This window comes from Dendrobates tinctorius, unplaced genomic scaffold (assembly GCF_039654945.1).
Source record: "Dendrobates tinctorius isolate UK_male_01 unplaced genomic scaffold, ASM3965494v1 ptg000028l, whole genome shotgun sequence".
Lineage (NCBI taxonomy): Eukaryota > Metazoa > Chordata > Amphibia > Anura > Dendrobatidae > Dendrobates > Dendrobates tinctorius.
In genome coordinates, this window is record NW_027361696.1 from 36,648,762 (window position 1) to 36,792,940 (window position 144,179).

At 44.2% G+C, this 144,179-nt stretch overlaps 1 protein-coding gene across 1 annotated transcript; it reads right to left on the reverse strand.

Annotated features, from left to right (window-relative positions):
* Positions 1–57,770: 57,770 nt before the first annotated feature.
* On the reverse strand, positions 57,771–104,753 carry LOC141085292 (Schwann cell myelin protein-like). Its single transcript, XM_073570569.1, has 10 exons — positions 104,627–104,753; positions 98,729–99,094; positions 97,953–98,315; positions 95,158–95,451; positions 70,505–70,747; positions 65,748–65,853; positions 64,420–64,477; positions 61,701–61,780; positions 60,358–60,415; positions 57,771–58,945 (listed from the first exon to the last, which is right to left on the reverse strand). Exons 1-10 carry the CDS (start codon positions 104,679–104,681, stop codon positions 58,838–58,840), a joined length of 1,731 nt encoding a protein of 576 aa, XP_073426670.1. The 5' UTR covers positions 104,682–104,753; the 3' UTR covers positions 57,771–58,837.
* Between the last annotated feature and the right edge of the window lie 39,426 nt (positions 104,754–144,179).

Here is a 144,179-nt window from a genome sequence, read left to right on the forward strand (position 1 = left end):
CGTGGTCAAAATTGTTGGTGCCACTCGTTTATTGACAGAAAAAAATACAATGGTCACAGAAATAACTTGAATCTGACAAAAGTAATAATAAATCAAAAATCTTTGAAAATGAACAAATGAAAATCAAACATTGCTTTTCAATCATGTTTCCACAGAATTTAAGAAAAAATAAAACTCATGAAATAGGCTTGGACAGAAATGATGGTACTCCTGAAAATAATGTGACAAAAGGAACATGTTAAATCGCGGCATCACAGGTGTCTACAATCTTGTAATCAGTGAGTGGGCCTGTATAGACGGATACAGATACTCACTGTGCTGTTTGGTGACATGGTGTGTATCACACTCAACATGGACCAGAGGAAGCAAAGAGTTGTCTCAGGAGATTAGAAAGAAAATTATAGACAAATATGTTAGAGGTAAAAGTTATAAGACCATCTCCAAGCAGCTTGATGTTCCTGTGACTACAGTTGCATATATTATTCAGAAATTTAAGCCCCATGGGACTGTAGCCAACCTCCCTGGCCGTGGCCTCAGGAGGAAAATTGATGAGAAATCAAAGAGATGGATAATACAAATGGTAACAAAAGATCCCAGAAAAACTTTTAAACAGATTAAAGGTGAACTTCAAGCTCAAGGAACATCAGTGTCAGATCGCACCATTCGTCATTGTATGAGCTAAAGTGGACTTCATGGGAGACGACCAAGGGGGGACACCATTGTTGAAAAAAAATAATAAAAAAGCCAGACTGGAAATTGCCAAACTACATGTTGACAAGTCATAAAGCTCCTGGGAGAATGTCCTATGAACAGATGAGACAAAAATGGAAGTTTTTGGCAAGGCACATCAACTCTATGTTCACAGATGGAAAAATGAAGCATATCAAGAAAAGAAAAAAATACTGTCCCTACTGTGAAACATGGAGGAGGCTCTGTTATGTTCTGGGGCTACTTTGCTGCATCTGGCACATGGTGCCTAGAATCTGTGCAGGGTACAATGAAATCTCAAGACTATCAAGGGATTCTAGAGAGAAATGTACTGCCCAGTGTCAGAAAGATTGGTCTCAGTCACAGGTCATGGGTCTTGCAACAGGATAATGACCCAAAACACACAGCTAAAAACACCCAAGAATGGCTAAGAGGAGAACATTGAACTATTATGAAGTGGCCTTCTATGAGCCCTGACCTTAATCCTATTGAGCATCTTTGGAAAGAACTGAAACATGCCCTCTGGAAAAGGCAACCTTCAAACACGAGACAACTGGAGCAGTTTGCTCTTGAGGAGTGTGCCAAAATACTTGTCGAGAGGTGCAGAAGTCTCATTGACAGTTACAGGAATCGTTTGATTGCAGTGATTGCCTCAAAAGGATGTGCAACAAAATATGTGATATTTAGATACATAGCTCAACATACAATTACACAAATGTTAGGGTTAGATATACAGCTCAGCAGGCTGTACCTTACATATTAGGGTTAGATAAACAGTTCAGCAGGCAATACCTTACATGATAGGATTAGATACACCGCTCAGCAGACAGTACCTTACATATTAGGGCTAGATACACAGTTCAGCAGGCAATACCTTACATGATAGGATTATATACACAGCTCAACAGGCAGTACCTTACATGACTGGACTAGACAGTTCCTTGCAAAAGCATTCGGCCCCCTGGAACTTTTCAACCTTTTCCCACATATCATGCTTCAAACATAAAGATACCAAATGTAAATTTTTGGTGAAGAATCCACAACAAGTGGGACACAATTGTGAAGTTGAACGAAATTTATTGGTTATTTTAAATTTTTGTGGAAATTCAAAAACTGAAAAGTGGGGCGTGCAGTATTATTCGGCCCATTTAGCGTAATACTTTGCACCACGTTTTGCTATGATTACAGCTGCAAGTCACTTGGGGTATGTCTCTATCAGTTTTATATATCGAGAGACTGAAATTTTTGCCCATTCTTCCTTGGCAAACAGCTTGAGCTCAGTGAGGTTTGATGGAGATTGCTTGTGAACAGCAGTTTTTAGCTCTTTCCATAGATTCTCAATTGGATTCAGGTCTGGACTTTGACCTGGCCATTCTAACACCTGGATACGTTTATTTGTGAACCATTCCATTGTAGATTTAGCTTTATGTTTGGGATCATTGTCCCCCGAGGTAGCGGTTTTGTGCACCGCGAAATGCGCGTAGGGGTACACGAGTCGGCGCCTGCAATACAATACATTAGGACATGATGGGTATGTTTGTTTATACTTTTTTCCCTCTCATTCTCCATGGATAGTCTATACTATGTTGGCAATGTGCTGCTTTAGCGGTTTGCTGCTGTGCCAAGTTTGCACTGATTCTAGAGGCTACATTTCAATTAACACTGTAGTGGAGTCTGTTTCCCCAGTCTATATGTAATATGCACAGACATTTGTGCTAGCTATTTGATTACTGTTTGACTAACAGGGGTTGCTCACTCCACCGCAATATTGGTTGCTTATAGCCAGTTACTACCATATGGGCCTTATTACATATTATGATCTGGGCTGAGTGCAATTTATAATGGGATTGATTTCTCCCTAGGAGAAATCTCTGGGCACTATTGGATAATTTTTGCTATTTGCACAAATGTGGCGCCCCTGAGGGTTCAGTCGCCACAGAGGTACTGCACCTCCTCCTGAGGTGTGGTACCCCACTATTCAGGTAAAGTGGAGACACCTGACCACACTCCAACACCTGCATCCCACATAACATAGTAGTGTAGCAAAGCAGCCTTTGGTGGCTCCCTGCTTGGAACACAAAGCGTGCTGGGAGGTGGGTGGAGTTTAGTTTGCACTAAAAGAGTGGGAAGAGGATAGGATTTAGTCAGTTAGTCACAGGAGTCTGACGAGGTCAGTTTGTGAAAGGAGATCCCCTGAGTGGGATGGATGAAGGAAGTGCTGCAGCCGACCACAGTGATCTGGGTCCGCTGGCACAGGAAAGGAACATTAATAGAAAGCCTGACTCTCCATAAGAAGGAAAGAATTAGTACGGAACGTGAGGAGAAGAAGAGAACCAAGGATCAGGGTTAGAGGAGAACCCTTCCCAAGTTCTAAGCGCAAGGCCGGGGTCCGGTCCCCGAGGTTGTATGGATACTAATGGTCTTGCAGCAGACACTGGAGGAATAGAAGTTGTCACCGCTTTATTCCCACACCAGACTTGGGGGCACAACAGCATCGATAGTGAGCCGGGACTAGGTATTAAGGAGTCCCCGAAGCAGGCTACAGCTGTCTGCTGTACAAGTAGAGTTCATAGGAACATCTGACAGGAGGAACTCCAATGTAACTCAGTACTGTGAGTACTTCACTAAAGGCGCTAAGAGGGAGACATTCAGAAAAGGCACATAAGTTGGCGGAGTGTTGGAAAGGAGTGCTTCATCTTGCTTGGAAGTTGGCTGAGCTCCTGACCCGGAGGACACGGCTCCGAGGCGGGCACCTGTACCTGCAACAGACTGTGAGTAAAGCTTTGGAACTACATGCCCTGGTGTCGTCCACTTATTCCTGCGTCAACCTGCCCAGCAATGCTACATCCCCTGCGCCCGACACTACACCATCTAAGTGTCACTTCACCTACTCTGCCCTGAGACTAAAGCCCTGCCTGTGGAGGGCTATAACATCATTGCTGCACCACACCATCTGTCCCAGAGGATCTGTCTGCAGCGTCGGCTCAACATCTTCATTGCCGAACACCACAGATGGCGTCACGACTCATTCATTCTAATCATCATAAGCACACTGAACATTACCCCCCTTTTACAATGGGCGCCCAGGGCCACGGGCCGGGTCCCAGCTGCCGTGACATCTCCCATTGAAGCTCATCGGGCCTGGTACCGAGTACCCCACAGCCCTGGGAGGGCGACCCACAAATATCTATTGGAGTGGTTTTTGAGGTACTTAACCCTCCGTCAGGCGCAATATAGATTCTCCTCAGTTCATGCGCAATGTGCCTGACAAGCACAGGTCAGAAAACCACCTATAGTAGCTACATATTTCAATTTCAGGACTATAGAAGTAGTCAGTGACCTTCATAGGAATGTATTAAAAGAGATTACACCAAATCAGATGCAAAAAAAAACATTTATTAACCATAAACTTATTAAAACTAAAAGTACCACTTTTCGGTGGTACCGCCAAATAGGCTCCAGTTATCTTTACTTAACTATTGCTTAAATATAAAATTATGGAAAAAAACTTAAAGGATATTGCACTTCGATGTTACTTAATTATTTTCTACTCATCTTCAGTGGTTTCAATTGCAGCAGAAGCAGCACAGGTACACTTAGAAAAGCAAGGCTGGCAGACGAAAGTTGCATGGGAAAGGCAGATTGATTCTTTACATATTTTGCAGTCATATTTAGAAAGCCTTCTGAAACCAGATACATTTGAGCAGGTAGTACAACTGCGTCTTTTAGAAGGTGGTAGAGTCGGTGTTTGTTCTGGAACGTCCTTGGGACGATATCTCTTCAACCGGTGTTGCAGGGCAAGGGGCATTCCAACCGTCTTTGTACTTCTTAGGCTTAGCTCTCCACTCACCAGTTCATTAGCCAATTGTTTTAGGTACATTCTTCTGCGCATTTGTTTAAGTTCATTACCGAGGTAAATTACTTGTGAGTTGATGCCACCCACATTCAGCATTGTAAAGAAGATTACCATCGGCCAGCATTTGGTATTTCGACTTACATTGAAATTGCCACACATTTGGTCAGCAGTGTCAACGCCGCTTTTGGTCAAATTATAAAAAGTTATGATTTCTGGTTTCCTTAGCTCCCCAGACTCTGGATCAATGGTGTAATCATTATGTAATGAAGAGACCAAAATCACATTTTTCCTCTCGCGTGGGATGTAAGAAACTAAAATCTTTCCATTACTGAACCCAAACATAGTGCTATACTGTTGTTTGCCTTTTGTATATAGAAAATCTGGCGGCAACTGCCTTTTGTTTTTTCTAACAGTTCCCCCATATGACAGCTTTTTCGTTTTTAAAAAATCAATCAGATCAAAGTCAGTAAACCAGTTGTCAGCAGTGATATTTCGACCAGATCCAAACATTGGCTCAGCAATTCTCTTTACCACATCACTAGGCTTGTTGCTCACATTGAAAGGACCTGGTGGCTGTCTTCCACAATAAACTTCCATGTTCATAGTGTACATCATCCTTGCATCAACCATGGCAAAAATTTTAATTCCATATTTGTTTGGCTTTGATGGTATATATTGCCGAAAACCACATCTTCTACGGAAACCTGGAAGCATCTCATCAATAGTGAGGTTTTGCCCCGGGCAATAGCTTTTTTGACAATTCATAATAAATTGTTGAAATATGTCCCGAATTGGTGCAAGCCGGTCATAACCTTTTCGTTCTGTCCGGGTACTTCGATCATCGAAACGGAGGCAACGGATCAGGACTTTGAATCGTTTCAGATTCATCACAAGGCTGAATTTTTCGATGCCATCACCGTCTGTCCCCCACAGCTCCTCCAAACTTTGCCTATTTGCTCTGAAAGCACCAGCTAGGTATAACAAGCCAATAAATGCCTTGAGTTCAATCACATCAGTGTTTTTGATGTCCCTCTCTCTGGAGAATTGCTCTTTGATTGTGTCAATATACTGGTTAGTGAACAGAACAATAGTTTCCAACATGCTAATGTAATTAGATTACTCCAACATTCCACTGCAGTTTTAGCTTTTCTAGCACTTCCAATAACTCCAGGAAGGTGTGTAATAATATTGTGGGATTCTCTGCGCTGTTTGTTCTTGGGTGCCTTTTTGTTCCACTTTGTATTTTTATCTTTGCCCAAATAATAAGCTAGATCTGTGTCTGTTTCCTCTGTATCAGTGTCATCACCATCCTGCTCTGTTCCAGAATCAGTGTTACATTCTGCTACCTCATCTTCAGATGAAATGTCACTAGATTCCTCTAAATCCTCAGTTACTGCTGGTTCTTCCTCATCATCTTCTAACAAAAAAATCTTCATTTCTTCTAAATGAAGGGGTTTAGATGAATCATACTGTTTTCTGGCCATTGCAGCAGAAAATCTGAAGCAAGAGAGAAAGAGTATGTGTTAGGGCGCAATGTGCCTTAGAAGCCACCCTCCTTTTGTCTAAGAAAACAGTACTTATGTACACTAACTTAGCATTAATCCTTCATAAAACAAGCTAAATACACAATCGTGATGAATAAAAAAAGAAAATACTAACCTTTCAATTTGTGTTGAAATCAGGCGCAATGTGCCTGAGAAGCCAAAGTGTTGATATCTGCTCACTAGAAGGTCTGCTGAGTCACTGTGATATCAGGTTTCACAGAGCCTGTAGAGTCAGGAGATAACTAGGAGAGGTGGGGTTTTCTGATAAGTGGGCAAGGTGAGAGAAGTGAAACTAATTACTGTGTGCCTGTCAGATCTATTGCGCCTGACGGAGGGTTAATACTAACCATCAGGCAGCTGACTTATTTTTCTATCTGGCTCAGGGTTCTTTAACCTTATCTCCCAGTCTACTATTGTTTTAAAATCCTGTTTCTCTGTTATGTGCCTTTATAACTAATAAAATGCATATTGTTTGAAATGGATCTGGACTCTATTTCTCCTCTTATCTTTCATAATATAACACATAGGGCTTGGCTTTCAGTTCCTCTGGTTCCTCCACACTTCTTTTGCCAGCAGAACTTTCACCAACATAGAAAATGTTGTTTTCTCGGTTTATACAGAAAAGACTTTGGAGGAACTTTCCATCCGGAACTGTCTGTTTCCCGGTTATAAATATCTGGAGATTAGTGGGTCTATTTCCTGTTTTGTGCATCCAGACCACATGAAGAAAGACCTCGGGATTCTGCAGAAACCATAAGAAAGTCTTTGGAAGTCAGATTAGATAGGAGTCTGATAGTTATAATGGGACCCAATGGCATAGTATGAGATGAATGGGCTTCTCAGCGGCTCCTTGGTGACTGCTTGGCAGCTCCTTGGTGGCTCCTCTCTGTCTCCTTTGACTCTTTGTAAATTATTATTTTGGACAGTAAAAGTTTAATTATAGAATTCATTGATTAAAGAGGCTTTTGAAGATTGAGGAATAAATAATTTATTTCCAAAATGGACTGGTGAAGATCTCGGATTTGATACACCCATCAATCATCTGTTTACATGGTGTACTGTACAATCAGTGGATTGGATGGGATGTCAGATGCCGTTCCACCAATCTGATATTGTCAGCCTATCCTGGAGATAGCTCATTTTTACACAACTCCAGGAAAACTCCTATTAACAAGTAAATTCTGTGATTTACCTTTCACTGTCCAAATCCATAATCTACAGATTCTTACACTGTGTGGTCGATTTTCTCAGATACCGATATATTCACTTCAATGGAAACTGAGCTGCAGCACCCAAGAAGGGCCACTAATGTACACAGTGCACAGAGCTGTGGTGTTAGGATCCTGTACCCTCCATATATCCACAGCCAATGGCTGATCGATACGCGTCAGAGACTCAACGAACCTATCATTATTATTATTATTATTTAATTCTATTGCACCATTGATTCCATGGTGCAGTACATGAGAAGGGGTGACGTACAAATTACAGATATCAGCCCGACGAGACAGCGGGTACATGCGTGACAGGTGTGGAACTAGAGAGGCTGCATCCTTTTTTCCTGAGGGAAGCTTTAGTGAGGCAGACCTTCCCCTGTTGCCTGGGTGAAGCCCTAGAGAGACAGCAGAGAGTGAGAGGAGTAAAGCGTGTGCAGCAGCAGGGGATAATAGCAGAAAGCGCGTGCTGGAAGTCAGTTTGGTGCCAACAAAGTGCAGTGCGCCAAGCGGTGAGTGGCATGCCTGGCTCCCTCTTCCTTCACCGCAGAGTAACGGCGCTGTGACAGGCCGTGTAGAGGGAGCCCCCATCACCCTCAGAGAGATCGCTTTACAGCACAGCAGAGCCATGCAGAACAGAGCCATGCTCACAGAGCAGAGCCGAGCTGCAGCAGACCAGAAGGATAGGGACTGTTGTGCTGAGTAGAGCTGTGGGACCAGCAGAAGTGGCAGCAGCAGCCAGGGAGAAGAATGCTTAGTACAGGTAGCGCCAGTATCGTGCAGGCCACTGTCCGCCATCGTCCGCCACAGGCAGAGAGGCCCGACGAGACACAGCAGAGAGTGAAGTTTCTTTGAGTCTTGGCACGAACAGGCAGTGCACAGCATAGAGAGGAAAGTGCACCGTGCCTAGTTGCTGGCAGAGATCAGGGTGCCGTGCACTTTGTGACCGATAAGACAGCACACATTCCTCAAGGAGAGATGTTGTGAGTTCATTTTTCCCTTCACCAGTGAGGTCTGATGAACTCCCTCTTCTGGCAAAGGAAGGTAGTGAGGCTGATTATCAAACAGCTGAGCAGGTAGATGATGACTGGGTCACAGGAACTGATGACTGGATATAAGGCAGCCGACGCCCTGCTGCCTTGCTGGAGATTTTCCAGCTGGATTCTTGGAGACCAGTCTGATTTCTGCTTCTCAAAGCTAAGTTTTTCTCTGCCTTTTGTACACTTTAGTTCTGGTTTTGTTTGCCTTGTTTTTTGGAGTTCAGACATCCCCGGTCTGGGGTGAGCTGAATTCCATTTTTGTCTCTGATCTGTTGATCTCTGGCTCTGTCTTTATAATATACCTGAGTGCTGATATAGTCTTTTTGAAGCCTAGCGACTTCAGGGCCTGTTTTTCCTATCAGTCTGTTGGTTCATTTTTGGATAGGGTTTTTGCGGATTGCACACAGCAGCTTTTCTATCCTGTCCTATTTAGTTAGCTTGGGCCCCATCATTTGCTCAACCTATCTTTCTATCTGTGTTAGTATTTTTCATCTTGCTTCACAGTCATTATATGTTGGGGGCTGCCTATTGCTTTGGGGTCTGCTCTGGGGCAGTTTAGATTTCCCCTTTCTGTCTTTAGGCTAATTTAGTTCTCTGGCTGTGATCGAGGGGTCTAGGGCACTGTAGGAACCCCCCACGGCTACTGCTAGTTGTTGTGGATAGGTTCAGGGGTCTGCAATCTGATAGCTTCCAACTTCTCTGGTTTTCTGGACTTAGCTATTATTTTTGTTTTTTCCTCCTTCGGTGACTCATCCATAACAGAAAGAACTTAGGACTTTATAGACGTTTGTAATTCAGCTCACCTGCATATACCGCTGAGCAGAGCTACGCTCTGGCAGTATCTTACAACGAACTGAGCACACAACGTAGAAGCCGTGGGAACAGGAGCCCAGCTGACCAAGCAAAGACCCGTCGACCGCATAGGAAACCAGAACTTTGTCTACGCCGGGCGATTCAGAGTCTATATGTGCCGCTGTTGTTGGTGCCACCGTTGGAGACCGAGGAGCTGCAAATAGGAAGCCCACAGACTGAACTCCTCAGAGGATCACCAAATGAATGCCTCAGAGGATCACCAAATAAGCACAACCAGTAATCCTTAATTTCTGTCTCCCTACACATTTCTTTATTATTTTTTTTCTTTACATATAGCTTGTTCTGTAATGTTCATGCTTTGATTTGAGCTTGATCTCCCAAATTGCTTAGCTAACCTCTATATTTTAAGCAGGTTTTTCTGACTCCTTACCATCCCCTTTCCTTCCCGTGTCCCTCTCCACCACTGCCCCTAGTTTTTTAAACTCTTCTTATAACCCTTTTTGTTCGCAAATCCGCAGCCTTGTACTGTTATCGTTGTGGTTAATTACGATTGTTTTTTTTTTCTTTCCTCTCAATCTTTCGTTACCTTTTTTCCTTTTCTGTTGTATTATTGAAATTTTTGAAATAAAGAATATATACAAGGAAGACTGATAAGTTTATTTTCTCTTGAACATTCATTTGCCCTTGTTTTACCCCTTCCTTCCCTTCTTTTACAACATTGCTCCATACCATAACCCCCATAACCACTTTCTCCCTGCGGGGAGTATTAATCTGTTAATAAATCTGTAAACCCTTAATCTGCCTCCTATCCATCACTGCATCCCGCAACCTGCTTACACAAGCAAACTAACAATGACAGACTGATACAGAGGGAAGAGGACCCTGCCCTTGCAGGCTTACATTCTACATGATGGTGGGGAAGGAAACAGTAGGTTGGGGGGTTGCAGCGGCTCCGGTGTTGGTGTCATTGCACGCTGTAAGCTTTTTTGAAGAGGTGGGTTTTCAGGTTCTGTCTGAAGGATCCAAATGTAGTTGATAGTTGGATGTGTTGGGGGACAAAATTGCAGAGGATGGAGGTATTCGGTCTTGGAGGTGATTTGGTGAGGAGCGAAAAGTGAGGAGGAGAGAAGGAGGTCTTGGGAGGATCGGAGATTACATGAGGAAAGATATCGGGAGATTAGTTCAGAAATATATGGAGAAGACAGGTTATGGATGGCTTTGTGGGTCAGTATTAGTAATTTGAACTGGATAAGGATGGCTCATCAACATCCAAGACATTCCTGGATTCCACTTTGTCACTTCCATTTGGTGGGAGAGATTGTATAGTTCACAACCAAAAAGTTTTGTTCCAGGCCACTCCCCATTGACACTTTCCACCCAATCTATGCCAATTTTCCATCCAATGAACACCATGATCCCATCTCCCCATGATGCCAATCCTAGAATAATATGTATGTCATTGCTAATTGCTTATTTATGGATTCCTTTCGCTTTTATGTGACCCTACTTGACATTATTGGAAAGCTGGACAAGCAGATGACCACCGGACTCGGCAAGCATTGGCACTTGGGTTGGACTCTTTCTTTCAACCCTCATATTGCAATGACCTCTCAATATGAAGATGCACTTACAGAAACAAAATATTGGATCATTTGTAGAAGGAAACAGTGCCTATTGTGAAAGTTTATTTTTTGCTTCTTGGGCAAACACCTTAATTAACCCCTTCCTGACATCAGACGTACTATCCCGTCCATGGGACCCGGGCCCTTATGCCCATGGACCGCCCCCGACACGTTAACCCCTTGCACACCGCGATCAAACATGATTGCGGTGTACCGGGAGTTAAAGGGAAGCATCGGCAGGGAGGGGGCTCCCTCTGTGCTTCCCTGAGCCCCCCACAGCAGCTCAATGTGCAGCGCTGCTGCGGGGGACTCCTTTCCTCCAGACCCCGGATCCAAGATGGCGACGGGGGTCTTCGGGGGCCTGGAGGAAGCTGGCTTCCTCAGTGCCTGCAAAGCGCAGGCATGAGGAAGCCTTGTGCACTGCCTGTGACAGATTGCTGATCTGTCACAGTGATCTGTGATGTGACAGATCAGCGATCTGTCACAGGACAGTGATGTCCCACCTGGGACTATGTAATAAAGTAAAAAAAAAATAAAAAAAAGTGTAAAAATAATTTAAAAAAAATCGCCAAATAAATTAGTAAAAAAAAAAAAAATATTCCCCAATAAATTCATTTTTTGAAAATAAAAAAAAACCAAAACAATAAAAGTACACATATTAGGTATCACCGCGTCCGTAACGACCCGCCCTATAAAACTGTCCCATTAGTTAACCCCTTTAGCGAACCCCTTAAAAAATAAAAATAAAAAACGAAGCAAAAAATAATGATTTATCATACCGCCAAACAAAAAGTGTAATAACGCGCGATCAAAAAGACGCATATAAATATCCATGGTACCGCTGAAAACGTCATCTTGTCCCGCAAAAAACGAGCCACCACACAGCATCATCAGCGAAAAAATTAAAAAGTTATAGCTCGCAGAATAAAGCGATGCAAAAATAATTATTTTTTATATAAAATAGTTTTCACTGCATAAAACCGACAAAACATAAAAAAAGACCTAAATGAGGTATCTCTGTAACCGTACTGACCCGAAGAATAAAACCGCTTTATCAATTTTACCGCACGCGGAACGGTGTAAACGCACTCCCCCAAAAGAAATTCATGAAACGCTGGTTTTTGTTCATTCTGCGTCCCAAAAATCGGAATAAAAAGCGATCAAAAAATGTCACATGCCCGAAAATGGTACCAATAAAAACGTCAACTCGTCCCGCAAAAAATAAGACCTCAAATGACTCGGTGGGTCAAAATACGGAAAAATTATAGCTCTCAATATGTGGTGATGCAAAAACTATTTTTACAATAAAAAGCGTCTTTTAGCGTGCGACAGCTGCCAAAAATAAAAACCGCCATAAATAGTAAATCAAACCCCCCGTTATCACCCCCTTAGTTAGGGAAAAATAATAAAATGTATTTATTTCCATTTTTCCATTAGGGCTAGGGTTAGGGCTAGGGTTAGGGCTAGGGTTAGGGTTAGGGCTAGGGTTAGGATTAGGGTTAGGGCTAGGGTTAGGGTTAGGGTTAGGGCTAGGGTTAGGGCTTGGGTTAGGGCTGAGATTAGGGTTAGGGGTGTGTTGGGGTTCGGGTTGGAGTTAGAATTGGGGGTTTCCACTGTTTGGGCACATCAGGGGCTCTCCAAATGCAACATTGCGTCTGATCTCAATTCCAGCCAATTCTGAGTTGAAAAAGTCATATGGTGCTCCTTCCCTTCCAAGCTCTGCCATGCGCCCAAACAGTGTTTTACCCCCACATGTAGGGTATCAGCCTACTCAGGACAAATTGCAAAACAATTTTTTGCGTTCCAATTTCTCCTGTTACCCTTAGGAAAATAAAAAATTGGGGGCAAAAATATAATTTTTGTGGAAAAAAAAATGATTTTTTTAATTTCACGTCCGAGCGTTATAAACTTCTGTGAAGCACTTGGGGGTTCAAAGTGCTCACCACACATCTAGATAAGTTCCGTGGGGGGGTCTAGTGTCCAAAATGGGGTCACTTGTTGGGAGTTTCAATAGTTTAGGTACATCAGGGGCTCTCCAAACGCACATGACACCCGCAGACCATTCCATCAAAGTCTGCATTCCAAAATGGCACTGCTTCCCTTCCGAGTCCCGACGTGTGTCCATACAGTAGTTTTCTCCCACATATGGGGTGTCAGCGTACTCAGGACAAATTGGACAACAACTTTTGTGGTCCAATTTCTACTGTTACCCTTGGGAAAATGAAAAAAATTGGGGACTAATTGATCATGTTTGTGGAAAAAATACGATTTTTTTATTTTCATGCCCGGGCATTATAAACTTCTGTGAAGCCCTTGGGGGTTCAAAGTGCTCACCACACATCTAGATAAGTTCCTTAGGGGTTCTCGTTTCCAAAATGGGGTCATTTGTGGGTGTTTCCACTGTTTAGGTACATTAGGGACTCTCCAAAGGCAACATGACACCCGCAGACCATTCCATCAAAGTCTGCATTCCAAAACGTCACTACTTCCCTTCCGAGCCCTGACGTGTGTCCATACAGTAGTTTTCTCCCACATATGGGGTGTCAGCGTACTCAGGACAAATTGGACAACAACTTTTGGGGTTCAATTTCTCCTGTTACCCTTGGCAAAATAAAAAAATTGGGGACTAATTGATCATGTTTGTGGGAAAAATACGATTTTTTTATTTTCATGCCCTGGCATTATAAACTTCTGTGAAGCCCTTGGGGGTTCAAAGTGCTCACCTCACATCTAGATAAGTTCCTTAGGGGGTCTAGTTTTCAAAATGGGGTCATTTGTGGGGGGTTTCCACTGTTTAGGTACATTAGGGGCTCTCCAAATGCAACATGACACCCGCAGACCATTCCATCAATGTCTGCATTCCAAAACGTCACTACTTCCCTTCCGAGCCCTGACATGTGTCCATACAGTAGTTTTCTCCCACATATGGGGTGTCAGCTTACTCAGGACAAATTGGACAACAACGTTTGGGGTTCAATTTCTCCTGTTACCCTTGGGAAAATAAAAAAATTGGGGAATAATTGATCATGTTTGTGGAAAAAATACGATTTTTTTATTTTCATGCCCTGGCATTATAAACTTCTGTGAAGCCCTTGGGGGTTCAAAGTGCTCACCTCACATCTAGATAAGTTCCTTAGGGGGTCTAGTTTTCAAAATGGGGTCATTTGTGGGGAGTTTCCACTGTTTAGGCACATTAGGGGCTCTCCAAAGGCAACATGACACCCGCAGACCATTCCATCAATGTCTGCATTCCAAAACGTCACTACTTCCCTTCCGATCCCCGACGTGTTCCCATACAGTAGTTTTCTCCCACATATGGGGTATCAGCATACTCAGGACAAATTGGACAACAACTTTTGGGGTCCAATTTCTCCTGTTACCCTTGGGAAAATAAATAAAATGGTGACTAAAAGATCATGTTTGTGGAAAAAATACGAATTTTGTATTTTCACGCCCGGGCGTTATAAACTTCTGTGAAGCCCTTGGGGGTTCAAAGTTCTCACCACCATCTAGATAAGTTCCTTAGGGGGTCTAGTTTCCAAAATGGTGTCATTTGTGGGGGGTTTTCACTGTTTTGGTACATCAGGGGTTTTCCAATCGCGACATGATGTCCGATCTCAATTCCAGCCAAAAACGTCAAATGGCGCTGCTTCCCTTCCGAGCTCTGCCATGCGCCCAAATAATGGTTTACCCCCACATGTGGGGTATCAGCATACTCAGGACAAATTTCACAATAACTTTTAGGGTCCTGTTACCCTTGGGAAAATAAAAATTGGGGTGAAAAGATCATTTTTGTGGAAAAAATATGATTTTTTAATTGTACCGCTTTACGTTATAAACTTCTGTAAAGCCCTTGTGGGTTCAAAGTTCTCACCACATATCTAGATAAGCTCCTTGGGGGGTCTAGTTTCCAAAATGGGGTCACTTGTAGGGGGTTTCCACTGTTTAGGTACATCAGGGACTCTCCAAACGTGACATGGCGTCCGATCTGAATTCCAGCCAATTTTGCATTGAAAAAGTCAAACGGCGCTCCTTCCATTCTGAGCTCTGCCATGCGCCGAATCAGTCGTTCCCCCCCACAAATCAGGTATCAGCATACTCAGGACAAATTGCACAATAACTTTTGCAGTCCAATTTCTCCTGTTACCCTTGGTAAAATAAAAAAAATTGAACCTGAAGTATTTTTTTTGTGAAAAAAAGTTAGATGTTCATTTTTTTTTAAATATTCAAAAAAATTCCTGTGACGCACCTAAAGGGTTATTAAACTTCTTGAATGGGGTTTTGAGCACCTTAAGGGGTGCAGTTTTTAGAATGGTGTCACTTTTGGGTATTTTCTATCATATAGACCCCTCAAAGTGGCTTCAAATGTGATGTGGTCCTAAAAATAAAATGGTGTTGTAAAAATGAGAAATTGCTGGTCAACTTTTAACCCTTATAACTTCCTAACAAAAAAAAATTTTGGTTCCAAAATTGTGCTGATGTAAAGTAAACATGTGGGAAATGTTAGTTATCAAGTTTTTTTGTGTGCCGTATCTCTGTGATTTAAGGGCTTAAAAATTCAAATTTGGAAAATTGCGAAATTTTCAAAATTTTTGCCAAATATCCATTTTTTTCACAAATAAATGCAAGTTATTTGAATGAAATTTTACCACTATCATGAAGTACAATATGTCACGAGAAAACAATGTCAGAATCACCGGGATCCATAGAAGCGTTCCAGAGTTATGACCTCATAAATGTACAGTGGTCAGAATTGTAAAAATTGGCCCGGTCATGAACGTGCAAACCACCCTTGGGGGTGAAGGGGTTAATATTACTTATTGATTGGGAGGGTGAGGTATCTGGGCACGTAGATCCAGTGCACAATGCCAGGATGGGCGCAGCGAGCAGAAGACTACTGCAGAAATGTGCCATATAGGTTAGTCAAAATTGTTTTAGCCTCAATGAAAATTATTTTCTTAGGATAATGACTGGCAACAAAGTAACAAAAAGAAGACACAACAATATAATTACCCTTCATCAGTTACTACTTGGATACATTTGTTTAAATGTGACAGACAGATGACCTAATAAAGAGCAAACGCCCTCACGACATATAAAGTATAATGGCTGAAAATGGATAATCCTGTGTTTCAAGTAGATTTTGGTGAGCAATATCTATTTATATAATTGCCTTGTAATGTTTTCATTTCCTGTTCTGTCCAGATGTCACCGTATCCCAGAATTCCAAGCAGATGAAGTTCACCGACTGCCATATTGGGACACCCAAGTGATGGGTGTCTCAATATAGAAACTGCTGCTGGTACCAACCTATTGTGTGGTACCATCAGCAGAACACTGTCGCACCACACAAACACTCTATACGCCGTATGCACCACACACACATACACTCACACACTGTCACACACACAATCACACATTCACACTCACATTCTCACTTACACTCAGACTCACACACTCACTCACACACTCAGACTCACACTCAGACTCTCACTGACACACACTCACACACACTCACTCACAAACTCACAATATTTCATTGACTGTTTTAAACAATATTTTACCTCACAAAATGTATCCTCTGTGATCTCCTGCTGTAATGTCAGAATTGTCTTTTGCTTCCTCCCCTGCCCAGGAGCTGTGGTATGTTCTGTACATGGTCAGACACAGGGATGAGAGAGACAGAGCACAGGGGGGAGACAGCTCAAACGGTACAGCACTGGAGGGGAGAACACAGCACAGGAAGGAGAGAGACAGCAGACAAGGGGGATAGCACATGGGGTAGACAGGTCAAAGAAGAGAGCACAGATTGGAGAAGTGAGCACATGGGGAAAGAGAGAGTGGATAGGTGGGTGAGCACATGGGGGGAGAGATTCTTAATGCTGCAAAGCCTGCCCCCATCATGACATTACCACCCTCCCGATGCGATAGCATCAGGCCTCCATCTAGTTTTTAATAAAAGTGTGAATGTCACAGGATAAAAGCAGAATTAATCTACAGATGTATATTGCATTAGATAGCAATTATATTTTTGACTCCCCCCACCCGCGTCTCGCCCGGGACAGTATTTTTCCCACATTGCATTGAGCCGCCACGCCCCCCCATGCACTCCATGGGACCTGATGAGGTCACAGGAGGGGAGGAGTCAGGGGTCACATGATCAGGGGTCTCTAGCTATGCAGTACTCTGCTGTGCTGGTTGTCATGGTGCTGGATGAGGTGAAGCTTCTGTGTGGGGTCAGGAGGGGTTTACAGGGTGGATGTAGCAGAGCCGTGTGTGTACGAGGTGTGTGGAGCCACACATGCACAAGGTGTACGGAGCGGAGTCGTGTGTGTATAAGGTGTACAGAGTAGAGCTGCGCGTGTACAAGGTGTAAGGAGCAGAGCCATGTGTGTATGAGGAGTACAGAGCAGAGCCATGTGTGTACGAGGTGTATGGAGCCACATGTGTATGAAGTGTACGGAGCGGAGCCACATGTGTACGAGGTGTAAAGAGCTGAGCCGCGTGTGTACGAGGTGTATGGAGCCATGTGTGTATGAGGTGTACGAAGAGGAGCCGCATGTGTACGGAGCGGAGCCACGTGTGAACAAGGTGTACAGAGCAGAGCCACGTGTGTAAGAGGTGTACAGAGCGGAGCCGTGTGTGTACGAGGTGTATGGAGCCACGTGTGTATGAGATGTACGGAGCGGAGCCGTGTGTGTACGAGGTGTAAGGAGCCATGTGTGTATGAGGTGTACGGAGAGGAGCAACGTGTGTACGAGGTGTACAGAGCGGAGCCGTGTGTGTACGAGGTGTATGGAGCCACGTGTTTATGAGGTGTACGGAGTGGAGACGCGTGTGTATGGAGCAGAGCCGTGTGTACAAGGTATATGGAGCCATGTGTGTATTAGGTGTACGGAGCGGAGCCGCATGTGTACGAGGTGTATGGAGTGGACCCGTGCATGTACGAGGTGTACGGAGTGGAGCCACATGTGTACGAGGTGTACAGAGCAGAGCCGTGTGTGTACGAGGTGCATGGAGCCACGTGTGTATGAGGTGTACGGAGCGGAGCCGTGTGTGTACGAGGTGTATGGAACAATGTGTGTATGAGGTGTACGGAGAGGAGCCGCATGTGTATGGAGCAGAGCCATGTGTGTACGAGGTGTACAGAGCGGAGCCATGTGTGTACGAGGTGTATGGAGCCACGTGTGTATGAGGTGTACGGAGCGGATCCACGTGTGTACGAAGTGTACTGAGCGGAGCCGTGTGTATACGAGGGGTACAGAGCAAGAGCCATGTGTGTACGAGGTGTATGGAGCCACGTGTGTATGAGGTGTAAGGAGCGGAGCCGCGTGTGTACAGAGCAGAGCCATGTGTGTACGAGGTGTATGGAGCCATGTGTGTATGAGGTGTACGGAGAGGAGCCGCATGTGTACGGAGCAGAGCCATGTGTGTACGAGGTGTATGGAGCGGAGCCACGTGTGTATGAGGTGTACAGAGTGGAGCCGTGTGTGTACAAGGTGTATGGAGCCACGTGTATATGAGGTGTATGGAGCGGAGCCGCGTGTGTGTGAGGTGTGCAGAGTGGAGCCGTGTGTTTACGAGGTGTATAGAGCCATGTGTGCATGAGGTGTACGGAGAAGAGCCGCGTGTGTATGGAGCGGAGCCGCATGTGTATGAGGTGTACGGAGCATAGCCGTGTGTACGAGGTGTACGGAGAAGAGCCACATATGTACGAGGTGTACAAAATGGAGTCGTGCGTGTACGAGGTGTATGGAGCCACGTGTGTATGAGGTGTATGCAGCAGAGCTGCGTGTGTACGGAGCGGAGCCGTGTGTGTATGAGTTTTACGGAGCGGAGCCGTGTGTGTACGAGGTGTACGGAGTGGAGCTGTGTGTGTACGAGGTGTGCGGAGTGGAGCTGCGTGTATACAAGGTGTACGGAGCTATGTGTGTACGAGGTGTAGAGAGCAGAGCCACGTGTGTACGGGCCGTACGGAGTGGAATCGCATGTGTGCGGAGCGGAGCCGCGTGTGTACGGGGCATATGGAGCGGAGTCGCGTGTGTACGGAGCAGAGCCGTGCGTGTACGAGGTATATGGAGCGGAGCCGCACGTGTACAAGGTGTACGGAGTGGAGCCACACGTGTACGAGGTGTACGTAGAGGAGCCGCGCGTGTACGAGGTGTACACAGCCATGTATGCATGAGGTGTACGGAGCGGAGCCGTGTGTATACGTAGTGGAGTCATGTGTGTATGAGGTGTATGGAGCAGAGCCACGTGTGTACAATGTGTACATAGCCAGGTGTGCATGAGGTGTACAGAGCGGAGCCACGTGTGTACGGGGCATACGGAGCGAAGTCGCGTGTGTACGGAGCAGAGCCGCGCGTGTATGAGGTGTACGGAGCGGAACCACGTATGTACGAGGTGTACGGAGGGGAGCCGTGTGTGTACGAGGTGTTCGGAGCAGAGTCACGCGTGTATGAGGTGTGCGGAGTCGTGTGTACTTGGTGTACAGAGCGGAGCCACGTGTGTATGGGGTATGTGGAGCGGAGCCGCGTGTGTCTACGGAGTGGAGCCTTATGTGTATAGGATGTACGGAGCGGAGCCAAGTGTGTACGAGGCATACAAAGCGGGCTTTTCCCATGGACACAAGAGTACACGGCGGAGCCCCGAGGATCACTTTAAAACTCGCACATGACGGTCCACCGGAAGTGATGTGCTGGAAGCTGACCAGAAATAAGGTCATTTCATGAGGAGATTGTGACGGAACCAGGACTACTTCAGATCCATCACCGTGTCCTCCTCCAACATCGCGGACAGCGGGATCGCCTTGGACTCAGGGATGTCGGCCATGTGAGCGGATCATGATATGCCCTGCACCGGGAGGCTCTGGTGGGCAGTACAATGGGAGCTTGGCTGCTAAGTATCTTTATAGAATCTTTCTTTCCTTCTTTTTTTCTTTCTCGCTCTCTTTTTCTTTCTCATTCTCTGTTCTGTCTTTCCCTCTCTTTTTCTTTCTCTCTCTGTTCTTTCTTTCCCTCTCTAATCTTTGTTTTTTCTTTCTCTCTCTCTCTGCTCTTTCTTTCCCCTCTCTCTTTCTTTTCTTCTTTCTTTTTCTTTTCTTTCTTTCTTTCTTTCTCTCTGTTCTTTCTTTCTTTGTTTCTTTCTTTCTTTACTTCTTTCTTTCTTTCTCTGTTCTTTCTCTGTCTCTCTCTGTTCTTTCTTTATTTCCCCTCTTTCTTTCTCTCAATCTCTATGTTCTTTCTCTCTCTGTTCTTTCGTTCTTTCTTTTTAGCTCTTTCTCTCTCTTTCTTTCTCTCTCTCTCTCTATTCTTTCTTTCCCATCTTTCTCTCTTTCTCTCTCTGCTCTTTCTTTCCCCTCTTTCTTTCACTCACCCTCTGTTCTTTTTATCTGTCCCCTCTTTCTTTTTCTCTCTGTTCTTTCTTTCCTTTCTTTCTCTCTCTGTTCTTTCTTTCTCTCTCTGTTCTTTCTTTTCTCTTTCCCCTCTTTCTTTCTTTCTTTCTTTCTTTCTCGCTGTTCTATCTTTCCCCTTTCTTTCTCTCTCTGTTCTTTCTTTCGCTATCTGTTCTTTCTTTATTTCCCCTCTTTCTTTCTCTCTCTCTCTGTTCTTTCATTCTCTTTTTCTCTCTGTTCTTTCTTTCTGTTCTATCTCTGTTCTTTCTTTCCCCTCTTTCGTTCTTTCCCCTCTTTCGTTTTTTCTTCCTCTCTTTCTTCCTCTCTGTTCTTTCTTTCTCTCTCTCGGTGTTCTTTTTTTCTGCCCCATCTTTCTTTCTCTCTCTGTTCTTTCTTTCTCTTTCTTTCATTCTTTCTTTCTTTCTTTCTTTTTCTTTGTTCTTTCTTTCCCCTCTTTCTTTCTCTCTTCTTTCTTTCTTTCTTTCCCCTTTCTTTCTCTCTCTCTGTTCTTTCTTTCCCTCTCTTTCTTTCTCTCTCTCTTCTTTCTCTCTCTAATCTTTCTTTTTTTTCTGTCTCTGTTATTTCTCTCGGTTCTTTCTTTCCCCTCTTTCTTTCTATTTCTTTCCCCTCTTTCTTTCTTTCTTTCTTTCTTTCTTTCTCTCTTTCTTTCTTTCTCTTTCTTTCTTTCTTTCTTTATTTATTTCTTTCTTTCCCTCTCTCTGTTCTTTCTTTCTTTCCCCTATTTCTCTCCCCTGTTTCTTTCGCTCTCCCTCTGTTCTTTTTTTCTGTTCCCTTTTTCTTTCTGTCTCTATTCTTTCTTTCCCTGCTTTCTTTCTCTTTCTCTGTTCTTTCTTTCTCTCTCTCTCTGTTCTTTTTTTCTTTTTTCCCCTCTATATTTCTTTCTCTCTGTTCGTTCTTTCCCTTTTTTCTCTCTCTGTTCTTTCTTTCGCTCTGTTCTTTCTTTCCCCTCTTTCTCTCTTTCTGTGTTCTTCCTTTCTCTTTCTCTCTCTGTTCTTTCTTTCCCCTCTTTCTTTCTTTTTCGTTCCCCTCTTTCTTTCTCTCTCTGTTCTTTCTTTCTCTCCCTCTGTTCTTTTTTATGTCCCCTCTTTCTTTCTCTCTGTGTTCTTTCTTTCTCTTTCTTTTTCTCTGTTCTTCCTTTATTTCCCCTCTTTTTTTTTCTCTGTTCTTTTTTCCCCTTTCTTTCTCTCTCTGTTCTTTATTTCTCTCTCTGTTCTTTCTTTCATCTATTTCTTCCGCTCTCTGTTCTTTCTTTTGCTCTCTGTTCTTTCTTTCCCCTCTTTCGTTCTCTCTGGTATTTCTTCTTTTTCTCTCTGTTCTTTCTTCTCTCTGTTCTTTCTTTTTCTCTTGCTCTCCTTTCTTTCTTTCTCTCTCTCTGTTTTCTTTTTTCTCTCTCTCTGTTTTTTTTCTTTCCTTCTTTTCCTTAGTGTCATGATCCCAGTGCAGGTTTTGACCTGCACATCAGGGGTTAATGTCTTGAGCTCAGTGCAGGCTTTGATCTGCACACCTGGGGTTAATTATTGTGGCCTCTCTTTGGTTCAGGCAGAGCTTTTTATAGCCCTGAGAAACTCCAATCCCTGTCAGTTATACTTTTGCCTTTGGCCGAGTGTTGTGACCCCTGTGTGCCTGTTCGTTGTCTTATAGCTTGCTTATATGGTTCTGATCTGGTTCTGTCCCCGTTGTGAGTTTGCCTGTTGATTCTGTACTGTATATCTGTGTCTCTGGTTTCTAACTTCTTGGCTACGTCTTGATTATCCATTCTGTCTTGCCCTTTTGTAATTGTTGTGCTATCTCGTGCTTTGACCCCGGCCTGATCTGGTTTATGTCCCTGTCTATGTCAAGTAGTAACTTTGTTCCGTAGTTACCATTCTAGGAGTTTTCCTGCAGCTCCTAGCTCTCTGGGGTTTCGGCCACGCCCCCAGCAGTCATGTGCTTCAGGTCCTGTGGGTCTGAAGCACGCATCTTCTCTGCTGCTGCCCAATACACAGGTATCTCTTACCACAGATTGTCTTACTCAGGACACGCGCACGGGCTCAGTGAGCAAGTGCAGTGCGGTGTTCCTGACATTATAACTGAACTGTGAACTTTTTTTTCTCTCCTCATTTCTGCAGCATGGACCCAATACATGTCTTATCTGAGCAGGTGAAATGCTTGACTCAGTTGCTGCAGAAGCTAAGTTTGGAACACCAAGCTCTGGCCCAGTCCCAATGGCAGGTTGTGGACTCAGTTCAGGGGGTGCTTTCCGCAGGCTTTCAGCAGGTGGGGAATAGAGATGTCATTTTAGTCCCACCCGAATCCCCGGTTAAGTTTCCAGATACGTTTGCTGGTGACAAAAATGAATTTAGAGCATTTAAAGAGGGATGTAAGCTCTTTTTCTCCTTGAGACCCCGCTCCTCTGGGGATGACAAACAGAAGGTGGGGGTGGTTATGTCTCTGCTTAGGGGGTCACCAGAGACAATCACTGTGGATGCATTTTTTGAGGCCTTAGGGCTTATTTACGATGAGCCAGATAGAGTGCGTTTGGCTGAGGACAAGGTGATGAGTGTCTGTCAGGGGAAGCACTCGGCCGAGTGGTTCTGTTCTAAATTTAGGCGTTGGGCAGCTGAGGTTTCTTGGAGTGATGCCGCCCTTCGGGGCTGTTCCATAGAGGCCTGTGTGAATGTCTGAAGGATGCCCTGGCACTCCATCCACCACCTGACTCCCTGGAGGATGCCATGACCTAAGCGGTTCGCATGGATCGCATACTGCGGGCAAGAGGTGTTATGCAACTTGAAACATCATTATTCTCCAGTGGAGTTGAGACCCGGACTCCTCCGGTGGCTATGGAGGTGAGCGCTGTCACCTGTGATGAGAAGGAAAGAAGACGCCGCCGGGAGAAGCAGTTGTGCTTCTATTGTGGGGAATCTGGACATTGGAAGGACTGCCCCTCCTGTCCGTCATCTTCCAAGGTGGCGGGAAATGACTAGATCTGGGTAGTAGTCGAGGAGGCTACCCAGGCCTTCAGGTACCTTTTTCCTCACTTGCAAAAATTGTGCTTCGGGTGGAACTGGAACTTGCTGATGGTCCTGTTCAGACTACTGCCTTTGTTGACTGTGGCTCTGCTGTTAACCTGATTGATGCCCGGATTATGACTCTTAATAAGATAGGGACAGTCAGGCTTCAGGATCCTGTTAAACTTGTGGCAATTAACTCGTCCTCTCTTACCCGGGACGGTATCTGTTTCAGGTCTGAACTTTTTTCTCTGAAAGTGGGTTCCACTCATGTGGAAAAATTAACTTGTCTTGTGTTAGATAACTTGCCTGCAGGACTGGTACTGGGGATGCCTTGGCTACAACGCCATAATCCTACCATTGATTGGGTGATGGGGGAGATCACTCAATGGGGATGTAAAGATAAATGTTGCAACCTGAGGTCTCTTGTTAACTCTGTTAAAGCCGTATCTGTGTCGTCTGTCGGTCTGGAAGGTATTCGGAGTACCTGAAGGATTTCGAAGATGTATTTTCCGAAAGTGAGGCTGAGGCGCTGCCACCACATAGACCCTTGGATTGTGCCATTGATTTAGTACCCAGAGCCAAGTTATTTAAGGCTTGATTGTTCAATTTGTCCGGGCCTGAGCACCAAGCCATGAAAAAGTATATAGCTGAGAGTCTCCGCAAAGGGCATATCAGGCCTTCTGTGTCACACGTGGCAGCAGGATTCTTCTTTGTGAAGAAAGATGGTGGTTTGCGGCCGTGCCTCGACTTTCGGGAACTTAAAACTTAACAAGATAACGGTTAGAAACACTTATCCACTTCCCCTCATCCCAGACCAATGTAGCCATTTATCTGGGGCCCAATGGTTCTCCAAATTAGATTTCCGGGGGGCCTACAACCTGATAAGGGTTCGGGAAGGGGACGAGTGGAAAACTGCGTTCCTCACACCAGAGAGACTCTTTGAAAACCTGGTTATGCCCTTTCGGTTAACTAATGCCCCCGCTGTTTTCCAAAACTTTATCAATGTTGTGTTTTCTGACCTGATAGGCCGTTTTGTTGTAATTTATTTGGATGACATTTTGGTGTATTCCCCGGACAGTCAGTCTCACTTGCAACATCTACAGACAGTTCTCCAGAGACTCAGGGAGAACCACTTGTTTGCTAAATTGGAAAAATGTTCGTTTTTTGTACAGGAACTGTCTTTTTTGGGGCTGATTGCATCTTGTGAGGGGTTTCGTATGGACCGTAAGAAGGTGCTGGCAATCGCAGACTGGGTTCAGCCTCATGATCTCAAGGGGCTCCAGCGCTTCTTGGGATTTGCAAACTATTACCGGAGATTCATTAAAGGTTTCTCTCAAGTGGTTAAACCACTGATAGATCTTACCCAGAAGGGGGCTGATGTAAAAAATTGGTCGGAACTCGCTAAGGAGTCCTTCTTAGCTCTTAAGAAATGTTTCATGTCTGCCCCGGTGTTGGTCCAGCCAGGCCCGTCCAAACCATTTATTGTGGAGGTGGATGCTTCTGAAGTAGGGGTGGGGGCAGTGTTATCCCAAGGTCTGGCCACCCTTACTAATCTCAAACCCTGTGCCTTCTTCTCCAAGAAGTTCACATCCGCCGAGTGAAACTATGATGTAGGCAATAGAGAACTTCTTGCGGTCAAGCTGGCATTCGAAGAATGGAGGCACTTTTTGGAAGGGGCGGCTCACACTATCACTGTTATCACGGATCACAAAAGTTTGGCATACCTTGAATCTGCTAAGAGGCTTACTCCTAGACAAGCCCGTTGGTCACTTTTTTTTCACGCTTTCAATTCTCCATTACTTTTTTACCAGGGTCCAAAAATATTAAAGCGGATGCCCTGTCCAGAAGTTTTGACCCGGTGTCTCCCCCCGAGCTGCCGTCCTCCATTCTTCCCACAGGGGTGGTAGTGGTGGGGGGTCTCATCAGAGTTGGAAAAAGAAATTTTGAGGGCTCAGTTCCTAGCACCAACGAACATGCCAGGGGATAAATTGTTTGTTCCAGATTTATTGTGGCCTAGACTTCTGCAGGAGTTTCATGGGTCTAGCCTGAGTGCTCATCCCGGTATCACAGCCACTAGAGAGGCAGTAGCCAGGGTTTTTTGGTGGCCTTCACTCGGGTCCGATGTCAAGAAATTCATTGCTGCTTGTGGAGTTTGTGCCCGTTCCAAAAGCTCGCATAACCGGCCGGCTGGGGAACTCATACCTTTACCGGTTCCTGATAGGCCATGGACTCATCTCTCCATGGATTTTATTACCGGTCTTCTACCTTCCAGGGGCAATACCGTGATCTGGGTGGTGGTGGATAGGTTTTCAAAACAGGCCCATTTCATTCCCTTGGCAGCACTACCCTCAGCAGAAACATTGTCAAGGTTGTTCGTGCAGCATGTGGTCCGATTGCATGGGGTACCCCTGAATGTGGTGTCTGACAGAGGTGGGCAGTTTGTGGCCAAATTTTGGAGGGCATTCTGTATGAAATTGGGCATTTCACTCTCCTTCTCGTCGGCATATCACCCGGAGAGTAATGGTCAGACGGAACGCACCAATCAATCCCTGGAACAAATTCTCAGGTGTCTGACCTCCACCAGACAGGAGGATTGGTGTGATGTGTTACCGTTGGCAGAATTCGCTTTTAACAACCGGGTGAGTCAGTCCTCCAACATGTCCCCATTCCTAATCAATTAAGGGTTTAATCCTCATTTTGGGGAGTTTTCACTAGTGGATTCCGGTTGTCCAGGGGTAGAGGGGTCCGTCCAACGGTTAAAAAACCTCTGGGCTGAAGTCCAGCGTAATATCTCTCGGGCCCAGGGGAGGTACAAATATTTTGCTGTCAAAAAGACGGCCCCAGGACACATGTTTCAGGTGGGGAGAAGGTTTGGCTTTCCACACGTAACATCATCTTGAAGGTACCGTCAGCTAAATTGGGACCAAAGTTCATTGGTCCATACGAGATTGTGGAGATAGTCAGCCCGGTAGCATATAGGTTGCTTCTCCCCGCCTCCTTAAAGATATCCAATGTGTTCCATAACTCTCTGTTGAAACCCGTGGGGTCTGTCATGAAGACTCCGAGTCTGTTGTTCCTCCAGTGTTGGTGGAGGGTCACTTGGAGTAAGAGGTTGGACATTTTGTGGACTCTCGGCGGGTGCGCTGCTCTTTGCAGTACCTGGTCCACTGGAAGGGATATGGACCGGAGGATGGCTCATGGGTCCCTGCTCACTCTGTACATGTAGATTGCCTGGTTTGGGCTTTCCATGCCAAGTACCCGGGGAAGCCTGGGGGTCCAGAGGCCCCCCCGTTGAGAGGAGGGTACTGTCATGATCCCACTGCAGGTTTTGACCTGCACGTCAGGGGTTAATGTCTTGAGCTCAGTGCAAGCTTTGACCTGCACACCTGGGGTTAATTATTGTGGCCTCTCTTTGGTTCAGGCAGAGCTTTTTATAGCCCTGAGAAACTCCAATCCCTGTCAGTTATACTTTTGCCTTTGGCCGAATGTTGTGACCACTGTGTGCTTGTTCGTTGTCTTATAGCTTGCTTATATGGTTCTGATCCGGTTCTGTTCCCCGTTGTGAGTTTGCCTGTTGATTCTGTACTATATATCTGCTTCTCTGGTTTCTGACTTCTTGGCTACGTCTTGACTATCCATTCTGTCTTGCCCTTTTGTAATTGTTGTGCTATCTCGTGCTTTGACCCTGGCCTGATCTGGTTTATGTTCCTATCTATGCAAATTAGTAACTTTGTTCCGTAGTTACCATTCTAGGAGTTTTCCTGCAGCTCCTAGCTCTCTGGAGTTTAGGCCATGCCCCCAGCAGTCACGTGCTTCAGGTCCTGTGGTTCTGAAGCACGCATCTTCTCTGCTGCTGCCCACTCCACAGGTATCTCTGAGCACAGTTTGTCTTACTCAGGACACGCGCACTGGCTCAGTGAGCAAGTGCACTGCTGTGTTCCTAACATTTAGTACCAGCCTTTGTCCCTTTTTCCCTTCCTCAAAAGTTGGGAGGTATGTAATCTAGAATTTTGCTAGCATTATACTCCAGCACTGCGCTCACTATTCTGCTGGTGCAGTCACTGTATACATAAATTACATTACTGATCCTGAGTTACATCCTGTATTACACCCCAGAGCCGAACTCACTATTCTGCTGGTGCAGTCACTGTGTACATACATTGCATTACTGATCCTGTACTGATCCTTAGTTATATATTGTATTATACTCCAGAGCTGCACTAATTATTCTGCTGGTGCAGTCACTGTGTGCATACATTACATTACTGATCCTCAGTTACATCCTGTATTATACTCCAGAGCTGCACTCATTATTCTGCTGGTGCAGTCACTTTGTACATACATTAGATTACTGATCCTGTACTGATCCTGAGTTACATCCTGTATTATACTCCAGAGCTGAACTCACTATTCTGCTGGTGCAGTCACTGTGTACATACATTGCATTACTGATCCTGTACTGATCCTTAGTTACATCTTGTATTACACTCCAGAGCTGCACTAATTATTCTGCTGGTGCAGTCACTGTGTGCATACATTACATTACTGATCCTGAGTTACGTCCTGTATTATACTCCAGAGCTGCACTCATTATTCTGCTGGTGCAGTCACTTTGTACATACATTAGATTACTGATCCTGTACTGATCCTGAGTTATATCCTGTATTATACTCCAGAGCTGCACTCATCATTTTGCTGATGTAGTCACTGTGTACATACATTACATTACTGATCCTGAGTTACCTCCTGTATTATACCTCAGAGCTGCGCTCACTATTCTGCTGGTGCAGTCACTGTGTACATACATTAGATTTCTGATCCTGTACTGATCCTGAGTTACATCCTGTATTATCCTCCAGGGCTGCACTCACTATTCTGCTGGTGCAGTCACTGTGTACATACATTACATTACTGATCCTGAGTTACATCCTGTATTATACCTAGAGTTGCACTCACTATTCTGCTGGTGTAGTCACTGTACAGAAGCAGAGAGTGAATACCTAGAAAATGATGCTTATAATAATCAAAAATAATTATATGGTTCAGTGGGATAAAAAGTTTTCTAGCATCTAAATAGGACTGTATAAAAAGCTGTTCTACGCTACAAGGGAGCTGTGTACATATATAACATTAACGATCCTGTACTGATCCTGAGTTACATCCTGCATTATGCTCAAGAGCTGCACTCACTATTCTGCTGGTGCAGTCACCGTGTGGATACATTACATTACTGATCCTGTACTGATCCTAAGTTACATCCTGTAGATCTTTTATTATAAAAATGAAAAATAACAATCATAATAACAGAAACAGAACAAAAATATCAGCCAGAAAAATAATCCGTATACTGAACACTGGTCCAGACGCTCATTCTCTCCTGTCACACATATTATACATATATACAGAATAATATCTAATATTAAGTACTTACACCTTCTGGTCTGGTCACCAACATACTAATAGCAAACAAATAAAATAAACAATAGCAAACCAAACTATACACATACATTTTTTTAATTATTTTTTTTTTTATTTTTAAATAAAATAACCACAAACTATGCAAAGATATACAAGACTAAACTAACCACCACCCCATGCTCAAGCCCACCATTCCCAACCCCCGCTCTGACCTGAGAACTGGTCCTGCATTTCATGCCTCAGTCCATGTCCAACGTCCATAGGCCAGATCAGGCAGTGCCAGTGTTTCCCCCAAACACCCCAGTGTCCCATAGTCCCACAAGATAAACCCACCTCCCCCTTTTTCCCACAACCCAATCTAACACCTACACCCAAATATAGATCCCTATACAATATATACAGAAACAAACACTACAATACCCACAAATCACAAAGCCCAAGTTAGGTGCCTGCAGCTCTACATCTCTGTATACTGATCAAAACAAAAATTTACAGTGTCAGCATCAGCCCACCACCAGGGGTACGCGTTAAAGGACCGTGGTGACCCTTAAAGGTACATGATCTAATTTTTGCATTCCTCTATAATGCACTTTATATAAAAGTCACTGTTTTTTTGCACGATATGTGAGCACATGGTTGTTACCTTGCACAATGCACACTGCTCTTTATATGGCAGTGAATTAATGAAATTATTACTGTTTCAATTGATTTAATTATTTATGCACATGCACCTTTTTTTGCTTATTGAATTTTTTTATGCAAAAGATTTTTTTTTCTCATCTTTTAATATATGAGGAATGCATATTAACATAAGGTACATATAATTTGGTCCAATTTTTATTATTTTACAAATCTTTGTAGAAACTGTCCCCAAACATGCACATCGTTTTTAATTGATTTTTACATGAAACCACCAATATGATAAAGGTTATTGATTATCTAGATCCTGTCTGGTATTTTCTGGTTGATTGGTCTCATGGTTTGCTGATTTTGTTGTTTTTAAATTCACCACCAGGAAAGGAGAAGACCAGACTAAGGCATACTAAAAGAAAAGCCCCTCCAGAGGAAAGCAACCCTATGTGTGCCCAGTCTCTCATACTCCAGAGAGCGCACCTTCACCAGGTCATCGCGTTTGTCCTAAACACATCGTCCATTGGGAGGATTATCCGTTGCGTCAATACTAAGCACTGTGCATTCCACGTGAGATACCTAACCACTGCGCTAACTAGAAATAAGGTGCAGCGGTCACGACCACCAAGGTCTCCGAATGCTCCATAGGCCCATTCCGCATAGGAGAGACGGGCCAGCCGAGACAAGAGAATGGAGGCACCCACCCTGTTGTACACCTCTGTGCTGAAGGGACAATGAAGCAGGAAGTGGTCCACGGTTTCCAGCACGGTACCACAATGCTCCCAAGGACAGTTCCTGTCCTGAGAGCTCCTACACTCCAAATTGTCCCTCACACACAGTTTCCCATGAAAGCAGCGCCAAGTCGAGTCCCAAAACTTTGAAGGGATCCTGATAGAATTCAAAAGATGCAATCCCACCCCAAGATCCCGACTTGTGGAATCCCTGAGTGCCAAAGGCCTCAGGAAATGGGTCAACAGAACCCTATTGTCAAGGAGTTTCCTTGGCAGAGTCCTGATTTCCCATATTCCCAGACCCCACCAGCGAATGACCTTCAGAACCAAGGTAGCGTAAGCTGGAAGATGTCCATGCGGTGTCCAAAGATCCTTCACTTGTACTCCTGTCTCCCATTCCTGGAAGAAAGGCTGAAACCATCCCCTACAGGAAAATACCCAAGGAGGAGCCCTCTCTTTCCAGAGGTTTGCAATATTGGTCTTAGGTATCCACAAGGAATACCACAGGGTTTACCATACCCAGCCCTCCTAGTCTCCTCGTACATTAAGTAACTTCCCTCTTGACCAGGTTCATTCTATTCAGTTGGAAGAACAAACTGTAGACCCAAGTCCAGAGAGACTCCGGCAAGATGCACACACTGCTCATATAAATCAGTAAAGGGAGCAGGTAAGTTTTGATCAGGTTTTCCCTTTCCCTTAGGGTTAAAGACCAACCCTTCCATTGGTTCACCTTCTAAGTGGCGATCTCCAGCCTGCTGTCCCAATTTTGCTTTGGGGTAATCTCCCTGGCCAAATTCGATGCCAAGGACTTTTGCAGAGAATTTGGGTCCTGGAAGGGTATCCGGGAGATCAAAACCAGGATCTCATCCTCCCAGCCAGAGGCTCTCACACTTATCCCAGTTGATCTTGGACCCGGTTGCCTCCGTGTAGTGATCTACCTGTGATATCAGCCACCCTGCCTCCTCCTGAGAGGAAGCAAAACAGTGACATCATTAGCATGCTCCACCACCCTCAGAGTGGCATCCAGTGTTACCTGGTCCATCCTGATCCTGGCCAATGGTCCATGCTCCAACCTCCTAAGAAGTGGGTCATTCGCAAACACGTACAACAGCAGGCTCAAGGGAAAACCCTGGCAAACACCAGATCCAACCTCAAAAGAGCTGCCAATTCAACCGTTCTCAAGCGGGAAACTCTCTGCCCCACCGTACAAGGTTTTAAGACAGTCAACAACCCCCACCAGCAGGCTATATCTAAGAAGGACAGACCAAAGGTACTCATGATTAACCCGATCATATGCTTTTGCCTGGTCCAGTGACAGCATGTACCCCTTCCAGTTACCAGCCCTACCCTGCTACACTGCCTCCCAGACACCGAGCACAGCACTAAATATGCTGCGACCTGGAGCAGAGCAATGCTGGGCCTCCAGAAAAGAGTCGGGGTGCAAATTTCACCAGCTGATTAAACAGAACCTTTGCCAGAACATTCTTGTCTGCATTGAGAAGTGCTATAGGATGCCAATTCTCAATGCAAAATGGGTCCTTACCCTTTGACAAAATGATTCATAATCAAGATTCCTCTTCCCCAAGAGGTGCGAGTAGAAGGACTTGAGAACGTCCAGGATCCTTGATCTGGATAGCCTCAGGGACCCCGTAGTGTTGACCAGTCCAGTAACCACTTTACTATTCACTGACATCTTGGAGTTTCTGTAAGGGTCGGGCGAGCTGTACTTCCCGTAATGCCTCTCAAAAACCAAAGATGCGTGTCTATCATATTGACACCTCATATGCAAAGATTTCACTCTGGAGATATCGTCACTGCTACCTCCAGTTGCGACAAGATGCTTGAGTTTCCTCCTCAGGCCCTGATACAGGCAGTATCTGCTCAGACTCCTGAGGCTCGAGAGCTGGTGGAAGAATCTCGCCACCCTTTTTCTTGAACATCTCCCACAACTCTGACTTACTACTACAAAGATCCAGTACGGGTACCTGGCTCTGAAAAAAATCCTCAAAGGACTGTCTTATTTCCGCTTCTTCAAAGAGAGACGAATTGAGCCTCCAGAAGCCTCTTCTCATCTGGAGGGTTTCTATAGCATTCAGAGAAAACAAAATTAAAAAGTGGTCGGAGAACTCCACCTCAACAACAGACACTACTGAAGAAACAGCTTCCTCCATTAAATAAAACCTTTCTATTACAGACCTACAGTTAGCTCTATGATAGGTGAACCCCTCGTGGCCTGGGCTGTGCTGAATGTGGACATCCACCAAGTGAGCCTCTCCAGCTATACTATTAAGGGCAACGCTATCATAAGTCAGCTTGTCTCTGGAACCTCCTCTATCTTGGGGCCTCATGACAGTATTGAAGTACCCTCCAAAGACAACCTGCGAAATTGTAAAAAGGTAGGGCTTGATCCTCGTAAAGAGACACTTTTGGTCCCACTTGGATTGGGGACCAAAGATGTTAATGAGCCTGAGCTCTTGTCCCTTCATGAGGTCATGTAAGATCAGGCACCTTCCCATTCCTAACTCAAAAACCCGTCGGCATTCCACCAGTAGGGTAAAAAGGACTGCCACTTTGCTATACGGCTCGGCTGCAAGAGACCAAATGGAGGGCCCGTGTCTCCACTGCCTCTTAGTTTTAAACACGTCTGCCATATCTGGCAGCCTGGTCTCTTGAAAAAGAAAACGTCAGCTTCAACCCTGCTGAGAAAATCAAAGACTGCAAATCTAGCTGTATTTGACTTTATGCTGGCGACATTAATGGACGCCAGTGTCAATGGAGTGGGTACCTCCATTATTGGTGATTGAGCTAAATGGCTTTCTTCTTCCCACTCTCCTTATTCTCTGCCTCAAAGGAGGAATGCTTCCCCTATTTAATGACAAGGACATGTCCATTCCTGCCTGTTTTTTTCTTTCTATCATCCTCGTCTTCGGACTCTGGGCCAGTCCCTCCTTCCAAAGACCTTACATTCCCAGAAGAAGGAGACTTGGCACCCCCTGTAAACCCCACCGAAGCCGGAACGTCACCCTCAGCTTCCTCCTCAGAGGAAGAGATGTTCTCAAGAGCTTGGAACCGGTTAGAAAGACCAACCGGAGGGGAGTCAGTTTTTCCTTTCATAGATACTTTGGTCAGAGCAGGAGATGTTTTATCTCCATACTTTTTCCTCTTTTTGCTGCCGAGCTTACGCTTGTGCTCTAGCCACTGCCTATTATCCTCATCCATACTTTCCTATTGGGAGGATTTAGAGGCAGTGACGCTTTCCTCCCTGTATATCCTCCTGACTTCCCCATCCAACACATTATTCCTCGAGGCCTCAGCAGCAAGACTGGTGTCCAGGACAGGGGCCACTTCAGTAGCCCGGGGCTCGCCCAGCTCCCACTCTTGTTTGAGCTTGTCTAGACATCTCAGCTGGGTAGACGTACTTTTATTGCATTTCCTCCTTGGCTCTCATCTCCCTCACCCCTGCTAGTCCCTTCCCTAGCAGAATCAGCCTCATGGCTTTCTTCCACTAGGGTCAAGACTGTATTAGCGAAGGAGCGAGGACAATGGCTGAATGGGTGACCTAAGTCACCACACAGGTGGCACCTAATCTCCACACAAGATGCAGCAAGATGGCCAATATCCCCATACAATGCACATTTCTGCACAGTGCAGTTTGCACTGAAGTGTGTGGGGTCTCCGCACCTGTGACAGAGCTTTGGTTGCCCCTGGTAGAAGAACTGGATACGATCTCTACCCCAGAAGGCAGATGATGGAATGTTGGCAACCTTACCACCTAAGCGCTTAAGTTTTACCATAAACATCCAGGCCCCTGACCAGATATCAAACTCATCATGGCTTTTCTTTGGCATTTCCACCAACTCTCCACATTGGTCAAGCCACGTCATGATGTCATAACAAGAAAGCGACTCGTTACAAGTCATCACAGAAATTTTCTTGACTTGATTTTGGCGAGACACCACCTGAATGGCAAAGTCTCGCCAGCCGGGCTCATTTTTTGCCAACTCATAATTCGACCAGAAGGGCTCGAACCCCTCTGGCCGAACAAAGCTGACATCAAACTCAGGTGTGGATTAGGGACACATCAAGGCATAGATGTCAATAGAATTGAAGCCCATCCTCAGTAGGAGCTACACAACCTTAGACCTTGGAGGACACTCTTCACTACCCCTCCACCGAAGATGGACCACAGTCCAATGCACACTACCTGGCCCAGCTGTCGGGAGGAACCACACTGCATTTCCCCCATTTTGCTCTCGTAAGGCCCCGAGGCCATGCATCTCTATCCAGAAGGATAGATCAACCTCTCGACTCTCTACCATTAGTGATCTCTCCCATTTCTTTAGAGCATTCAGGAGATGCTGCTGCAACATGCCATCCCCAGAGCCCAGAAATGAGGAGGATGCACTATTTCCCCCGGAGGTGACAGCGGCATAACTCCTGATGGATTCTGCCACCACCAGGGGGGCAACTGGACCAGTGACCACATCAACACCCACAGTATCACTATTACCCACCTCCATATCACCCTCACTCTCCACCAAACCAGCAACAACACCACTAGATGAAGTATTTTCCCCATTCATACCCCCGCCACATTCACTCCTGCTGGACCAGTGGCAACAGGGGGTGACATTTTGACCTCCGCATCACCAGGCACAAGGGGCTCAGTCTCCTACACAGAACTGGAGGTGACTCACCCCTGGTCTTATGTGTGCCCTACGCATCATCAGTTGATATTTTCCACTGCTTTATTGTTGATATAAGGAACCGCTGACCCTTAGCTGCTGTGAGGCACCACTGATCCTTTATATCAAGATCTTGCTGACCAGCGGCGCAAACGCAGAACAGGACTTTGGGAGGATCGGCACGCCCACCCCGACAACCCCCTCACACTGCGGCCACTTCTCAGCTAAGTGATCAGTGGCGACAGCATTAAGGGGCGCTGAGGCTACCGGAGCTGCCCCCCGACACTGGGCCGTTCCCCCCTCCCACTGAGGAGTGTATCACAGTATCGTGGCCTAACTGTATGCCCGCCGCCGGGCTGCCCTCACTGTCCAGCCTTTTGCCAGATGCACCTGCTGCTACGTCCCCGCTACTACAAACAGAGACAGAGCTCTGCGCCTCAATACCATGCTCTGTACTCTCTCTGCTCCTTTGCACCAGATCCACAGCAGAACCCGGGCTGAGCTGGGCAATGGGGCTTGTACAACTGACTCAGGGGGTGCAGGGAGAAGGACATATATATAGCTTACCACTTCTTGTAGCTTTGGCTTGGCCTTCTTTGCCTTTTTATTCTGGCACCCAGGAGCCTCCTCTGGTAAATCGTTACCGAGATGGAAATTCTGAAGGCACACTGGGGACTCCAGGAGCTTGATCTCCACCATTATTGCTCCTCCCTGGCTGCTGTTATCACTGTCCTCCCCAGAGCCAGCAGAACTGCGACCAGATGCCAATGTCACCTGTCCAGCAGGGAGCTCGCTGCACGTGGCCTGCAGATGACTTTGCAGGCTGCCAGGTGAGGCTTTCTGCTGGTCTTCATCATCATCATCATCCTCGTCATCATCATCACCCACCTGGCTCTCAGGCTGGAGCCCCATCTGCATGTGCTCTGTGTTATCAGCCATTTCTGTCTTCATTGAACAGTTTTTCTCTAAATGGTCCACTTTTTTCTCTAATAAAAGCTTTTGTCACCTCCAGCTCATTAATGTCATGTTTAAGCTGCTTTGCCTCTGCTTGGTGTTGGGTCTTCCTGGGTTTGGAGGAAACTGCAGCTTTGGCGCTTGTGCAGCGCAGCTCCTCCTGGAGCCTCCTGATGGTCTTATTTGCTTCTTTATACTCATCTAGGTGGCTCATGACCCAAGATCCATAGGTGGACACAGACTCCTTGGGTCTCTGCAGCCCCTAACCTTCCTCAGTGAGGTCAGCCACGCCCCCATGAGCACTCACCTTTCCTCCGGAAGGGCCGCCATCTTGCATGCAGCTAGCAGGCATGTCCTCCATGATGGAAGCCTTGCAGCTTCTCTGGGTCTCTGCAGACTTGGGGGGAGTAGGAGCCACATTGCTGTGACTCCTAGTGGAGCGTTTCACTCCCGAATCCTCCGATGTGCAGGCCGGTTGTTGGTTTCTTCTGCCCCCCGCCGGTCTGGACCGGGAAATGGAAGCCTGGGACTTGGCTGCTTCACTCATCCCAGGAAGCCCCCTTCCTGGGTAGGAGAGAGAGCAGGTCCCCGGATGGAAAGGTGTTGGTTCTCTGGAGCTCAGGAACACACAGCAGGATCAGTGGAGACCACACCCACAATTAGCACAATGAGCAGCAGCTGAACAGATCTGCACTCACTATTCTGCTGGTGCAGTCACTGTATACATACATTACTGATCCTGAGTTACATCCTGTATTATACCCCTGAGCTGCACTCACTGTTCTGCTGGTGCAGTCACTGTATACATACATTACATTACTGATCCTGTACTGATCCTGAGTTCCATCCTGTATTATACCCCAGAGCTTCACTCGCTATTCTGCTGGTGCAGTCACTGTGTACATACATTACATTACTGATCCTGAGTTACTTCCTGTATTATACCCCAGAGCTGCACTTACTGTTCTGCTGGTGCAGTCACTGTGTATATACATTGCATTGCTGATCCTGAGACATATCCTCTGCACACTACGGCATGTTTTGTTTTTGAACTCGTACTGACCTTGTACATAAAATACTCTTATTCTGTGGGGGATCACGCCATGTTTTGGGTCTGAGAGACGTTGGATCGTGTGTGAGGCATTTGCAAAACAATACTATTTTTTTTCAGTGTTTCCTCGCTTTGTTGCTTGATATTCCATTAATTTATTTATCCATTGAGTGAAAAAAAACAATAAATGCAAAAGCAAAAAATAATTGACATTCCAGCTGGACCTGCACTTACAGCAATACAAGAGCATTGAATTGAGGTATCATCTTCATGAAAACTGCAAAGGGAAAGTAACTTTACACTCAACTTTGACTGGAAGAACCTTACATTTAGAATGCCCCTCTATCTGTTTGCACTTTATTTTTGACACTTTAAGTTGTTGTGGTATGTTAGGTTATCAGCAGGGGACTGTGCCCAGATTTCTGGCTCCTGCTTGCAGGGGGCTGATTGATATTGATTGAATTTTCAGCTGCATTGTCACACCACTGGGACACATTGTGGACTTTCTGTAGCTGCAGGCAGAGGCAGAATTTACAACTGCTTTGTCACACCTCTGGCATACATTGTGGACTCTCTGAAGCCTGCAAGCAGAGGCAGAATTTCCAACTGCATTGTCCCACCACTGGCACACATTGTGGATTCTCTGAAGCTGCAAGCAAAGGCAGTGCATCAAAGAAGTGAAAGGCCACAGAAGCTGGCTGCATCCAGTGATTTTTTCCAGCTCCAGAGCAGCACTTCTCAAATATTTTTTATTAGGTATTTTAGCAGAATTTACAAACATGCTCTTTGTTTATGCAGTAATTCACCTTGATAAGTAGGGAAAGGGGGGAAGGAAAGGGATAGGAGTAGGGAAGGGAGAGAAAGGAGTTTTGATAGTAACATAGACAGAGCTGTACATATTTGTATATCTACTACAAAAAAAATTTATCTGTCTTAGTAAGATAATCTTCTTTGAATTTCCATGTTCAAACTATGTACATCGAAAATAGCTGGGAAGCTACTTTTAGCTTAAGGGTAAGAAAAAACTTATTAACAAGAAAGTCTTAACTAAACTAAACTAAATCTTGGTATTTAGTGTTCCATATGCTCCATTTATTGTCATATTTATGCAAGCATCCATTTGCTATTGAGAATTTTAGGTCCAAGGTATTATGTGTCTTTAGTCTATCCACAATGTCAGAAAATCTTGGTATGTCAGTTCTTCTCCAGAAGGAGGCTATCATATTTTTAGTTATCAGTAAAAGGTGTATTATAACTTTTTTAGTTGAGTAATGTACCTCTTCCAAGCCCAAGGAAAAAAGAGCTGTTTGAGGGGAAAGTGTAAAGTTCTTGTCGAGAAGTTCACCAATATATATGGAAATCTTATTCCATAATTCTGTGAGAGCTGGGCAGGACCAGAAAATATGTTTCAAATCTCCCTTGAGCCCGCACCCCCTCCAACACAATGGGGATGAATCTGTTTTGAAATGTGATATTCTAGAGGGAGTTAGGTACCATCTTGTTAAAATTTTGTAGAATGATTCGTGAAGTAGTATTGATATGTTGGAAGAGTACGAGTCCCTTATTGCCCTTTCCCATTGACCCTTTGTTGCGCAGAACTGGAAGTCTTTCTCCCACTTGAACATATATTTGTTTTTTGTGAAGTCGCCATCTTTATTGAAAGAGCTGCAAAGGAATTTAGTGCTCCAGAAAATCTTATGGTTTGGACTGTTTAGAAGAAGGTGAACCACCTCTGTTTTCAGAGGGACCAAGCTGACAAATTTTTGTATATACTCCTTGATTATGCATTATTGCATAAAGTCTGAGAAGGGTAGGTTGAATTTGTGTCTAATCTCGGAAAAACTGAGTAATTTATCCATTACAAGAACGTCTCCCAACTTTCGAATGCCATTTTTTGACCATATTTCAGGCACAGTAAATCCGTAAATAGAAGCAATCAGGGATATTGGGAAATTTTCTTTCAGTTTTGGCTTCTCAGCTCTGTTCGGTGAGGCCAAATGATCCCAAGCTTGGGTAATTGCCAGAAAAATAGGGTGATTTAGTCTATATCTTTTTAGATGGAATATATGATTGAGGAGATTTTTAAGTGGGTTTGAGGAACTATGGTCTCTTTTTAGCATCATCCAAGAAGGCTCGGCAGTCTCACTTATCCAATATTGGCTTTGTTTGATAAGAATGGCGTAGTAGTAAGTTAGAATGTTTGGAATCCCCATTCCTCCGTTATATTTATGTTTATAGAGAATTGTTCTGTCTACTCTAGCTCTCTTCTCTCCCCAAACAAAGGAGAAGATTTTTTTGTTGCAGCTATTAAAGAATGTTATTGGAAAGGAAAGAGGGAGAGCCCTAAAAATGTATAAAAGTTTCGGGAGTATCACTGTTTTTATTGCTAGCACTCTGCCCACCCACGACAGGCCTATGTTTTTCCAGGGTTGGAGATCATTTGTGATAGTGGCTAGAAAAGTCTCGCAATTTGCTTTAACTGTATTGCGTAATGTTTTTTTGAACACAATACCCAGGTGTGATATTTGGTCCTCCTCCCAACCAAACTCTGATATATTTTTAATAGAGTTTATTGTAGTATCTGAAAGGTAGAATTGCAAGATTTTCGATTTACTATTATTAATTTTAAAGTTTGATATTTGTGAAAATTCCTCTATTATCTCGAGCAGTGTTGCAATGGATTGTGTCGGGTTTGTGAGTGAGAGCAGCATATCGTCTGCAAACAGACTTATTTTGAATTGTTTAGATGGAGTGTTGATCCCTGTGATTTTTTCGTTTATGCGAATTGCTTCGGCTAAAGGTTCTATCGCCAAGGCGAACAGCAGTGGCGAGAGGGGGCACCCTTGTCTTGTCCCATTATTTATATAAAATGATTTGGATAAGGTGTTATTTATGTAAATTTTGGCACTTGGTTGGGAGTATAGGGTGAACACCATTTCTATCCATTTGTTGTTGAAACCAAAATTTAGGAGAACAGTTTTTAGGTATGACCAATTGACCCTGTCGAACGCCTTTTCGGCATCTAGTGTTAGGAGTATTGAAGGAGTTCGGGTAGAGTTAATTCTGTTAATAATGTTGACAAGTCTCCTAGTGCTATCAGAAGTTTGTCTGCCTTCAATGAAGCCTGATTGATCATCATTGATTAGTTTTGGTAGTATTCCCTTTAATCTTGTAGCCAGTATTTTGGAAAAAAATTTTATATCTGAATTTATCAGGGAAATTGGGCGAAAATTTTTCACTTCTTCTAGGTTATTTAATGTCTTGGGTATCACAATGAGAATTGCCTCCGAAGCTTGATTGAAAATTTTAGCCATATAAGGGATGAGTATATCTGCAAAGTTTTTGAAGTATTCATTTGTTAGTCCGTCTGGGCCCGGTGATTTTTGTAGCTTTAGTGAGTTTACCGTTTCTATAATTTCTGAAATTGGTATAGGTGAGTTAAGTTGTGATAGGTCTGGAGGATTGATTTTAGGAAGTTGTAGTTTCTTAATAAACTCATTTATTTTTTGGGGGTCTGGTTGAGGGATTACGTTCTTTAGGTTATATAGTTTCCTATAGTAAGATGCGAATTCCTCTACAATATCGGTTGGGTGATGTTTTATATCTCCGGCTGCATTTTTTATTTTGTATATTCTACTACGGATTCTCTCACTCTTCAGTTTGGACATCATGAATCTCATTGGCTTGTTCGTTTCAGAGTATACTTTAAATTTTGATACTTTAACGATTTTATCAAAGTCGTCAAGAATAGCCCTATTTAATTCTTGTCTCAAGTTAAGTATTTCCCTGTATATTTGCTGAGATTTTATGTTAGTCTTAGAGAGATCATTTTCCTTTGAATTTATTTGTTTTTGTATAGTTTTAATTTTTTCTCTTTTTTTCGCATTATGTCTTGCTGTAATTTGGATCAGTTTCCCTCTTATTACCGCCTTATGTGCACACCAGACTGTAAGTGGGTTCATTTCCCCTGTGTCGTTTTCTTTAAAGTATTGTTTTAATGTCGTGACAATTTCGTTTCTATATTCTGGGATATTCAGTAGAAAGTTATTGCACCTCCATACTGTGGAATTTTTAAAGAATGGGCCAACCCAAATTTCCGACAAAATGGGAGAGTGATCCGAGACTGATCTGTCTAGTATGGATGAGTTTTTTATTTTAGTGAGAGTGAAAATGTCTGTGAGAAGTAAATCTATTCTCGCCGAAGTTTTATGTGCCGCTGAGAAGTGTGAATATTCTCTGGATGAGGAATTCAGACATCTGTATGTGTCATATAGCTCGTTATTTTGAATCCATTTACTGAGATTACCTGATAATTGGCGAGTTGAAGAAGTGGAGTCCAAAACTCCGTCAGGAACCATATTAAAGTTTCCCAGAATGAACAAATTGCCCCTCTTTTTTAACTGGACTTTCCTCATTACTTTGTTGAGAAAACTCAGTTGTTTTGTATTAGGGCAGTACACATTAACAATTGTACATTGAGTTGAATTGATTTCGCACACCAAAACATGGTACCTGCCAGCGGGGTCCACCACCTCCTCTATAAGATGGAATGGCACTGTGTTTTTTATCAACGTGATCACAGCTTTTTTTTTGGGAGATGAGGCTGAGAAAGAATGTAGAAAGTCCCTATGGGTGAAATTTGGATGATTACCTTTTTTAAATTTCGATTCCTGGATGCAGACGACGTCTGCATGTGAATTCTTAATTTCTTTCCACAATGTGTATCTCTTCCATGGGCTATTAAGACCTCTGACATTGTAGGACATACATTTCAGCTGCATAATTCGATGTGTTAAAGGAGCTAAAGGAACACCAAAAGAGAAACAGAAAAAATTTCAACAATCAGAAACAAACGGATTTGTCAAATACAGTACAGTATGACTGGTATGAGCAAGAAATTCAATTCTAGGTCTTTTCCCTGAGGAAGTCTCGACCTGTTGGGGGAAAAGTTCGTGAAAAAAGAAGAAAGTTCTCCGTTTTTTACCCCATGGTTATTGAGACGATTGCCCTGACTTTAGTTCTAAGTCTCTTTAGTTCTTTAAAGTCAGATCAGGGATGAGATTTAAATAGAGCCATGCCTTCCTCCAAAGAATTAATCACTACGAATTTATCTCTATGGTTGAACATCAGTTTAGTAGGGAATCCCCATCTGTACTGGATGTTTTTGCCTCTTAAAATATCTGTTAAAGGCTTGAAGGATCTGCGGGAATCCAGAGTATGTTTTGAAAGATCTGTAAATATTTTTAGTTGGTGGTAAGGTTCCGGGAGCGAGCCCTTGGCTTTGACATAATTCTGTATCTTTTCCTTGGTGGTAAAGAAATGCAGATGAAGGATCGTATCCCTTGGTTTGTCTGCTGTGATGCCTTTGGGTTTAGGAAGTCTATGGATTCTGTCAATGCACAGGTCTAGAGTATTGAGGTTTGGTATTGTTTTTTTGAAAATAGTCTTGACAAATTCTGGTAGTTCTGATTGGCTTACTTCTTCGGGGATACCTCTGATTTTCAAATTATTTCTCCGACTCCTGTCCTCTAAGTCAGCCATTTTGGTTCTGATATCGTTAACTTCTTTTTTTAGAGCGATGTTTTGACTGGTTAGTGATTCTGTCTTCTTTTCAAGGACGATTATTTTGGATTCATAAATTTCTAGTTTTTGGGTAAAACCTCTGCAAACCTCCTCGAAAGCGGCGTTATGTTTAGCAAAGCCCATATTTAGTTTTTCGTCAATTAGTGAAGTTATTTTTTTAAAGAATATCTCCTCGTGGCTCATTTTTGGAGCCATTGATTCAGCTTCAGGTCGATCTTTTTTATTTTTATTTTCTGATTCCGAATTTCTCTCCTCTTCTGGAGCACTTCTCTTAGTCGAGACGGAAGTATCCATCAGCTGATTCGGTGCGGAGGAGGAAGTCATCGGAGAAGGAGGGTTTTTGCTTCTAGTAACTGGAGTGGTATTTTGAAAGGTGGATTTAGTACCGTTTGATTGTGTAGTTATTTTATGAGTTTTATAGTCATCAGCTTTTTGGGGAGATATAAGTTTAATAGGGCTCAGCTGGTTGGGAATATCTGTATTTGATCTGGAATAAGATGCGGAGGTTCTTCTTTGGTTTTGTAATGGTTTTTTGTTATCAGACTTTTGTTCCATTTAGGAAATTTGGTGTATAAGCAAGCTATTTAAATTGGGTCTCCTAATTTCAGTAGACAGGTTCCCGGCTTTAAATAACTAGAGCGGCAGGATGGACACCCTCCGTGTAAGTCACATATAACTCAAGTTTGGAACTACCTCTTTAAATGCCAAAGCTAAGAAGGAATAAAGCTATTATCCTCAAATTCTCAGTTATCACGGAGAAATATTTATTTATCCACTAGGTGGAGCAGTGGCGTTGAGAGGAGATACTAGGCCAGACTTTATTATGGGTACTATGTACCTTAGAGATTTATTATCAATCCACAGTGACTGCTTTATATTCCACAGCGTTGCTCCCTGTCCCTCAATAAACGGCAATTTCACCTATAGCACCTCCCGTCCACTTTATGTAAAAATTGCGCTCTGCAGTCTATAATTCTACAATTTGACTCCCGGTCTCTTGGACCTTGAACTGTGTAAGTTACACTTTGTGAAATTCCACAACATGCCCCTCGCTTAAGCAGTAACCCCGTCTCTCTCTCATATGTTAATGCTGGGTAAGTGATTTCCCAATTATAGTTTATATCAAACTCCACAGCAAAGTCACTCACTGGCCAGTCCAGGGTACAACCCCCTCTCTATATTTGCAGAATGTTATTGTCCGTAGGGGAATCCCGTTACCGGGCTTACCTTGTACCCCTATTTGCAGGGAGGGTGCTGACACTACTGTGTCGCTACTGTGCTTCAGATTGGTGATGCAGTTTCGGTGATCAAGAACCCAGACTCCGGTCTCCGTCCACCGACGCTGCAGGGGGTAGAAGTGGCCTGCGGTTCCTCTCCACCGGCGCTTCCACGTGACCAGGCGCAGTGTCCTCCAGTGGGTCTGTCCTTCACAGCAGTTTCCTCAGCAGTGGTCCCGGTAAGTCCCCGGAGCGATCGCTGTCAGTCTCCGATCCCTGCCCTGGTTGCGATTGGCAGTGTAATGATGTGTAGATGCAGGAGCTCCGGCTGTGAAACCGGCGGCGCATGAGACACCGCAACCTCCCCAGAAGACCGCTCCGCAGCTGCGGCCCCAAAATCCTAGGTCCCAACCGCTCTTCAGCTGGCAGGCAAGGGACCTCCTGATAGCCGGGGGAGAACAGACAGTTTCTTCCTCTGTTTTCTGCTGCAGGTCGCAGTACAACCAGGGTCTAAGATGGCGGTGTGACCATGAGGGCTCCCAGCTCAAAATGTTCAGATCTTCTTATCACAAGATCTTTTTAGCCTAGAGATCTGAATTTGGTCTCAAATTAAGCCCTGTGAGTTAGGCTTTAGGTAGGAGGCTAATCCTGGCCAGTAATGGGTCTCAGAGTCGCTTTTGACGCTTTTTGGTGGGGTTTCTGTGGGAGCTTAGGACTCTTGCTTCTTCATGTGGCAGAAGCCAGGCCACACCCCCAGAGCAGCACTTCTAAGCTGTATTGGTAACTGATTATCAACACTGTTCTGCACTCTGTGCCTAGAAGACTGGTCACAGATGACAGACTACAGGGTGAGCAAGATATTTAAAAATCCCCTTCATTCTTGAGAAAGTAAACTGCTCCTTTTCTTGATTTTGAACTACATTGGAATGTTACTAATTAAAGAAATTCGGAATAAAACTTTCATTTAAGGCTATGTTACCTCAGGTTTAGCTGGGTAAACTCCACCATAATGCCTTGCAGCTATCATATCACATGGTACAACAAGTTAACCAGGAGGATTTATCTTATTCTTTCTTAAAGTAAAGGCAGAGAATAATGCAGCCATTTTGTGTTGAATCTGGATAGTGAGATGACGACACATCTCACAGATTAGCCACAGAAGTAGAGAGAAAGACTTAAAACAGTGGAAAAATTAGATAGTTTTAGCTGTAGCACAACAATGAGGAAGATAAATGTATAGCGCATGATGTTAGGGCTAGCGGAACGCGCCAAGTAATAAGAGATGGTATGAAAGTGCGTTCGCAGCCCGGAGTCCACCGTGCAGAGATGTTACCTGCTGCTCGGTAATGGTGGAGGCTACACGGCAAAATAATAAATGGACACACACAGGTTAATGTCACCCGTTGTGTATGGTAGCGAGTTCTGTTACTTCACAGAACAGCTTTGCCGCAGAGTATAAATACCGAAGCCTGTTAAACTCACAAGGCTCGGCTAGGTGACCGCTGGTAAACAGTCACAGGACTCTGCCCCAGAGGCAACGGGTTAGAGTCCCTCTAGACCACTAGCGCTCAGCACCACTACTGCGGTGCCAGCAAGAGAGAAAACTAAAGATATAACGTGCAAGTATGCACAGCACCATTCTGGCGGATGCCACTAACCACCCAGAGTTGGGCTAGGAAAACACACGACTTGCGCACGGCGCACACAGGTGATTGCTGCTACTTGGCATGGTACGATAGAGCCTTGTACTGAATGGAAATATCGGGCGCTAAGTATGTGCTGATAGCTTGAGAGCACGATGGCATAAGCAATGCCACTAGAAGGCACTGACTATAACTCTAATTCCCTATACACCAACACAACCAGAAGGAGGGAGTCTTAATGAGTCAGTCACCAGTTTCAAGCATCCATCATCACACACACAACTAGCAATAAGACTCTATACTAGCGCATGGCCGAGCAGCCATGACACTCCTTTATAGCGGCATTCTCCCGGGACCTTCCCAGTGGTCCAATCGAAACAGCAACAAGACCTGTGTATGTGACCTCCGACCTCCAATGAGAGGTCGTCCCACAGGCATGCTCAGTAGGAGAAAGGCAGGACTTTGTCCCAGGAGCATCTGCTCACTGCTGACTCAAGCATGGTGTTATAGCTGAGCTTGGAGAAGCAACCAGACGCCTAGCATTAGCCTGGGCAAGAAGCTGGGACTGATGTCTCTGCTGAGCAGGAATCTCTGTGGCCGCAGAAGAATAGGAGACCACAGAGGACATGGCTTAAGATTCCCCCTGTGTAGTGGGGGAAACTCGACGCCTAGCTTGTCGCCCTGAGTGTCTATCAGCCATATCCTTCTTCTTCTCCTCTCGCTTCCTCAAGCTCAATGTGGGCAAATCTGAACTTATCATCTTTCCTCCATCTCACAGATCTTCCTTACCTGACCTAGCGATAACAATTAATGACATCACACATTCCCCAGTATAGGAAGTCCGATGCCTTGGAGTAACCTTTGACTCTGCCCTGTCCTTCAAACCACACATCCAAACGCTTTCTACCTCCTGTCGCCTCCAGCTCAAAAATATTTCCAGAATCCATCCTTTCCTCAACCCTCAATCTACTAAAATGCTTGTGCATGCCCTCATCATCTCCCACCTCGACTACTGCAACATCCTTTTCTGTGGTCTCCCTGCTAACACCCTCGCACCTCTCCAGTCCATCCTTAACTCTGCCGCCTGACTAATTCATCTCTCTCCTCGCTACTGTCAGTATCACCATCATGTTCCTTATCTACTGTTTTCTGCACTCTCTATCCTCTTCCTCCACTACATCCATTGCATTGTATGTTAGCCATATATGTGGCCAGAAATGATGTGTCAAGTAGTCTGTTTATGTGTTAACTCCCCTCCCAAGTGCCCAAGTTTGCTACCGTCACTAGATTCTTTGTCCATTTTGCATAGTTTTGGCATGCTCTCAGCCTCAATGAAGGATGCAATGCTGATATTATTTTTGGAAGCCATTCTTGCTTTGTAGGTTCACATGGCCAAGATTTTAGGCCACCTTTTGTAACTATCATTGTCCTACTATGTACAGTTTACTATCATCAATAGCAAATATGACCAAGGCCTTTACTTGTCTTACACAACCCATTGAGTCAATGTTTTGTATTGGAATACATTACCGCAAGTGAACCAGGAGGTGACCGGTGACACTTCCACACCAAGCAGCTCCTCCACTCCCTCAATGGACAGCTCCACATTCTCAACAGCAACAAGGTTGAACCTTATATCATATATTACACTTGAAAGTTTTTCATGAACTACAAGTTGGCAACTTAAAGGGAATCTGTACCTCTTTTTATGGACTATGAGCTGCCACCACTGACATCAGGGTTTTATCTACAGCATTCTGTAATGCTGTAGATAAGCCCCTGATGTACCCTGAAAGATAAGTTAGATTATACTCACCCCGGCGTCCGGTCCGGTACGATGGGTGTCGCCGTCCCATCCGGCGCCTCCCATCTTCTAATGGTGACATCCTCTTCTTTCCTTCCCATCGCGGCTCCTGCGCAGGTGCACTGCCCTGAGGGCAGAGGGCAGAGCAGAGTCCTGCAGTGTGCTGGTGTCAGGAGAGGTTTGGCGCCTGCGCACTGCGCCGGAGCCACGACAGGAAGGAAAGAAGAGGATGTCACCGTTAGAAGATGGGAGGCACCGCACCACAACACCCATCGGACCAAGACCGGACCGCCCCCTGGTGAGTATAGTCTAACTCCTTTTTCTTCTCTTTCAGGTTACATTTGGGGGCTTATTTAGAGCATTACAGAATGCTGTAGATAAACCCCTGATGTCAGTGGCGGCAGCTCATTGTCAAAAAAGGGAGAAAGATCCCCTTTATTAAATAACAATGTCAGGAGCAACATGGCTGAAACATTTTTAACCAATGCATTATGTCATTGATGCATGATCCTCAACTTGATTGTGCAACATTTTTTAAGATATTATGGTCAAAATATTCCCCAAACAGCCATCATACTTTTCAAGATTTTAGACCATGCATGAACAATCCAATGAGCCAACGTTGTGCGATTTCGTCAGCCGATTGGTCGTAAGTTTAACCCCTTAATGACCACCGATACACCTTTTAATGGCGGTAATTAAGGGTACTTAAACCACAGCGCCGTTAAATCATGGCGCTGTGGAGAAAGTACATAGCGCCCCCCAGTGTCGGATTTTCTCCGGGGTCTTGGCTGCCAGGGGTAGGTAGCCGAGAACCCAGAGAACATGAATCGGTTGGTTTTTACCGACCCCGCTTTTGCGATCGCCGTTATTAACCCTATAACGGCGACCGCAAATAAAAACAAAAGCCGCTATTATGCATTAAATTTCTCTTTCCTCTGATGTGATCGCACATCAGAGGAGAGAGAAATAGGGTCCCCGATCCCCCCAGTACCTCTCCGTGGTCCTCTGTCCCCTCCCGGTGGTCCCGCATCCCGCAGGCGTCCTCCGATGGGCGCCGCCATCTTGAAAATGGCGGGCGCATGCGCAGTGCACCCGCCAGGAATCTGCCAGCTCCGGCTGGCAGATTCCATGCATTATTTTGATCACTACGATAAACGATCATAGTGATCAAAATAAAAAAAATAGTACATAACCCCCCTCCCTTTATCACCCCCTTATATAGGCAAACATAATGAAATAAAGAAAATATTTTTTTTTTCAGTTTTCCATTAGGATTGGGGTTAGGGCTAGGGCTAGGGCTTTGATTTGTGTGACACATCTCTCTGCTTTAAGGGCATAAAAATTTAAAGCTTTAAAATTGCAAAATTTTCAAAATTTTCACCATATTTCCATTTTTTTCATAGATAAACACAAGACTTATCGAAGAAATTTTACCACTAGCATGAAGTACAATATGTCACGAAATAACATTCTCAGAATCAGCGGGATCCATTAAAGCATTCCAGAGTTATAACCTCAAAGGGACAGTGGTCTGAATTGTAAAAATTGGCCTGGTCATTAAGCTGCAAACTGGCTCTGTCACTAAGGGGTTAATATATGATTGGAAAGAAATGGTCTTAATAATTTTCGCCAACAATGTATACAGATCCCTGGTGACTCAATGTCAACTTTTTTGAAACTTTTGAAATGCACAAATTATTGAAGATGTGAGATCAGAATGTAACTGTGACTCCTACTAAGTGTCCTTCCAGACTATTCTAAATGGCATTTCCTCTAGGATTTCTTACAAGGATCAACAAGAAGTGGTAAGATTCCTCTCGTTCCACATGTCCTATTTATAGGTTTCCTGTTGAACTCTTCCTAGCCTTTTAAACTCTTCCTAGCCTTTTAACTAGAATCATAATGTATAGCTTTAGATTGACTGTTTCCATTGCCACTCTACATAAAACATCCTGTAATGACCTAGTGATGAAAATGTTATCAGATATACAGGAAATAATTAAAGACTTTACTTTTTTAATGTACATCTTAGGCCAAGAGTCCTGTGATAATGATATTTTTTTTGTTTCATGTTGCACTTGTGTGGAATTTTAATGGAATGTTTGTTTAATCGCATATGAAAAGTCATTATTCCAGTGATTTCTATACATTTAACTTTGAATATAATATCTGCTTCAAAGAGGTTACTTTCTTGTTTTTTTAAATAAAAAATGTAAGCTACTTGCAATTAAGGTCATTTTGCGCTTCCTCAAAGAATTCTGGAAACCGAATAACTTTTTAGCTTTACTGCAGCATCGTAAGAGAGATGAAGAATTATACAGTTTCTATTGCAAACAAACATTGCCCGTATAACACTGGTGCAGCACCCAATATTCTACTGTTAAGGGCCTTTTACACATAGCGATATCAGTAGCGATATCACTAAGGCGTCATCGGGAAAGATCACCAAGCCAAAGCTACGGGAAGTGGTAAGCTATGTGTATGCCCCCCTCCCTGTACCCCCTGAGTCAGTTGCAGGGTCAGCTCACTGTATAAGTCCCCTTGCCCAGCCCAGCCCAGGTTCTGCTGTGTATCCAGAGCAAAGGCGCGGGGAGAGTACAGAGTATGGTAGTGAGGCGCAGAGCTCCGTCTCTGCTTGTAGTAGCGGGAACGTAGCAGGGGGTGCATCAGCCAAGAGGCTGGACAGTGAGGGCAGCCCAGCAGCGTGCATGTGGCCGAGCCACGATACTGTGATGTGCTTCTCAGTGGGAGAAAGGAGTGACCCAGTGTCGGGGGCAACTCCGGTAGCCTCGGCGCCCCTGAATGCTAATGCCACTGATCACTTAGTTGAGAAGCGGCAGCAGTGTGAGGGGGTTATCGGGGCTGGCCTTTCCAATACTCCCAAAATCCTATTCTGTGTTGTGCTGAGAGGCGCCAATGATCCTTTACATCAGGATCTTGCTGACCAGCGGCACCTCTCAGCGGCGATAGATCTGCGGCGCCTAGTGAAGCAACGAAAATTACCAACTGATGATGCGGAGGGCACCCGTAAGTCCAGGGGTGAAGTCGCCTCCAGTTCTGTGGAGGAGACTGAATCCCTTGTGCCTGATGATGTGGAGATCAAAATGCCACCCCCTATTGTCACTGGTCCAGCAGGAGAGAATGTGGTGGGAGGTGTGGATGAGGAAGTTTCTTTGTCTAGTGGTGTGGTTGCTGGTTTGATGGAGGGTGAGGGGGTTATGGAGGTGGGTAATAGTGGTGTTGATGTGGTCACTGGTCCAGTTGCCCCCCTGATGGTGGCAGAACCCGCCAGGAGTTATGCTGCTGTCTCCTCCGGGGAAAAAAGGACATCCTCCTGATCTTCGGGCTCTGGGAACGGCATGTTGCAGCGGCGTCTCCTGGAAGCTCTAAAGAAGGGGAGAGATCACTAATGGTAGAGGGTCAAGAGGTTGATCTATCCTTCTGGATAGAGAGGCATGGCCTCGGGGCATTCTGAGAACAAAATAGGGGAAATTCAGTGTGGTCCCTCCTGACAGCCGGGCAAGGTAGTGTGCCTAGGAATGTGGCCCATCTTCAGTGGAGGGGCAGTGATGAGTGTCGTCCAAGGTCTAAGGTTGTGGAACTGCTTCTGAAGATGGGCTTCAAGGCTATTGACATCTGAGGGCGTCTTCATGAGGACGGGGAGGGCCTGTAGCTATGGAGGGTGGGGTTGTTGCTATAGAGGGCATGTTTGGAGTAGAGTAGGAGGTTACGACTAGTTCTCATTTCAATGCCATAACACACACCCCTTTGGACGTTCTGTTCAGAATATCTAGAAAACCGTGCAAACTAGTGACAGAAAGTAAATTACTTATTGTCATAATTCTGCAGCCCAGATATGTACTGAGATTATGTGAAAAGCCCGGACAACCCCTTTAATGTTGCCAGCAAAAAGTCACATACAGCCAAATTTGCGGCCTTTGATTTTCTCAGCCGTGTTGAAGCTGACATTTTCTTTTTGCAAGAGACCAGACTGCCAAACATGGCAGACGTGTTTAAAGCAAAGAGTGAGTAGAGACTCGGGCCCTCCTATTGGTCTCTTGTGGCTGAGCCGTATAGCGCAGTGGCGGTCCTTTTTACCGCACCCGTGGAATAACGATGGGTTATTAAGTTAGAAATGGGGAGGTGCCTGATCTTAGATGTCCTCATGAAGGGACAAGAGCTCCAGCTTCTTAACATCTATGGTCCCCAATCTAAGTGGGATGGAAGTGTTTCCTTATGAGGATCAAACCCTACCTTTTTACAAGTCGGCAGGTTGTCTTTGGAGGGGACATCAATACTGTCACGAGGCCCCGAGATAGAGGAGGTTCCAGAGACAAGCTGACTTTTGATAGTGTCGCCTTTAATAGTATAGCTATTAAAGCTCACGTGGTGGATGACCACATTCGGCACACCCCAGGCCACAAGGGGTTCATCGGTCATAGAGGTAACTGTAGGTCCAGTATAGATAGGTTTTATTTAATGGAGGAAGCTGTCTCTTCAACAGTGTCTGTTGTTGAGGTGGAGATCTCAGACCACAGTTTAATTTTGTTTTTTCTGAATGTTACAGAGACCCTCCAGATGGGAAGAGGCTTTTGGAGTCTCAATTCGTCTTTCTTGGAAGGAGCGGACAAAAGACTGTCCTTTGAGGATTTTCTTCAGAGCCAGGTACCCTTGCTGGATCTTTGTAGTAGTAAGTCAGAGTGGTGGGAGATGTTCAAGAAAAGGGTGGCGAGATTCTTTCGCCAGCTCTCAAGCCTCAGGAATCTGAACAGGTACCAAGCCTCTTGTCTCAACTGAAGGTAGCCGTGAGGAGATCTCCAGAGGGAATTCTTTGCTCACGAGGTGTCAGTACGATAGACACACATCTTTGATTTTTGAGAGGGATTACGGGAAGTACTGCTCACCCGACCCTTACAGAAACTGCAAGATGTCATTGAATCTTAAAGTGGTTACAGGACTGGCGATCCAGATCAGGGATCCTGGAGGTTGTCAGATCCTTCTACTCGCACCTCTTGGGGAAGAGGGATCTTGATTGGGATGAGATGTCGGCTTTCCTGGCTGAAGCCATTACCGAACCAGGAGTAGATCCCTTTCTTGACGTTTTGACAGAGATGATCAGGGAGGAGGAAGTTAAGTTGGCGATTGAAGGCCTTGCCCAAAAAAATCGCCCCGTCCAGATGGCTTAACATCTGAGTTCTATAAGACCTATAAGAACGCTTTGGTTCCCCTCTTGACTGAGGTATTCAGTGAGTGTCTTTCCTTGGGCACTCTGCCAAAGTCAATGATGAGGTCTGCCCTTATCATCTTGTGAAAGGGTAAGGACCCATCATGCATTGAGAATTGGCATCCCATAGCTCTTCTCAATTCAGAGAGAAAGGTTCTGGCAAAGGTACTGTTTAATTGGCTGGTGAAATTTGCACCCCGACTCATTTTGGAGGCCCATCGTTGCTCTGTTCCAGGTCACAGCACATTTAGTGCTGTGCTCGGTGACCGGGAGGCGGAGGAGCAGGGTAGGGCTGGTCACTGGAAGGGCTACATGCTGTCACTTGACCAGGTAAACACGTTTGATCGGGTTAATCACCTCTGGTCTGTCCCTCTGAGATATGGACTGCCGGGGGGGGTTGTTGATTGGCTTAAAACCTTGTATGGTGGGGCAGAGTTTCCCGCTTGTGAACGGTTGGATTGGCAGCTCTTTTGAGGTTGGATCTGGTGTTCACCAGGATTGTTCCTTAAGCCCGCTGCTGTATGTGTTTGCGATTGACCCACTTCTTAGGAGGGTGGAGCATGGACCGTTAGCCAGGATCGGGATGGACCTGGCAGCACCAGAAGCCAATCTGAGGGTGGTGGCGTATGTCGATTATGTCACTGTTTTTGTTTCCTCTCACGAGGAGGCAGAGTGGCTGATGTCAGAGGTAGATCGCTACTCAGAGGCATCCGGGTCCAAGATCAACCGGGATAAGTGTGAGAGTCTCTGGCTGGGAGGAGATCCTGGTTTTGATCTCCCGGACACCCTTCCAGGACCCAAAGTCTCTGCAAAAGTCCTTGGCATCGAATTTGGCCATGGGGATTACCCCAAACAAAATTGGGACAGCAGGCTAGAGATCGCCACTCAGAAGGTGAACCAATGGAAGGGTTGGTCTTTGACATCAGGGAAAGGGTAAGCCTGATCAAAACTTACCTGCTCCCTTTACTGATTTATCTGGGCAGTGTGTGCATCATGCCTGAGTCTCTCTGGACTTAGGTCTACAGTTTGTTCTTCCAACTGTTATGGGGGAATAGACTGAACCTGGTCAAGAGGAAGGTTACTTACCATACGAGGAGACAAGGAGGGTTGGGTATGGTCAACCCTGTGGTATTCCTTGTGAATACCTTCATTAAGATCAGCATTGCAAACCTCGCAAACCTCTGGGTATTCTCCTGTAGGGGATGGTTTCAGCCTTTCTTCCAGGAATGGGAGACAGGAGGGCAAGTGAAGGATCTTCGCACACCGCATGGACATCTTACGGCTTACGCTACCTTTGTTCTGAAGGTAATTCGCTGGTGGGGTCTGGGAATGTGGGAGATCAGGACTCTGCCAAGGAAACTCCTTTACAATAGGGTTCTGTTGACCCATTTCCAGAGGCCTCTGGTGCTCAGGGACTGCCCAAGTCGGGATCTTGGGGTGGGTTTGCATCTTTTGAATTCTATCAGGATCCCCTCTATGTTTTGGGACTTGGCTTGGCGCTGCTTCCATGGGAAACTGTGTGTGAGGGACAATCTGAAGTGTAGGCGCTCGGAGGACAGGAACTGTCCTCGGGAGCATTGTGGTACTGTACTGGAAAGCATGGACCATTTCCTGCTCCATTGTTCCTTCAACACAGAGGTGTACAAAAGGTGGGCACCTCCATTGGCTTGTCTTGGTTGGCCGGTCTCTGCTATGCGGAATTGGCCTATGGAGCATTCAGAGACCTTGGTGGCTGGGACCGCTGCACTTTATTTCTAGTTAGCGCAGTGGTTAGGTATCACACGTGGAACGCACGGTGCTTAGTATTGATGCAACGGAATATCCTCCCAGTGGGCGATGTGTTTAAGGCCATACTCGGGACCTTGTGAAGGTGCACTCTCTGGAGTATGAGAGACTGGGCACAAGTAGGGCCGCTCTCCTCTGGTGGCGTTTTTCTTTTAGTGTGCCCTACTCTGGTCATCTCCTTTCCTGGTGGTGGGCTGCTGCTGACACTGTAGATTTTTGTTTTGTGATCGATATACAGTGATGTAGGGCTACAGGCGCCGAACTTGGGCTTTGTGATTTGTGGGTAATGTTGTGTTAGCTTCTGTATATATTGTATATAGGGATCTATATTTGGGTATAAGTGTTAGGTTGGGAGGTGGGTTTATCTTGTGGGACTATGGGACACTGGGATGTTTGGGGAAAACACTGGCACTGCCTGATCTGGCCTATGGACATTGGACATGGACTGAGGCATGAGACGCAGGACCAGCTCTCAGGTCAGTGCGGGGGTTGGGAATGGTGGGCTTGAGTGTGAGGTGGTGGTTAGTTTAGTCTTGTATATATTTGTATAGTTTGTGGTTATTTTATTTAAAAATTTAAAAAAAATAAAAAAAAATATATGTGTATAGCTTGCTATTGTTTATTTTATTTGTTTGTTATTAGTTTGTTGGTGACCGGACCAGAAGGTGTAAGTACTTAATATTAATTATTATTCTGTATATATATATAATATGTGTGACAGGAGAGAATGAGTGGCTGGATCAGTGTTCATTATATGGATTAATTTTCTGGCTGATATTTTTGCTTTGTTTCTTTTATTATTATTGTTTTGTTTTTCATTTTTATAATAAAAGATCTACAGGACATAACTCAGGATCAGTACAGGATCAGTAATGTATGTACACATTGACTGCACCAGCAGAATAGTGAGTGCAGCTCTGGGGTATAATACAGGATGTAACTCAGGATCAGTAATGTAATGTATGTACACAGTGACTGCACCAGCAGAATAGAGAGTGCAGCTCTGGAGTATAATACAGGGTGTATCACATGATCAGTAATGTAATGTATGTACACAGTGACTGCACCAGCAGAATAGTGAGTGCAGCTCTGGAGTATAATACAGGATGTAACTCAGGATCAGTAATGTATGTACACAGTGACTGCACCAGCAGAATAGTGAGTGCAGCTCTGGAGGATAATACAGGATGTAACTCAGGATCAGTAATGTAATGTATTTACACTGTGACTGCACCAGCAGAATAGTGAGTGCAGCTCTGGGGTATAATACAGGATGTAACTCAGGATCAGTAATGTAATGTATGTACAGAGCGACTGCACCAGCAGAATAGTGAGTGCAGTGATGGAGTATAATACAGGATGTAACTCAGAATCAGTAATGTAATATATGTACACAGTGACTCCACCAGCAGAATATTGAGTGCAGCTCTGGAGTATAATACAGGATGTAACTCAGGATCAATAATGTAATGCATGTACACAGTGACTGCACCAGCAGAATAGTGAGTGCAGCTCTGGAGTATAATACAGGATGTAACTCAGGATCAGTAATGTAATGTATGTACACAGTGACTGCACCAGCAGAATAGTGAGTGCAGCTCTGGAGTATAATACTGGATGTAACTCAGGATCAATACAGGGTAAATTATGTATCATGTGTAAACAGTGTTTTGATGTTAGGATTCTTTCTACTGTATGTGGAAACTATAACATGATGAAGGATTAAACTATTCAGTGTGATCATTTTTAGGTTTATTGTAAATAAACAATGAATTTTACAGATGTCGCTTGAGGCTAAAGCTAATTGTCTACATGAGTATCATGCTCTCAGTGTTGCTTGTTCAGTATGTTGCAATCTATTTTCATGATATTTCCAGACAACATAAAAATGAAACAATGAGACAAAGAATAATGCAGGAACTGGATTGTTCCCAGGGGCACTGTCACAACTGAACTATTTCCTACAGATATTTTAATGTACACATAGATAGATTCCAATTATACGATGTGATAAGTATCTTCACTGAGAAATGAGAAACGCTCATGCAATGAACACCAGGATGAATCCCTGCTAGACCCCATTGTAAGTCAGTGACATTTTCTGGCCTCCTTTGATAATCATAATATTATCATTCCACATTACAGATGAGAACGGAGCCAAAGCCCAAACAGTCAATACGTAGGTAAACCAAAAATACATGTTTAATGAAAATCAGTTTTTAATGTCACGTCAATCAAATAAGAAAAGATCCATCATAATAATATAAATATAAAAAAAGATATACGGTATGTAAAAATCAAACATATTTGTGAGACATTTGCTTTTCTATGCCCTTAGTTTTTTTTTCTTGAAACCTCTAGAAGAAAGGAGAGGGATAAATGGAAGGAGCAACTGACCGATTTACAAAGGGTTTGTTTGTAGTCTGTAACCATGGACATACATAAATTTGTATAAAAGCTAGAGAAACCAAAAGGCTGGCACTTTTTTTTATCAAAATTATTTGCAAAATGTTATTTTTATTATTTTAGATGCAAATGCTTTATTGCAATCTGGAAACCATATAACAGGCTTTGAAATTATAATTATTTCTTTTATTTTTTATTGAAAACCAAAGTTCTCCAACACTTGTATGTCACGATCCATTTTTGGTTTTGTGGCAGCTTTGGTTCCACTTTGTTTAAATGTAGCTTTATTCCTTTCAGTCCATTGGGGGTTGATGTCAGTTTTTCCCTGCTGGCAGTCTGGTGTAACTGCAGTGCTGCTGGGTCAACTGATGTGTACGGTGACCACTCCCACCATCCTTAAAAGGTCACCTGATGCATCAGCTGACTGTTGGTGATAAAATTTCTATATTGACACCAGCCTAGCAGTGGCAGCTTTCAGGTGTCTGCTGTTCCTGGAGTCTGGCTTCTGTGTCATCTGCGGTGTGGAGCTGGGCAGCGGTGTCTGGAAGCTAAGTGTGGTGTTTTTGTCCCTTTTGTGTTTGTCACTGTCCCCTGTGTGTACTATCTACAGTGGTGAGGCTAGCTCCCCTTGCTGGCAAGTGCACTAGCCGGGGCAATGTGAGGTGACAGCGAGGGATGAGGTATCCTGATGGCAGTGGGGAGAGAAAAACCCACTTAGGGCATTAGGGGAGTGCAGGGACAGGCTCAGGTTTAAGTTCAGATGGTGACCATCCCCCATTTCCCTATCAGTAGGGCCTTCCTCTCCCCAATACCATCCCGTTATATGTGTGATGCACCATCTGCTGACCGATCACCCGTTGGGTCATGTCACATCGTGACATTGTATTTCTGATATGAAAAAGTAACCACCCCCTTTTTTCATGCATTCAAACAGCTAACCAAATCGCTGGAGAGGGAGGACTGGGAACTTGCATCGCATCCAAATGGAAAACCACCCTGGGCTGAGTTCATTAATCCACAGATGGGTGCACGAATTCGCTGGTGAGCACAGCAGATATCCAAAAAGAGAAGAAAGTTCGTTCGGCACACCAGCATAAATGAAAAAACTTTATTAAGCTATTATGCCATATTTAAAATGCAGAAAAATACTGACGCGTTTCTGGTGCACAAAGGCACCCTTAGTCATAGGTAAATAGAAAAAAAGATGCATAGAAAAGTATATACAGATTACCAACCAATCACAAAGCTTGTAATTAATTGCAAGCTTTGTGTTGGTTTGTAATCTGTATATATTTTTCTATGCATCTTGTTTTTATTTACCTATGACTAAGGGTGCCTTTGTGCACCAGAAACGCGTCAGGTGTTTTTCTGCATTTTAAATATGGCATAACAGCCTAATAAAGTTTTTTCATTTATGCTGGTGTGCCGAACGAACTTTCTTCTCTTTTTGGATAAACAAATCGTTGTAGCTGATACCTTACAATAACTGTGAACAATTCAAGTTTCTTAAAGAAAGAAGTTTAATGGTCTAAGGAGGTTTCAGAATTGTTGCTGAAGTTTTTCACATTCTAGACTGATACATTTTTTGTCTTCTCTGGCTCCCAGAGTAAGATTGAACGCCATTGGTTTGAAATGGACAAGGCTTTAAGCATCCAGGTATCATAAAAATATAACATCTTATCCAAAAAGTCATTAAGCATTCAATAAGAACATTGTAGAAGACCAATAATATTCCAGATTACAATTTCAAACACATTCATAGATCTTCTGTCATGTTAACCAAGAATACTCCAGATAACCATTCCAAACACATACACAGAACTTCAGCCATTTTAACCAGGAATATTCCAGATGGACATTCCAAGCACATTCATAGACCTTCAGCCATTTTAACCAGGAATATTCCAGATGGACATTCCAAACACATTCATAGACTTTCAGCCATTTTAACCAGGAATATTCTTGATCACCATTCCAACCACATTCATAGATCTTCATTAATTTTACTCTTAGATCTTAATTCCTACAGGCTGAGCAAAATGGGAACATAGAAGTGATTTAGGCAGGTAGTATTCCTAACCAAGCTATGCATCCATTATGATTACATGAATTGAACTTTGATGATTCTTTCCATAGATAATACAATTCTCATTCTGGATAAACAAAAGTAAACTCCATGTTCTTCAGAGATTATTCCACTGGCCATCTATGGTGATGGTAACAAACTTCTGGGTAATAAACTATTATTGATGGCCCCTAAATTCTTCTCTGTACCAAAAAATTTACAAGGGGAAGCTGAACTGCAATTAGGTTATCCAACAAGGCATTGATCCAAATGCAAAGTTGTCTACATCTGTATGACTGAAGAGAAACAACTGTGATGGTATCATGTCAATTTCCAAGCTATAAAATGGCAGGACCTGACTAAGTAGCCATCGAATCTTCAGGGACATTTGAGAACACTTTCTTCTTGAATCTGTAGTATCTACATCATGTGATGTCTAAATATTCAGCTGAGCATATTCTGTTTCTTCAGTATTTCTTGGAATGTGACTTGCTGGTAGTAGCTCCACCGAGCAGTAGAAAATGGAGTCTTCGGTCACCTCTGCCTAAAAAAGTATTCATGTTTTAAAAAAATATATTTCAATATGTAAATGCAATAGGTTTCAGCTATATGTTTTTAGCTCAGCCTGTTTTTCCATAAACTAGTTTTCATTACCTTCCATCTAGAACAAACCATGCGTTACATAGGGTTCTCCATAAGTCCTCTTCTGGCCATTTTATTCTCAAATTAATGAATATTTCACTCTCTGTTACCCATAAGATTGCCCTGCTTTAGCTTTGGAATTACATCTTATCTCTATATTACCAACATTTGCAGAAAATGCTTTGTGTTAATATTAATTATTTAATATTAATTACCTAAACAGTGACTATGTAAGGTGGCCAACTCTTTTAACCAAGTGAGCCAAACGCAGTGGATCAAGGTACTAATAAAGGCCCTCACACATATTGTAAATACATGATGACAAGGCACACTGTGGTAAATAAATGCAAGAATACCTCTCTCTTTATCTCTACCTGGGTCTCAAATAACATGGGCAGAGATAGGATCCATGAAAGGGTTCGTTCACATTTCAGTTTTTTTTTCAGGTATAAGAAAAGCTGACCGAGTTTCATCAGTGATTTCGGTCAAAGTTCCTGAGAGTTTAATCAGTGCTTATTCCGAGTTCCGTCCAACTTTCATCAGTTTTTCTCGTACGTGAAAACAAAGTTTCTCTTTCTCTTCCTATTTAACAGTTCAAGAAAATCAGAAGACAGCACTGTGGTGGCATCCGAGTGCTGTCTATTTTTCTTACGTACCCATAGACTTGCATGGCCTGCCGATTTTGATCAGGCACTTGAAAAAAATATCGGGCATATTTCCGCAATTTTGCATAAATTTGCAAAAAATCACAGATTTGTCAGTGATGCTATTCACTGTTACAAGTTTGAGTATTATCCATGAAAAACATGCAGAGCACTCGTATGTAAAAAAAAAAAGGATGTCTGAAGGGGGCTGTAGATTATGATGAGAACCCTACACAGATTAAACTAACATTGGCTGGATCTACCAATATTGGTGGGCTCAAGCGATACTTGGTGTTTGGGGACTTCCCAACTTTCCCACCACACATGACAGGGGAAATAAGGATCCAGCATGTCTGAATTTGGACTGGATCATCTCTGATTTTAGACTGGATCATGTTTGATTTTGGACTGGATCATGTCTGATTTTGGACTGGATCATGTCTGAGTTTGGATTCTTTTGTTCTTGGCGAAATAAGCCACTGCCAAAGGACTTGGTCAGCAGATCTCTCATAGAGAACAAAGGAGTGTTCACAGAAGAGTAGGGGAGAGAGCTGATGGCTAAAAATGTCGCTCATTCAACATCTATGTATTGTGCAAGGTGCTCCTTAGAACGGAGCTACAGGATGGCAGTCAGTCACTGCAAAATCAACCTGCACCATTGTGTACTTACTTTGTCCCGATGGCTATTTCCTTCTTCTCCGCTGTTATTTTTCCCCAATATTTCATTACTGTAACATGAATATAAAACCAAGGTCCATTAAGCAGTTACATCAATTCTGTGCAGAATTTGTTGTTGATCATAAAATACATGTAAAATACAGATTAAAGTCATTACATATTGTTATATTTTCCTAGTTTTGTAAGGAGAAGAAGCAAGCCAGGCTTGTCTCATCCATAACGGGCTCAGAACCATCGAGTCTGTCACTTCAATTACAGGGGAGAGCGCTTGGAGTAAGAGGATGTTACCTGTGCTCGAGAAAAGGGGGCGTGGCTAAACAGACAGAAAATTCAAACTGTGGAAGTGGGAACGCTGAGCGCGCATGAGTGGTGTGAGGTAATTTCTGCTGTGAGGCGAGGGGTTGGAGCTAAGGGGAGCTGGAGACAAGAGGACACACTGACAGGAGCTGGTCGACTGGGTCCCGCTGACAGGCCGCATGTACCGCTGTCCCCGCTACATCAAGGTCCTTGACAAGACTGCGAACTCGGCTGAAGACGCTGACACAACTGCCCTGGTCAATGGTACTGACTGGGGAAGGCAAGGTCTGTGTGAGGGATACCAGTGCTCAATGGTACATCTCAGCAGACCAAAGGCCACCGTGAACTGTTTCGGGACCGTCTCCCAGGTTCCGATAGTACAAGGATTCTCACCACTGAGGGAAGAATCTCACGTTCCTTCTGCTCTGCATCTGTTGGGGCGAGTGCCCACGCTAGTACCCCAGGCAATCACCGCGAGCAACAGGATTGAAAAGAAGACACTGTCAGGACCACAAGAGGACATGCTCAATGCCAGAAAAGCGTCCCCCCATTTTCCACAAGACTGTAACATATCCCCATTGTGGCTCATTCCAAGTGGCCCCAGTCAAAGTGATGGGCACATCTGAGACTGGAGCGCAAAGTGATTAGTGCATAGTTTACATTTTCTTCCCCTATTAGTTAAAACCCCCTAGAAGTGTTCTTTGTATTAAGAAACAACTCCCTCCCTCATTTAAATATTGCCCTGCGAGGAGTATCCTCCTGTGATTTAAACCCTTTGTTAACCCTTGGTCTGCCTCTTGTCCGTTACTGCATCCTGCTACCTGCTCACACTTATACAATAATAAAGAAAAGTATTGAATTCATACAGCAGGGGTCTTCAGTGTGGATCTCCAGCCATCAGGGGTGGACCAACATCTCCACTCCAATAAATATTCATATTTGCAGATAGTATTCCTTTACTTTTTAGGTTATTAAATCCAGGACCATGATGGTTTCCTACAGAGAACCACAATCATCAAATTTGAGGTTTGAACATACCGTGTTCTTGAAGAGTCTTGCTTTGGAACATCAGCAAAGTTTCTATACAAAATATTATCCATCATTATCTTCTCTGTAACCTGTACGGATGAGGATGATTGGTTAGGAACAAATTAATGACTGAATGGTTTCATTTATATTAGACAAATATTGTCATTAAAATAGAAATAAACTTGACAGTCAAACAAGCACATTTGTATGAGCTAGTTGGACAATGTGGCGGGTGAAACATTGCATATGTGACACCACTCCAATCAGCCTGTTTCGCATAAGGTGACACTCCTCTTGAGAAAGCACCTTATGAGAAACACCCATTAAAATATTTGTGGTGGTCTCCATGCTACACATATTATGGATAAGCAGTGACATATCTGTATCAGGGTTTCCACTACAGGGTATTTTGTGCACAACAGTTTTTTGTCTTTTTTTTACTGTTTTCTCAATTTAATGTAATACTCAATAAAATATTTAGTTTTATTCACTGATCTCTAAGGATATATATGGTTGCCAATTATTATTGTTACATCTGCCCCTGTGGATAATGATATTTATGTGGTACAATCTCTTTTTTGCTTGATTATCTCCTGAAACCCTATATTTTATACTTTGCTTAATAAAATTGTTTTATATTTTATATGCGTGAGTGGATTTGTGAATACCTTTGGCATTCATATGTGGGCATTATTAATGTATCTGTATTTGTACAAAGAAGAAAAACCCATGGATATTGGGATGGATGGCTAGCTTTGTGGACTTCTAAGAAGAGATACATTCCAGCACTGAGCAACTGCTAGAACCTTTATCCACAGCCATGCTCCTCCATATATTTCCAATTGACTTACATCTATAAGTTTGCCATTCCTCTGCAGTGTCTCCAAAGTCCTTTTTATTATCAGTCTGTCTTAGAGGAACAAATCAGAAAAATCTATGAAATAATGTGAGATGGTGACAGAGAAAGACCCTCGAATGTCAATCACTTGAGATGAATGTGTTGATTGGAAGTCCAAAGGTCAAAAACTCATCGAATCATATAATGTTAGAGTTGGAAGGGACCTCCCAGGTGATCATATCCAACCCCCTGCTCAATGCAGAATTTACTAAACCAACTCTGACAAATGTCTGTCCAGCCTCTGTTTGAAGACTTCCATTGAAGTAGACCTCTAGATAGATAGATATAATGTTAAAGTTGGAAGGGACCTCAAGGTTCATCATGTCCAACCCCTGCTCAATGCAGGATTCTCTAAACCATCTCACACAAATGTCTGTCCAGCCTCCGTTTGAAGACTTCCATTGAAGGAGAACTCACAACCTCCATGTCAGCCTATTCCACTCATTGATCACCCTCGCTGATCCATCAATGCTCACTAATCAATCAACCATCTAAAGTTCCCCCGTTCAGTTATAAAGGTTGTCCAACAATGGATGTAATTGAAGCCAAAGTCTATGGGATTTACAATGGCAGTCGGCTATTTATATTGGCCACATAGATGTGGAATAGTGTGACACAAAGCACGTTCGACCATTGCTCTTCTTCATTGCGGTCTTGTATTGGGGAGAAAGTGGTAAGTCACGATACCCATTCTTGTTTTTCTTTGTACTACTTTCATCTTATTTGGTACCTTCTTCTGATTTGAAACTCCAAGACAGAAGTTGTTTGCCTGTGTATGGTCGTGGGCCGGGCTGGGGAGGTGGTCTCTCTGTATACCGCGCAGAGACGTCACAGACAAAACATGGAGGCAGGTTTCGGGTACAACAGGTCCAAGTTTATTCCGCACCGTCCGACTGACGGCCTCAGCAGTACACCGTAATACCTTCACGGCCTTCCGTTTCCAGGCCTCGCTACACACACCGTACTTTTTCACCAGGGACATGAATACATGTACCGTCCCTTTTTCACTTAGTGGCGATCCTGTCAGCGCAGTCACTGTGGCCGCCTTAGGCCCGTACACCATCAGCACTTTTACTGGTCAGTTATCGCCTTCAATACGGTATGCTTTTCCCCTGGGGCCTCGTCTGTACTGTGGTACTTCATGTCAGGACCACCCCCCTGACTTCCTCTCTCCTCAGTCCCCTGGTTTGGCTCTCCTCACAGCACACAAACTGTCACCGACTCCTTGTCTCTTGAGCACCTCCCGGGGACGTGAACTTTCTGGAACCCTCCTGTCAAATTTATAACTTTCCCGGTTCACTGTAACTCCGCCCCCTTGACCAACGGTTTCTAAAGCCCTAAGCTGTTGTCAAGTCCTGAACTCACATTCCTCCCTGCCATCTTGTGGTCAACCCCAGGTACTGCACATCACCTACACTTTCCTAGCTGTTTCCCCACGGTCATAACTGCTATCTGCCTAAAATGTGCAAACCCTCCTTCCTACTTACTGACAAGTAGGTCCATCAGGTCACCTTCCCTACACCTACACTAAGAAACTGACATTGATGACATTGTAGAGGAATTGCATCCTCCTAGATATAAAGCACTTTATGTGTTAACTGTAGGTGGAAATCAGGCGCTGGACTTGGAGATGGTAAGTAGTACTCAGTATTTATTTTAGTTTATAACTATGAATCACGTGACATCAAGTTTTCTAAAAAAAAGGACAACCCCTTTCATAGTAAGTAAGATTTCCAATACCAACAACAATTTAAGACAAATATATTTGGGGTATATTTTTATTTCTTAACAAATATATATACCATATATATATATATAAGTAAATAATACCTTATCACTCTCCTGAACCCTTTTCTCCTTTGCATGAGCTAATGTTCTTTTTTTTCTCCTAAGAAAAAAATATATTTTATTTTACAGCAGGTGATGACATTTTGAGGATCTACAAAGGAAAAGTGGAAGGAAAATGCAAGAGTGAATGACAGAGGGAGGGAGTCAGGGAATAAAGAAGGGAGAAAAAGGAAGAACTAATGGGATAGGGAAAGAGAGAAAAAGAAATGAAAAATTTGAGGGAAGAAAGATAGGAAAAAATGATGATACTTTGGTATGAAGGACAGTGGTCCCCAACTACAATCCTAAAGAGCCACCAACAGATCATGTTTTCAGGAGTTTTATAGTTTTCAGATGATAACAGGATACAGAATATAAAGTAGCTAACACAGGATCCAGCATTCACAATAGGTGATGTCACAGCTCACCTTCTCCTGTACAATGACTGATAGCACCTCTATATAAAGTAGATAACACATGATCTATCATTCACATTAGGTGATGTCACAGCTCACCTCCACCTCCTGTACAATGACATAATACATCTCTATATCCAGTAGTTAACACAGGATCCACTATTCACAATAGGTGATATCACAGCTCACCTCCTCCTCCTTTACAATGACTGATAGCACCTCTATATACAGTAGAAAACACAGGATCCACCATTCACAATAGGTGATATCACAGCTCACTTCCTCCTCCACTACAGTGACTGATAACACCTCTATATACAGAATATAACACAGGATCCACCATTCACAATAGGTGATGTCACAGCTCACCTCCTCCTCCTCCTGTACAATGACTGATAACACCTCTATATACAGTAGATAGCACAGGATCCACCATTCACAATAGGTGATGTCACAGCTCACCTCCTCCTCCTGTACAATGACTGATAACACCACTATATACAGTAGATAACACAGGATCCACCATTCACAATAGGTGATGTCACAGCTCACCTCCTCCTTCTCTTGTACAATGACTGATAACACCTCTATAAACAGTAGATAACACAGAACCCACCACTCACAGTAGGTGATGTCACAGCTCACCTCCTCCTTTTCCTGGCTGGACCGAACCTACTGTGTCCCCCTATTTCCTTACAGATTGTAGCTTGTGCGCAGGGACCTCACTCTTCCTGTAACTGGTGAACTAGGTGTTACTTTGTATTTTCTTTAATGCATGTTTATGTAACCACTTATGTTGTGCCATAGAAATAAAATTATTATTATGAGGTCAAATTACTGTCGTAAACATTCTGCCAATATGTTGTAATTACGTCTCCGCTCTCAGCGAGCTCCTAATTTTGGTTAATAGCTTACCTCTTTAAGATGCAGAAAATAGCTACCATAACTATTATAGCCAAAGCCAAAAATCCGACTGCTCCTCCAATTATCAAAATGGTTTCAGTGTTTTGTTTACTGTCATCTGCCAAAAAAAAAAGAAATTAGCAAAATGAGGTCAGGTTTCCACAATAGCGATTTAGCTCATCACTATTTATATTGCTCTCATTGGACAGAATACAAAATGATGTTTATTCAGAATCATTACAGGATATTAGAAAAAAAACAACAACATGGGAAGCAGAGACTCTGTGACATCTGTGATGTGTAGGTCGTGGCAGCCACCTGGTGGAGGAACATGTGGCTTTCAGGATATTGAGGAGTTTGATGACCCAAGAAGAACATTTTGGATAAATTCTATTTTTGTGGTTCGTAAGAGCAGCTCATTGTTTTACAAAAAACTTGTGCAGCCAAGGAAAGAGTTAAATCAGTAGTTGTTACAAGAAACATTACCTAAATCAATTGTGCCAGAAGCTTTAAAATATATCTTATCTGAGACCTTTGCTTATGCTTCACTTTGTCTCTGAAAAACAGCTTGGTCAAAAGAGGGTGAACCGTCAACTCACTGAGGGATCAGATTACAGCTGCTGATTGAAGTCTAGAGTGATGTGGAAGGAGGACCACAGTGAGAAAGACATAATGTCATATAGACAGCTGCTTTCTAGTAAGTGTTTTGTCTCTCCCAAAGCTTTTTTACTGCTCAGTATTGATGTCTAATGTCCTCCATGTTCCTGCTGTTTCGGGAGAGTAGGAATCCCTCATGTCTCTCGACACTGCTTATGGGAGACATCATAATTTCCAATCATTAATTTGTTACAACTGACAATTATAGAGCCTAAAATGGGAAAACTGGTGGATAATGGCCAAAAATCGTGTTACTCCTTTACTTACTTACACAGAACAGTCCCCTAAAATGACTAGCTCTGGTCACTAGTGTTGAGCTTTCCGATACCGCAAGTATCGGGTATCGGCCGATATTTGCCGTATCAGAATTCCGATACCGAGTACCGATACTTTTTTCGTATCGGATACCGGAATTGGAAGTCCAAAATGCAATGAGCCACTTTTGTGGCTCTGATTGGCTGCCGAAATGACGTCATCATGATGCGCTGTCTGTGCGCATCATGATGCGCCGTCAGTTTGGGCCTTCGGGGGGGCTGTGCCGACTGTCCGGGGGTCTGTGCCGGCCTGCCGGTGGTCTGTGCAGGCCTGCCGGTGGTCTGTGCTGGCTCCGGTGGCCTGTGCCGGCCTGCCGGTGGGCTGTGCAGGCTCCGGGGGTCTGTGCCGGCCTGCCAGGGGAGCTGTGCCGGCCTGCCGGTGGGCTGTGCAGGCTCCGGGGGTCTGTGCAGGCATCGTCTGATGGGACTACAAGTCCCATCGGGCGATGCCTGCTACCATGACAGTGATTGACACATTAGCCAATGATGAGACAGTAGTAGTCCCATCATCCGGCTAATGTGTTGAATGTAAAAAAAAAAAAAAAAATTACATGCTACATACATGCTACATACATGCTACATACTACATACATAATACATATATACTACATGCATGCAACATACATACAACATATATACTACATGCATGCAACATGCATACTACATATATACTATATATACTACATGTAACATACATACTACATATATACTACATGCTACATACATGCTACATACATGCTACATACTACATACATAATACATATATACTACATGCATGCAACATACATACAACATATATACTACATGCATGCAACATGCATACTACATACAGTATATACTATATATACTACATGTAACATACATACTAAATATATACTACATGCTACATACATGCTACATACATGCTACATACATGCTACATACTACATACATAATACATATATACTACATGCATGCAACATACATACAACATATATACTACATGCATACTACATATATACTATATATACTACATGCATACTACATATATACTATATATACTACATGCATGCTACATATATACTATATATACTACATGTAACATACATACTACATATATACTACATGCTACATACAGTACATGCAATATACATACTACATACATGCTACATACATACTACATACATAATACATATACACTACATGCATGCAACATGCATACAACATATATACTACATGCATGCAACATGCATACTACATATATACTATATATACTACATGTAACATACATACTACATGCTACATACATGCAACATACACACTACATGCTACATACATGCAACATACACACTACATACATGCTACTTACATACACACTACATGCTACATACATGCAACATACATACATGCTACATACTACATACATGCTACATACTACATACATGCTACATACCACATGCATGCAACATGCATACTACATATATACTGCATATATACTACATGCATGCAACATACATATATACTACATGCAATACATACATATAGACATACAGTACATATAACATAGAGTACATACTTACCGTCACTTGTCACTTTGATCCCCGAAGCCATTGTCGTCTGAGGAATAAATATCAAAATAAAAAAACACCAATATACTTACCCCGATCCGCAGAAGTCCACGAGGGTCCCACGTCCATCTTGCGTGGAGAACAGCAGCATCAGCTGATGCTACCGTTCTCTACCAGCTCCAGGAATACAATGATGGAAGGTAGGTATTCCCACGCAGCAATGGCATAAAGTGAGACTAGGGACTTTTTTTTTACAGTGGTGGAGGAATACAGTGCGGAAGGATACCTACCTTCCGTCATTGTATTCCTGGAGCTGGTAGAGAACGGTAGCATCAGCTGATGCTGCTGTTCTCCACGCAAGATCGACGTGGGACCCTCGCGGACTTCTGCGGATCGGGGTAAGTATATTGGTGTTTTTTTATTTTGATATTTATTCCTCAAGGGGACAATGGCTTCGGGGATCAAAGTGACAAGTGACGGTAAGTATGTACTCTATGTTATATGTACTGTATGTCTATATGTATGTATTGTATGTAGTATATATGTATGTTGCATGCATGTAGTATATATGCAGTATATATGTAGTATGCATGTTGCATGCATGTGGTATATATGTAGTATGTATGTAGCATGTATGTAGTATGTAGCATGTATGTAGTATGTAGCATGTATGTTGCATGTATGTAGCATGTAGTGTGTATGTATGTAGCATGTATGTAGTGTGTATGTTGTATGTATGTAGCATGTAGTGTGTATGTTGCATGTATGTAGCATGTAGTATGTATGTTACATGTTGTATATATAGTATATATGTAGTATGCATGTTGCATGCATGTAGTATATATGTTGTATGCATGTTGCATGCATGTAGTATATATGTATTATGTATTTAGTATGTATGTAGCATGTATGTAGTATGTATGTTGCATGTATGTAGCATGTAGTATATATGTAGTATGTATGTTACATGTAGTATATATAGTATATATGTAGTATGCATGTAGTATATATAGTATATATGTAGTATGCATGTAGTATATATGTTGTATGTATGTTGCATGCATGTAGTATATATGTATTATGTATGTAGTATGTAGCATGTATGTAGTATGTATGTAGCATGTATGTAGCATGTAGTATGTATGTAGTATGTATGTTACATGTAGTATATATAGTATATATGTAGTATGTATGTTACATGTAGTATATATGTGGTATATATGTAGTATGCATGTTGCATGCATGTAGTATATATGTTGTATGTATGTTGCATGCATGTAGTATATATGTATTATGTATGTAGTATGTAGCATGTATGTATTATGTATGTAGCATGTATGTAGCATGTAGTATATATGTAGTATGTATGTTACATGTAGTATATATGTGGTATATATGTAGTATGTATGCTACATGTAGTATATATGTGGTATATATGTAGTATGCATGTTGCATGCATGTAGTATATATGTTGTATGTATGTTGCATGCATGTAGTATATATGTATTATGTATGTAGTATGCATGTAGTATGTAGCATGTATGTAGTATGCATGTTGCATGTAGTATGTATGTTACATGTATGTAGCATGTAATTTTTTTTTTTTTTCTACATTCAACACATTAGCCGGATGATGGGACTACTACTGTCCCATCATTGGCTAATGTGTCAGTCACTGTCATGGTAGCAGGCATCGTCCGATGGGACTTGTAGTCCCATCGGACGATGCCTGCACAGACCCCAGGAGCCTGCACAGCCCACCGGCAGGCCAGCACAGCCCCCCGGCAGGCCGGCACAGACCACCGGAGCCTGCACAGCCCACCGGCAGGCCGGCACAGACCACTGGAGCCTGCACAGACCCCCCGGCAGGCTGGCACAGCCCCCCGAAAGGCCCGTACAGACCCCAGAGAGGCTGTACAAGGCAAAAATAGGGTTTTTCTTATTCCGATACCGGAAGTCCCATAGACTTGAATGGGACTTCCGGTATCGGAATCGGCAATACCGATACTTTTTTTTAAGATCGGCCGATCCATTCCGATCCGATATTTTCAAGTATCGGCTGGTATCGCTCAACTCTACTGGTCACCTTATAATAAAACACCTGGTGAAACCCAAAGTTTATTAATGAAACTGAGCAACCAAGGATCTCAAAATCTAGCATTGAGTCCTTATATATGGCCCCAAGGGAGTGACCTACATGGCACATTGCCCATATGGGGCATACACCAAACGTACTATCTCTAATACTCACATTGATTGGTAAAGGAGAAGACAGACGAGTTTTGGGTTCCAATTTCATTGGTTGCTGAACAGATATATGTGTCCGAAGTCTCATTAAGCACTGTTATGCTTTCTCCAATTCCGGCTAATGTCTTCTTTTCCCCTTTGTACCACCTGTAGTTGGTTTTGTATGGATTACCATGACTTGTGCACTGTAAAGTGATATCATCACCTTTCTTTGTTTGAACTCTAATTGTTACATTCTTTGGCTTATCTGTTGGAACAAAAGAAAACTTTCATATTCCCTGATTGCAAATTTTTGTCTCCATCAAAATGTTTTTCAGGAATACTGTACACAGGCATGAAATAGTATTAAATTAAAAACATGTAGTTATTAGATACACGCCTCCAGTTCTTTAGTGAAGCTGCTTTGGAGCTACCCGGTGGTCTTTGTTTACTTTGATGCAGATGCGATAAGTCGTCTGCACATGTGACCGCTGCAGTCAATTACTAGTCTCAGTGGTGCACACAGCACATGTGGGTAATTGGTTGCAGTAGACATGTGGATAGATGGGAGAGTGATGGAAACAGACAGTAGAGACCACCGTGCAAGAACAGTACATGGGCCCTTTGAAGTTCATTAGCTCATCATAATGAACCCCTTTAAATACTGCTTTGGAGGTGGTATTGGACTGTTCTGTCCCCACATGAGGCGAATGGAGGTGTAGTTTATTGGGGCTGGGAGAGATCCCCACCTTTCGTTTCCTCAATGCAGAGCAGACAGGACCATTGTTGATGTTCAATGTTCGGACAGATTATACACACCAAGGATTGTGAAGTCCAGACTTGTTTATTGGAAATCTGGACGTACAGCGTATGATTGGTAATGAAGTACTCCTCCAAACGTGCAGATGTAACAACCAAGGTGGTACAGCAAATGTGATGCAGCAAGGTGGTAGCAAGTTGGAGCAAGGTGTGCAGCAAATTGATTCAGCAAATTGGTCAAAAAACTGATGCCTTCCACAGACCGTACAGGCGAGTCTCTCCCAGGTGAAAATGAAACTAAGAATGGCCACCAGCAGGAAGAGAAGGAGTGACTGATCCGGAAGTGGAAGGCATGTGCTAGAATTAATTAGCTGCAGGCTGCTGTACAGAAAAAGACCAGCAGGTGGCAGCAGACCAAATGCAAGACTACACAGCATGGAAAATAACACAATCTATGAAACCATATGATCATAACTTTAGACGGAACAGCACACTCCCCTTCTGAAATTCTGTAAGGGATTTCACTATATTGTTGTTTTTTTTTTTTAAATAAAGTTCAATAAGCTGGAAAACAAACACAAATATGCATGCAATAATAACTTCAAAACGAGGTAGATGACAGAGATCCTGAGACAATCCAAAGAAAACCCATCTTCTGATAGAAGAAGCCGCCCTAGGCCAAACTGTCTCTGACCCACCGGTAATCCAATGGACGAAGTACTGGGGCAGTGTTCTGTTCATGGTTCATACTACCGGAATGTCCTCAATTGGTAGTATCAATACGAGCTCGTGGATTGGCCTCTGAAATGTCTTAGGCTCGCCTTTCCTAGGTACCTTCAGCTCCACCTTCCAGACCTTACCGCCTTGACTAGGGAAAGTCTTTGTGTCATGCCCGCCATGTCCATTATGCCTATCATGTCTGTTATGCCTGTCATGCCCGCCATGTCTGTTATGCCGCATGACCCCTGGAGCAGTGTGCACGTGCACTGAATTCTCATGCCCGTTATGTCTCGTGCTGCAGAAAACCTGGAGCAGTCTGCACACGCGCCTTACCTCATGGCTGCACGCCGTTGCTAGGTAACCATCCATCTCTGCTTTGATTCAGCAATCCTCTGTATTCCTGGAACCCCTGATCATGTGACCTTCCCTATGTTCCAGCGCTGTCTGATTCTGCAATCCTCTATGTATTCCTGGAACCCCTGATCATGTGACCTTCTCTATGGTTCAGCTCAGTCTGATCTAGCAATGCTCTCTATGATCCTGGAGGATCTGAACTGGAAGTCCTTCCCTGATCCTCACCCGGAAGTGCAGGTGCTATGGTGCTATATCAGACCGCCCCTTCCTATGGTCGGGGCCTGAGTATTGTGTTGCTTCCTTGCATGGCTGCTTGGTCTGCTCGGTCGCTCCCTGTATTCTGTGCCCCTGCACTCTACCTTGTAGTGCTGCTCTGCACATGCTCTGTGCTTGAACTCTGCCTCTTGTCTCATGCCATGTCTTGTGTTGTCTCTCGTGCCATGTTTGTCCTTGCCTTGCTTTGCCTTGCAGTACTTCCACTGTTCTCTGCCTTTGACTGTTCTGCCATGGCTGGTCTTTGCTATTCTGAGCCTTGTAGTGCTTCTCATGTTTCTTGTCTCTGCCTGGTTTTCCGTACTCTGCTCTATGGTACTCTCTTGCACATTTCCATGTCTAGTCTCAAGGTTCTTCCTTGACCCGGCTCTGGGCTTCAGCCTACGCTTCACTGCTGGACTCTGTCCTATCGTGCTTTCTTGCACATTTCCACGCTAGTCTCAAGGTTCTCCCTTGACCCGGTTCTGGCCTCCGCTCCGCTTCTAGCTCTGTTCTCGCTCTGACCTGGCTCTGTGTTTCTGCCTACGTTCCACTCATTGTTCCGTACCCTGCCTCGTTTTGTCTTGTTTCTCACCTAGCTTTGCCTTGTTTCTTGCTTTGCCTTGCCTTGTTTCTTCATGTGCCCTTTGCATGCGCCTGGCCTTCCTAGCCTCCTGCTTGTGCCTCAACCGTGCCCGTCCTAGCCGTGCCCACCTGCTTGTGCCTCAGCCATGCTCATCGGTCTGTGACAACTGTGTTGCCTGCTATGCCCCAGCCGGGTTCACTGGAGTCTTGCCCGCCTGTTTGTGCTGCAGCTAGATCAGCTAGCCAGTGCCCCAGCCGTGCTTTCTGTGCTTCCTTGCACCCACGCTGTCTCTGCACTGTGCTCTCCGTGCTTCTCTTAGCATGCGCAGGCCCTCGCCTGCCCCGTGGCATACCTCCCCGTGCTTCTATAAAAGTACGTGCAGGTCTTGCCATGTCCCCTATCGTGCCCTCTCGCAGGCACAGGTCCTAGCCTGTACTCTGCCCCTGGCATGTCCTCTGCACGCGGAGGACTCTGCCTTGAACCCTGACCCTGGCATGTCTCTCTTCACGTGCAGGACTCTGCCTTGACCCTGGCGTGCCGCTCTGCACGTGCAGGACTCTGCCTTGAACTCTGACCCTGGTGTGTCTCTCTGCATGCGCAGGACTCTGCCTTGAACCTGACCCTGGCGTGTCTCTCTGCACACGCAGGACTCTGCCTTGAACCCTGACCCTGGCGTGTCTCTCTGCACGCGCAGGACTCTGCCTTGTAACTTGTGCCTTGGCGTGTCTCTACACACGCACCCTGTCTTGTTTATTGAACTTTGAACCCTGGCGTGTCCCCTACACACGCACCTTGCCTTCTACCTTGCTTTGAACCCTGGCGTGTCCCCTACACACGCACCCTGCCTTGCACCTTGCCCTGGACCCTGGTGTGCCCCTAGCACGCACCCTGCCTGGAATCCTGCCTTGAACCTCGGCATGTTCCCTAACATGCACCATACCTGGATATCTGTCGTGCCTCTTTGCCTGTACCCTGGTTTGCCTGATGCCCAGATCCTGCCGATCGCCATCAGAGCTCCGGAACCTGATGACCCTGTTGATCATTGCCTGCTGTCCGGAGTCCGATGCCATTGAGACCCAGGCGTGCCACCAGGCATGTACCATGCCATGAACCTTGGCGTGCCCTCGCAGGCACCTTGCCGTGTTTGCTTGTTCTCACGTTTTTGCACTGAATGTTTTTCTGAAGTTGTCTTAATGAAGATACCTTGAACTTACGTCTTGTCTTGTCTTGCTTCCTGCTCGTCCTTGTTGTCAGTCACTCGTACCTAGTGTCTACCTGAGCCGGCCGTATGGTGCCAGCAGTCGTGGTGGCTCTCCCCCTTGGTCTTGCCCCTGACACTCCCTATATAGGGGGTGGTTCCTCACAAGGTCAGCTCGCCCTAGGTGGGTGGGTGCCACGACCCATAGGGTCCACTCTAAAGAAAAGTCGACTCAGCGTAAGCTGACCTCGTCACACTTTGTAACAATTTCCATAGGCCAGTTGATCCTTTGGGCTTGTTGCTCTTTCATTAGTACCACATCTCCTTCTTTAAAATGCGGTTTACTCTGTTGCCATTTCCTTCTTCCTTGGAGGATCAAGAGATACTCCTTTCTCCACCGGTTCCAGAAGTAATCAGCGAGGTACTGCACACGTTTCCATTGTTTCTGGTAGGTGTAAACTCTCCACTAACTGTTAGTGGGTTCCCAATCTTTTGAGTGAGAAGAGTAGCTGGTGTAAGAATGGTCGGCATTTCGGGATCCATTGACACTGGGACAAGTGGTCTTGAGTTGATTATGGCAGAAACTTCAGCCAGAAGAGTAACCAAGGTCTCATGCGTAAGCCTTAAAGAGTTTACATCCATAAACATAGAATTCAGGATGTTGCATGAGATCCCGATCATCCTTTCCCAGGAACCTCCCATGTGAGAACTATGCGGAGGATTGAAGATCCAGGTGCAACCTCTTTCTGCCAGTTGATCCTGAATTGGCTTGATGTCAATATCCAGCTCTCGACATGCACCGATGAAGTTGCTTCCGCGGTCGGACCTCAACTGTTTCACCGGTCCTCTGATCGCTAGAAAACGCCAGAGAACGTTGTTCAGGCTGGATGCGTCCATAGACTCTATTACCTCTATGTGGACGGCACGGACACTCATACAAGTGAATTTTACAGCCAAACGTTTGCTGTTGGTGTGGCCACCTCGAGTTCTGTGTGCAGATACCATCCATGGCCCAAAGACATCTAGGCCAACGTAGGTGAAAGGCGGTTTGGCACTCAGTCTGTCAGAGGGCTGGTCGGCCATTTGCTGAAGTACCTGTTTTCCTCTGGTCTTCCGACAGCGATGTAGTAATCCCGCTACGCGTCTTTTCATACCTATGATCCAAAGCCCTGCAGACCATAACATGCCCTCTGTGATCTGCCTGCCTTGATGTTCGGTCCTTTCATGAAAGTGCCAGATCAGTAATTCAGTGATATGGTGTTTACTGGGAATGATGCAAGGGTGTTGCTCCGAAACCACAATTTTGGCTTGATTTACACAACCACCAACTCTCAGCAAACCGAAGCTGTCCATTACTGTATTCAAATGGGCAATGGGGCTTTTCAGAGGGATCTGCTGCTTGTAGTGTTGAGCATTCCGATACTGCAATATCGGGTATCGGCCAATATTCGCGGTATCGGAGTTCCGATACTGAGATCCGATACTTTTAGAATATCGAATACCAGAATCGGAAGTTCCCATAATGCAATGAGCCAGTTTGATTTTATTCAGCCAATGAGGAATCCTAAGAAGTGTGGGCACATCCTGTGATGCATGTTAGGCATGTTAACTAATGGCATGGCTGCGATTGGCTGCTGAAATGATGTCATGATGCACTATAAAAGCCGCCGCCGCCGCCATTTTGGGTTCACTCTGCTGTGAATTTACTTAGGGACAGGACGCTGCTGTTCTGACTCTGAGGGACTGTTTGAGCTAGCGATTTGCTTTATTGTGCTTTACCCAGGCTACTTTAGCAACCGCTGAGTGAGAAGCTTTCTTTTGCTTTGCAGCGCTGTGTGTGAGTGAAGCTCACGCTGTAGTGTGTCCTGCAGCCACCTCCGGTTGTAGTCGGCTCAGCGTGCATCACTGCCTCATACATTGTCCTTTTTTGCATTAGTGCTGCTCATTTTTCCAGATTTCTCCTATTAGTGTGGATCCATCCGTATTCAGCTAGAATATTTGCAAACACTATATAGGGGTAGATAGAGGAGCCTTTCTGCTGGCTTGTGCCCTGCAGCCCCAGCTAGATTAGTATTAGCCTATGTTTTGGAGCCTTATCTATTGCATTGTAGGTTACCTTCCTGCATTGTAATAGCTACAAAAAGTTTGTGATAATATCGGTTTCACATCTTTGGGCACATCCAGTGTCTTTTTGTGAAGAAAAAAAAAAAGTTAATAAAGTTCACCAAACACTCCACTTTACAGTTGTGTAGGCCACATTAGCTCATATTAAAGTTTAGTCCACACTTTATAAAATTAGTGTTTCTTAAACCTGTTAGCAGCTGTTCAGGAATAAGCACACTAAGCCCTTAGGACTTTTCTGCCTATCTTTATCAGTCTTCCAAGATGAAGAAAGCAGGGAGTAAGGCACGTGGTTGTGGAAGTGGAGTTTCTGCAGGGAGAGGACGTGGGAATTCTGTGCCAGCTGTGGGCACCAGTGACTCAGCATCCCCCAGTTTTACCAGGGAACAGTCCCTTATACGCAGCTTTGTAGGAGCTCGCCGTACCCCACTTCTGCGGGACGAACAAATTGAAGCCGTTGTCGGATGGATGGCAACTAACACATCGACCTCAATTATTTCCAGATCCTCTCAGGTCCAGAGCACTGAAGAGCACCCATCTGTCTCTTCACCACCTGCCAAATTGCCCAGGCAGTCAGAGAGCCCTGGACAGGAGCCATCTCTGCTTCTGTTCTCTGAATCTGTTGGCTTGGAAAGAGGGGGCCAGCCAAGCAGCATTCGAGAATTTGAAGAAGAGGTAGTATGCAGTGATGCGCAACAGCTTTGTCTTTCTGAATCTGAAGAAGCGGGTGGGCCAGTACCTATGGTCAGCACACCTCAGTACGCATCTGAAGATGAGACTCAGGTGCCACTTTCAGGTGCGTACTGTGCTGTCGAGACTACCCAGGAGAAGCAGTCGTTTGAAGAGGGCAGTGTAGATGATGAGGTCCTTGACCCATCATGGCGTGAGGTACAGGAAGGTGGTGGGAGCAGCTCAGAGGATGAGATTCCCCGAACGGCCAAAAAGGAGGGAGAGGGCAGACTCGGTTGCCTGTAGCCTCCACTTTGGCACCCATTAGGAGCATGCCTCTTCCAAATCCCAAAATGGGCGCTCCCAAGACTTGCAGTGCCTGGTCCTTTTTTGACACAGTTGCAGATGACATTTGCTTTGTCAAATGCAAGCTGTGTCATCAGAAAGTGAAAAGAGGGAAAAGTGTCAGCAACCTCAATACCACCAATATGTGGAAACATGTGCAGACCAAACACGTGGTGGTGGCGTTACAAAGACACACTGAAGACCTAGGCCAACCTACAGCGCCACCTACCTCCTCTTCAGCTCGGGTTGTAGCCTCTTCCTCCAGCTCACACACAGCTGGTTCGGCTTCCTCACAGGATCGCCATGGAGGAACCTTTGGCACTGCTGTACAGAGACACAGTGTCATTCCACCCACATCACCACGTTCCCTGTCATCCTCATACTCCCAGGCCAGTCTACAGCCATCGGTAGCACAGGCATGGGAGAAAAGGCACCCATACTCGGCAAACCACCCCCAAGCACAGGCTCTGAATGCTGGCATTGCAAAACTACTGTCCCTTGAAATGCTCTCATTCAGGCTAGTGGATACTGACACCTTTTGTAACTTCATGGCATTGGCAGTCCCACAATACAATGTGCCCAGCCGCTTTTATTTCAGCAGGCAAACCATCCCTCCCCTGCAAAAGCATGTGGAGGGAAAAATTAAACATGCGCTACTAAACGCCGTCAGTAGCAAGGTCCACCTGACCACCAATGCGTGGACCAGTAACGATGGACAGGGACGATACCTTTCCCTCACTGCCCATTGGGTAAATGTTGTGGAGCCTGGTACAGATCTTGAGAGTGGCGCTGTACGTGTTCTGCCAACTCCAAAGATTGCAGGAATCCAGTCTGTACACATTAACTCCTCCTCATACTCCAGTTCCTCTGAATCAGCACTGCAGGAGACGTCACAGTCTACCTCCACATGGACCCGTAAATGCTTACCTGTTACGACCGATATGAGCACAGCCGTGGCCAAATGTTAACAGGCTGTATTGAAATTAATTTCTTTGGAGAATCGAAGCCACACAGCGCAGGAGCTCTGGAATGCCATCAAGCAGGAGAGCGACGTGTGGTTTGTGCCAGCGAATCTCCAGCCAGGCATGGTAGTGTGTGACAATGGCCGAAATCTGGTGGCAGCTCTGGGACTAGGCAACCTCACTCACATCCCATGTCTGGCACATGTGCTCAACTTGGTCGTGCAGAGTTTTTTGAGGGACTATCCGGATCTTGATGCACTGCTGCACAAGGTCCGCATAGAGTGCGCTCACTTGCGGCGTTCCAGCAAGGCAAGATCGCGCATTGCAGCTCTGCAGCGCCGGTTCCACCTCCGGAACATTGATTCATATGTGACCTACCCACCAGGTGGAATTCAACGTTACATATGTTGGAGAGGTTGTGTGAGCAGAAGGCAGCAGTAATGGAGTACCAGCTGCATCAGGCGCAAACAAGTCGCACCGCGTGCTGTTCACACTTCACCACCACTGAGTGGGCCTCTATGAAGGACCTCTGCCACATTTTGCGTGCCTTTGATGATTCCACGCGGATGGTGAGTGCAGATGATGCACTAGTCAGCATGACTATCCCCCTTATCTGCCTTCTCGAAAAAACAATGCAAGCACTAAGGGAGGAGGTTGTGGAAGAGGTGGAGGATGAGGAGTCACAAATGCCATCTGCTTCTGGACAGTCTGCGCAATGTGGTTCCTCACAAAGGCCTAGGCAGGGGGCACTTTGTGAGGAGGATGAGGAGGAGTCAATGGAGGAGGAAGACATCTGTCCAGAGGAGGGAGGTACACAATGCTCTAGTAGTCAGTATGTAGAGCGAGGGTGGGGTGATGCAAAGCAGGCAGAGATGACGCCTCAAGCAGGGGACAGCATTTCTTGGCCAGTTGGCAGTCTGCAGCACATGGTTGATTTCATGCTGCAGTGCCTGAGAAACGACCACCGCATCGCCCACATTCTTAACACGGCTGATTATTGGGTGTACACCCTCCTAGATCCTCACTACCGGGACAACTTACAAAGCCTCATAACACCGTTGAACCGGAACGTAAAATGCTAGAGTACCAAGACACACTGGTGCATTCCATCATGTTCTCCACTCCACCCGAGAGCAGTGCTGCTAGTGCTTTACAAAGCAGCTCAGGGCGTCGAGGCAGTGGAGGAAGCTGTGTACAAAGAGGGAGCACAAGCAGCGCCTCAGCACAAGGCAAGACCAATATGGCCCAAATGTGGCAAAGTTTTGTGTCCCCACCACAAATGTCTACACCATCACAGACGGCTCCAGTCAGCAGGAGGCAACGTTTCCATCAGATGGTGACAGACTACATGTCTTGCCCTCTCAGTGTTCTCCCACATGGCTCTTCCCCCTTCAAGTTTTGGGTCTCTAAGCTAGATACATGGCCAGAGCTTAGTGTGGCGCCCCTGAGGCTCAGTCGCCACAGAGGTACTGCACCATCTCCTAAGGTGTAGTGCCCCACCATCCAGGTAAGGTGGGAACTCCTTGCCACACTCCAACACCTGCATCCCACACACAGGATAGTTCAGCAGGACCACATTGCAGCTTTAGGCTCAGGGTGTAGCAGAGCACCTTTCGTGGAACCCTGCTTCGTAACACGAGATGTGCTGGGAGGTGGGTGGAGTTAGTATAAAAAGAAGGGGAAAGATAGAATTAGAGGTCAGTCCCTTAGGGGGCCATCAGTCATAGTTAAGCAAGTCTGACAGGAGGTCAGTCGGAAAAGAAGTCACTCAGACAGGAGTGAGGATCCCTGGAAGAAGGGATGGAGGAAGGAGTGCTGCAGCTGCCTCAGTGACCTGAGCCAGCTGGCACGGGAAAGGAGAGACATAGAACTGTAACCTGCATTTCCATAAGAGAGAGAAAGACAAGTACGGAATGAAGAGGAGAGAGAACAGAGAGGAGGAGTGGGTTGGATAGGAACCCTGCCTATAGGTTCTTAGCGCAAGGCCGGGGCCCGGTCCCCGAGGTTGTATGGAAACTTATGGTTCTGCAGTAGACACCGGTGGAGTAGTTGGCTGTAAATGCACTACTTCCATCAAAGACTTGGGACACAACAGCAAACGAATAGAGAGCCGGGATTCAGGAGAAGGGAGTCCCCGAAGCAGGCTACAGCTGTCTGTCATACAAGTAGAGTTGTTAGGAACATCTGACAGGAGGAACTTCAGAGAACCACGGTACTGGAGCTCTTCACACCAAAAGGCGCAATAGAGGAGTCATTCAGGAAAGGCTCATGTTGGCGGGGTGCTGGCGGGGAGAGTCCTATCTTGCCTGGAGGTTGGCTGGGCCGCTGCCCCGGAGGACACGGTACTGAAGCAGGCACCTGTGTGCACTACGAACTGTGAGTAAAGCTTTGAAACTGCAAGGAAGAAGGTGAAGAAGAACTTGAATAAGGTGAAGAAGAAGTTGATGAAAAAGATGCTGCTGCTGAGGATGATGAAGGAGAAAGTGTGGGAGAAGTAAAAAAGAAGGTGAAGAGCATGGAAGTAGTGAAACATAAATATATGACAAAATATAAAAAAGCTTAACATAGTCAATATATTTGTAACTCCGAATGTCTTGAAAAAAAATTAATTCCTGCCATTTCATTTGATTGGGCTAAACTTCTATGCCTTTAATGTCTCCTCCACCTCCCCCAATACATTCTACATTATTCTTAGTTGTTTTCCTTCATGTAGAATTAACCTACAAGGAAAGAAAGGGTTTATTTTCATTCCGATATTTGTGTCCCATTAACTTGCATTGGTTTCCAGTATCGGAATCGGCGATATCCGATATTTTTGGGGTATCGGTCCGATCCAATCCGATCCGATATTTCCTGATATCGGAAGTTATCGCTCAACACTAGCTGTTTGTCATATAGGCATTCCCATTCAGTGCTGAATACGCTCTGCTGGACGTAGTGTATTATAAGGGACTCACAGTGAGAAATGTCCTCGGCAGAGGGTGGTTTATGGCAGACGTGCCAGCCGTGACAGTCTTTGTCTCCATGTGAGTTGTGATAAGATCTCGCAATGTGAACTAACCTTGCTATAGTCTTGACAATTTTCATCCAATTGGAGAAGCGTTCGAAGCGCTGGCAACCGAGGCTGGAGGTTGGTTTAGTGTTCGTCGCCAGAGCACTGACATCGGAACGGACCTCTGGATCGCCATCCGGATCCTGGATGCTGAAGACTTCCTGGACACGTTCACTTCCCTTCTGTTCAAACAGAAACTTATGACCTTGGGTCCTCTTGAGTAGATCGATAGCCGCTTCTTCTGTTGGTAGAGATTTTAGTCCATCGTCTACATAGAAGTCTTTCTCTACAAAGTCTCTGGCATCTGTTCCATATACAGTCTCTCCTTCTTGACCGGTTCTCTGCAGGCCATAGGTTGCCACTGCGGGGAAAGGGTTGTTCCCGAATACGTGCACCCTCATGCGATACTCCACCATCTCTTTGCTGGGGTTATTGTCCTTGTACCACAGGAATCTGAGGAAATTCCTATGGTCCTCTCTGACTATGAAACAGCGGAACATCTGTTCAGTGTCAGCGGTGATGGCAATGGGCTCTTTTCAGAACCTCATCAACACTCCTACTAGGTTATTTGTAAGATTAGGACCCGTGAGGAGGACATCATTGAGAGATACACCTTGATGTTTGGCGCTTGAATCAAAGACAACTCTAATTTGCTTAGGTTTCCGTGGGTGATATACTCCGAATGAGGGTAGGTACCAGCACTCCTAATTTTACTTTAAGGGAGGCGCTGGCTCCTCATGGTTATTCCGGAATATCTTGCTCATAAAGGTGACAATGTGTTCTTTCATCTCCGGTTTGTTGCTAAGTGTGCGCTGGAGAGAGTTGAATCTGGACAAGGCTTGTTCACGATTGTTCGGGAGTCTTACCCTGGTAGCTCGGAAGGGTAAGGGAAAAACCCAGTGATTAGTGTCAACCTTAAGGAACTCATTGTCCATTATCCTGACAAATTCAGGGCTACTTTGTTGTCATCTTTAGTTGTATGAAACACTGATCTTCCCAAGTCATCTGCATAGGGAGAAGGAATGGCGTCAGGTAGCTGTACGGGATCTGGAGGCTTCTCTTTCACATTATAGTGATGAGGGAATGGTTTTCAGAAAGTAGATTGTCCGTCTTGGCGTCCGTAGGTCTTAAAGGCGTTGACTCTTGTTCGGTCCAAGCACACATTTCCTATGATTACCCACCCCAAGTCGAGTCTCTGTGCGTAGGGGGCATAATCAGGACCATTGCACTGTTGGCGGACCTTATGTATCCTTAAATTGTCTCTGCCGAGCAGAAGCAGGATTTCTGCATCTGTGTTCATAGGTGGAATAACGCTGACTAGTTGCCTTAGGTGTGGTTGGTGGAACGCAGCTTCTGGTGTAGGAATCTCATCCCTTTGGCTGGGTATTTGATTGCATTCGATTAGCATAGGTAGGGGTATTTCTACGCCTCCGTTGACAGGAGAAGCAATGAAACCTTGTGCCCTCCTGCCGCTAGTCTCTATGCGGCCTGAGCAAGTGTTCAGAGTATAGGGCGTTGCTGGTCCCTTGATTCCAAAGGCTTCAAAGAACTTAGGTCCAGCTAGGGATCGATTGCTCTGATCATCAATGATGGCATACATTTTTACTGCCTTCTCTGGTTGCCCTTCTGGATAAACTCTGATTAGGCATATCCCGGCACAGCATTTATCACTTTGGCTCTCCCCACATACCTCTGAGCATGAGCAGGAGACAGCCGTGGTAGACTTGGCGTTATTCTGTGGCTTCCCGCCATGGCTTGTAGCCGGGCTAGAGGTAACTGTGACTGCTGGATCGCTGGTGGCTGAGGTTGGATGCAAAGCTGATGGGTGTTTGTCACTATGACACTCGTCACAATTAATGGCAGATTTACAGTCCTTGGCCATGTGTTCTAATGAGGCGCAGCACTTGAAACACACCCCAAGTTCACTGAGGATTTTCTTGAGCTCCTGCATGGTTTTGGACCTGAAGCCTCCACATTTGTTCAATGAGTGTGGTTTTTTGTGAATGGGACACTCACGATTGAAAGACTTATCTCTCAATGGAATAGTGTACTGTTTATCGGCAGTTACTGCAGGTGGTGGCAGGTTAGTCTTTCTGACACTTATACTGCTCCTCAAGTCCTTGCGTCTATGTGAGACGCTTTCATACCTTGATGAGGGTGTTGCTGGAGCTGCAGTGTTAGACTCCAGGAAGTCTAGGCTAGGGTCGTTCCTCATTTGGGCCTGTTCATCAACAAACTTGCAGAACTGATTAAACGGAGGAAAGGTGACATCATGTGACCTTTTGTACCTGGAAGCGCACACTGCCCATTTCTCTGGCAGACTATGCGGCAGCTTTGAGATGATTGGGTTCACCCCATGGGTAGTGTCCATGTAGCATATTCCAGACAGACGAGGGTCTCATTTTGCGAGTTCCAGCTCCATAAGCAGATCGCTTAAGTCCAGAAGCTTGTGGGCTTCCTTAAGGTTGATCCTTGGAATATTCTGCAGTCTCTTGAATAGGGACTTTTCTATGGCTTCAGCGCTGCCATAGATTCTTTCAAGTCTCAGCCAGGCACCAGCGAGACCTGCTTCAGCTTGCCCCACATAGACGGTCCGAAGACTCTTGATACGGTTTGTGGAGTCAGGACCCAACCATTTTACCATGAGGTCGAGCTCCTGTTCTGCAGATAGGTTGAGGTCAGCAACGGTGGCCTTGAAGGTTGCTTTCCAGGCTCTGTAGTTCTCTGCACAGTCGTTAAACTTCAAGAGGCTGATGCTGATTAGCTCTTTGCTCACCATAAACATGGTTAACTCGGACATGTCCGATCCTTCACTCCTTGTTACCATGTTAGCTTGTGTTGCCTCTCGGGCATATAGCTGTGTGGCGTGGAAGGGTGAATTATTCCCGGGTAGAATGATGCTGCTGCAGGGTTGAGCTGTGGTTTAACCTCTGGAGATTTTGATGACTGCGGCTTGAACTGTGGAGATGGACTGGGGTGCGTCTTGTAGTCAGCTTGTGATGATTGCTGCTCCTGAGGGGACACATTATGGCCCTGGTCTTGGGTCTCTGAAGATGCTGTGGGTAACACCGTAAGTTGGGCTGACTTGGATGTTTCCACATTGTTGGGTTGAACGTCGCTGGAGGTGTGTGCTGCAGAGATCTGTTTCTGCACATAATCAATGGTACAGACAGCAGGGTCCTCTTCTTCCAGTGGTGGTAGGCAAATCGAGTCGAGGTTTTGATTCATTGCTTGCTCGAGTATTTTTACTTTGGCTAGCGCGATATCTTCCTCCATTTGTGTTTGAAGAATCTTTGCTTGAGCCTCTGCCTTCTTGGCTTCTGCCTGTGCTTCAGTTTTCTTGGCTTCTGCCTGTGCTTCAGCTTTCTTGACTTCTGCCTCCGCTTCAGCTTTCTTGGCTTCTGCCTCCGCTTCAGCTTTCTTGGCTTCTGCCTCCACTTTCTTTACTGTGTTGGAACGTCTTAGCTTGGATCGCTCTGCGTTTAAATGGGCCTCTAGGATTTTGTCGCTGAGGGTTGAAGTCCTTCAGCAGGATGGTTTGTATGACCGAGAAGAGTGCTTGGATGAACCTGACCTGTGAGATCTAGCTTCTTGCAGATGCGCAATACAGAGCTCCGCTTTATCTTTGGCGTCTTGCACGGCGGTGTCCCTTTCTCTTTCTGTGGAATCTACTTTGTTTAATTCTGATGAGGCTTCATCGATTTTAGAGTATATTAGGAAGGCAACGTACCTTGCAGATATTATCTTGTATCTTCCGTGGGCTGTGTCTAGCCGTTTTATAGTGTCCTGTAGTCTCGCTGCATCATTTTTGTGGCATTGGATGCTTGACATGAGGGAGGTGACTCATTCCCATAGGTCATCCAGGTTGTCATTGAACTCATCCTTCGTATTGTGATAGTTTTCGACAGTCTTTATGGTTGGTTTGACAGAGCGTCTTTGTTGTGAGTCTCGGTCTGTTTCTGAAGCTGGCTCTGTTTCCCCCTCTTCATAATGGACAGTATCGGGTAGTATTTGCTCTGTTTCAGCAGTGGGAGACTGGGCAGGGTCTTTTTTGACCATTTTGATTTAAGGTGCACTGTCTCTTTAAGAAAATGAACTTTTGAATTGGGGGTTGGAAGTCGGGGTGCAGCTTAGTTAAGACGTCCTGACGAGATTCCCAATGTGTTTTTAGAGAATTGTGGGGTTTTGCAGTCCGACAATTTGCAGCGATGTTGCATAATATACAGGGAGTCTCTGCACAATGCGGTCTAGGGTGACGCTGCAGAGTTTTTTAGCAGAGCAGGGCTGCAGTATGTGAGCGGGCAGACGGGTTACGATATAAGGGTAAATTTTTTGCCGGGCTTCAAGGCAGTTTTTTGACTGTTCTGTCCCCACATGAGGCGAATGGAGGTGTAGTTGATTGGAGCTGGGAGAGATTCCTACCTTCCATTTCCTCAATGCAGAGCAGACAGGACCATTGTTGCTGTTCAGTGTTCGGAGAGATGATACACACCAAGGATCGTGAAGTCCAGACTTGTTTATTGGAAATCTGGACATACAGCGTATGATTGGTAATTAAGTACTTCTCCAAATGTGCAGATGTTACAACCAAGGTGGTACAGCAAATGTGATGCAGCAAGGTGGTAGCAAGTTGGAGCAAGGTGTGCAGCAAATTGATTCAGCAAATTGGTCAAAAAAATGATGCCTTTCACAACCCATACAGGGGAGTCTCTCCCAGGTGAAAATGAAACAAAGATTGGCCACCAGCAGGAAGAGAAGGAGTGACTGACCCGGAAGTGGAAGGCATGTGCTAGAATTAATTAGCTGCAGGCTGCTGTACAGAAAAAGACCAGCAGGTGGCAGCAGACCAAATGCAAGACTACACAGCATGGAAAATAACACAATCTATGAAACCATATAATCATAACTTTAGACGGAACAGCACATGGACCCTTGCCTCTTGACCCCCCTGGTTACATCAATGGTATGTCCACTCCTGAGATGGAGACGGTAATGAGTTGTCATACAAAGCACTGCTAATGAAGGAACCAAACCAAAAAATACTTGGAAGGATTTATTGTGCAAGTTTTCAGAAATCAACGCATTTTGAGGTCACACAAGACCTAAGGTTTTGTCCTGATGAAGAGGTCCGGCATGATCTTGAAACGCATTGACTCTTAAAAACCTGCACAATAAATCCTTCCAAGTATATTTCGGTTTGGATCCTGAGGTTTTTGTCCTGATGAAGAGGTCCTGAGTGACCTTAAAATGCAATGACGCTTAAAAACCTGCACAATAAATCCTTCCAAATATTTTTCAGTTTGGATCCTTCATCAGCAGCGTTTTGTATGACACCTCATTCCCGTCTTCATTTCCAAGATGGTCCTTCTGCGACTGATATACATCATGTGTCTTTAACGTTGCTTCTGCACAACCATATCAGGTGAGCTATTTTCATTTCTCTAATAATCCTGATATATCGGATAAGACCCTATTGCGCTTTCTCATTCCCCAATTCTTCTTTTTCTCACTCCTGAGATGGGGCATCATAACAGCAGTCAAGGAAGAGAAAGCCAACAGGGATCGCAGGAGTGGAGTGGGATATAACTCAGAAGTTCATGATCCTTTAATTTACAGCATATTTTTTACTTTCTACAACTATTTACAAAGTCAAAGGGGGAGACACAACATGCGCCGTACTAGTACGGCACATCTCATGAAGGGGTATTAATGCAATGGATCTCATGCTGGGTCTTGGATACTCTGATGCCAGGATCAGAGGACCTCTAAGGCAAGCACATTGGACCCAATGCTACTTAGTTCCTCATGCTTGACTATATAGTATAGCATATAGTCTAGCTCACTGTGATTTGCATCCTAGAGGTGTTCGGAGCATGGAAACGCTGCGCAAGGTGTAAAAAGTGCAAAAGTAAGGTAAATACAGCTTCACAAGCAGTGAATCTTTTATTCACAAAAATGCTTCAAGGACATAGAGAGTCTGCAATGCAGCTTACAGCACACATGTCAGCGCGTTTCAGGTGTTTGCACACCCTGAATCATGATTAGTTAACATTTTGCTTGTATTCTTTTGACCATTTGTTTGCTGACTCATGATTTACCCTAACTTGATGGACTTTTTTCACTCCCCACTGTGTACACAACACCTGGCTGTTCTTTTCACTATTACTGACCCTCATTTTTTCTGCTCTGCTTTACCTAATGCCTTGCTCTTGGCTCTATCATCTAGCTGATTAACTACTGCTATCAGCTTCTGGACTTCTTGACCATGTTTCTGCTCCGATATCTTATTTGTATAATGCTCTTTTAAATAAGTTTTGCTGACTTTTAATTAGGTGTTGTACTAACTACTATAAGGCTAAGTGCACACGTACCGGAACTCTCGCGGAAATTACCGCGAGAATTCCAGAATTCCAGTCCGCTGGAAAATCGCATTTTAAATTCCCGCGATTTTCCCGCGGAAAAACTAGCATTTTGCAAGCGTAATTAGCTTGCAAAATGCTAGCGTTCTCCAAGCGATCTGTAGCATCACTTGGAGAACTGATTGACAGGTTGGTCACACTCGTCAAACATAGTGTTTGACGAGTGTGACCAACTTTTTACTACTGAGGCCGCCTAAGCGGCATCAGTAGTAAAAGATAGAATGTAAAAAAAAATAAAAAATGATGTTATTCTTACCTTCCGACGTCCCGCGCATCCGTTCCCAGTAATCCTTTGAGAAAATGCCCGCGATGACGTCAGTTCTCGCGGGAACGCGACGTCTCGCGGTAATTCGCGATGACGTCGCGCGAATGACCGCGAGACTTCGTGATCCCGCGAGAAGGGACGTCATCGCGAGCATTTTCGCAAAGGACTACTGGGAACGAGAGCGTGAAGAGAAGCGGGAAGGCTGCGCGGGACGTCGGAGGGTGAGAATAACAATATTTTTTATTTTAAATTCTATTTTTTACAGGGATATGGTACCCAAAGCCCGGAGGACAGTCTTCTCTCCTCCGGACCATGGGTACCATTCGCAATTGTTCTGCTTACTTTCCGCATGGTGTGCACAGCCACATGCGGGAAATAAGCGGAACAATGCATTCCTATGGGTGCGGGATCGCCGCGATTCCGCAAATTAATGAGCATGCTGCGGTTTTTACCGCGAAGCGATTCCGCCGCGGTAAAAACCGCAGCATTAGCACAGCATTGCGGAATCCCATAGGAATGCATGGGATGCTTATTTTTCGCGTTTTCGCGGCAAAATCGAGCGGTTAAAAATGCCGCGGAAACGCGAAAAAAAACGCCACGTGTGAACTCAGCCTCACTCTACTTTCCTGTGACCGATACGTCATCAGAGGTCATTCGCGCAATGCAACCCTTGGAACAGAAGATGCTGGCAGCGTGGCTGACAGGCGGGAGAGCTCCAGGGGCCGACAGAGGGTAAGTATATCCCTATTTTTTATCTTAATTCTATCTTTTACAGGGATATGGTAGCCAGGGCATGGAGGAGAGTCTCCTCCAGACCCTGGGTACCATCCGCACATGAAACGCTCACTTTACGCATGGTGGAAATAGCCACATGCATAAAGTGAGCATTTCAATGCAATCCTATGGTGGCGGAATCACCGCAATTCTGCCAAAAAAATGAACATGCTAAGGATTTTACCGCTATGCGATTCCGCAGCGGTAAAATCCGCAGCATTGACACAGCAACTGCGGAATCCCATAGGATTGCATGGGGATGCGTCTTTGATGCATTTTTTAAGCGTTTCCATGGCCGCAAAAAGTGGTGGAAACACATAAAAACGCAACGTGAGCACACAGCCTAATAGTTGAGTTTGCTGATGAAGATAAAACTTGGCTTGGCTTGTCCTGTTCTACATTAATCAACATACATACACATATATACACTGCGTTCCAAATTATTATGCAAATTGGATTTAAGTGTCCTAAAGATGTAATTTTTTGTTTTTCAAATGAACTCATAGATGGTATTGTGTATCAGGGCTCTTTGGATCAGTGAAATCAATCTCAAATTCCTGTGATAATTAGTTTACCAGGTGAGCCCAATTAAAGGAAAACTACTTAAGAATGATGTTCCACATTATTAAGCAGGGCACAGGTTTCAAGGAATTTGGGAAAGGAAAAGGACCTCTCTGCTGCTGAAAAGCATCAAATAGTGCAATGCCTTGGTCAAGAGATGAAAACATTAGATATTTCCCAAAAATTTAAACGTGACCATCATACTGTTAAGAGATTTGTGGTTGATTCTGAGCACAGACATGTTTGTGCTGATAAAGGCAGAATGAGGAAGGTTTCTGCCAGGCAAGTTCATCGGATTAAGAGAGCAGCTGCTAAAAAGCCATTACAAACCAGCAAACAGATATTTAAAGCTGCTGGTGCCTCTGGAGTCCCTCGAACCTCATGGTGTAGGATCCTTCAAAGGTTTGCTGTGGTGCATAAACCTACTATTCGGCCACCCCTAAAAAGTGTTCAAAAGCAGAAATTGTAGCAATGGGTCCAGACATACATGAAGACTATTTTTCATACAGTCTTGTTTACTGATGAGTGTCGAGCAACCCTGGATGGTCCAGATGGATGGTTGGTGGATGGCCACTATGTCCCAACAAGGCTGCGACTTCAGCAAGGAGGAGGAGGAGTCATGTTTTGGGCCGGAATCATGGGGAAACAGCTGGTAGGGCTCTTTAAGGTTCCTGAAGGTGTGAAAATGACCTCTGCAAAGTACTGTATATAGAGTTTCTGACTGACAGCTGTCTTCCATGGTATAAAAAGCAGAAATGTGCCTTCAGGAGCAAAATCCTCTTCATGCATGACAATGCACCATCTCATGCTGCAAAGAATACCTCTGAGTCATTGACTGCTATAGGCATAAAAGGAGATAAACTCATGGTGTGGCCACCATCTTCCCCTGACCTCAACCCTATGGAGAACCTCTGGAGTATCATCAAGCAAAAGATCTATGAGGGAGGCAGTTCACATGAAAACAGCAGCTCTGGGAGGCTATTCCGACTTCATGCAAAGAAATCCAAGCAGAAACTCTCCAAAAACTCCCAAGTTCAATGGATGCAAGAATTGTGAAGGTGATGTCACAGAAGGGTTCCTATGATAGCATGTAACTTGGCCTGTTAGGATGTTTTGGAGTTAAATAGCTTTTTTGTTCAGTGAATGTGACCTCCTAATGCTGCAAATTCCACAAATGAACATTTTCAGTTCTTTAAAACAGATCAAATGTTTAGAAATTCTACTGTGCCTAATAATTTGGAACAGTGCAATTTGAGTTTTTATTCATTTTGGAGATTATACTGTTATCATTGGGAGGTTTCTTCAATAAAATTTGATGTATACTCTAACGGGTGATGACTTTTATTAGACTGACTGTCATTTGTACTGACTATTTAGGAAAATCAGAGAAAAATATAATTTGCATAATAATTTGGAACACAGTGTATAAATGCACACATACATAAATAAAACTAAGGGGAACGAGGAAAAACGTTATTCCAAATGTGCCATCTCTGGGTATCTACTATATAAAGCTCAATGTGGGTATATATGTATGTACAGTTGTTGCCCAAAGTATTGACACCCCTGCAATTCTGTTAGATAATACTCAGTTTCTTCCTGAAAATGATTGCAAACACAAATTCTTTGGTATTATTATCTTCATTGAATTTGTCTTAAATGAAAAAACACAAAAGAGAATGAAGCAAAAAGCAAAGCATTGATCATTTCACACAAAACTCCAAAAATGGGCCAGACAAAAGTATTGGCACCCTCAGCCTAATACTTGGTTGCACAACCTTTAGCCAAAATAACTGCAACCAACAGCTTCCGGTAACCATCAATGAGTTTCTTACAATGCTCTGCTGGAATTTTAGACCATTCTTCTTTGGCAAACTGCTCCAGGTCCCTGATATTAGAAGGGTGCCTTCTCCAAACTGCCATTTTTAGATCTCTCCACAGGTGTTCTATGGGATTCAGGTCTGGACTCATTGCTGGCCACCTTAGAAGTCTCCAGTGCTTTCTCTCAAACCATTTTCTAGTGCTTTTTGAAGTGTGTTTTGGGTCATTGTCCTGCTGGAAGACCCATGTCCTGGGCCCTACATTATGCTGCAAAATTTGTTGGTAGTCTTCTGACTTCATAAGCCATGCACACGGTCAAGCAGTCCAGTGCCAGAGGCAGCAAAGCAACCCCAAAACATCAGGGAACCTCCTCCATGTTTGACTGTAGGGACCGTGTTCTTTTCTTTGAATGCCTCTTTTTTTCTCCTGTAAATTCTATGTTGATGCCTTTGCCCAAAAAGCTCTACTTTTGTCTCATTTGACCACAGAACATTCTTCCAAAACGTTTTAGGCTTTTTCAGGTAAGTTTTGGTAAACTCCAGCCTGGCTTTTTTATGTCTCGGGGTAAGAAGTGGGGTCTTCCTGGGTCTCCTACCATACAGTCCCTTTTCATTCAGACGCCGACGGATAGTACGGGTTGGCACTGTTGTACCCTCGGACTGCAGGGCAGCTTGAACTTGTTTGGATGTTAGTCGAGGTTCTTTATCCAACATCCGCACAATCTTGCGTTGAAATCTCTTGTCAATTTTTCTTTTCCGTCCACATCTAGGGAGGTTAGCCACAGTGCCATGGGCTTTAAAATTCTTGATGACACTGCGCACAGTAGACACAGGAACATTCAGGTCTTTGGAGATGGACTTGTAGCCTTGAGATTGCTCATACTTCCTCACAATTTGGTTTCTCAAGTCCTCAGACAGTTCTTTGGTCTTCTTTCTTTTCTCCATGCTCAATGTGGTACACGCAAGGACACAGGACAGAGGTTGAGTCAACTTTAATCCATGTCAACTGGCTGCAAGTGTGATTTAGTTATTTCCAACACCTGTTAGGTGCCACAGGTAAGTTACAGGTGCTGTTAATTACACAAATTAGAGAAGCATCACATGATTTTTCGAACAGTGCCAATACTTTTGTCCACCCTCTTTTTTATGTTTGGTGTGGAATTATATCCAATTTGGCTTTAGGACAATTCTTTTTGTGTTTTTTCATTTAAGACAAATTAAATGAAGATAATAATACCAAAGAATTTGTGTTTGCAATCATTTTCAGGAAGAAACTGAGTATTATCTGACAGAATTGCAGGGGTGTCAATACTTTTGGCCACAACTGTATGTGTGTATGTCCGGGATTGGCATCCGCACCGTCGTAGCTACAGCCACAAAATTTGGCACAGTCACACGTCTGGACCCCGAGAGCGTCATAGGTTATGTTGTGAGGCAAAATTTTAACCCCGCGCATTCCAATTCACCAATTTTGCACCTATCTACATAACAGGGAAAAAGTGTATGCATCTGCACCGTCGTAGCTACAGCCACAAAATTTTGCACAGTCATATGTGTGGAACCCAAGAGCGTCATAGGCTATGTTGTGAGGTGAAATTTTAACCCCACGTGTTCCAATTCACCAAACAATTTTGCCCCTATCTACATAATGGGGAAAAAGTGAAAGTAAAAGTGTTGGAGGCAAATTGACAGCTGCCAGATGTGAACAAGGGGGACTTAAATAATGAGTGGCGCCAAAGAGTGTATACCGTACAGTTGCTAAGGTGGGGCCCTGACATGGGATACTCACCACACACGGGGATATGAACACACACACAAAATGCGCCACACACTACCATGTGCTTCAACACATTTACCACCCTCAGCGCACATTTCACCACACATACACCAACCTCGCCACATAAAAGTCGAAACACAAAAGTCGCCACTCAGAACTCTCCACGCTGTCCCAGAGCTGTTTAAAAGATGAAAACTGAGCTGTGATTGGTTACTATCAGCAACAGTTTTCTTTGTAGACAGTTGTGGTAACTGAGGCCTATTTTTCTTATCATTTCTATGTTGTTATCGTCCTTCTGTAAAGCTGGAAATAACAAAATTTATTACCGTGCCAACACAGACCACCCTCTGACACAGACTGCAGGAGGAGCCCAGTATCACACAGGATAGGATTAGATACATGGCTCAGCAGTCAGTATCACACAGGATAGGATTAGATACAAAGCTCAGCAGTCAGTATCACACAGGTGAGGATTAGACACATGGCTCAGCAGGCAGCATCACACAGCATAGGATTAGATACACGGCTCAGCAGTCAGTATCACACAGGATAGGATTAGATGCATGGTTTTTATGTGCAATATAATCATTATAATTTGTTATAACTAGCCACAGTTGGTTACTATGCCCAGGCAACGCCGGGCTCCTGAGCTAGTATGTTATAAATTTGTTCTCTCTCAAAGCAAGCGAGAATTCAAAAACTCTATGAGTAGAAATTCTGTTTCCACCTTGAAGCAATCAGTAATTTAGTGACCAATAAAATATGAATAATTATATGTCGAAATTGGAAAGGAATATCTTGAATACCAAGAGATTAATGCAAGATGCGGTATAAGATTATCATCAAGTTTGGTGATTCTTAAAATGAGCGCAGATATTTCAATTCCTAGAGATCTTATTACAGGACATTCCCAAAAAATGTGAAATAAAGGGCCATTTAAGCCACATTCTCTCCAGCAAAATCTTGATTGTGTTGGAAAGACTTGGTGTAGTTTTATTGGTGTGAAGTACCACCTAGATAATAATTTATAATACTGTATTTATAAGACGCACCAGATTATAAGAAGCAGCCCAGTTTTTGAGGAGAAAAATAGGAAAAAACCTTTTTTTTAATAAAATAGTGGTGCCTCTTACAATCCATGCATCACATTGCTCACCGATGGTGGTGGCTGCGGTGAATCGGGGTCCCAGGATCGCTGCTGGAGTAGGCAAGAGTGGCGCGTTGCCGCAGGCCCAGGCTGGGATGTGCGCCACTGTGGGTGAAAATGGCTGCAGTGCTCTGTGATGCGGGGGGATCCGGGCTCTCTGAAAATTCCAGGGGAGCCCCCCGCATCACAGAGCACTGCAGCCATTTTCATTTTGCACATCCGTTGCTGCAATGCGGAGGCCTTTGCGAAAATGGCCGCGCAGGGCGGCGCATGCTTAGATTGAGATCTCGGCACCGAGATCTCGGGTGCCATGGTCTTGTTTTCTGAGATCTGATGATGAGATCTCATTGCCGAATGAAAAATCCTAATAGAATCCTTATGGGGCGCACAATTGGGTGATATCTTTACATGATATCACTAAATATGGGTGACAGATTCCCTTTAATCTAATTATCCTCTGCCAACTGAAAATTGCATTCTTTTTTAATTTGGTTCTGTTATTCTGCATCTAGAAAGAAGCATGGTATATTTGACTTATTTGTATTTATCTTGTAGTATCATAAATAAGAGAAACGTTTTAATTTTTTTTTGTTTCACGCAGGGAGCCAATTGGATCTATTAATGTGACTATGGTGTTATCTGCATAAAGGCCAATCTTATGCTGTCTACTACTCGCACAAATGCCTTTAATAGAACTATTAGATCATATAGTTTCCACCAGAGGTTCTGTAATGATAGTGAACAATAAAGGGGAAAAGGGGCAGCCCTGCCTAGTACCGTTTGGTAGCTTTTTTGTATTTCTTACTAATAAATGTGAAAAAAAATTGCCACAATTAAGCATCATGTTGAGTTGAATTCTTAATTATCAAATATTCTGTACAGTTGTAAGTTACTTACATTGTATATCCAGAGTTACAGATTGCTTTGAGATTTTCCTATTTGGAAAAGTGACTGTACATGAAAGTTGTGTTTTATCATCTCTGTATGAAGGAATGTATTTAATTGTAGACGTCATCCTCCAAACTCCTTGGTCCAGATCCTCATGACTCATGGTCAAGTTTAAGTCAGGTTTATTCCATGTAATATTTGGGGGGCTGGAAGCACAGGTGTGAGTTACCGAACAGCTGATATTAACTGGTTTCTTCTCTTTCATATAATCAGATTTATTAATTATTGGTTCAGGTGGAGTTTCTGCAAGAAGAGGGATGAGTTAATTGGGTCCAATAAAGTATGACTTTGCTCATGGGCTTAAATGTGGCCATTGAAATAACCTTAACCGTTGAGCCAGAATCTTGTATTGTTTTTGTGTTTGTTTTATATTTCAGAAATATGTGACTATTTTTCTCCATCCTTTAATAAATTAACTGCATTTTTTTTCAGTTTTCTTAACATGTATTCTATCGTCATTTATTCGGACTGAGTAAAGTAGCTGAGCATCCTGCAAGCCTATCCCGGAAGGATTGTTTCAAGATTGAATGGTGCAGGGTTTCACCTGCTGTTCCATTCGAAAAGAAGAAACAAGTCCCTCATTCTAGTGACTGATAGGAATCTCAAAAATCTGACCCCTTATCAATCTAATAGTTCATTTATATCCTGGGGAAAAGGTAAAACGTATTGTTGTGAAAAAAACGAGTATTCAAAAACTATCAATACCTGAGCAAGCAAAATGACTCAACCCAATTTTGGACTAACAGGAAATCACAGCCAAACGAAGAGAAACATTAAGAACACAAATCTTTATTACAACCAAGGCAAAAACAACATTAAAAATGAAATAAATGCAGAGTGAAGATGGTAGCAGAGTGCCCAGTAGGGGTGTGTGGCCAATTTGTCCTGTGGAAAAGATGTATCATATATATTCAATATATAATAACCAAGGATGTAAAATAAATGAATTGTACTATCTTACAAGCTATCACATGCGGAACGGAACGGACGTTCCCTCTCAATCAGACGCATGTTTCGCAATGCAGCTTCCGGGGGCATGTCATACCACCTGGCTTTTCAGTGAGGTAACAGATTTTCTGGCTATTTGCTAACAGTTACTTAATTTGCAGTTAAACTTCATACCTCTATTTTATTATTTTAACTTTGTCTGTTCAAAGCCGCTCTTCCTTGGCCACATGTTTTTTTATGTGTGTTTATCACTGAAGTATATAATACAATTCATTTATTTTACATCCTTGGTTATTATATATTGAATATAAATATTACATCATTTCCACAGGAAAAATTGGTCACACCCCTCTACTGGACACTCATTTTAATGTTGTTTCTATCTCGTATTTAATAAATATTTGTTTTATTATAGTCCTATTCACTCGGGTGTGTTTTCATGTTAGTCCGAAATTGCATTGAGTCAATTGTATGAAGTGCCATTTTCTATATATTCCGGACACTATTGTATTAATTAAACAAGCAAAATGTAATAACTACTGAACAAGAGAGATGAGAAGATTGATTTGTGGGACTCCGTTCCAGTGTCCAGGGCAGGGGTATCTGGTGTCTAGATGGTTGTCCTGCACATCTATTACCTTCCGACGTGCTTTTATTAGGCAGGCTGGCACAACATCATCTGTGCATCATATAAAACATATGACATTGTATCAGCCCTGGGGATGCCAGAAGGTAAGGGACTCCGTGGGACTTCTGTCTTAGCAGCCAGGTACCACTGTACTGGACGTTGGACCGGAGTCTGGCAAATTGATCCATTCATCTCTATTAGAGACTATTTGCCTTTCACTTAAGGATTTTTATCTGCTGATGTCATTATTCCATGATTCACTTATGTAATATTTCACATTTGGAAGTGTCTACTTCCTTACTGTCCTATGTCATCACTTACATTTTAAATCAGTCTATTATTGGGAAATGATTACAAAATTTCTCATCATGTGAGAAAAATAAAATATGGATGTATGCAAATGTGGATTTGGCATGAAACAGTGGCATAAATGTATCTAAAATATTACCAGACGTCTTGGACATTGAATATTTTCCATTAACGATGAGAAAATTTGTTGAATCTCAATTTTGGCAAATTGCTCAAATTTGGCCAGGAAATCCAATTCATATATTTATTAGATGAGCATTAAACGTACCATATTATGCTCTGGGGTTCATCCAGACTCTATAACTGTCCCACTGCTACAGTTCTATGCCTAGTCCCATGATGGCTTTCTCCAGACCCAATCTCTTTTGTATTCCTCAAATCTGCTCTTGCGCTTTTTGCACTGAGTTAACCTTGATCGATGTACATTGCCATATTCTGACATCGCAACGTCCTGCTGTGCATTACAGAGCCTACTCATTGCAGGACGCACCTATGCAGAGTGGAGAAAGAACAAATGAGACAAGAGCCAGAGAAAGCCAATGTAGGACCAGATAGGGAGCTGCATCAGCAAAACTGATAAGAGGTAAGGTTAGTTTACTAAAGTATTTTGTTACATTTTTAACCTCTTTTTCAGCTGGGCCCCATTTTGCTATATTCACAAAAAGCAAATCCCCCCAAAAAATCACAATATTTTGTAAAATTTGAGACAAATTCAATTGACTTTGAACCGACATACACATCATCTGTAATGGTCATAAAAAAATAGCAATTATATGACATTTCGGAACCACCATTCATTGTTCATCAGTGTTTCAGAGAAGGAATTAATACCCAGGTTTTACACAATGCCCCAATTTACCTATGATAAAGATTTTACAGATTCTTTCATTATTGATGTGATAGGAGTTTATATCTTCATTGATCCCAGGGTAGATCTCTATTTGTTCTTGCACATTATTAATTCTCAAGGAGCAGTTGTCCATCGAGTTTCCCACCGGAAACGTTCTTCCTTTGTACTTCCTTTCTACTTCGGTTGAGCTTCTATTATTAAATACCTTTGGATATCCTATCAATGCGTTCCTATACCAGTACAAACTAAAATTTTGAGTGTCATTGGGATAAGTGAGTCTACAGGGAATTTCCACACAAGATCCCATTAAAACATCTATTGAGCTAGGGAAAAAAAAGTTCCAATCCTTGCATGGAGCTTCTTCATTGCAACCTAAAATGAAACAAAAACCTACATATAGATTATTTTTTTTGTAACTTTAATCCAGTAAATACCAACTAAACATTGATTCTTTCACAAAAAATTGCAGCTTTATATTCCATGTAGCAGTGTAATATAATAATTAAAGAGTTCCGGTGGGCATGGTCAATGGTATGCCATGTGAATACCTGCAACCAATCCCAATAATGACCCACAAATTTATTGATACATTTTAGCATGTGCTAGAATAATAGAGCCTGCGGGTGTTGATGGATGGACCTTGTGGGACTTTTATGTTGGCAGGCAAAATTAGCTCACATGGTTAATCGTTTATTTTTATTTATAAAAGCAGGTAGAAAATTTAATCAAACTTAAAATTAGCACAAGGTGGAAAATTTTCACATTTTCGGAAATCCATAACATACCTGCGACCATGATTTGGACTGTTTTATTCTCTTTGTTTACATTATAGGAATTGATCTCATCATTTATCCCTGGATAGTATTGTGCTGTAGACTTCATATCTTCGATTCTTAGAGAGCAGCTGTTTGTTCCATTTCTTATACGTGAAGTGCGATCTTTGTACACCTGGAGAACTTCCGATGAGTCATCATCACTGTACACTTTTGGGTATGAGTATTTATTGTACTTATACCACACAATATGGACCTCTCCGTAGTCAGCGGGGGCGACAAACGTGCAAGGAATCTCCACATCAGAATGTTTCCTTGTATATATGGTTTTTGGGAACGTAAATGTCCATCCACTTTTACGTTCTTCTGCAAAACTCCCTGGTTATTGAAAGTAATAAAAATAAATTTCTGAAATATAACTAAATATTTGAATCATATCTGAAATAAAAAAATGAGCAAAAAGTAAACATAACAATTAGCCTTGAACAATTTATTATTTCAGTCCATGCAAAAAACAAATACTGTAGATAGAGACAGTTAAATATTAGTTTTTTAGGCTGCTCGGGGGTAGTCTTAGGAGGAATTTCTGATCAGAAAATAGTCACCAAATTAATATTTCCTGTGACTGAGGATAAAGAATGGTCAGAAACCTCTGAAATGAAGATATCTGGGACTTTCAAGATTACAATAATATGTGATCTATTTGGTGCATGACTTAACACTAAATAGAAAATGCATGCTCCGCCCTAAATATATACAGCATAAAACCAGATGAAATGGGCAGAAATTGTGACAAATGTATCATACTGGCACAATCTTTATGATAAATTTGGTGCACCTATCTAGATATATTAGACAAATAGACACTGATTCATAAAGATCGATGCTTTGCACTCCAGTCTTGATTAAGTGTATACTGAAGTAAGGTATGTCAATTTTATAAATAACTGTCTGTGTTTCTTGACAAGTTTGATGCAACTTTCAGATACTGAATATACTCCAGTCTAGAATACATTTCTGATTACATAAGGACAATGCCATGATTAAGACTGCACTGCTGTGATAAGAAACCCTAGAACCTTGGATATGCTGAATGTATTATTTTATTTCAAAAACGCGTTTCAACTCTGGACTAATGTCTTTCTTAACCCCTTTCTGACATTTGACGAATTATCCCATCCATGTGCCCTGGGCCTTAATGCCCATGGATGGAAATTTACATCATGTGCGATCAGCCACGCTCACGGGGGGAGTGCGGCTGATCACGGCCAGGTGTCAGCTGATTCTCACAGCTGGCACTCGGCACTAAGTGCCAGGAGTGGTCACAGTCCACTCCCGGCACATTAACCCCGGAACACTGTAATCAAACATGAGCGCAGTGTTCTAGAGCTGTCAGAGGGGCTGACAGCCCCTCTGCCTTTGGATCAGAGACCCCGTGTCATGACGCGGGGTTCCGATCGCTGCCATGGAGGCCCAATGTCGTCATGATGACATCCGGGTCTCCAAAGCTGAGAGACTTGCTGACATGCGCAGTGCATGTCAGGAAGTCTCTCAGGTTAGTGCATAGAAGCTGCAGCACTGGCAACTTCTATAGCATGCATACTATAGAAGCGATCAGCCTGCACAAAATGAGTGTCCCATAGTGGCACACAGTGTAAAAATAAGAACTAAATAAAAAAGAAGTTTTAGAAATAATTGTAAAAATATTTAAAAAATAGTAAAAAATAATAACAACAAAAACAATATTTATTCCATCAATAAATAAACATTTAAATGAACAAAATCTAAGCAATAAAAGTACACATATTTAGTATTGCCACGTCTGTAAAAACCTGACCTATAAAACTGTCCAACTAATTAACCCCTTTAGTGAACACCATTTAAAAATAACAACAAGGCAAAAAAACAATGCTTTATCATCATACAAAAAATGGAATAACACTCGATCAAAAAGACAGATGTAAATAAATGTGGTACTTCTGAAAATGTACTGACCTGAAAAATAATGCTGCTTTATCAATTTTACCACACATGGAACGATATAAACGTCCCCACCAAAAGAAATTCATGAATTGTTGTTTTTTGTTCATTCTGCCTCACAAAAATCAGAATAAAAAGTGATCAAAAAATGTCATGTGCCCGAAAATGGTACCAATAAAAACGTCAAATCCTCACGCAAAAAAGCAAAACCTCACATGACTCTTTGAGCCAAAATATGGAAAAGTTATAGCTCTCAAAAAGTGGTGATGCAAAAAGTATTTTTGTAATAAACATCTTTTAGTGTGTGACAGCTGCCAAATGTTATGATCCATGCTGGATTATGACAGATAAAAGCACTAGTAACCTTTTTTTTTCCTTAAGCTGTGTGCTTAAAGTTAGTGTTTGCCCCCGGTGGCCATTAGGGTCATTGCACTTTGTGGCTTCAGTTCTAGTTTTGCCCCTGGTGGCCGTTAGGGTCATTGCACTCTGGTTACTTTAGTTTAATGCACGTGATTATCACTAACATGTGTGATTGCTCTGGCTTAACTATATAGGAGTGTCTTGTTCTCTCACTCACTGTTGGTGATATTGGTCATTTCAACCATCCGTGGTGGAGGAAGGAGCTAGAGAGAGTTCCTGGCAGCTCAGTCAGACTCCTGGTGTGGAAGGAGCCATAGAGAGGAGTTCCTTGCAGCTCTGACAAAGCTTGATGAAGGAGCAGCTATTCAGGAGGAAAGCTGCATTCTGGTACTGGACTCTGTTGCTGGGAGCAAGAGCAACAGAGCAGAGCTAAGTGGTGTTATCCTTGTTTGTACCTTTCCTTTTGTGTGTTTCAGTGCAGTGGTGGTATTAGTTTCTGCACTGTCCATTTCACTAGAAAGGGCTAGGTGCAGGGGGAGCTAGGGTTTTTAGGTATCCTGCTCGGCGCCCGTTACGGAACCTGCTTAGGGACTCTTAGGAGTGTAGAGACACTGACTCAGGGGAGTGCAGGAGGTCTCCACATCCCTATTCCCTATCGCAGGGCCCTCTATTGTATCGGTTTCCCTGGTGTTTCCCTTATTTTAATTCGCCCTGCTGGAGCCGGTGTATCCAGATACACGTGTAATACTGAAATTCGCCTGCTGGAGGTGGTGTATCCGGCTGCACTTTATATTGTTTAAATTCACCCTACTGGAGGCGGTGTATCCAGGGTCATGCGTGTCATAGAAATTTGCCCTGCTGGAGGCGGTGTGTCCAGTCACACGTGACCATCACACCAAACATAAAAATCCTCTATAAAAACCCACTATAAATGGTAAATCAAACCCCCCTTTATCACCCTCTTAATTTGGGGATTTCCACTGTTGAAGCACATCAAGGGCTCTCCAAACACAGTTTGGCGTCTGATCTCAATTCCAACCAATTTTGCATTGAAAAGTCAAATGGCGCTCCTATCCTTCCGAGCTCTGCCATGCGCCCAAACAGTGGTTTACCCCCAGATATAGGGTGTCATCATACTCAGGACAAATTCCACAACACCTTTTGGGGTCCAGTTTTTCATGTTACCCTTGGGAAAATAAAAAAAAATTGGTGGCAAAAATAAAATTTTTGAGAAAAAAATGATTTTTTTTTTTTACGGCTCTATATTATAAACTTCTGTGAAGCACTTGGTGGTACAAAGTGCTCACCACACATCTAGATAAGTTACTTAGGGGGTATACTTTCCAAAATGGTGTCACTTATGGGGGGTTTCCACTGCTTAGGCACATCAGGGGCTCTCCAAACGCGACAGGGCGTCTGATCTCAATTTCATCCAATTTTGCATTGAAATGTCAAAAGGCACTTCTTCCCTTCTGAGCTCTGCCATGCGCCCAAGCAGTGGTTTACCTGCATATATAAGGTATCGGCGTACTCAGGACAAATTGTACAACAAGTTTTGATGTCCAATTTCTCCTGTTACCCTTGGTAAAATAAAACAAATTGGATCTGAAGTAAATTTTTTGTGAAAAAAGTTAAATATTAATTTTTTTTTAAACATTCCAAAAATTCCTGTGAAGCACCTGAAGGGTTAATACACTTTTCGAATGTGGTTTTGAGCACCTTGATGGGTGCAGTTTTTAGAATGGTGTCACGTTTGGGTATTTTATATCATATAGACCCCTCAAAGTGACTTCAAATGTGATGTGGTCAGTAGACAAAAATGTTTTTTTAAATTTTGTTGCAAAAATGTAAAATCGCTGGTCAACTTTTAACCCCCATAACTTCCTAACTAAAAACATTTTGGTTCCAAAGTTGTGCTGATGTAAAGTAGACATGTGGGAAATGTTACTTATTAAGTATTTTCACCAAATTTCCATTTTTTTCACAAAGAAACGCAAGTTATATCAGAGAAATTTTAGTACTATCATGAAGTACAATATGTCACGAGAAAACAATGTCCGAATCACCAGGATCCATGGAAGTGTTCCAAACTTATTACTTCATAAAGAGACAGTGGACAGAATTGTAAAAATTGGCCTGGTCATTAACATGCAAATCACCCTTAGAGGTAAAGGGGTCAAAGGGAACCTGCATGGTCCCCCATTCCCTCCAACCCAGCAGCATTCATTTATGTATGAGTAAATTCCCTGACTATCCAACCTTGCATAACATTTTTAGGTAAAAATTAGGATTAAAAAAGCATTTATATTGTTCCCGTTTCCTATGACTGTCACAAGGCACAGCTGTGTCAGCGCTAGTGTTCAGTCACAAGACTCTGCCCCAAGGAAGCGGGGTAAGAGCCTCCCTAGACTCACTAAGTGCACGGCGTCTCACCTGCGAACTCCACTAATAGACGCTGGCTACTGTGGAGTGCAGACAAAGTGCACAGTGGTGTACAGGCAAAGCCACTACTTGACACTGATGTTAGACCCTGACTCTGCCTCCTACCTGCACTAGGCACTAACTGGCAAGGCTGACCAACACATGCGTACCAATGTAGGGGTTTCAAAATGAGTCAGCCTCCAGAGACAATCATACGTGCATACAGCACTCACTCCACATGGTCTATACTAGCACACGGACGTGCAGCCGTGCGATCCTTTTATAACCACTGCCTTCCAGGACTTTTGCTGATGGCCCAATCCGAGCTGCTTGAGGACCTGAGCATGTGACCTTCAACCACCAATGAGCGGTCGTCTCAAGGGCATGCTCAGATGGAGAAAAGCAGAACTTAGTCCCAGGTGCATCTGCTTGCCGCTGACTAATGCTGAATGGTATAGCTGAACATGGGGCGGCAGCAGCAACCAGACGCATAGCATTAGCCTGAGCAAGACGCTGGGATCGACGTCTCTGCTGAGCAGGATCCCCTGTGGCTGAAGGAGAATGGGAGACTGCAGAGGGCATTGCTTGAAATTTCCCCTGTGCAGTGGTGGGAACTCGATGCCTAACACGCGCATTGAGCTTCTGAAGCTAGAAAGCAATCGCATGGCTAGTGGCTACAAAGGATATTGATGTTTCTGCAATGTGCGGTGCACGTGCGTGAGATTTTCAGAAGCTGGTGATGATGCCAGCTACTGCAAATTATGTTATCATGCCCATAGGGGCATGATAGCATGTAAAGAGAGCTGACTTGTTTAGGAACACTAAAGGAACACTTTCGACTAGTCAACGCCCTAATTAGGATAGGAAACGGGGACAAAATAAATGCTTTTTTAACCTATTTTTTTTTTTTACCTAAAGCCGTTATACAGGGCTGGTTAGGCAGGGAATTTATTCATACATTAGTGAATTTTGCTAGGTTGGAGGGCATGGGAGAACCTCACAAGTTCCCTTTAGTAGGTGAAAGATATTTGGAATTGGTCTTAAAGAAATGGGACCTATATATTTTTAGAATGGAGTCACTTATCTGAAGTTGATTGCATTGTAGCAGGAAACACATTTATAAGAATGAAACAATAAGAATTCACATACCCAGACTAAATAATAGAAGAAATAACCCTCCTAGAAGGAAGAAATGATGGGTCATTATTCCAAAATAAAGGAAGCTTTCTATCTTCTTTCTTTGTTTTAATTGATCTCTTCTGCTTTATTTCTTATTGAGGAACTAAAAATGAAAACCAAATATAACTCAAGAGTGAAGAGCACAAATACATGCTACATACCATCTTAATATTATCCAATGTTCTCACTCAAATGGTTGTTCATCTGTCTGACTTAAAAGTATTATCCTCCTTTTTATTCTTTAAATCTGGACCCACCATAGTCGTCAATAATCCTTCGACATTCAGTACTTTTACCAATGATTGACTAAAGCATGAGCCACTGGTCACTCACTGGAAGAAGTGGTAAGGTAAATGTTAGGGGGCACAAGCAGGATTGGACCAGTGAAAAGTTTGGATGCACCTGTTCATGCAATAGTTTTCCTTCTTATTATTAGAAAGTACATAATGTAGATCCAGAATGAAGGCAGGAAAACTACAAAGGAACAAATACAGAAACAAACATTGAAGAAACATGTGTGAAAGAAGCCAGGATATGTGTAAACCTTAAATCTTTCAAAGTTTCTCACATTTTCTCTGATGACAGTTTTATCCCCACTTCATATTCCCTCCAACAGCTTCATCAGGTTTCACTTGTAATGGCTTCCAATGAAGAACTATGCCTCGTTAACAGATCACCTGTGGAATCACTAGTCTTCGAAGAGTGCACACAGTTCCTTACTGTGCTCAGCCCTATCGAACAACTGTTCTATGCCAGTATATGGGAAAAATCACTTTGATGAAATAGCCGTTCCATTGGTTGCACCGCCAAATCAATGTATGCTAAGCTATTAGTGTACGGAAATGAAGATTAGAGAGGTGTGACTACTGTACCTTATACCACCCCACACCATAATCATGGGAGAAGAACCAGTGTGGCGTTCACTCATGAAGGCCTTTTAGAGGAAATACCCATGTGGTCCTACCAGAATCAAGGAAAGGTTGGTAGGGATCCATTTTGTACACCATGAAAAATTAAACAGTACATACCAAGCCTAGGGCAAAAATCATTATCTATACTAACCATTAGAAGGTTTTGCATGACATTGGGCTACGAGCTGTACATCTGGCTACAGATGCTTGTTTGACCTTACACCACAACTCTGAAAGGCTATCATGGTGCAGAGCAAGATGGCAAAGGAGGCTAGAATAGAGTTCTACCTCTTCAGCAATGAGTCCCACTTTTGTCTTGGATGCAGTGATAGCTGACGATTGGCCTGGAGAATACATGGGCAACATCACGAAGAATGTGAAAGTGTGCCAGGAGACATTTTTCAACATGACATTGCCAGACTTCATGTTGCTGGTGCTACTGTGAGCAGCCTGAGTGCCCTGCAGCTTCTCTGGGCTTGTCTCCTATCATGCAAATTTGGGATATCGTTGGTAGACAATGGAACAGGGATCTGTTGGCAGCCAATACTGATGATTTGCACAAGTGCATTCAGCATGGCAGATCGTTCCTCAGATGACAATTAAAAACTTCATTTATAGCAGCCGAGGCTGAAAGTGTGGGGATTTCTGTATGCCGCTCATGCTCCATACTTGTCTTCAATTCTTTGATTTCTTTATCATTTGCTGATCAGCAAAATGTTTATCCACTAAATACTATAGCAGTCCATAAAATAATAACATTCAGCTCATACTCACAAGTCCTCTTGCTGTTCTGCTCTTTCAAACACTGAAAAATAGCTGCAATTTCCACATAAACCTTCCTGTATTCACTTTAGAGAAGTGGTTACAGGATATCTCAGAACTTCTCTGATTTCCTTATTTTCAGATGCTAGAAACATGATGATTTCTTGTAATATTACATGGAAATTTCATAAAGTTGTTAATATATTCTTCTGATGTATAAAAACAAAAAATCATAGCCAATGAGGAAAACCTCGAGACGACATAATTTGTCTGGAGGTTGTATTTAAAATGGACCCAAGTAAATCTGTCATCTCCTCTATGAGGGCTCCTTAAGATAAAGGGGTGTTTTGATCTCAGAAATATGTAACCATTTATAATATGATACAGTATTATCTCCCTAACCATGACATACAAAGCCATTAACAACCTGTCTCCTCCATACATCTGTGACCTCGCACTTTCCTGCACGCAACCTCCGATCCCCACAAGATCTCCTTCTCTACTCCCCGCTTATCTCCTCTTCCCACAATCGCATACAAGATTTCTCTCGCGCATCACCCCTACTCTGGAACTCTCTACCACAACATATCAGACTCTCACCTACCATCGAAACCTTCAAAAAGAGCCTGAAGACCCACCTCTTCCGACAAGCCTATAACCTGCAGTAACCACCGATCGACCAAACCGCTGCATGACAAGCTCTACCCTCGCCTACTGTATTATCACCCATCCCTTGTAGATTGTGAGCCTTCGTGGGCAGGGTCCTCTCTCCTCCTGCACCAGTTATGACTTGTATTGTTTAACATTATTGTACTTGTTTTTATTATGTATACCCCTCCTTACATGTAAAGCGCCATGGAATAAATGGTGCTATAACAATAAATAATAATAATAATAATAATCTCTCGCCAGAACTTACAGATTAATCCTGTGGGTCCCGCTTATCACTGCCTCATAAAGTAATTTGTCAATCAATGTGGATAAGTGGAGAAGGTCAAGGTCAGAAAATATGAATATCCTTTCCTTAGGGCTCCTGCACATGATACACATCTTCTGTCCAATTGCGATCCTATAAAATATTGGATGTTATGCTATGGGGCCATATACATGTTGGATTTTTTCCTCTGAGCAAAAACTTGCCCCATGTCCAACTTTAAACCGATATTCAGAAGTCAAAGATTCCGTAGAAAACATTAGACAACACTTGGATGAAATCCGTTTTCCACGGACTGACAATGTAAAAGATGAAAAAAAAAATTCTCCCCCTTCTACTCATCTGAAAGAATCGGATTACACTATAACTACTCTCTGGTCAGAGTGTGATTTGCATAATTGACCCGATTCTCTCAGATGAGAGAATATATGCTGGTGTGACCTTAGCCTTAGAATAAGTTATTAATATCAGATCGGTGGGAATCTTACAACTTGTACCCTTAACGATCATCTGTTATTAGTCCGATTGTGGTAAGATATAAACACTTTGAATGAATGCGCACATGCTCTACTCAATGTGTGTAGTAGTCGCTGCTGAGTACTGCAGAACAACTCCAAAATAAAAATCTGAGTTACGCACCCTTGTCACATCCCGGGAAGCCTATCTACTATTTCCCCCAGACAGATCTTTTGATAGATGATCTTGGGAAGTACTAGTTGTTGTACTCTTGCAAATCTGATAGTGATGACCTAACTGACAACACCATACAATATAAAAAAGAAGGGGAAAGGGATGAAGTTAACCACCATTTTCTGTGGTGTGTTAAGTTCAGCATATTTACAGATAGCTAAATGTTTCTCTTACATTTTAAAATCTTATCTATTGCTAGAATTTTTTAATTCAGTCTCTGTTATTATAACGTTATGTATCTGTGTATGCACAGGTTGGTAAAAGATGGCAGAGTTGACTCTGAATGTCCACCAATATTTATTTACTTCCGGGGAGGGAGCTTGCTCCAGTAGAAATGTTCTTCCACTGTTCTTTCTGCAAAATACAAGTAAGTTTCACCCTCTTTAGCTCTTATCATTTTCAACCCTCACAAAAAAATTAAGAGAACCTTAAAGACCCTTGTTTTCCATTTATATTAGTGTTTGCTTGTCAAAAAAAGAATTTAAGCCAAAAATATTTATCTCAGAGTTCTGACTGGTAGGACAGTTTTCCGCCAATAATTCTCATAGCGGACATCAGTCCTGCATTCCTACACAGAGACATAGTAGTGGCAAGCATCAGTGGCAGTTCTTTGTTTTAGAGACCAATGTGGGTCCCAGCAGCCACAATCTTCTATACCCAACATTTACCACCCAACCAGAAAATAGGTTACAAATGCTTTCCTCTAATTCCTCTTTTTTATGGAAACCACAGGCAAAAGTTGTCATCTGCTTTTATCTGATAACGCATTACCCAAATGACTATTTTCAGTAAGTTCTTCTTCTGTGCAGCTTTTGTCGCTTGACATATGTCACACCCAAGTTCCCACGTAGCCCCGGCCCTAAGCTTACACACTTATAAATTAGGAATTTGACCTCATAAATGACATTTCTGTGAACAAATCAGAGCATGGACAACTTATATATATGCAGGGAAGATCCACTGGAACATATTGTGGATAATTGACTTTATAAGATAATCATATTATATGAATTTTGAATGAGCATAATTAGGCTGTGTAGTAAGGGCATTGTGTGAGACTAACTTTATGTCTGAGAGATTCATAGTGTTATAATTTTGTATGTGAGATCGATACGATGTTGGAATACAGACAGCTGTTGCCACATATGAATCATACAGAAGCCTTTGGCAACTTTTTCCAGCAGTTTTTTTGGGACCTTAATAAAAGAATGAACATAAGTTGGAGGTTGGTCCCACACAAGTATAATGCCACAGCCTCTGGCGATTAGTTATAGTAGTTCATGGATAAATTGGAATAAAAGAAAGCGAATATGTTGTTTTCTAAAGCAAGTTAGCCATACTGTGTAATATCTCATTTGTCATCTATACTTTTGTTTAGCTGCATGATCATCTGATATTAAGCAGATTTTTACTTCCAAAGCAATATAATCAGTCCTGAATAATAAACTAGAGGTGAGTTTACACTGGCCAATTATTGTAAATGAGTGTTCCTAGAAATATTAATTAAAGGAGTTGTCTGAGTCAAACGGATAAGTCTGCAGTCACTCTATGTGACTGCAGACTTATGATTCCCCCCAGTGCGCACACTGTGTGCTGCAGAAATTCACTGGTTTCAGACCTGGGAATGGAGTGTATGTTTGCTTTATACAGACTCCAGGCCAGTGGGCGCAGCCTCTCTGTATAGGCTTGTACTGAGCCAAAGCCACTCCCCGACCAGTGACGAGGACAGCCATTGGGTGTCCAACTAGAGGGTGCGGCCTCACAACATACAAGGTTATGGAGAGCGAGGTCGCGCCCACTGGCCGGGAGTATGTGTAACTCATACAAACCCTTCACTCCTAGGTCTGAAACCAGCGAATTCCCACAGCATACAATGCGATCGCTGCAGGGATTCATAAGTCTGCAGTCACACAGAGTGAATGCAGACTTATCGATTTGGACTGGACAGCCCCTTTAACTGATAATCATGCAGTACAGTGAAAATCTACATATACATGATCATACTACAGATTTGAAATGTACACCGTACTTTCATGATCATGAAAATTTGACTCTGTGAATAAGTTTATGATAAACTATAACAAATCCATTTTGTGTGAACTTGGCTCAAGTCACGTGTAAACTCTATAGAGTGATGCTTGAATGCTTGGAATGATCTTTGTAGGTCATCCACTACTGGTAATAATATTCTTTGATTTCCTCATTTCTACACAATCTGTCTCACTTTGGATTAGTGGAATCAGATGGTTTTGTAGTTTTTTTCCAACCAGATGAACATCAAAAAGTCTCAAAAATCTTCTTTGTTCGTGTCATAGTTCATTTCACAAACATGTTGTGAAAATCAGAGTTTGATAAATCTCTGTTCTTTAAATAGAAGAGGTCACCCATTCACATCTGGTTATCATCCCATTGATTCAAAACACCAGACTTCATGCTAATCCTAAAGATTCACATATTTTACCACTTACAGATATGTGATATTGGTTCTTTTTACACAATAATAAAAATTACGAAGTCTAATATAGTTTACTTATTTGTTTAATTTTGGTCTTTATAGATAAGTTCCTAAAGGGGTCTAGTTTCCTAAATGGGGTCACTTGTTGGGGTTTTCCACTGTGTAGGCACATCAGGGGCTCTCCAAATGCAGCATGGCGTCCGATCTCAGTTCCAGCCAATTCTGCATTGAAAAAGTCAAATGGTGCTCCTTCCCTTCCAAGCTCTGCCATGCGCCCAAACAGTGGTTTACCCCCACATAAGGGGTATCAGCGTATTCAGGAGAAATTGCACAACAAATTATGTGGTTCATTTTCTATTTTTCCATTTGTGAAAATAAAAAAAATTAGTTCTGAAGTAAAATGTTTGTAAAAAAGTTAAATGTTAATTTTTTCCTTCCACATTGCTTCAGTTCCTATGAAGCACGTAAAGGGTTAATAAACTTCTTGAATGTGGTTTTGAGCACCTTGAGGGGTGAAGTTTTTAGAATGGTGTCACTTTTGGGTATTTTCTGTCATATTGATCTCTCAAAGTGACTTCAAATGTGATGTGGTCCCTAAAAAAATGTTTTGTAAATTTTGTTGTAAAAATGAGAAATCGCTGGTCATCTTTTAACCCTTATAACTTCCTAACAAAAAAAATTTTGGTTCCAAAATTGTGCTGATGTAAAGTAGACATGTTGGAAATGTTAATTGTTAAGCGTTTTTTGAGACATATCTCTCTGATTTAACGGCATAAAAATTAAAAGTTTGAAAATTGCAAAATTTTAATTTTTTTTGCCATATTTCTGTTTTTTTCCATAAATGAACCCATGTTATATCAAAGAAATTTTACCGCTATCATGAAGTAAAATATGTCATGAAAAAACATTATCAGAATCAGCGGGATCCATTAAAACATTCCAGTTCTAACCTCATAAAGTGACAGTGGTCAGAATTGTAAAAATTGGCCTGGTCTTTAAGCTGCAAATTGGCTCAGTCACTAAGGGGTTAACAAACTTCCCAGTTAATTATTATATGAAATCAGAGGTGAATTTCTGCATGAGGGTAATGTAATATTTACATGTAGGTGAACTGGTGATATGAAAACCGCTAAGAAAAAAATCCCTAAAAAATGTATTTTTATTAGATATTTTTAAACCAGCATTTAAAAATCAAAAATAGAATAAAGAAATATATAAAATACATTAACCTGAAGTTTACATATCTGTGTATAAGTCAGAAAACAAGGCGAAACAAGGGATAATGCTATACCCTGAATACACCCTACCTATCTAACGAGGATGGCACCCTAACATGGACGATAAGGCGCTCCTGCTCAATGAAGAATATCCGCCAATTATTCTAATGAATCCTAGATCTTGTAAGACACCAGAATTGTAAAAACACATATTCCTAAAAGCAGAATGACCTATACATATTACCAATAAGGTAGAAAAAAAATAGAGAAAAGAATTAGAAAAAGCATCTAATAACAGCAGAAAAAAATGGTGATGTAGTTTAATCATAATAGAAGGAAAAAGTTGATGTCACTGAACTGGTGAGCCCAGTCCGACCAACACTGCCAGCAAGATGAGCGGAGATGTGTACCGCTTAACTATGAAGCTTATCTCGTGACTGCCACCTGGTGGAAAAACAAGTCACTTCTTGGTTTACTGGATTTACAAAGAATGATAGATGAAGAAACATGAAGGAGAACATATCATATTACATTCATCTGTTATTAGAAACTTTAAAGTCAAGTATTGGGACTTTTTACAGTACATCTATAGTTTCTAAACCTTAATCTCCATAAAAGGGCATTCCTATTCCATAAAATGACATTCAAGTTAAAGTGACTTGCTGTAGCTCTCTCCAAAGTCAAAAGCAGGGAATAATCAAAATTGCTGGAGGTCTAAGACATCAGACCTTGCTAATCTAAAAATGATGGCTTCCATCTCAATACAACTCAATATGATGAGCTTTAAAGGCTTATTTCCAACTTTACAATTTAGTAATTTCCTAGGTATTAGCGTTTTCAATCATCATTGAGATAGTAATTGTGATGACCAGACAGATAACGTCCAAGAGTGGACCCTCTGGGTCGCAGACCTGGAGCTCCCGGGGGCGAGCGCGCCAGGTGGAGCTCACCCCTATACAGGTACCGTTAGGGGCAGACCCTCGGAAGACAGATACCGCGACAGCTAGAACCAAGAGGGGCGGCTCAAAGGACCAGAGAGGAACTGGCGGAACCAGAGCAAGACGAATCAGAGATATAGGACGGGTCAGGGACACGAGAACGGAGTACAGGAAGGAGTACCGAATACGGGACTGAATGCGAAGTGCAGGACTGAGTAGGTAGTGCAGGACGGAGTACCGGACTGAGCATGGGGTCCTGGACCGAGAACGGAGTACAGGATGGAGTAAAGGAGTACAGGACTGAGTGTGAAGTGCAGTACAGAGTAGGCAGTGCAGGACGGAGGATGGACGGGGTACAGGACTGAACAAGGAGTACAAGATGGAGCATAGAACTGGATAAGAGTACAGGACGAAGTGACGAACTGAACTAGGAGTACAGGACTGAGGCAAGGCAGAAATACAGAGGGAGTTGCAGGGAAGAACCCCTACAACTTGGCCAGAGTACCACAAGGTACAACACACAAAAATCAGGCATCTCTGCCATCTTGGAGACGCCTGATATAGCATGCACTGCGGGCTGATTGGCTGGCCAGACCGCTGGGCGGGCACTGCAGGGTTAATGAACCTACAGAGTGCACGCCCGCAACCTAGAGCACGTGCAGGTGAGCACCACGCGCCGGGAGGACGGGGAAGAGGAGGAGGCGAGCACGGGACGGTGAGCTGAGGGCCGGCGAGCATGGACGGCGGCGGGCCCTGCCGCTGCTGGAACGGCGGCGGTCACAGCCTCAGGCGTGACAGTAATGCTTGTCTTCTGTTTACAGCTCATTGCCATGGAGACCGACCACTGCTTAATGATAGCAAAGCATCTCTTTTTGATTGAGCTTCTCAGCACAGTTTAGAAGCTGGTCAGTATCGCTGGAGTATGCTGTTACACCCTAATCTTTACTACTTGCCAGGGTGTTGGCTGACAGCTGACTAATTTATATATACATATGTATCCACTTGTCAATTAATTTGAGCCCATTGGATGCAATGAACTTATAAACAATGTCATTGGTGCACTCGCTGGATCACTGTATCAGCCAAACTGCACAAAGAGAGATCTATTTGGAAAAATCTGGTTCTTAAAGTTAACACACACCCTTTAAAAGGATTCAAGATGGTGGCAGTAACTTCTGATGGCCAGCAACCCATCTGTTGAAGCGTTCACATGGTGCCAATCAATTGTCTTGGCAGTTAACGGCCCACTGAAGGTCTCCATCTCTGTCACGTGAAGTCACCTATGAAGCAAATCCTGTAGCTGGGCATCATAGTAAACCAGCAAGATTAAAATGCACTGTAATACTATAGTATTGTAGTGTATCGCATAAGAAATCAAGTGACTTCAGGTGTAAAGAGACTCTTTCAGCACCAGATGACTGTCCAAACTATTTACATGTGCTCGGTGCATCATGATGTAGCCAAACATTTAAGTGCACCATCCCACCTACTTGTTTTCTCTCTATCTCGGCCAATTTCTGGCTCAATAAAGCAATGATGCACCGAGCGCCTAGACTTGGTTTAAGGGCCTTTAAGTCTTAAGGAACTACTTAATATGTAAAAAAAAAAAACATAAAATAATACAAAAACAATTTAAATTACTTAATCTTCACAAATGTGTGAAAAATATATTTGCCATAGCTAGTTACTTTAACTATTAAAATGTAAAAGTATCATATATAGTCATCGCAGAAATGGAGAAAAATAATATGTCAGATTAGTTTCTTTTTGCATCTCTGTTATTTCACCTTGAAATTCAATAAAAAATACATTGTATCAATAAAAATTTAGCTATGAAACACAAGCCCATCGACGAGAAAAATAACAAGCTATTGTTCTCAGAAAATGGAGATGTAAAACAATTTTGTGTTATAGGCGCCGGGATTCTCCCTCTGCATGGGGTAGATCCCAAGCTGTTATAATTGGGAAACCGAGGAGGAAAAACAAGACAACAAGCTAAGTCTCAGAAAACCAGAGAACTTGGTAACTATGCAGATTGCAGATACCTGATCTTAACTGCACAACTAGCAGCAGTCGTGGAGCGTTCCTACGTTTGCCCTAGATGCCTCATCACAACCAGAGAACTACATAAGCCTAAAGCAGGAAAAGAGGAAAACTAACTGCTCCAGAGCAGACCCCAAAGGAAAGACAGCCCCCCACATGTATTGACGGTGAAACAAGATGAAAATACAAACAAAGGCAGGAAAATAGGCTGAGCAAATGATGGGGCCCGGCTAACTAAAAAGGACAGAAAAGGAAAGACACTGTCTGCAATCTGCCAAAAACAACCTACAAAAATATTGTCCAAAACTTCAAAATTAACCCTGAAGTCACAAGACTTCTAAACCTATATCAGCACTCTGAAATATTCTGAGACAGAGCAAAAAAGAGGCCAATCTAATAAGGGACAAAAAGCAGATTGGCAAATACTGATTAATAGGAGTGGAATTTCAGCATAGCCCCAGCAGGGGCAGGCTGATTACACAACAAACTGAATTGACCAACAAGCGCAAGTGTGAACAATAGCAAAAAACAAACTTAACTTGAGAAGACTGGAAGAGAGCTGAAGTCCAGGACCTGAGAAGCAGACTGAATCACCAGCACCCGGATAGGGCGTCGGCTGTCTTATATCCAGTCTGATACTCCAGAGATCCAATCGTTATCTTCTTCATCAGGTGGCAGATTACTACCACTTAAACCAACCGCACTACCTCCTGTCACCACCAGAGGGAGAACGGAAGGGGAACTCTCAACTGGTGGAGCAGAAAATGAGTTCATGACAGTACCTCCCCCTTGAGGAGGGGTCACCGAACCCTCATCCATGCCACCAGGCCGATCAGGATGGGCCCGGTGAAAAGCACGAACCAATTTATTGGCATGAATATCAGAGGCAGAGACCCAAGAATTATCCTCCTGGCCATAACCCTTCCATTTGACCAAATACTGGAGTCTCCGTCTAACCAAACGAGAATCCAATATTTTCTCTACCTCATATTCCACATTGCCTTTAACCAATACAGGATCAGGAGGTGCCGCCACAGGAGCTACTGGCTCAACAAACCTCTTCAACAGTGACTTGTGAAATACGTTATGGATTTTGAACGTAACTGGAAGAGCCAATCGAAAAGAAACAGGATTAAGAATCTCCAAAATCTTATAAGGTCCAATAAATCTTGGCTTAAATTTTGGAGATGCAACCTTCATAGGAATATTCTTAGACGACAGCCAAACCATATCACCCACTTTAAACCGGGGACCAATGGTCCTACGCCAGTTGGAAAAACGCTGGGCCTTTTCCTGAGAGAGTGACAACTTATCCACCACTTGGTCCCATATCTGCTGCATTCTGACAACCACAGTGTCCACACCTGGGCAGGACGAAGATTCCACTTGCCCTGAAGAGAATCGAGGATGAAACCCAAAATTACAGAAAAAGTGTGACATCAGAGTGGCAGAACTAGCTCTATTGTTCAGCGCAAATTCGGCCAAGGGCAAAAATGAGACCCAATCATCTTGATCAGCAGATATAAAACATCTTAAATAAGACTCCAGGGTCTGGTTTGTTCTCTCTGTCTGCCCATTGGTCTGGGGATGAAATGCGGAGGAGAAGGATAACTGAATTCCCAGATTGGAACAAAAGGCTTTCCAGAATCTGGAAACAAACTGGACCCCTCTATCGGACACAATGTTCTCAGGAATCCCGTGTAACCGAACCAACTGTTGTAAAAACAAGGGCACCAACTCAGCAGAAGATGGCAACTTTGGGAGGGGTACAAGATGGACCATCTTTGAAAATCTATCACAAATCACCCAGATAACAGTCATTCTCTGAGAGACAGGAAGATCAAAAATAAAATCCATTGAGATATGGGTCCATGGCCTCTTGGGCACCGGCAGGGGCATCAACAACCCACTAGAACGAGAACAGAGTTTAGACTGAGAACAAGTCCCACAGGACTGTACAAAATTCCTGACATCACGAGATAAGGCAGGCCACCAAAAAGACCGACTCACCAAATCTCTAGTACCAAAAAAACCCGGATGACCAGCCAATGAGGAGCAATGGACTTCAGACATCACTCTCTTTCTCCACTGGTCAGGAACATACAATCTTCCCATAGGGCAACGCTCAGGTTTATCCTCCTGAAATTCCTCCAGGGTGCGTCTCAAATCGGGCAAAATGGCAGAAAGAACCACCCTCTCACCTAGGATATTAGTAGACTCGGTCACATTAAGAGAATCAGCAAAGAAACTCCTAGAAAGGGCGTCTGCCTTAATATTCTTAGTGCCCAGAAGAAAAGAGGCCACATAATTAAAACGTGTGAAAAACAAGGCCCATCTAGCCTGTCTAGGATTCAAGCGTTTGCCCGACTCCAGATAAATCAGATTCTTGTGATCGGTGAGGACCACAAATTGATGTCTAGCTCCCTCCAACCAATGTCTCCACTCTTCAAATGCCCATTTCATGGCCAACAATTCCCAATTCCCCACGTCATAGTTGCGTTCAGATGGGGAAAACTTTCGAGAAAAGAAGGCATAGGGATTCATCTTAGAAGTCACAATGTCTTTTTGGGACAACACAGCTCCTGCACCAATCTCAAAAGCGTCCAACTCCACTTGAAATGGAAGTGAGACATCAGGTTGCCGTAAAACTGGAGCTGAAGTAAATCTCCGCTTAAGCTCCTGAAATGCTGAGGCAGCCTCAGGAGACCAATTCAGCACATCAGCTCCCTTCTTGGTCAGATCAGTCAGTGGTTTGACAATACTAGAAAAATTACCTATAAATTTACGATAGAAATTAGAAAAACCCAAATACTTCTGGAGAGCCTTCAAAGAAGCAGGCTGAACCCACCAATCATAAATGGCCTGTACCTTGGCCAGGTCCATTTCAATAGTCGATGGAGACAAGATAAATCCCAAAAATGAAATCCTCTGTACACCAAAGAGGCACTTTGATCCCTTAACAAACAGGGAATTCTCCCTCAAAATCCGGAACACAGTCCAGACATGTTCCACATGGGAATCCCAATCACAAGAAAAGATCAAAATATCATCGAGATAGATGATCAAAAACTTATCCACAAAGTCTCCGAAAATATCATTCATAAAGGATTGGAAGACAGAAGGGGCATTAGAGAGCCCAAAAAGGCATCACCAGGTACTCAAAATGTCCCTCCGGAGTATTAAATGCCATCTTCCATTCATCCCCGTGCTTGATGCAAATAAGATTATACGCCCCCTGAGGTCAAGCTTAGTAAACCAGCAGGCACTCTTAACTCTGGAGAATAAATCAGACATCAGAGGTAACGGGTACTGATATTTAACCGTCATCTTGTTAAGGGAACGATAATCAATACACAGTCTTAATGAACCATCTTTCTTGGCCACAAAAAAACCCAGCGCCTAATGGTGACGAGGAGGGTCCAATATGACCCTTCTCCAACGACTCCTTAATATAGGATCGCATAGCATCATGTTCAGGTACAGATAAGATGAAAAGCCGACCCTTGGGAAATTTACACCCAGGCATCAACTCAATTGCCAGTCATAACTCCTATGAGGAGGCAAAGACGCAGACTTACTCTCACTAAAAACATCAGAGAAATCAGCCAGATAATCAGGAATATCATGAGACTGAAGAGAGGTGGAGAAAACAGGAGCGTCCCTAAGAACACACTGACAACCCCAACTCACCACAGACACAGATTTCCAATCCAAAACTGGGTTATGCGTTTGCAACCAGGGGAACCCCAGAACAATAGTATCATACAAATTATGCAGCCCCAAAATTTACAATTTTCTTGGTGGTATGGGGAAACTCGCATTATCACCTGGGTCCAAAAATGAGGTTTATTCTCCGACAAAGGAGTGGCATCAATACCCCTCAAAGGAATGGGCGTCTGCAGAGGCGTCATGGACAAACCACAATGTTTAGCAAAGTCCAAATCCATCAGATTCAGAGCTGCTCCTGAATCCACAAAAGCCTTAGTGGAAAATGTGGACAAGGAGCAGATCAGAGTAATTGCCAAGAGGAACTTAGGTTGTATACTGCCCACAGCAAATGTGTGTGCAAAACGTTTCTCTCGTTTAGGGCAGACAGAAATAGTATGAGAGGCGTCAGAAAAAACACAGCTTATTACGCCTTCTAAACTCCCGACGTTGCGCCCTAGACAAAACCTCATCACATTGCATAGGTTCAAACATTTGTTCAAAAGGTGGCAGCGCCTCCCGTGTAGTTTTACATTCACATAAACGCCGATCAACTTGAATGGCTAATGGCATAGAGCCATCCAGACCAGAGGGAACAGGAAATCCCACCATAACATCTTTTACGGTCTCTGACAAACCTTTCCGAAAGAGAGCTGCCAATGCACTATAATTCCATATAGTAAGCTCCGCCCACATTTGGAATTTTTGACAGTACAACCCCGCAGGATCCTGACCCTGGTTTAATGCCAACAGGGTTCTCTCAGCTTGATCAACGGCATTACGTTCATCATACAACAACCCCAAGGCCTGAAAAAATGCCTCCACATTAGTCAGAATAGGATTTTCAGGTGTCAGAGAAAAAGCCCAATCTTGGGGATCTCTGCGCAGCAATGAGATGACAATTTTAACCTGCTGCACAGAGCTCCCCGATGAGATAGGCTTCAAAGCAAGAAATAATTTACAATTATTATTAAAATTCAGAAATTTAGACCGATCCCCAGAAAACACATCAGGAGTAGGAATCTTGGGTTCAGCAGCATGTGATTGAATAAGGTAGGTGGAAATTCCCTGTACTTTCTGACATCAGACGTACTATCCTGTCCATGGGACCCGGGCCCACTATGCCCATGGACGGGATAGTATGTCTAGCGCGATCAGCGGCACTCACGTGATGAGCGCCACTGATCGCGGCCGGGTGTCAGCTGATTATCACAGCTGACACCCGGCACAATGTGTTAGCGGCGGTCACGGACCACCCCCGACACGTTAACCCCTTGCACACCATGATCAAACATGATTGCGGTGTACCGGGGTTTAAAGGGAAGCATCGGCAGGGAGGGGGCTCCCTCCGTGCTTCCCTGAGCCCCCCACAGCAGCGCAATGTGCAGCACTGCTGCGGGGGGCTCTTTCCCTGCAGGCCCCCGAATGCAAGATGGTGACGGGGGCCTTCAGGGGCCTGCAGGGAGCTGACTTCCTCAGTGCCTGCAAAGCGCAGGCATGAGGAAGTCTGCAGCAGTGCCTGTGACAGATCAGCGATCTGTCACAGGACAGCGATGTCCCACCTGGGACTATGTAATAAAGTTAAAAAAAAAGTGTTAAAATAATTTTTAAAAAGTCGCCAAGTAAATTAGAAAAAAAAAATATATTCCCCCAATAAAAGTACACATATTAGGTATCGCCGTGTCCGTAACGACCCGCCCTATAAAACTTTTCCATTAGTTAACCCCTTTAGCGAACCCCTTAAAAAATAAAAATAAAAAACGAAGCAAAAAATAATGATTTATTATCATACCACCGAACAAAAAGTGCAATAACGCGTGATCAAAAAGACACATATAAATATCCAGGGTACCGCTGAATACGTAATCTTGTCCCACAAAAAAAAATGAGCCACCATACAGCATCATCAGCGAAAAAATAAAAAAGTTATAGCTCGCAGAATAAAGCGATACAAAAATAATTATTTTTTATATAAAATAGTTTTCATTGCATAAAACCGCCAAAACATAAAAAAATTACCTAAATGAGGTATCGCTGTAACCGTACTGACCCGAAGACTAAAACCGCTTTATCAATTTTACCGCACACGGAACGGTGCAAACGCACCCCCCCAAAAGAAATTCATGAAACGCTGGTTTTTGTTCATTCTGCGTCCCAAAAATCAGAATAAAAAGCGATCAAAAAATGTCACGTGCCTGAAAATGGTACCAATAAAAACGTCAACTCATCCCACAAAAAATAACACCTCACATGACTCGGTGGGTCAAAATATGGAAAAATTATAGCTCTCAATATGTGGTGATGCAAAAACTATTTTTACAATAAAAAGCGTCTTTTAGCGTATGACAGCTGCCAAAAATAAAAACCGCCATAAATAGTAAATCAAACCCCCCGTCATCACCCCCTTAGTTAGGGAAAAATAATAAAATTAAAAGAAAATGTATTTATTTCCATTTTCCCATTAGAGTTAGGGTTAGAGTTAGGGTTAGGGCTAGGGCTAGGGTTAGGGCTAGGGTTAGGGTTAGGGCTAGGATTAGGGCTGAGATTAGGGTTAGGGGTGTGTTGGGGTTCGGGTTGGAGTTAGAATTGGGGGTTTCCACTGTTTGGGCACATCAGGTGCTCTCCAAATGCAACATGGCGTCTGATCTCAATTCCAGCCAATTCTGAGTTGAAAAAGTCAAATGGTGCTCCTTCCCTTCCAAGCTCTGCCATGCACCCAAACAGTGTTTTACCCCCACATGTAGGGCATCAGCTGACTCAGGACAAATTGCAAAACAACTTTTGCAGTCCAATTTCTCCTGTTACCCTTATGAAAACAAGAAATTGGGGGCAAAAATATCATTTTTGTGGAAAAAAATGTTTTTTTTTATTTTCACGCCCGAGCGTTATAAACTTCTGTGAAGCACTTGGGGGTTCAAAGTGCTCACCACACATCTAGATAAGTTCCGTGGGGGGTCTAGTGTCCAAAATGGGGTCACTTGTGGGGAGTTTCAATAGTTTAGGTACATCAGGGGCTCTCCAAACACACATGACACCACCAGACCATTCCATCAAAGTCTGCATTCCAAAACGTCACTACTTCCCTTCCGAGCCCCGACGTGTGCCCATACAATAGTTTTCTCACACATATGGGGTATCAGTGTACTCAGGACAAATTGGACAACAATGTTTGGGGTTCAATTTCTCCGGTTACCCTTGGGAAAATAAAAAAATTGGGGACTAATTGATCATGCTTGTGGAAAAAATATGATTTTTTTATTTTCATGCCCGGGCATTATAAACTTCTGTGAAGCCCTTGGGGGTTCAAAGTGCTCACCACACATCTAGATAAGTTCCTTAGGGGGTCTAGTTTCCAAAATGGGATCATTTGTGGGGGTTTCCACTGTTTAGGTACATTAGGGGCTCTCCAAAGGCAACATGACACCCGCAGACCATTCCATCAAAGTCTGCAGTCCAAAACATCACTACTTCCCTTCCGAGCCCCGACATGTGCCCATACAGTAGTTTTCTCCCACATATGGGGTGTCAGCGTACTCAGGACAAATTGGACAACAACTTTTGGGGTCCAATTTGGAAAATAAAAAAAATTGGTGACTAAAAGATCATGTTTGTGGAAAAAATAAAAAAATTTTATTTTCACGCCCTGGCATTATAAACTTCTGTGAAGCACTGGGGGGTTCAAAGTTCTCACCACACATCTAGATAAGTTCCTTGGGGGGTCTAGTTTCCAAAATGGTGTCATTTGTGGGTGGTTTCCACTGCTTTGGTACATCAGGGGTTTTCCAATAACGACATAGTGTCTGATCTCAATTCCAGCCAAAAACGTCAAATGGCGCTGCTTCCCTTCCGAGCTCTGCCATGCGCCCAAATAGTGGTTTACCCCCACATGTGGGGTATCAGCATACTCAGGACAAATTGCACAATAGCTTTTAGGGTCCTGTTACCCTTGGGAAAATAAAAATTAGGGTGAAAAGATCATTTTTGTGGAAAAAATATGATTTATTAATTGTACCGCTGTACGTTATAAACTTCTGTGAAGCCCTTGTGGGTTCAAAGTTCTCACCACATATATAGATAAGTTCCTTGGGGGGTCTAGTTTCCAAAATGGGGTCACTTGTTAGGGGTTTCCACTGTTTAGGTACATCAGGGGCTTTCCAAACGTGACATGGCGTCCGATCTGAATTCCAGCCAATTTTGTATTGAAAAAGTCAATCGGCGCTCCTTCCCTTCTGAGCTCTGCCATGCGCCAAGACAGTGGTTCCCCCCACATATCAGGTATCAGAATACTCAGGACAAATTGCACAATAACTTTTGCAGTCCAATTTTTCCTGTTACCCTTGGTAAAATAAAAAAAATTGAACCTGAAAAAAAAATATTTTTTTTAAATATTCAAAAAATTCCTGTGATGCACCTAAAGGGTTAATAAACTTCTTGAATGTGGTTTTGAGCACCTTAAGGTGTGCAGTTTTTAGAATGGTATCACTTTTGGGTATTTTCTATCATATAGACCCCTCAAAGTGGCTTCAAATGTGATGTGGTCCGTAAAAATAAAATGGTGTTGCAAAAATGAGAAATCGCTGGTCAATTTTTAACCCTTATAACTTCCTAACAAAAAAAAATATTGGTTCCAAAATTGTGCTGATGTAAAGTAAACATGTGGGAAATGTTAGTTATCAAGTTTTTTGTGTGCCGTATCTCTGTGATTTAAGGGCATAAAAATTCAAAGTTGGAAAATTGCGAAATTTTCGCCAAATTTCCATTTTTTTCACAAATAAATGCAAGTTATTTGAATTAAATGTTACCACTATCATGAAGTAAAATATGTCACGAGAAAACAGTGTTAGAATCACCGGGATCCATGGAAGTGTTCCAGAGTTATGGCCTCATAAAGGGACAGTGGTCAGAATTGTAAAAATTGGCCTGGTCATAAACGTGCAAACCACCCTTGGAGGTGAAGGGGTTAATCTCCATTGGGAAAAAAAAAATCCTCCTACGGCCCCAGAAAAAAAGAGGAAAAAAATACATTAAAAATAAAAAAATTCTGACACTTTTTATTTTCTTTCTCTAACAATTCTTTCCTGCTTTTGAGTACCCTAGAATCTGCGGTATGGCTTGTGATTCTGTTATGATTGGGAAACCGAGGAGGAAAAACAAGACAACAAGCTAATGCTCAGAAAACCAGAGTAGTTGGTAACTATTCAGATTGCAGATCCCTGATCTTAACCGCACAACTAGTAGCAGTCGTGGAGCGTTCCTACGTTGGTCCTAGACGCCTCATCACAACCAGAGAACTACATAAGCCTAAAGCAGGAAAAGAGGAAAACTAAGTGCCCCAGAGCAGACCCCAAAAGGAAAAACAGCCCCCCACATGTATTGACGGTGAAACAAGATGAAAATACATACAAAGGCAGGAAAATAGGCTGAGCAAACGATGGGGCCCGGCTAACTAAAAAGGACAGAAAAGGAAAGACACTGTCTGCAATCTGCCAAAAGCAACCTACAAAAATATTGTCCAACACTTCTGATAGCAAAATTAACCCTGACGTCACTGGACTTCTAAACTTATATCAGCACTCTGAAATATTCTGAGACAGAGCAAAAAAGAGGCCAATCTAATAAGGGACAAAAAGCAGATTGGCAAATACTGATTAATAGGAGTGGAATTTCAGCATAGCCCCAGCAGGGGCAGGCTGATTACACAACAAACTGAATTGACCAACAAGCGCAAGTGTGAACAATAGCAAAAAACAAACTTAACTTGAGAAGACTGGAAGAGAGCTGAAGTCCAGGACCTGAGAAGCAGACTGAATCACCAGCACCCGGATAGGGCGTCGACTGTCTTATATCCATTCTGATACTCCAGAGATCCAATCGTTATCTTCCTCATCAGGTGGCAGATTACTACCACTTAAACCAGCCGCACTACCTCCTGTCACCACCAGAGGGAGAACGGAAGGGGAACTCTCAACTGGTGGAGCAGAAAATGAGTTCATGTCACCAAGCCTTGTCTACCTCTACCTCGGCCACTGTGGGTGCTGCTCAGCATAGACATCAGTCCCAGCATCTTGCTCAGGCTCGTGGGGTTCGTTTGATTTCTGCTGGCTCTCCAGCCAAGTCTATGGTAACCAGTAGAGTTGAGCTAAACGAGTCGGTCATATTCAAAAGTCGGCGACTTTCCCTGAAGTCGGGTTTCATGAAACAAAACCCGACCATAGCGTGAGGTCGGCCATGACGTCAGCGACCAGAGCGCCAAAGTCATGCTTCAAAAGATGCTTACAGTGCCCTTTTTCAGCCAATGATGGAGGACGCACACTGTGCGCAACGCGATGACATAGGCATCGGTCACCACCATCTTTGAGAAGGGCATGTAAGTGATTGGCTGGCTTTGTGTGGCGTCACAGGGGCTATAAAAGGGCGTGAACGCCGACCGCCATCTTACTTATGCCGATCTTAGCATAGGGAGAGCTGCTGCTGCTGATTCTGTAGGGAGAGCGTTAGGCAGGGAAGAACTGCTTCTGCTGTCAGCGATTTCCACTTACAACACAACACTTTGTGTGCAGTGACAGGAGAGGCTCTATTTTTGTGCATCAGCTCTGTTGGTTATTAGGCTGCCTTAGGCTACTTTCACACATCAGGTTTTCGGCGTCAGGCGCGATCCGGCGTCGTGCCGGAATGCCGGATCCGGCAAATGTTTTGTAAAACCTGATGTGCCGGATCCGGTTTTCTGCCGGATCCGTCTTGTTCTTGACAGACAAAACCGGATCCGTCTCATCCGGTTCATCCGTTTTTCTATCCGTTTTTCGACGGATTACGCCGGATCTGGTTTTTAAAATTGACCCTTGTGGCCTTCCGAACGGGATTGGCTACTGGAAAACTATATATAGCATGTTCCTACAGCCCTTCTTTGACAGGTTGTAGTGGGCAGAGCTACTGAGCATGCTCAGACCAAAAAAACCAGATCTGGCCACCGGATCCGGCTTTCGCCGGATCAGGCTCATTGCGGCGCTCATAGGCTTTCATTGTGTGAAAAAGCCGGACGCGCCGGATCCGGCGTGTCCGGCTTTTTCGCCGGAGACAAAAAACGTTACAGTAGCCGTTTTTTCCAGACGCCGGATCGCGACACATTGCCGGATCCGGCGAAAACCGGATGAAATGCATGGCCATCCGGCGCGATCCAGCGCAAATGCAAGTCAATGGGGGGAAACCGGATCCGGCATTGCATTTCGCCGGATCCGGTTTCTGTCAAAAGCGCCGGATCGCGCCTGACGGCGAAAACCTGATGTGTGAAAGAGGCCTTATAAGGCTCCCTGATAGCTGCATTGCTGTTTGCACACTGCTGTGCAAACTGCTTTCTTAAAAGCAAAAATACTTTTCTTCCTCTTTTCTGCACAGTTACCAAGCATTCATTTTTCCACCCTTTTGTGTGTGCACTGTGCAGCAGTCCTGCTTATTAGGCTGCCTGCGTCCATACTTGGACTGAGAGCATCATTGTCAGCGTCCTCAAATCTCTAGTGAGATCCAAATTCTCACCAATCCTATAGACACCCTACACCTTGTCATACACCATCCAATTTCAGCTTGTTACATTGAGGTGTAATCTCTAATGGGCCTGAGACAATAGTTCAGCGTCCTCAAATCTATAGTGAGATTCAAATTCTCACCAATCCTTTAGACACCCTACACTTTGTCATACACCATCCAATTTCAGCCTGTTACATTGAGGTGTAATCTCTACTGGGCCTGGGACAATAGTTCAGCGTCCTGAAATCTATAGTGAGATTCAAATTCTCAGCAGTCCTATAGACACCCTACACCTTGTCATACACCATCCAATTTCAGTCTGTTACATTGAGGTGTAATCTCTACTGGGTCTGAGACAATAGTTCAGCGACCTCAAATCTATAGTGAGATTCAAATTCTCACAAATCCTATAGACACCCTCCACCTTGTCATACACCATCCAATTTCAGCCTGTTACATTGAGGTGTAATCTCTACTGGGCCTGAGACAATAGTTCAGCGTCCTCAAATCTTTAGTGAGATCCAAATTCTCACCAATCCTAAAGACACCCTCCTCCCTGTCATACACCATCCAATTTCAGCCTGTTACATTGAGGTGTAATCTCTCCTGGGCCAGAGACAATAGTTCTGCATCCTCAAATCTATAGTGAGATTCAAAACCTCACCAACAGAAGAAACACCTTCTACCTTGTTTTACAGTACCATATAGCTGGTGGTATTTTGGGAACATTTTCACAAAAATGAGCAAGTATGGTGGAAGACGCCATGGAAGTGGGTGGACGGTTGCCAGCTGGTCCCGATGGTGGTGGTAGTGGTGTTGCATCTGTTGGTAGTGGCAAAGGCACAATAGCCCCTAAGGCAGGAGGTGTTGAGCTTGCGTCATCGTTTGGCTCCACAAGGCCTCGAAGGCTCTCTTTTCTGGGAGTAGGTAAACCACTTTTAAAGCCGGAGCTTCAGAAACAGGTTTTGGCTTACATTGCTGACACAGCCTCCAGCTCTCTCACCTCCTCTTCTGAAGTTTCAAAAAATAAAAGCACTGAGTCGTCATTTGAGGCTCCTGATCAGGAACAACACCTTTCCTTGTGTCCTTCACCCCTACCAAAAGTGAAGGATGTGGCAGGCCACACCACCGATTACTCCATGGAGCTCTTTTCACATACCATGCCTGGGTTATCAAGTCAAATCGTGAATTCCCCAGTCCAAGATGAATCTGACATGGAGTGCTCTGATGCACAGCCACTGCAAGATTTTTCTGCTGGTACATTCATTCAGAGCACTACATTGTCCTCGCAGCGTACTGAGGCAGAATCAGACCCTGATGAAACTCAGGTGCCCCTTCCCGCATACTATACCACCTTACACAGTGACACAGAGGAAGATGCTCATGAAATTGAAGAGGAGGTGATGGATGACCCAGTTGTTGACCCAGATTGGCATCCATTGGGGTAAGAGGGTGCCGCTGCCAATAGCTCAGAAGATGAGGAGGAGGATCCGCAGCAGGCAACGACATCGCAACAGCTGTTATCTGGCATGACCGCATCAGTCCAAAAACGTGTTACAAAAACCAAAAGGGTTGCAGGACAGCTTGGCAAGACGGTCAAATTAGCACAGCGTGCAAGGTCTCAAAATGTCTTCCATAGTAGGAAGAGTGCAGTGTGGCACTTTTTTGAACAAAATCCTAATGATCAGGCAAAAGTTATCTGTAAGAAGTGCGCAAAGACCTTTAGCCGAGGGAAAAATCTGAGAAATTTGAATACCAGTTGCATGCTTAGACATTTAACCACCGTGCACTTGCAAGTGTGGACGGACTACCAAACGTCACGTACCACATGTGAACCTGCTCCGAATGAAGGTAGTCAGCAACGCTATATCGCTTCCCCCACTGTAAGCCCACCGGTTAGCACACCACCAGCAGCAAATTTCGAGGTGTCGTCGCAAGGGCAAAGCAGTCATGGAATCACAATGTTATTGCTACGAAAGACTGAATCTAGGCCATCAGCAACACCACCAACACCATCACCAACCCTCTCTCAGTCCCCCATGTCCACCGCTAGTTCCACCATATGCAGCTCTAAAGTCCAGCTCACCCTACCAGAGACTCTGAGTAGGACAAGAAAGTACTCATCCTCTCATCCGCATACACTGGCTTTGAACGTCCACATTGCCAAACTAATCTCGTTAGATGCCCTACCAGTTGGTTGAAAGCTAAGCTTTCCGCATGGTCATGCCCTACACAGTACCACGCTACCACCTACCCAGTCGGCACTTCTTTTCGCGAAAAGCCATCCCAGCCCTCCACGTGCATATGAAAGACCGCATTGTCCATGCACTCAAGGAATCAGTGAGTGGAAAGGTGCACCTCGCAACAGATGCATGGTCCAGTAGGCATGGCCAGGGCCGTTACGTGTCCATCACTGCACACTGGGTTAATGTGGTGGATGCAGGGTCCACAGGGGACAGTGGCGGTGGGACAGTGCTACCTAGCCCACGGTATAGGAAACAGTTGGCTGTAGGCGTTCAACCTTCCTCCTCTTCCTCCTCCTCCAGAAGCGAAAGCTCATCCACAGAGCGCAGTCGCACGAGCACTCCATCCGCAGCTTCCAGTGTTGCACACGAGGTGTCCCACTATCGAACAGCTAGTGGTAAGCGTCAGCAGGCTGTGTTGAAGATGATGTGTTTGGGCGACAACAGACACACAGCGGAGGTACTGGCCGACTACTTGCAGCGACAAAATGAGTCATGGCTGGGCAGTCTACATCTTGAGGCAGGCAAGGTAGTTAGTGATAATGGCCGGAATTTTGTGGCAGCCATAGCCGTTTCAAAACTAAGACACATACCTTGCCTGGCTCACACCTCGAACCTGGTGGTGCAGTGCTTCCTCAATAATTATCCGGAGTTAACACCCCTGCTCCATAAGGTGTGAAGACTGTGCTCGCACATCCACCGGTCGCCCGTACATTCCAGTCATATGCAGAAGCTACAGCAATTGCTCCACCTTCCCAAGCACCGCCTAATTATCGACATTGCAACAAGGTGGAACTCCACCCTGCACATGGTTCAGAGGCTGTGCGAACAGAGGCAGGCTGTAATTCATTTGTGGGAGAATACACGGGCAGGCAGTTTGCAGGCAGACATGGAGTTGTCTGGTGTGCAGTGGTCGAATCTGAAAGACCTCTGTAAAGTCCTTCAGTGTTTTGAGGAATGCACACGGCTGGTAAGCGCAGACGACGCCATCATAAGCATGAGCATCCCACTTATGCGTCTGCTCATGCAAACTTTGACGCACATTAAGGAGCAGGCGTCTGCAGCCGAGGAGGAAGAGGAGGAGGGAAGCCTTGATGACAGTCAGCCATTGTCTGCTCAGGGAAGTCTCGTGGACGAGGTGGAGGAAGAAGAAGAAGAGGAGGAGGAGGATGATGGGGATGATTATTTTGGGGAGGAGGATGCTTCTCAGGAGTTGTGTTGAGCATTCCGATACCGCAAATATCGGGTATCAGCCGATATTCACGGTATCGGAATTCCGATACTGAGTTCCGATACTTTTTGCATATCGAGTACCGGAATCGGAAGTTCCCATAATGCTATGAACCAGTTTGATTTGATTCAGCCAATGAGGAATCCTCAGAAGTGTGGGCACATCCTGTTAGGCATGTAGGCATGTTAACTAATGGTATGGCTGTGATTGGCTGCTGAAATGATGTCATGATGCACTATAAAAGCCGCCGCCACCGCCAATTAGGGTTCACTCTGCTTTGAATTCAGTTAGGGACAGGCTGCTGTTCAAGACTTTGAGGGACAGTTAGAGATAGCGATTTGCTATATAATATTGTGCTTTACCCAGGCTACATAATCAATCACTGTAGCTTTCTTTTGCCTTGCAGCACTGTTCACAGCTGTCTGCAAGGTCTGTGTGAGTGCAGCTCACGCTGTAGTGTGTCCTGCAGCCACCTCTGGTTGTAGGCCGCTCAGCATGCGTCACTGCCTCTTACATATTTATTTTTGTTTTATTGCTGCTCATTTTTCATTAATTCTCCTATTAGTGTGCGTCCATCCGTATCCATCTGCATTGGTTGCAAACTCTATAGGAGTAGACAGCGGAGCCTTTCTGTAGCCTTTCAGTGCTAGTGCCCACTTCTCTGCACTGTTCATGGCTGTCTGTGAGGTCTCTGTGTGTGAGTGCAGCTCACATTGTACTTTAGTGTGTTCTGCAGCCACCTCTGGTAGTAGTCCGTTCAGGGTGCGTCACTGCCTCATAAATAGTCCTTTTTTTGCTTTATTGCAGCTCATTTTTCATGATTTTTTTCTCCTATTAGTGTGCTTCCATCCGTATCCATCTACATTGGTTGGTTGCAAACACTATATAGGAGTAGATAGAGGAGCCTTTTTTCTGGCTTGTGCCCTGCAGCCGCAGCCAGATTAGTATTGGCCTATTTTTTGGAGCCTCATCTATTGCATTGTATGTTACCTTCCTGCATTGTAATAGCTCCAAAAAGTTTGTGATACTATTGCTTTCAGATCTTTGGTCACATCCTTTTTGTTTTTTTGAAAAAAAAAAACACGTAAATAAAGTTCACCAAACACTCCACTTGACAGTTGTGTAGGCCACATTAGCTCATATTAAAGTGTAGTCCACACACACACTTTATAAAATTAGTGTTTCTTATACCTGATAGCTGCTGTTCAGGAATAAGCACACTAAGCCCCCCTTTGTACTTTTCTGCCTAACTTCATCAATCTCCCAAGATGAAGAAGGCAGGGAGTAAGGCACGTGGTCGTGGAGTTTCAGCAGGGAGAGGACGTGGGGATTCAGTGCCTGCTGCGGGCACCAGTGACTCAGCATCCCCCAGTTTTACCAGGCTACAGTACTTTATGCGCAGCTTTGTAGGATCTCCCCATACTCCACTGCTGCGGGACGAACAAATTGAAGCCGTTGTCAGATGGATGGCAGCTAACGCATCGACTTCAATTACTTCCACATCCTCTCAGGGCCAGAGCACTGAAGAGCAACCATCTGTCTCTTCACCACCTGTCAAATTGCCCAGGCAGTCAGAGAGCCCTGGACAGGAGCCATCTCTACTTCTGTTCTCTGGCTTGGAAACAGGGGGCCAGCCAAGCAGCATTCTAGAATGTGAAGAAGAGAGAATATGCAGTGATGCCCAACTGCTTTGTCCCTCTGAATCTGAAGAGGCGGGTGGGCCAGTGCCTAAGGTTAGCACATCTCAGTACGCATCAGATGATGAGACTCAGGTGCCACTTTCTGGTGCATACTGTGCTGGCGAGACTACCCAGGAGAAGCAGGTGTTTGAAGAGGGGAGTGTAGATGATGAGGTCCTTGACCCATCATGGCATGAGGAACAGGAAGGTGGTGGGAGCAGCTCTGAGGAAGAGATTTCCCAAATGCCAAAACAGGAGGGAGAGGGAGGGGGCAGACTTGGTTGCCTGTAGCCTCCACTTCGGCACTTGTTAGGAGCATTCCTCTTCCAAAACCCATAACGGGCGCTCCCAGGACTTGCAGTGCGTGGTTCTTTTTTGACACAATTGCAGATGACATTTGCTTTGTCAAATGCAAGATGTGTAATCAGAAAGTCAAAAGAGGGAAAAGAGTAAGCAACCTGAATACCACAAATATGTGGAAACATGTGCGGACCAAGCACGTGGTGGAGTTACAAAGACACACTGAAGACCTAGGCCAACCTACAGCACCACCTACCACCTCTTCAGCTCGTGTTGTAGCCTCTTCATCCTGCTCACACACAGCTGGTTCGGCTTCCTCACAGGATCGCCATGGAAGAACCTCAGGCACTGTTGTCCAGAAACCCAGTGACATTCCACCCACTGCACCACGTTCCCTGTCATCCTCACACTCCCAGGCCACTCTACAGCCATCGGTAGCACAGGCATGGGAGAAAAGGTGGCCATACTCGGCAAACCATCCCCGAGCACAGGCTCTGAATGCTGGCATTGCAAAACTACTGGCCCTTGAAATGCTCTCATTCAGGCTGGTGGAGACTGACACCTTCCGTAACTTCATGGCATTGGCAGTCCCACAATACACTGTGCACAGCCGCTTTTTTTTCAGCAGGCAAGCCGTCCCTGCCCTGCAAAAGCATGTGGAGGGAAAAATTAAACATGCACTACTAAATGCAGTCAGTAGCAAGGTCCACCTGACCACCGATGCGTGGAGCAGTAACCATGGACAGGGCCGATTCCTTTCCCTCACTGCCCATTGGGTCAATGTTGTGGAGCCAGGAACAGATCTGGAGAGTGGCGCTGTACGTGTTCTGCCAACTCCAAGGATTGCAGGAATCCAGTCTGTACACATTGACTCCTCCTCATACTCCAGTTCCTCTAAATCAGCGCTGCAGGAGCCTGTTACGATCGATATGAGCAAAGCCGTGGCCAAATGTCAACAGGTCGTACTGAAATTAATTTCTTTGGGGAATCGAAGCCACACAGCGCAGGAGCTCTGGAATGCCATCAAGCAGGAGAGCAACGTGTGGTTTGTGCCAGCGGATCTCCAGCCAGGCTTGGTAGTGTGTGACAAAGGCTGAAATCATGGTGGCAGCTCTTGGCCTAGGCAACCTCACTCACATCCCATGTCGGGCACATGTGCTCAACTTGGTCATGCAGAGCTTTCTGAGGCACTATCCGGATCTTGATGCACTGCTGCACAAGATCTGCATAGAGTGCGCTCACTTGCGGCGTACCAGCATGGCAAGATCGTGCATTGCAGCTCTGGAGCGCCGATTCCGCCTTCCGGAACATCGCATCATATGTGACCTACTCACCAGGTGGAATTCAAAGTTACATATGTTGGAGCGGTTGTGTGAGCAGTAGGCAGCAGTAATGGAGTACCAGCTGCATCAGGCGCAAACAAGTCGCACTGCACGCCGGTCACACTTCACCACCACTGAGTGGGCCTCTATGAAGGACATCTGCCACATTTTGCGTGCCTTCGATGATTCCATGAGGATGGCGACTGCAGATGATGCACTAGTCAGCATGACTGTCTCCCTTATCTGCCTGCTTCAAAAAACACTGCAAGCACTAAAGTAGGAGGTTTTGGAAGAGGTCGAGCATGAGGAGTCACAAATGCCATCTGCTTCTGGACAGTCTGCGCAACGTGGTTCCTCACAAAGGTCTAGGCAGGGGACACTTTGTGAGGAGGATGAGGAGGAGTCAATGGAGGAGGAAGACATCTGTCCAGAGGAGGGATGTACACAATGCTCTAGTAGTCAGTATGTAGAGCGAGGGTGGGGTAATGCAGAGCAGGCAGAGATGACGCCTCAAGCAGCGGACAGTGTTTCTTGGCCAGTTGGGAGTCTGCAGCACATGGTTGATTTCATGCTGCAGTACCTGAGAAACAACTGCCACATCACCCACATTCTCAAAATGGCTGATTATTGGGTGTACACACTCCTAGATCCTCGCTACTGGGACAACTTACAAAGCCTCATAACACCGTTGAACTGGGAGTGTAAAATGCGGGAGTACCAAGACATACTGGTGCATTCCATCATGTTCTCCATTGCACCCGAGAGCAGTGCTGCTAGTGCTTTACAAAGCAGCTCTGTGCGTCGAGGCAATGGAGGAAGCTCTGCACTAAAAGGGAGCAAAGGCAGCGCCTCAGCACAAGGCAAGACCAGTATGGCCCAAATGTGGCAAAGATGCCCGCCTCAAATGTCTACACCATCATAGACGGCTCCAGTCAGCAGGAGGTAACGTTTCCGTCAGATGGTGACAGATTACATGTCTTGCCCTCTCAGTGTACGCCAATACGGCTCTTCCCCCTTCAAGTTTTGGTTCTCTATGCTGGATACATGGCCAGAGCTTAGCCAGTATGCATTGGAAGTGCTGGCTTGCCCTGCTGCTAGTGTATTATTGGAACGCATCTTTAGTGCCTCAGGTAGTGTACTAACAGACTGTCGCACACGACTATCCTCCGATAACATTGACCGGCTTACTTTTCTGAAAATGAACAAGGCCTGTATCTCGCCGGAATTTGCCAGTCCTCTTCCAGAATAAATAATTGGTTGGCAACAGTGTCCAGGTCTCCTGTTGTGTTCATGTTTCTACCACCTGAACTGTAATCCCTGGGCTCCAACACTGCCAGTTGTTGCTCAAAAGTGCCATCTGCACAGAGAAAAACACATGCTCCAGTGTTAGTGGGGTTCAGTAATGCCAGCTGCTCCCCTGCTGTGTGTCCAGCAATATCTTCTGCTCCCTCCACATTCATCCCAACATCAGATATTAAACTTGCTTCAATTCAGCCTTAGCCTACTCCATGAATGACCCTGGGCTCCAACACCGCCAGTTGTTGCTCAGAAGTGCCATCTGCACAGATAAAAACACTACCTCCTGTGTTAGTGGGGTTCAGTAACACCAGCTGCTCCCCAGCTGTGTGTCCGGCAAAGTCTCCTGCTGCCTCCACATTCAAACTACATCAGATTTAAAACTTGCTCCAATTAGGCCTCAGCCTAAACCCTGATTGACCCTGGGCTCCAACATCGCCAGTTGCTGCTCAGAAGTGCCGTCTGCACAGAGAAAAACACATGCTCCAGTGTTAGTGGGGTTCAGTAACGCCAGCTGCTCCCCTGCTGTGTGTCTGGCAAAGTCTCCTGCTGCCTCCACATTAAAAGTACATCAGATATAAAACTTGCTCCAATTAGGCCTCAGCCTAAACCCTGATTGAACCTGGACTCCAACACCGCCAGTTGCTGCTCAAACATGCCGTCTGCACAGAGAAAAACACATGCTCCAGTGTTAGTGGGGTTCAGTAACGCCAGCTGCTCCCCTGCTGTGTGTCCGGCAATGTCTACTGCTGCCTCCACATTCACACTACTACTGATTTCAAACTTGCTCCAATTAGGCCTCTGGCTCCACTCTGTCTCTAGTATTTACCCTGGCCTCCAACACCGCCAGTTGCTGCTCAGAAGTGCCATCTGCACAATCAACACTTGTTCCTGTGTTACTGGGGTTCAGTAACGTCAGCTGAACCCCTGATGTGTGTCCAGCAATGTCTCCTGCTCTGTCCACATTCCCACTACTAGTAGTGGGAATGTGGACATTCGGTATCCGATACTTTTTGGGTATCGGTCCGATCCAATCCGATCCGATATTTCTCGATATCAGATGGTATCGCTCAACACTACTCAGGGGGCAAGAAAAAATGTTTGCGTGGCAAGGTCAGCATCAGGGTTTGTGCGTGACTGGAGTGATGTGGATTTGCCAGAAAGTGCTCCTCCACCCAGCACTCGCAGTGCATCATTGACACCTGGAATATTGGCCCACATGTGTGATGCCTTGCAGATGCTAAAAAGGGACCCCCGCATTGCCAAAATGATGAACAATGACGAATACTGGTTGGTCAGCATCCTGGATCCACGCTGTAAAGGCAAATTCCAAAACATCATGCCACAGGAGAACCTAGAGCTAATGTTGGCTAACAAACAAGCAACTCTGGTAAACCGTTTGTTTGAGGCATTCCCAGCAGACAGCGGCAGTGATGTTTTTCCAACGAGCCGTAGGGTGCAACATGGAAGAGGTGTTCGTGGTGCACACAGCCGAAGTGGCGTTGGTTACAGGGGTTTCATGACCATGTTGTGGACTGATTTTTCAAGTACCTCTCACACGACTGGTAATACTGCATCGATCGAGTGACAGGAGACAGCAGTTGTCAAATATACTCGTAGTAACAAACTACTTCTCGTCCCATATTGATGTTCTCCCTCACTGTTCATTCCCCTTTGATTATTGGGCCAGTAAACTTGACACCTGGCCTGAATTGGCACAATATGCCATACAGGAGCTCGCTTGCCCTGCTGCTAGTGTGTTATCTGAACGAGTCTTCAGTGCTGCTGGATCAATCCTGACAGAAAAAAGGACCCGTCTGTCGACCCAAAATGTTGTTGATCTAACCTTCATTAAAATGAACCATGCATGGGTTTCAAAGGATTTTGTCCCACCCTCCCCTGCTGACACGTAGGTTGCCAGAAAAATGGCTTGCTTTTGTCCTCCTCTTCCGTGGACTTCTCCAATTACTCCATTTGCAGCTGCTGAATGTCCAACATCAACATATGCCAATTTTTCCACCTCCCTAAATGGGCTGCCTCCCCCCACAGGGCCGGGGTCACCACCTGGCGCACGCACCCGTGCGAGAGCCGTTGCCCTGGACAGGTGGGTGGGCACACTCTTTGGCAACGGCACTGACACAAGGTCCCTCATAGTAGAATCAAGTGTCTCTTACGGTGGGGGTGCACACCCGCCGTCAGACACACCGGCGTACTATGAGGGGCCCTGTGCCAGTACCGCCGCCCACAAGTGGGCCCCCCTGCTTGCTCAGGGCACCAGCACTTGCAATACTTACCTCTCCCTGCTCCACCACTGTGTAGTCTGGCCTGTTAAATACTTCACTGGGACTGCCAATACAAATTTGGTGAAATGATAGATGATGGTTAAGACATAGCTATGCCCTGTCCTGCTGGGCTCTATCTTCAGATATTCAATGGCTTCCATTTGTTATGGACGTCGACTCACAATGAGATGCAGTGGAGGTTTATCATCAGCTTTCCCGGTTTTCCTACTCACAGACGTGTGACGTTCCTGCCCACATTTTTAAATGTGTCCTCTTATGCCAATCCAATAGAATCGCCTATGGCCTGTGGCTGGTGTCTTTTCCACTCCAAAGTTACCTGACAGATCATGATAGGCAGTGAGGACAATGTCTACATCTGTCCCTGTGATCACAATTTGATGGAGATGAGTAATGGTGATGGGTTCCACAGTACTGCGATACAGCAAACCTTTTTTCACAAGAACTGTTTTCGCAGTCTCCACAGACAAAGTAATTGAGGGTCATCCTCGCCTCTGAGAATTCTACCGGGAGTTTTTACCGTGATTAGTAATTCCAAAATTTCTGCAATCACTCGACTTTCCGTCTGTACTTGTATCCAACTCGTTTGCTCTTGTGGAGAGTCCTTACTGTCTTACTGAGACTGAAATATATATGAAGATTGAAAAATACCCCAACAGTGTATACTGGTGTACGCTTCGAATACATTACCATTTTTCTACTTTTTAGATTCTTGTCTAATCCATACTGAGGCTGTGAGTGTCTTTGTCTGACTCCGGAAATATAGACGCAGATTTTTAGTGTTTAAACTATGCTATATATACCTGCTATCCAGTGATACTGTACCCTTTCTCAACTTTGGACAATCACGTCAAATCCATACTGGGCCTGAGACAATCTGAGTCTGCCTCCTGATATATAGACATAGGTTTTTAATGTTTAATCTATGCTATATATATCTGTTATCCGGTGATACTGTACCCTTTCTCAACTTTCTACAATCTTGTCGAATCCATACTGGGCCTGAGAATGTCTGAGTCTGCCTCCTGATTAGAGATGAGCGGAGTTCGAGTCGACCTGTTCGCCAAGTTAAAGTTCTAGCTGTTTTGGGCGGTGTTCGAGCCATTCGTCGAACTCGAACACTTTGTTTAAAATTCGGCTGTTCGAGGTTCCGTTCGAGAACGGTTCGTTCACCCAAAGCGTAACTTCATTTTCACATTAATAATGGTTTTCAATGTTAATAGACTGTTTAATGGCATAGTAGCGATGTGTGGTAGCAAGCGGTGTAGTACACCTGTCAGGGAGCTACACCGTGTGTGTTTCTAATTATTTTTTACCGCATCTTGTCCAGAAAATCCTTTTGGGCCTTGTAGCACTGTCTGCTACAAACCAGACAGACCCAAATGCATCTGCACTAATCCAGGGTGCAGCAGACCCAAGTAAAATGGCAGCTGCACAGGTGCATAAATACCAAATGAAACAGCCAGCCTACAATCAGGGATTGGCCGTGTGGTACACCAGTGCAGAAAAAATAATCTGCATGTGGCAGTGTTCACACAGGGAATGCAGGGCTTCTGGCTCACAACCTCTTAGTAACACCATATAGGGGGCTGCCCAGTGCCCACTGGAATGCATCCCGTGTGAACAGAGGCCACAAGTTTGCAGAACCATTTGGGCCCAACTGCATCCTGGAAAAAATATAAAAAGTGCACAAAAAACATATCAATATATGTAAGGAATTGGTTGATATTAAGGCCTTAATACGGAAGCTGACAAACTGCGTCAAAGTTCCTTACACTTGACAGTCCCTACTCTAAACATGAAAACCTCAAAAGAGGAAAAAAAATCCTCCAAAAAATTCAGTTACAAACCAGACAGGCCCAAATGCATCTGCACTAATCCAGGGTGCAGCGGACCCAAGTAAAATGGCAGCTGCACAGGTGCATAAATACCAAATGAAACAGCCAGCCTACAATCAGGGATTGGCCGTGTGGTACACCAGTGCAGAAAAAATAATCCGCATGTAGCAGTGTTCACACAGGGAATGCAGGGCTTCTGGCTCACAACCTCTTAGTAACACCATATAGGGGGGCTGCCCAGTGCCAACTAGAATGCATCCAGTGTGAGCAGAGGCCACAAGTTTGCACTGGGCAGCCCCCCTATATGGTGTTACTAAGAGGTTGTGAGCCAGAAGCCCTGCATTCCCTGTGTGAACACTGCTACACCCGGATTATTTCTTCTGCACTGGTGTACCACACGGCCAATCCCTGATTGTAGGCTGGCTGTTTCATTTGGTATTTATGCACCTGTGCAGCGGCCATTTTACTTGGGTCCGCTGCACCCTGGATTAGTGCAGATGCATTTGGGCCTGTCTGGTTTGTAACTGAATTTTTTGGAGGATTTTTTTTTCCTCTTTTTGAGGTTTTCATGTTAGAGTAGGACTGACAAGTGTAAGGAACTTTGACGCAGTTTGTCAGCTTCCGTATTATGGCCTTAATATCAACCAATACCTTACATATATTGATATGTTTTTTGTGCACTTTTTATATTTTTTCCAGGGTGCAGTTGGGCCCAAATGGTTCTGCAAACTTGTGGCCTCTGTTCACACGGGATGCATCCTAGTTGGCAACTGGGCAGCCCCCCTATATGGTGTTACTAAGAGGTTGTGAGCCAGAAGCCCTGCATTCCCTGTGTGAACACTGCCACATGCGGATTATTTTTTCTGCACTGGTGTACCACACGGCCAATCCCTGATTGTAGGCTGGCTGTTTCATTTGGTATTTATGCACCTGTGCAGCTGCCATTTTACTTGGGTCCGCTGCACCCTGGATTAGTGCAGATCCATTTGGACCTGTCTGGTTTGTAACTGAATTTTTTGGAGGATTTTTTTTCCTCTTTTTGAGGTTTTCATGTTTAGAGTAGGGACTGTCAAGTGTAAGGAACTTTGACGCAGTTTGTCAGCTTCCGTATTAAGGCCTTAATATAAACAAATTCCTTACATATATTGATATGTTTTTTGTGCACTTTTTATATTTTTTCCAGGATGCAGTTGGGCCCAAATGGTTCTGCAAACTTGTGGCCTCTGTTCACACGGGATGCATTCCAGTGGGCACTGGGCAGCCCCCTATATGGTGTTACTAAGAGGTTGTGAGCCAGAAGCCCTGCATTCCCTGTGTGAACACTGCCACATGCAGATTATTTTTTCTGCACTGGTGTACCACACGGCCAATCCCTGATTGTAGGCTGGCTGTTTCATTTGGTATTTATGCACCTGTGCAGCTGCCATTTTACTTGGGTCCGCTGCACCCTGGATTAGTGCAGATCCATTTGGACCTGTCTGGTGTGTAACTGAATTTTTTGGAGGATTTTTTTTCCTCTTTTTGAGGTTTTCAAGTACTGTCTGCTACTCAGCAGAGGAGCCCACCAGTGAACCAAGCTATGCCGCCTGTTTATGTAAGAACTGCGTGCTACTGAGCATAGGAGCCCAGCTGTTAAGCAAGCTACAGCACCTGTGGTTTGGACACTTAATTTTTTCATTTTTTCTGGAATGCCGGTTAGGCCTAATTCCGGAATTCCGGTTGACCTGCACTTACTGGGAAATCCTCTTTCGCGGGGAAGAATTGTTATCCCAGATCCCCATCACTATCGGGGTTCAGCGGGTTATCTGCACCCGTAAGCGACACACGCTGGACCTTTCAGTGTGAGCGCGCATGCGGCCCCGGACATGTAAGGGCATGAAAGACATGTTATTGATCGATCTCGTGTGCCAGAGCCTCACGTGTCCCTCTAGCAAGCTTGATGCGTACCGCGGGGGCATGCCGGAGTCTCGTTCGTTAACGGAATTATGCTGACAAATCGCTAGCATAACTAAAAACGGACACCCACCACCACCCACAGAATCAGCAAAGCTTGCAATCTGTCAATCTTTTCTGTAGCTGGAATGGTTGAAGTTTCCCGGGTGGAGTAAAATTAAGCCGCAGGCTCCTCTCCTGGTGGTGCGCTTCTGGACATTCCTTTAAGGTTCAGCTTTGCAACCATACTGCCCCTGGAAACCAAACACTTTGCCTTCATGGACGCTGTGCTGAGGTTTGTGGGAATAACGCCGACCGATCAGTAGTTGGCCTAATTTATGGAGGGAAGTCCGACGGTATATGATCGTCTTCGATTTCAGAATTTTACTGTTTTTTAGTATTTTACATTTTTATTCCAGCCTTTCTTGACTTCATAAGGGCATGACATGCCTATGTCTGTGTCTCCTCCTCCTCCTTTTACTCCTCCACCTCTTTTCTATATGTAGTTGCCGTTTTCCATATGTTATTTTGTATTCTGAGCTGGGACACCTTTTAAGGTGTTTTGTAATTGTTTTCTATGTGTTTGTATGTGTTTGTGTTTGCCTGTCATTGTTTTCAATGGTGTTCGATGTTGTTCGTCGAACATTCGACAAACATTCAACGAACTTGCCTCATATTCGACGAACCAAAACGAACTAGAATACTAGCGGGGTGGCTCAACACTACTCCTGAATATATAGACGTACATTTTTAATGTTTAAACTATGCTATATATACCTGGTATCTGGTGATACTGTACCCTTTCTGCCAGGAAGTCCTCCTCCACCCACCACTCTAAGTGTATCATTAACACCTGGAACATTGTCCCACATGTGTGATTATTTCTTGCGAATATTCTTGTTATCCTCCTATATATAAGTCTTATCCTCCTATATATTCAGACATAGCTTGGGGATAGCATTTATGCAGGGGGCATTTATGCACACTTTATCCAAGTACAGTTTATCAAAGTACTGGCAGTTATGACATGGCAGTTAGACAGGGCAGGAGACAGGTAAGACATTTATATACATCTACTCCCTGTACATTTGGAGTACAACAAATATATACCATATGCATTTGTGTAATTTTAATCCTGGCCGCTGCATTCACACACATCCACCGCCCTGGCATTAACTCTCTACACTCCATCCATATTGGCCCCTCGCTTCTTTCCTCTCCTATGTATAGCAGTCATGCTCTTTTCACGTTGTTAAATTGCACAGATCCAGTCAGTCCCACCATTCAACATCAGAGACGCTCTCACAAATCACTTAACCATCTGCTCACTCTTTCTATCCTCCTTCTCCTAGTCGCAGGAGACATTGCTCCCAACCCTGGTCCCCCATGTTATAGAAAGTCAAACCCCCCGACTGCTACACTTAGAAACCCCTCTAATCTTATTAATATTCCCTGCATGCCATCTGTCTCTCTTAATTGTGCACTTTGGAATTCTCGCTCAGTATGTAACAAACTCTCCTTCATTCATGACTTTTTCCTTTCTAATTCTCTTAACCTCCTGGCTCTTACTGAAACCTGGATCCAGCAGTCAGACACTACCGCTGCTACTGCTCTTTCATACGGGGGGCTTCACTTCTCTCATACCCCAAGATCAGACAGTAGAGCTGGTGGAGGCGTTGGTCTGCTCCTATCACCAAAATGTACCTTTCAGGTTATCCCTCAAGTACCCTCACTTGTCTTCCCTTCTTTTGAGGTCCATGCCGTCAGACTCTACACCCCCTTCTCCATGCAAGTGGCGGTGGTGTATCGTCCTCCCGGCCCCTCCCATCAGTTCCTGGATCATTTTGCCACTTGGCTTCCACATTTTCTCTCCTGTGACATCCCTACCCTCATCATGGGAGATTTCAACATCCCCATTGCTCTTCCCCTCTCACCATCTGCTACTCACCTTTTATCTCTAACCTCCTCGTTTGGCCTTTCGCAGCTTACTAATTCTCCAACGCATGAAGACGGAAACTCCCTCGACTTGGTCTTCTCTCGGCTTTGTGCAGTGGATGATTTTGCAAACTCCCCTCTCCCGCTCTCTGACCACAATCTTCTTTCATTCTCTATCAAGAACTGCCAGGCTGCTCAGGTCACCCCCACTGTCCAGACTTATAGAAACATACAGGCCATTAACACCCAGAAACTTATGAAGAACTTGCAGTCTTCATTGGCCCCTATCTCCTCCCTCTCATGTCCTGATTCTGCATTGAAGCATTACAATGAAACACTTCAAACTGCCCTGGATGAATTTGCACCCCCTATAAATAGAACACCACAACGCAGACGGTGACAACCCTGGCACACGGTGCAAACACGTTTCCTGCAGCGGTGCTCCAGGCGCGCCGAACGTCTGTGGAGAAAATCCAATCTACCCGAAGATTTCATCCATTTTAAGTTTATGCTTAGAACATACAACACTGCCCTTCACCTCTCAAAACAAACCTATTTCAACACCCTCATCACCTCACTGTCCAATAACCCAAAACGTCTCTTTGACACTTTTCATTCTCTACTCAATCCAAGAGTACAGGCCCCAACCACGGAGCTCCGAGCTGACGATCTGGCCAATTACTTCAAAGAAAAAATTGACCAGATCCGACAGGAAATTATCTCCCAATCACCTCATACCATGCACTGTCCTCCCTCCCCCACTGCATCTAACTCACTCTCTGATTTTGAACCAGTCACAGAAGAAGAAGTAAGCAGGCTCCTTGCATCTTCTCGCCCAACTACTTGCACCAGTGACCCATTTCCGTCACAGCTCCTCCAGTCCCTTTCCCCTGCTGTCACCCCTGACCTAACTAAAATATTTAACCTCTCTCTCTTCTGGTATTTTTCCCTCCTCATTTAAGCATGCCATCATACATCCACTACTTAAAAAACCATCCCTCGACCAAAACTGTGCCGCTAACTATAGACCTGTCTCTAATCTTCCCTTCATCTCTAAACTCCTGGAACGCCTGGTCCACTCCCGTCTTATCCGCTATCTCTCAGAAAACTCTCTTCTCGACCCTCTCCAATCCGGTTTCCGCTCTTTACACTCCACTGAAACTGCCCTCACTAAAGTCTCCAATGATCTGCTAACAGCTAAATCAAATGGTCACTACTCCATGCTAATTCTCTTGGATCTCTCTGCAGCATTCGACACTGTGGATCATCAGCTCCTCCTCACTATGCTCCATTCCATTGGCCTCAAGGATACCGTTCTCTCCTGGTTCTCCTCCTATCTCTCCGACCGCTCCTTTACTGTATCTTTTGCCAGTTCCTCCTCCTCTCATCTTCCCCTTACTGTTGGGGTCCCCCAAGGATCGGTTCTAGGCCCCCTCCTCTTCTCCTTGTACACTGCCCCTATTGGTCAAACAATCAGTAGATTTGGTTTCCAGTACCATCTCTATGCTGATGACACCCAATTATACGCTTCTTCTCCTGACATCATGCCAGCCTTTTTAGAAAACACCGGCGATTGTCTAAACGCTGTGTCTAATATCATGTCCTCACTATATCTGAAACTGAACCTGTCAAAGACTGAACTCCTGGTGTTTCCTCCCTCTACTAATGTACCTATACCCGACATTGCCATTTCTGTGTGTGGTTCCACTATTTCTCCCCAGCAACAGGCCCGCTGTCTTGGGGTCATACTTGATTCCGAGCTTTCCTTTGCCCCCCACATTCGATCACTGGCTCGCTCTTGTCATCTGCACCTCAAAAACATTTCTAGAATTCGACCTTTTCTTACCTTTGACTCTGCAAAAACTCTTACTGTTTCTCTTATTCATTCTCATCTCGACTATTGTAACTCTCTTCTAATCGGTCTCCCTCTTACCAAACTCTCCCCTCTCCAATCTGTCTTGAATGCTGCAGCCAGGATCATATTCCTCACCAATCGTTACACCGATGCCTCTACCTTGTGCCAGTCATTACACTGGCTACCCATCCACTCCAGAATTCAGTATAAACTTATTACCCTCACTCACAAAGCCCTCCATGGCTCAGCACCACCCTACATCTCTTCCCTTGTTTCAGTATACCACCCTACCCGCGCCCTCCGTTCTGCTGATGACCTGAGGTTAGCATCCTCAATAGTCAGAACCTCCCACTCCCGTCTCCAAGACTTTACACGTGCCGCGCCAATTCTTTGGAATGCACTTCCCAGGTCAATAC

Excerpts from the sequence above, each read along its gene's own strand:
- LOC141085292 (XM_073570569.1), bottom strand. The coding sequence starts at position 104,681 with ATGACCCATCATTTCTTCCTTCTAGGAGGGTTATTTCTTCTATTATTT. Across the intron at positions 95,452-97,952 it reads CTGTAAAATCTTTATCATAG|AAACTCCACCTGAACCAATA; the intron begins GTAAATTGGGGC and ends CTCTTCTTGCAG. Across the intron at positions 65,854-70,504 it reads CTTCTCCTTTACCAATCAAT|ATGACAGTAAACAAAACACT; the intron begins GTGAGTATTAGA and ends TTTTTTTGGCAG.